General features: G+C 40.7%; 20 protein-coding genes and 5 non-coding genes across 30 annotated transcripts; 10 read left to right on the plus strand and 15 right to left on the minus strand.

Moving 5' to 3' along the window:
• Positions 1-49: 49 nt before the first annotated feature.
• On the plus strand, positions 50-736 carry LOC108052074 (protein KRTCAP2 homolog). Its single transcript, XM_017134397.1, has 2 exons — positions 50-166; positions 223-736. Exons 1-2 carry the CDS (start codon positions 163-165, stop codon positions 642-644), a joined length of 426 nt encoding a protein of 141 aa, XP_016989886.1. The 5' UTR covers positions 50-162; the 3' UTR covers positions 645-736.
• On the minus strand, positions 651-1,905 carry LOC108052071. 2 transcript variants are annotated; one of them, XM_017134394.1, is made up of 4 exons: positions 1,728-1,905; positions 1,295-1,672; positions 975-1,244; positions 651-850 (listed from the first exon to the last, which is right to left on the minus strand). In XM_017134394.1, exons 1-4 carry the CDS (start codon positions 1,872-1,874, stop codon positions 734-736), a joined length of 912 nt encoding a protein of 303 aa, XP_016989883.1. In that variant the 5' UTR covers positions 1,875-1,905; the 3' UTR covers positions 651-733. The 2 variants fall into 2 exon arrangements, with proteins under 2 accessions (XP_016989883.1, XP_016989884.1); XM_017134395.1 differs by lacking the exon at positions 1,295-1,672.
• A 777-nt stretch (positions 1,906-2,682) lies between these two features.
• Positions 2,683-8,103, plus strand: LOC108052069. Its single transcript, XM_017134392.2, is given in 9 exon segments — positions 2,683-2,806; positions 2,878-3,376; positions 3,438-3,505; positions 3,507-4,887; positions 5,025-6,630; positions 6,696-7,328; positions 7,425-7,567; positions 7,625-7,733; positions 7,801-8,103. Coding segments are annotated over 9 exon segments (4,506 nt in total). The 5' UTR covers positions 2,683-2,804; the 3' UTR covers positions 7,866-8,103.
• A 6,270-nt stretch (positions 8,104-14,373) lies between these two features.
• LOC108052063 lies at positions 14,374-59,114 on the plus strand. The gene is given in 8 exon segments (XM_044458572.1): positions 14,374-14,468; positions 28,657-29,372; positions 49,989-50,221; positions 50,791-51,019; positions 53,279-53,417; positions 53,483-53,878; positions 57,375-58,332; positions 58,334-59,114. Coding segments are annotated over 7 exon segments (2,871 nt in total). The 5' UTR covers positions 14,374-14,468; positions 28,657-28,963; the 3' UTR covers positions 58,841-59,114.
• Positions 59,115-67,961: 8,847 nt separating this feature from the next.
• On the minus strand, positions 67,962-70,120 carry LOC108052060 (putative odorant receptor 85e). The gene is made up of 3 exons (XM_017134381.1): positions 69,333-70,120; positions 68,364-68,904; positions 67,962-68,036 (listed from the first exon to the last, which is right to left on the minus strand). The coding sequence occupies exons 1-3, from the start codon at positions 70,118-70,120 to the stop codon at positions 67,962-67,964; spliced, it is 1,404 nt and encodes a 467-aa protein (XP_016989870.1).
• Positions 70,121-77,329: 7,209 nt separating this feature from the next.
• Positions 77,330-77,422, minus strand: Trnay-gua. Its single transcript has 2 exons — positions 77,386-77,422; positions 77,330-77,365 (listed from the first exon to the last, which is right to left on the minus strand). It is a non-coding gene; the product is annotated as a tRNA-Tyr (tRNA).
• Positions 77,423-77,744: 322 nt separating this feature from the next.
• Trnay-gua lies at positions 77,745-77,837 on the minus strand. The gene is made up of 2 exons: positions 77,801-77,837; positions 77,745-77,780 (listed from the first exon to the last, which is right to left on the minus strand). It is a non-coding gene; the product is annotated as a tRNA-Tyr (tRNA).
• A 689-nt stretch (positions 77,838-78,526) lies between these two features.
• LOC108052061 (probable cytochrome P450 313b1) lies at positions 78,527-80,751 on the minus strand. Its single transcript, XM_017134382.2, has 6 exons — positions 80,358-80,751; positions 79,914-80,303; positions 79,791-79,860; positions 79,503-79,629; positions 79,267-79,446; positions 78,527-79,198 (listed from the first exon to the last, which is right to left on the minus strand). Exons 1-6 carry the CDS (start codon positions 80,509-80,511, stop codon positions 78,611-78,613), a joined length of 1,509 nt encoding a protein of 502 aa, XP_016989871.1. The 5' UTR covers positions 80,512-80,751; the 3' UTR covers positions 78,527-78,610.
• Positions 80,752-81,439: 688 nt separating this feature from the next.
• LOC108052064 (dual specificity mitogen-activated protein kinase kinase 4) lies at positions 81,440-86,187 on the minus strand. Its single transcript, XM_017134384.2, has 5 exons — positions 85,873-86,187; positions 84,860-85,707; positions 84,661-84,801; positions 84,243-84,328; positions 81,440-84,175 (listed from the first exon to the last, which is right to left on the minus strand). Exons 1-5 carry the CDS (start codon positions 85,901-85,903, stop codon positions 84,001-84,003), a joined length of 1,281 nt encoding a protein of 426 aa, XP_016989873.1. The 5' UTR covers positions 85,904-86,187; the 3' UTR covers positions 81,440-84,000.
• Positions 86,188-86,281: 94 nt separating this feature from the next.
• LOC108052067 (28 kDa ribonucleoprotein, chloroplastic) lies at positions 86,282-86,916 on the plus strand. Its single transcript, XM_017134388.2, has one exon. The coding sequence runs from the start codon at positions 86,535-86,537 to the stop codon at positions 86,799-86,801; it is 267 nt and encodes an 88-aa protein (XP_016989877.1). The 5' UTR covers positions 86,282-86,534; the 3' UTR covers positions 86,802-86,916.
• On the minus strand, positions 86,803-88,426 carry LOC108052065 (dihydroorotate dehydrogenase (quinone), mitochondrial). The gene is made up of 2 exons (XM_017134385.2): positions 88,162-88,426; positions 86,803-88,106 (listed from the first exon to the last, which is right to left on the minus strand). Exons 1-2 carry the CDS (start codon positions 88,207-88,209, stop codon positions 86,934-86,936), a joined length of 1,221 nt encoding a protein of 406 aa, XP_016989874.2. The 5' UTR covers positions 88,210-88,426; the 3' UTR covers positions 86,803-86,933.
• A 113-nt stretch (positions 88,427-88,539) lies between these two features.
• LOC108052066 (protein SYS1 homolog) lies at positions 88,540-89,612 on the plus strand. The gene is made up of 3 exons (XM_017134387.2): positions 88,540-88,819; positions 88,880-89,001; positions 89,291-89,612. The coding sequence occupies exons 1-3, from the start codon at positions 88,655-88,657 to the stop codon at positions 89,484-89,486; spliced, it is 483 nt and encodes a 160-aa protein (XP_016989876.1). The 5' UTR covers positions 88,540-88,654; the 3' UTR covers positions 89,487-89,612.
• On the minus strand, positions 89,608-90,390 carry LOC108052068. 2 transcript variants are annotated; one of them, XM_017134391.2, is made up of 2 exons: positions 90,309-90,390; positions 89,608-89,888 (listed from the first exon to the last, which is right to left on the minus strand). In XM_017134391.2, exon 2 carries the CDS (start codon positions 89,847-89,849, stop codon positions 89,613-89,615), a length of 237 nt encoding a protein of 78 aa, XP_016989880.1. In that variant the 5' UTR covers positions 89,850-89,888; positions 90,309-90,390; the 3' UTR covers positions 89,608-89,612. The 2 variants fall into 2 exon arrangements, with proteins under 2 accessions (XP_016989880.1, XP_016989878.1); XM_017134389.2 differs by lacking the exon at positions 90,309-90,390 and adding an exon at positions 89,984-90,288.
• A 2,284-nt stretch (positions 90,391-92,674) lies between these two features.
• Positions 92,675-98,329, minus strand: LOC108043846 (ATP-dependent RNA helicase bel). Of its 3 annotated transcripts, none has more exons than XM_017122659.2 (4): positions 97,561-98,329; positions 95,229-95,595; positions 92,988-94,862; positions 92,675-92,908 (listed from the first exon to the last, which is right to left on the minus strand). In XM_017122659.2, the coding sequence occupies exons 1-4, from the start codon at positions 97,603-97,605 to the stop codon at positions 92,790-92,792; spliced, it is 2,406 nt and encodes an 801-aa protein (XP_016978148.1). In that variant the 5' UTR covers positions 97,606-98,329; the 3' UTR covers positions 92,675-92,789. The 3 variants fall into 3 exon arrangements, with proteins under 3 accessions (XP_016978148.1, XP_016978149.1, XP_016978150.1); XM_017122660.2 differs by having other exon boundaries at positions 92,997-94,862; positions 97,561-98,328; XM_017122661.2 differs by lacking the exons at positions 95,229-95,595; positions 97,561-98,329 and adding an exon at positions 94,972-95,041.
• Positions 98,330-98,572: 243 nt separating this feature from the next.
• Positions 98,573-101,814, minus strand: LOC108043847 (Hermansky-Pudlak syndrome 5 protein homolog). 2 transcript variants are annotated; one of them, XM_044458685.1, is made up of 4 exons: positions 101,569-101,814; positions 100,992-101,492; positions 99,795-100,643; positions 98,573-99,731 (listed from the first exon to the last, which is right to left on the minus strand). In XM_044458685.1, exons 1-4 carry the CDS (start codon positions 101,650-101,652, stop codon positions 98,751-98,753), a joined length of 2,415 nt encoding a protein of 804 aa, XP_044314620.1. In that variant the 5' UTR covers positions 101,653-101,814; the 3' UTR covers positions 98,573-98,750. The 2 variants fall into 2 exon arrangements, with proteins under 2 accessions (XP_044314620.1, XP_044314619.1); XM_044458684.1 differs by having other exon boundaries at positions 98,573-100,643.
• Positions 101,815-102,070: 256 nt separating this feature from the next.
• Positions 102,071-105,542, plus strand: LOC108043845 (peroxisomal N(1)-acetyl-spermine/spermidine oxidase). The gene is made up of 5 exons (XM_017122658.2): positions 102,071-102,678; positions 103,469-103,874; positions 103,935-104,709; positions 104,773-104,893; positions 104,953-105,542. The coding sequence occupies exons 1-5, from the start codon at positions 102,412-102,414 to the stop codon at positions 105,133-105,135; spliced, it is 1,752 nt and encodes a 583-aa protein (XP_016978147.1). The 5' UTR covers positions 102,071-102,411; the 3' UTR covers positions 105,136-105,542.
• Positions 105,543-106,154: 612 nt separating this feature from the next.
• Trnay-gua lies at positions 106,155-106,247 on the minus strand. The gene is made up of 2 exons: positions 106,211-106,247; positions 106,155-106,190 (listed from the first exon to the last, which is right to left on the minus strand). It is a non-coding gene; the product is annotated as a tRNA-Tyr (tRNA).
• Positions 106,248-106,614: 367 nt separating this feature from the next.
• On the minus strand, positions 106,615-106,708 carry Trnay-gua. The gene is made up of 2 exons: positions 106,672-106,708; positions 106,615-106,650 (listed from the first exon to the last, which is right to left on the minus strand). It is a non-coding gene; the product is annotated as a tRNA-Tyr (tRNA).
• A 513-nt stretch (positions 106,709-107,221) lies between these two features.
• Trnay-gua lies at positions 107,222-107,316 on the minus strand. The gene is made up of 2 exons: positions 107,280-107,316; positions 107,222-107,257 (listed from the first exon to the last, which is right to left on the minus strand). It is a non-coding gene; the product is annotated as a tRNA-Tyr (tRNA).
• Positions 107,317-108,093: 777 nt separating this feature from the next.
• LOC108043844 (transketolase-like protein 2) lies at positions 108,094-112,165 on the plus strand. Its single transcript, XM_017122656.2, has 3 exons — positions 108,094-108,425; positions 110,143-111,741; positions 111,810-112,165. The coding sequence occupies exons 1-3, from the start codon at positions 108,322-108,324 to the stop codon at positions 111,985-111,987; spliced, it is 1,881 nt and encodes a 626-aa protein (XP_016978145.2). The 5' UTR covers positions 108,094-108,321; the 3' UTR covers positions 111,988-112,165.
• Positions 112,166-112,775: 610 nt separating this feature from the next.
• LOC108043858 (39S ribosomal protein L19, mitochondrial) lies at positions 112,776-113,908 on the plus strand. The gene is made up of 2 exons (XM_044458467.1): positions 112,776-112,931; positions 112,985-113,908. Exons 1-2 carry the CDS (start codon positions 112,868-112,870, stop codon positions 113,848-113,850), a joined length of 930 nt encoding a protein of 309 aa, XP_044314402.1. The 5' UTR covers positions 112,776-112,867; the 3' UTR covers positions 113,851-113,908.
• A 304-nt stretch (positions 113,909-114,212) lies between these two features.
• LOC108043857 (protein unc-50 homolog) lies at positions 114,213-115,690 on the minus strand. Its single transcript, XM_017122668.2, has 3 exons — positions 115,252-115,690; positions 114,511-114,870; positions 114,213-114,449 (listed from the first exon to the last, which is right to left on the minus strand). Exons 1-3 carry the CDS (start codon positions 115,580-115,582, stop codon positions 114,313-114,315), a joined length of 828 nt encoding a protein of 275 aa, XP_016978157.1. The 5' UTR covers positions 115,583-115,690; the 3' UTR covers positions 114,213-114,312.
• Positions 115,691-115,972: 282 nt separating this feature from the next.
• On the plus strand, positions 115,973-117,283 carry LOC108043859 (putative transferase CAF17 homolog, mitochondrial). Its single transcript, XM_017122670.1, has 2 exons — positions 115,973-116,089; positions 116,150-117,283. The coding sequence occupies exon 2, from the start codon at positions 116,151-116,153 to the stop codon at positions 117,195-117,197; it is 1,047 nt and encodes a 348-aa protein (XP_016978159.1). The 5' UTR covers positions 115,973-116,089; position 116,150; the 3' UTR covers positions 117,198-117,283.
• On the plus strand, positions 115,976-117,902 carry LOC108043861 (cysteine-rich DPF motif domain-containing protein 1). Its single transcript, XM_017122672.2, has 2 exons — positions 115,976-116,089; positions 117,323-117,902. The coding sequence occupies exon 2, from the start codon at positions 117,335-117,337 to the stop codon at positions 117,797-117,799; it is 465 nt and encodes a 154-aa protein (XP_016978161.1). The 5' UTR covers positions 115,976-116,089; positions 117,323-117,334; the 3' UTR covers positions 117,800-117,902.
• LOC108043860 lies at positions 117,823-119,038 on the minus strand. Its single transcript, XM_017122671.1, has 3 exons — positions 118,957-119,038; positions 118,853-118,896; positions 117,823-118,792 (listed from the first exon to the last, which is right to left on the minus strand). The coding sequence occupies exons 1-3, from the start codon at positions 119,012-119,014 to the stop codon at positions 117,935-117,937; spliced, it is 960 nt and encodes a 319-aa protein (XP_016978160.1). The 5' UTR covers positions 119,015-119,038; the 3' UTR covers positions 117,823-117,934.
• Positions 119,039-121,896: the final 2,858 nt, after the last annotated feature.

Raw genomic sequence — 121,896 nt, forward strand, 5'->3', positions numbered from 1 at the left:
ACAAAACTTAAAATAATCTTTATAAGATTCTAAAAATATTTTAGCAATTTACATTTTTGTTAACTGCTGACAACCCTTAACATTAACCGGCTGTGCGATGACTTGTGAATGGCTTAAGTTTTACACGTACAACAAAGACGCCGGTTGGTAAAAGAAAATAATATGTGTAAGCAAAATCATGGATATTGTGGCCAACAGCGATTAAAACCCGAACCATTGCAGCCGCATCGATGAGTAGCAAAAGCACCCTGGTGTCCTCCATCATCTCAGGCCTCCTGAGCCTGGTCCTCTTCGCCACACTGCGGTTTTGCGCCGACTGGTTCAACGATTCGCAGATAAAGGTCTTATTGGGCGGATACCTCTTCTCCTGGCTGTTCATCTTGAGTCTTACGTGCGTCTCCAACACGGAGATGGTCATCTTTGGGCAGGACTTCCAGGCCAAGCTGCTGCCGGAGATCCTCTTCTGCCTCTCACTCACAGTGGCCGCTGCGGGAATAGTGCATCGTGTCTGCGCCACTACTAGCGTACTCTTCTCCTTGGTGGGACTCTACTTCCTGAACAGGATATCCACTAAGTACTACTCCGTGCAGGTCGCCACCGTGGATGCTTCTGCGGCGAGGAAGGGCGGCAAGAAGTTCAAATGAGTTCGCTAAACTTCTGGTTTAGGCTTTATGTGCTAACTGAAACATTCGAATATCTATATAACACTTTAAAAAATAATATTTCTTAAAATTTATGCTGTGGTATCATTGCCCGCCTCTGAAACTGCCTCGTTTCCCACTTCGGAGGTGGATTCGTTACCCGTTTCTGTCAAATAGGCCAAAATGTTGTGGTCCATAAAGCGCACTAGCTGAAGAAAAAGAAGATCATTTACATGCGAGATTAAATAAATGTCCACACATAGTATTGAGATAATGTAATAGGAATAGGAATAGTTGACAGCTCTTTGGGTATTCACTCATATGCAATCTTACCATGATTCCCTCCTTACAGTTCAGGTCCTTGTGCTTTTCCTCGAGGCGATTTCGCAGAGTCTTGAACCACTCGGCAATTTCTGATGCTTTGTCTGGAAGTTCGAAGCCCCTGTATCCAGCCTGCTTGAGCTCCGCATTACAAGAGTTGAAGGCGGCCGTGGCGGTGAGCAGGGCGAAGGCTTTCAGAAAGACGTAGGTCCTGCGCAGCGACCAGTCCAGCAGGATAGTGTTCTGGCTGATTTGATTTAGCATTTCCCAGGTCTCCCACACCTGAAATAACCATCAATTAGCAGAGCTTTAGCTGAAACTAGTCGACTAACGCTGCGATAGATGTGCAGGATTATTTGGCAGCCAGATAAAGTGGCTATTAACGCGCGAAGCAGTCCAAGCGAGATCATTTTGCCGGTGTCGCTAGCCACCAAGATGTGTGGGATCGCCTCCAGTATGTAAACAAAACAGTGTTCCTCGTCGCTGCAGGCCAGCCTTAAGCTACTGAGCATTTCCCCGGTGGCATAGTGGATCATCGTGGGCTTCAGGGTGTCTGAATAACCGAAGGTCGCGTTTAGCAGCTCCAATCGCTGGTTGCATGGCCTTTCGTTCCCCGACTGGAGGAACAGAACCACGGATGCCGAGTAAAGGGCCACTACCTCTTCCAAACTCAGATTGCCCTTCAGCATCTTCAGGAATCCTGACCTCAGCTATATTCACAAAAAAATAAGTTTCAATTTGGATCACAATAGGACTATTTCCCACCTTCGTCTCATCGCCTTCCTCGCAAGCCTCCACACAGAAACTGTATCGTTGCAGTGGACGCAAGCGCTTCAGAACTAGCTTCAACGTTTCAAAACTCAATTCGGGAGCTTTAATATCTGGTAAATCCGTTAAAACAGCTTCCAACATTTTTGTCAACAAACTCCAAATTGCCGGCTATAGTGTGACCAGCTAACAGAACTAAAAAATTAGGAGCAGTCTTTATTTTTATCTAGGACATCTGGTATATACGCAGTGCTGCCGTATGATCGAAAAATTGTTAGTTTTATGGGATGCCTATTTTATTAGGTACAACAATACGGTACGATAAGGCCGCTTAAAAAGTTGTTGAAACGATTTACATAAGAGCTCGCTTTTGCAAAAGCTGAAAATTCGTCTACGAGAACTAAAACACCTTGAAAAAATATGAGAATTTAAAAAACTAAAAAAAACTCATCTCTGTCGACATTCCATATGTAAAGGTTTGCCGAAAAATTCTACATTTGACCTATATGGTATATTATAGTTTGTAGCCGCACGTTTCTAAATAAATTTGTCTAAGAAACCAATTCCAGTAAGTTGAGCTTTGTTGTATTTTGATATAAGTCCCTTAGAAATTAGTTGATCCACTATAGCAATGAATTAAAATTGGCTTTAAATCTATAAAAAATGTATATTCGGAATCCATCCTCTTTGATAAACGATTTTATACCACTAAATGAATATTTTATTGCCCTAACATATAATAATTTAATAATTTAAAAAATTGTTTTCGAATGAAATTGCTTATTAATTAATTTTTAATAAAAACGAACATGAGATTTCCAAAACTATTACCAAGTGGCAGAATATTTAAATGTAAGCTATTTTCTGCTACATTTCGAATGGTTGACATCCCTGCCTGTCCACCTGTCTGGCAACACCGTATTTAGGCGCGCCTTCAAAGGTTTCTGGCAACCTCAGTACAATAGCGTCGCGTCTTTTGTGTAATTAAGAATTTTGTGGAAACTAAGCGAAATAAGTTGTGTTTAATTGTAGTAGCTTATGTAACGACCGTCAGAAACATTAACGGGTTCAAAGATGTAAGATCGCGATCGTGGTTTTTTATGCGAAATCATACTAATGCGTAGTTATCCGTACACTTTTTGCTCAGGTCGAAGGCCCAGCAGATTGATGACACTATGGAACTGGACGACATCCTCAGCCAACCAGTGAAGGATAAGGAGCGAATGGCCGCCTTTCTGATGCGCAAGTTGGCAGAGAACAAGCCGTCGCAAAATAACAACCTATTTGGAAATTTCAAAGTCGACTTTGAACTAGACTTTGAGGTGCCGCTGACCAAGAAGTCCAAACCAAAAGCGCCAGAAGTACAGCCTTTACGCGAGTTGACCAGTCCGTCCAGTTCCGCCTCCGGACAAGCCAATAAGCCCCCTGTGGACCAGGCCCCCAATGAGAATCAGCCACCGGTAGGATCGCCCCCTTTGTCGCCAAACCATCGGCGTTCCCTGCGGCGGAGTGGAAATGTTCCGGGCTCCGACAAACTACGCCGACATGCCATTCGCCGGCGATCCCGAAGCTGTGGGCGCCAATTGCTCCCGGAATTTGAAGATGCTATTAACGTAACCCGCAGCTTCTCCAGTCCCGTAAACTTTGTAAGTTTGTACACATCTCAAGAAATATATAAACCTAATGTTAATTGATGTGATCTTTTAGATGCCGGAAATAAGCAGCACACCCTGCACAGAGAAACCAAATGAAAAAGCAGCAGAGTCGGTTAAAAGGGAATGCTGGGGAACCAGCAGAGAAACAGGCGGAGATACCATCAGAGAATCCAGCAGAGAAAACCGTACCGAAACCAACAGAGGAAGCGTCCATGCCTGAGGTGGAGTCCACTTCCAGGACTTCTCATCTTGCCGCTGAAATTGCTGAAATATGCAAAGAAAAGCAGTCTTCCTTTCACAGGAATGTCTTGCAGCTCGACTACACTGGACGGGGACCTTCACGTCCGCAAACACCGCCCTCACCATCTGTAGCTTTACGACGTACCTACACCATGCAAAAGGGTCCATCGCCGGGTCAGCTGCTGCTGTCGCCTTCGCTTCGCAGTTACACACCAGTCAAACTACCAGTGATTAAGGGTAATCAAATCAACCAACAGATTGTGGTGCCTGACACGCCGCAACGACCCAGTTACGAGCCAGCCTGGCAATCACAGCCACAGCCGGATTTTGTCGTGCCGGAAACACAGCCACAGGGTCTGGAAGAGCTGGTGCAGACATTGTCGCGAAACGCCAGCGGTCCAATTGTTGTGATAAACACAACCAATCCGAATCTGAGTGCAAGGAAGAATTCCTTCCAGGTTGAATCTGTTCCAGCATCGCCAGTTGCCCAGGCATCGCCAGTTGCCCAGGCATCGCCAGTTGCTCCAGCACCGTCAGTTGCCCCAGCATCGCCAGTTGCCCCGACATCTTCAATAAGGGTTGCATCTTTTGCAAATCGTTCCACAGTTGCTTCTCCTAAGCCTAACGCATTAACGCCACGCGTCGTAGAAAATGTAGACGCCATAATGACAGACGACGAAAGCGACGAGCAGCCCAGCACGGTGGCTCTGAATCTAGCTCCGCCCGGCGGCAACACAACACGCCAGCGTCGCTTGCGCAGCAAAAATCGAAATCGTGTTAATGCCGAGCTACAGGAAAGTTCCATGCGCCTTCTCAACCTCCACCGGTCGGTCAGTGCCAATGCCAAGAAGTCGAAGTCCCGAATGACAAAGGTACCGCTTAATAAGGCACCCAGTGCCCCCATCAATGGCGAGCAGTTCGCCACCGAGCTGACCCGCATGAGCAACTACGAGATATTGGATCTGCGCAAGCGCAACTCGTTGAACGAGGTATTTCCTTTGGATGGACACCGGAAGCGCTGCTCGGAGGAGAAACTTATCCTAGAAAAAAAAATCCAGCGGGAGTTGGAGCGAAGAAATCTTATGGACGAGGCCGACGGTTTACCTGGTAAACCACCCTCTGATGATTCCGACAGTTTATCTGGTAAACCATCCTCCGATGATTCCGACTACTTGCCGACTTCGCGGAAGACACGCAGTAGAGGTAAAAGCAAAGAAAGGCCAAATGGTCGATCACGCTCTATGCGACGGGGGCTTCCCATGGTGAGTAATCGTAGGAATTAAATATATATTTGCTCTCAATATGAGAAAATTGATAATAATCTACATACGGGTACTAATATTACTATTTAAATAATGTTTATGGAAGTTTCTAATAGATCCTTGTTTCCGTTTTGCAGACAACAGAGCTAAAAAACTATTTAGGTCTCTCGAATACAATGGAGATTCGGCGAAAACTATCAAGAGAAGGTAAACGCAGCCTCTACACAAAGGGGGATTCCAATGTCGAGGATTACGATTCGTCATCCCCCGTAAAGCTGCCGAGACTAAGCAGAAGTATTCAAATTGTTCCGCCACCTCCCGTTTCCTTGCGCTATTCTCAATCGCTGCGAACTCTGCGTCGCAGCAGAAAATTCGATTTTGATGATGTCGTGATGTCGGCGCCTCCAGATTTCCACGATGAACCGAATAGTGATACTATCGAGATAGCTCCCCCACCGCCGGAGTATGTTGCAAATACACGGGTCAGAAGTACAAATGGACGAAAGAGCAATAAAGAGGACCTTGTTCCACCTCCACAAGAGTTCAAAAGACACGAGGTACAAAGTGAAGAAGATGAGCAAATAACAAGGTCGCATAACAGAACCAAACCATCTTTACAATCCAATTCGACTAGAAGAAAAACTAGGGACAACGAAGTGGTTCCACCTCCACAAGAGTTCGAAAGACACGAGGTACAAAGTGAAGATGATGAGCAAATAACAAGGTCGCATAACAGAACCAAACCATCTTTAAAAACCAATTCGACTAGAAGAAAGACTAGGGACAACGAAGTGGTTCCACCTCCACAAGAGTTCGAAAGACACGAGGTACAAAGTGAAGAAGATGAGCAAATAACAATGTCGCATAACAGAACCAAACCATCTTTAAAATCAAATTCGACTGGAAGAAAGACTAGGGATAACGAAGTGGTTCCACCTCCAGTCGAATATATTGAACCACCAGAGTACAACGAAAATGAGGAACGAATTTTCAATGAAAAGAAACAAAGGAGCTCTCAGTGTAGGGGCAACGAATCTGAGCAGTCAAATCTACCAGGACAACAGACGAAAGAAGATACGCCACCGCTTGAGTATACTGAACCACTAGAGAACAATGAAGACGATAGTCCCATTAAGCAAACAAAGTCGCAATTTAAGGGCAAGAAATCTAAGCGCTCCAAGCCAAAGGAAAAAGTAGTGCCACCACCATTGGAGTATAATGAAACCTCTGATCGATTATCTAGCTCCAAGAATCCTTCAAATGGTCACAGATGTACGGCAGCCGACGAAGAGATTACTGCCACTCTCAGTAATTACTCTAAATCGGAGCACATGGAGTCTCTCCGTGTAAACACTCCCACGCCCCCGCTCATCGCGAAGGAACGTGATATGCCTAGCACGAATCGATCTGCAATGGAGGCTTCCTTGGCGGATGTAGTGCCGAGCGCGAATCAATCTGCAATGGAAGCTTCTTCGGCGGATGTAGTGCCGAACGCGAATCAATCTGCAATGGAGGCTTCTTTGGCGGACGAAGTGCCGAGCACAAGTCGAGCGGCTATGGAAGCTCTGCAGCGCAGCCAACAAGAGTCAAAGTCGCAGCCCAAAAACTTATCAAACGGTGATTTGGTGTTTAAGAAACCAACGGCACCGGCACCACGTGCAAAAAAAGCAAAGAAGACAGAAGTAGACAAGTTAAGGCTTCGCACGATTCCGGTGGTAATGGATGAAGGCGACCACAATACCTGTGAGTATATTTTGAAATAACGTTTTAACCTTCCATTAAACCTATTTTTGTTTTCTGTTACTCAGCCGGCATTCGGCGTTCAAAACGAGGCCAAGTGCCAATCCAGATGACTTTTTGCCACACCATGGATCCTCGTTCATTTAGTTTTATGAGTGACTTTGTGAACCCTTTTGGTCATATATCCAAAATAAAAAAGGGAAGTGCGAAGAAAACCACAAAGTCAAAGCCAACTGTGCGGCAGGACTCAATGGTGAACCAAGAACCAACTGTTAGCCTGGAACCATCGCTGAATCGGGGACCATTATGCAGCAGTACGCCACGAAACCCCGAAACAGGACCGGAGGCAATGCCGACTTCCGAATCACTGGGAATAAGCCCACTGACTTGGGAAGATACGCCGGTGCAAGCAGTGGTTGAAAAGGTGCATAAGAAAAGAGGGCGGAAAAAGAAGCAAGTGGAAGTCGTACAAACTGAAACAGAGTCCGAGCGTGAGCCCGAGCCAGAGCCAGAGCCGGAGCCAGAGCCAATTGCATCAATGATATCTCCTATCAGAAATGAACAGGAGATGCCCATCGTATCTTCTGTAACTCCCGCCAGAGACGAACAGGAGGAAGCCTCAATTCAACTGATGCACTGGTTGCGGGGCGTCGCCGATGCTCAACCCGCTGGCAGCATGCCAGAAGAGAACGCAAGTGTCTGTAAGTTGAAAGCTATTTATTATTATAATTTTATTCTAGATGTAACCTTATAATAACCACATTATTTATACTAATGTTTCTAATTTATCTTCACAGCTACTGCGAATGACTTAATTTTCACCAAAGTGGATAACATCGACTACGCTTTCTATAATACGAAGGATAAAGCATCGCTGGGGTATATGCGATTCCAGCCCCACCAAACTCGCAACAAGAAACGTGCCAAAGTTCACCCTTTGGTAAGTAGTATTAAAAGAAATATTAGTTTTTAGTTTGTCAACTTCTTCATTTTTTAGAAATTCGTTGTGCAATTTGGTGAGTTTGCTGTGCAGACCTTGGTCCCGGGCGAAGAGGAGGAAACGGAAGCTGTGCTACGTGTTGGCGACATGATTGAAATAGATAAGGGTAAGATATACTGTAATAATTGAATGGCAGATTTTACTAAATGCTTTTTTCTTATTATTTCTTTAAGGCACCAAATATAGTATTCAAAACGCTATAGACAGCGTTAGTGTCCTCATGGTTATACGGAGTTAATAATTTCTTCGTAATGGTAAATCCCAGTAGGGGAGTTAAATTATATTATTTACGTTTTCATTAGAGAAAAGAAAAATATAAAAGTGTTGTTTTGTTAAAAAATATAAATTGTTTTCTTGCTATTTTTGGCCAAAACTAACCTTAAGGGAATTTTTATTCTGTTCCAGTTTATAAAGAGCTAAGTTAAGCTAAGAGCTTTGTGAAACAAATAGAATATATTTTTATTATTTTTGTATAGCTTAACAAACAAATAAAACACCTATTTATGTACATATCCTCTGAATTTCAAGTTCATTTAATTTCCATTTTCTTTCGCAATTTGTTCGCCGTGATGTGGACGACATTGGAGACTTCAAAAGCGAAAAGGCAAACAGGCGTAACAACGCTGGAAAGAACAAACAAGTAGACAACTCAACACTGCATGCAACTTTCTAAACATTTTGCACGTCTGCTTTGTATGGCAATTTTTATAGAAGCACACACAAAAAACTCACTCAGCAGGAACACAAACATAAATTCTAAAAAAGAAAATTAAATCAACAGAAACTTTTCTGGCAGGTGTGCCTGTGCCTGCATCTCGACTCGTGGCTGGGAGCAGCATTTAAAATTAACAAAACACCATCTGACATTCATTACAGCAGTGTCAAGCCTTTGATCATAGCACGCGCCACACTCGATTCCGAGTTTGGATAAATATACACTCAGAACAAAAGTACGTGAAAATAACTTTTTATATGTTTCGTTCATAAAAATGTTGGTCTTGATATAACCATAAATATTTGATAATATTTTTTAATTAGATCGATTGACTATAACGCTTGATGTAATTTTAATATGTATAGTATTAAAAACAAGTTTTTGTTTTTTTTTAGAAAACTATTTCAATAAATTTTTTTTTATTTAATAAACTCTTAAGATAATTGGCTTGTGTATTTAATTTAAATTGCATAACATATTAAAGAAGTTCGTTAACTTTTGAATCATTACTGAAACAAATAAAATATTTTAACAGGATCAGGATTTTCTAAGTAAGTTTTTATAATATGCAAAGAACGTTTTTAACCATCAAATAACCTCAAATAGGTTTTTGGGAGTTGTTCATTCACATTTTTGTTCCGAGTTTTTGTATTGGCATTTCTCTGGTCTCGTTCAGGTGTAGGCGGGCTGAAATCAGCAGCTGGACTCCACGCCCACCGCAAAGTGCAGTTCGTGCATGCCAATCAGAGGGATACCTGTAGTGTTCCTTTGAATTTTTGCAGCAGTTCCAAGAAATTGCTGATTGACGAATTGGGTGGCAGAAAGGTTATCCCAAAGGGAGGACATATATCAGTGCCTGGCTAGCTGGGTGCCCAACCAGTTGCTCCTTTTCACGTTCAATTTCAATTTGTTTGACGACAGGAGGCGACAACACCCGGGTAGGCATGTCAACAGCAAGCACAAACAAACGAGTACTGTGTGCCAACGAATGCATACAGAAAAATTATTGTTGGAAACAAGGGGCACCTTCTTTAAAATCAGACAATACTGAACTGAATTTTAATATTGGTAAAAAAACTCATAACTGACAAACAATTTTAAATGTTTTCCTTTCTCGAAAAGAAACCATTACTATCTTCATAATTCTTCCCACTTAAAAAGTACTTATGAAAAGTTTAAAAATTTTAAGCCGATCCCTATACTCCAAAAACAATTTGATTTGTTTTCGGTGTACTTTCCCTATTTGTACTGTCTCAGAGGGGTTTTTAAAGGATGACCCACAGGTGTTTAACCAGCATTGATGGTCAGCAACTCTTTCAATTTACTTTTAACATAAGCTGACAAGACAGCAGGGTGATTCTACTAAATGTACAGATGTATTCAATTCCCAATTTAACATCCTGTTTGAAATTGTTAATAACTGTCTTAAGTTAGTAGACATAGCTCATTGCGAAGGTAAACAGGTATAATTAGATGCAGAAGTTGGTTAGATTCAATCAGTCGTACTTCGAGGATTTAGCTTGTTGGAAAAGCTGTCTTGTTTTTGACAAAAAGCCGCAATAAATTATTTTATACCCTTGTAGAGGGTATTTTAATTTTGTTCATAGGCTTGTAAAATACACATTTGCGACCTTATAAAGTAAATATATTCTTGATACTGTTTGCAAGCTCAGTGTAAAATTAGAGACTTAAAACTTTTCGTCTTTTTATATGTATTCTGTTTTAAAAAATTGTGACTATATCCTTTAGCTGCCATAGGAACGATCGGCTAGAATTTTTTAAATCCTTTATTGAAACATCAGCTAGCCGAAGCTAGCTTTCGTTCTCGTTTATTATTTGAAAAAAATTCAAAGGCTGAAGTGTTTTGGGTCAGAGTCTGCGGCGTAGAGTCTATACTTACTGACCCCATTTATCTTGCTCTTGGCATTGTTTTCTGTGGCGTTGAAAGGAGATATCTGTTATCAAATATACGCCGGGTATGGCCGGACTAACGTAAAAAAGGTGCTCATGCATATTTAAAAAGTTCTGAACGTGAATGTGTGGTTTTTTGTGGGAGTGTCAACAAATCCATTTTATAGGTGGCTAAGAACCCCGACATTGCTCGACTCGGCTCACATGCATTTGCATTACGGACAGGAGTCACAAAAGTTTTTTTTTTGTTTTGCCAGCCATCTGCCGAGAGTGTCTCATGTGACTGCCAAGATAAATAGACCCATATCAAAATTTAATTTAGCTTAGGGTCAGCCGTGTATATGTAGCTCAATGGACATCTCCACAACATACAAATTCCCTCTGCTCTGGTATACATATATCTTCATTCATTTGTGCCTTAAAGAGCTGACCGCAGAGAATTCGTTCACCATAAATTATTATTTAATTGCTTGACTTGGTTAGGCAGTTAGGAAAATGTTAGCTTAAACTACAAAATCGATTTATATTATTTCTGAGTCTTTAAACTGAGAAAAAAGTAGAATGCATTATTTTCACAAATTTAGTTTAATAATTTATTTTTAATTTTGTGAAAGGTGATTATTTTATTTTAGCCTTCATTTAACTGTAATAAAAGAATTATTAAATATTTTGTTGTACAATAAAGAGTTATTTGAAGAGCTTCTTAAGCGATAATTATATTTATTAATTGGTAGTTTTATTAATTACTCAAATCATTCATCATGAATGGAAGAGGATTTGCTTATCTGCAAATTTAAATAAGCAAGGTTAATTGGACATCTCATTAATGTAATTATTAATGCTTGATTTTCTCTAAATATTCTAGATAGACTGACAATGCCATACTTTGTATTTTTATATTTTTGCATTTTAACGAACGCTTGTTCATATTTTGGTTTAGTTGTAGCCACACAAGCCACAGTCACCGAATCGACCACACAATCTGACTACGTGTGACATTTTTTCCTACATCATACTCGCTTGAATTTTGCGTGTTTCGCTAGCTTTTTCACATGGATCACACAAACGCTAATTAACAGCAGCTGCCACGCTCATTGCATTTGCGGTTGATTAAAGCACTGTGTCCACCATCAGCTCTCCAGCAAAAATTCTAAATCTATCCCAGTGCCAGTCCGCCGGCTGCGGTTTTTTGCCAGAGTACACTGACCCAAATGTATATCAATAGCATACAACTTACAATAGTTAACCCACCAAACATTTAGCAACAAATTATCAAGACTTTATGCAACCAACACTGCGTATACGTATTCTTATAATCCTCATTTTAAAATGTTGGATATTGAAGTTAAGGGGTTTTGCTATGAAAATGCTTTCAATATTTTTTAGAGTCTGCTACTTATATTTTTAAAATTACTTATGTTTATTTTATTTAATATTTTTTGTGTCAGAAAAATAACAATTGATTAAACTAGTATTTGTCCAGTGTACCGTGTCCCAAATTAGTTTTGCATTAAGAGTGCAGCGGGGAACCACTTTAAACGGCCAACGGTCGAGTTTGGTGTAATTTTAATCAGGAGAGCATGGAATTAGCCTGCTGAAACCGACGACTACATCATCTCATTAACAGGTTGTTCTACAAGTGCCTTTTCCCTTATTTTTTTAGCCTTTGAGTGTTTCGCTTCGCCATTCATTTTAATTAATGTTGTTTCTGCTCTTGATGTTTCTGTTGGCCGTATTCGGCGAACGTAAATTATTCAAATTAGTTCTCGTTTTGCATTGAAAAGGGTTTGATTTTTGGAGTAAGGGTGGCTGACCAAAAGACGTTTCTCATTTGCGGTCAGTTTGCCGGTTGTACTTACAAATATATATTTAAATGAACTCATTTGAGTATGTCCCTTTGGCAAAATGACAATTTTAACATTTTTAGAAGCTTTTAAAATCTAAAGTCCTTATTTCTACACTGAATGGTTGTCAACCCAAAAAAGGTTTTTGAGTTTCGTTTAAGGGCAAAGGCTTAAAGAGAAGACAAGAGTTGAATATGCCAGCGAACTGTTTATGTCAGCATTTAAACTTAAATCTAAAAAAGGCAACCAAACAATAAAAAAAAAGGTGTCTGTTGATAAAACAAATCTTTAAAAAAGGTTATTTTGAATGGAAAGAACATAAAATAATGTATTTTTTTTGAATGAAATTAATGAATCTCAAACTAAGAAACTATACAAAGTAGAAGGAAAACTTTATGTTATTTGGGGATTTAAGGTGAAGAAGTGTAAGAAACATAGAAAATTATTTAAACAAAAAAAATTGTCCCTCAATTTCCGTTTTTTCCGTTTTCTCTGAAAAAAGATCTTAAAATGGCCAAAATTAAAATGGTTTACTAAAACATTGCCTACTTTTTGGGGCATTTACTGAAATAGACGATAAAAGGCATTCCTTTTATTGCACCTATTTATATTCCGATTGCGGAAAAGGTTTGATATTCATCAGCATAACGGCCAAAGAAATTCTAATTCAATCGGAAAAGTAAATAAAAAGCTTGGATATTTGAAAATTGAAATCGAATGAGGCTGCACACCAAATTCAGGGATTTTGGCACGTGCCCAGATTCATTTTTTCAATTTTGCGTTGAGATAAAAAAACAAATATTTGTAATTTGATTGTGCAGCGGAAATGCATCGATGCATTCGAGTGGTTTATGCATGGCAGCATTTCTGTTTCCTGTCGCCAATAAACGCCGCATTAGGAGGCGGGGCGGAGGAGGAGGGGCCGGTCAATCGATGAACCGAAACATAAACACACAACTTCAATTTGCCCAAAAATATCACACTGCCAGGCAGCCAAGAGGTGGGTCGTCCATTAAAACCACTCAGCCCCGACCATTTGGGAGTCCTCCAACGCCGACGGCGTCGAGAGTGCAAACTCACCAGCACCAGGAGTCGCCTTTGATGATGACCACGACCTTTGGATGGGCACCGGCGACCAGGTGCTGGTTAAGTGTCCATCCAGAGTGATTTCGTATGTAAGATGCACACGAACGTGTGCAAAAAGGCAGCATGCAAATTGCTTGTCTCCCGGCCCACAGTGAGGATAGTGCTAAGGGTGGTCAGTTAATGCCCACGTCCCTTGCAGAGGAGCAACAGATAGTTTTCCCGGCTTCCAGCTGGGGAAAACCGGCCATCGGATGGGGAAATTGGCGCATGTGCAGATCCCAGCTGGAGGGGAAATGCCAGACAGTGGTACTGGAAAAGCAATGGGTTAAAACCACTCAAAGTGTGAAACAAAAATATAATTATTACAATTATAGGAACTGTTTAAAAATTTATTTTTTCAAGAGTATTAATTTTAAAATTTCTTTAGATATAAAAGCATTCACAAAAAAGATTACTTAAGAATTAAAAAATATTTTTTCGATTTTTATATTAGTTTATTTATTTATGAATAATTAAACGAAAATCTGTTAGGATTGAATATTCCTCCTTCCTTAGAAAACTACTACAATCCAGTATTTGTGCTGTTTTTCCCAAATACAGGTGTCTTTTCTCTTTAAGATTGCTCACCATTTATAGATTTTCAAATAGTTTAAAGACTTTCTGCAAATTTGGTAACTTTGAATAAGTTAAGTTAATGCGATTTCCATTGGGGCCGCTGAAGGACTTAACCACACATGGAATGCTTATCAGCTGTTTTAGCCCTATCACAGCAGCTGGTGCCGCTGATAAGGAACCCCCTCCTCGTGCCAGCTGCTCACTGGAAGCGGCACGGCTGCACCTGGAAGGCCAACCATCGTCGGCTTTTTGGCCAACAGTCGGCTGTTTGTCGGGACTCGTCGGCCGTCTTGCTTTTAACCACAGTCGCAACAGTTTGGCCAAAATATCCGCACATTTCAGTTCCTGTACGGCGTTGCACGTTGACGGTATCAACGGCGTTAAAAGCGGAATAAAGTTGGCGGCGATTGCCAACAAGTGACGATTTCAAAAACGATTGGTAAAAGTGCTTTCAAACAATCGACTGTGCAAACCATAATTTGAAAATATAATTTGTTTAAAATTTAAGTGACCAACAGTTTTAAGAGATAATTCGTTTATAATTGTGCCATAAGCCATTCGAAAATAAAAAAAAATTCTTTGAATTTAACTGCACTCACGCGACGTATACGTAATATTAATATTTAATTTGTTGAATGTAAATTCACGGATAAACTGAAGCTGATTGTTTGTAAGTTATGAATTTTTCATTAAATATATGAATTCCTAATGAACGAAACAGTCAAAACAAATAATTTAATATTCCTATTGGAATGCATTGAGTAAAATAAGTTTCAATTTAAAAAAAAACTGAAAAAGCCGTTAAAAGTGAATAATTTTAAAACATAAATTACTGTTTAAGTATGAATATAAATTTCTTGAAAATACTGATAAAAATACTCACACAAAACATCAAATGCATAATTATAATAGTTTTTAGAAGAGTCTTAATCAATAAAGTCCAAAGCAGTTATTTTCTTGTATGAAAGGTCAGCAAATTTGTTAACAATTGTGGTAGATAAAAGTATACTAAATGTTACAAGTTTTCATTAAATTAGTGTTCTCATAAACTGTTTATTAAACTAACTGTAAGCACGGTTTAACCATTATAATTATAGAAAGAAAACAACATTTCTTAATCACAACATTATTAAAAAATTCATATAACTTTAGAGACCTGTGATTTTATGGATTATGTTAGACTTATAATAATTCTTGATCTTCTGAAAAATTAAAAATTAGCAAACTTATATTCAAATTTGAGTAAACATAAGTAAAGAGAATATTTTTATTTTATTATTCCCTGCGAATATTGTTGGCTCTTTTCTTGCATAATCGCAGTTCGAGCCATGCCAATTGTGGGCAAAATATGGGTATACTTTGGGGGTGCATGCTTTCCAAACTGAAGTCGAAGGACTCTGGCATGGCTAAATAATGCGGAACCACGCCAACAAGTCGGATTGCATCCTTAAGCGCAAAATGCCGTGCCATGTCAACGGGCAAGCAACAACAAACCACAATATTGCGAGACCATTAAAAACCTGCAAACACTAAAACCCCCAAAAATAACAATAATAATGGTATAGGGCCAAGCAGAAATGGTGGAAATGCAGGAAATTCACTTTCTCCAGCGACAAGCAAAGCAATTTCTTCCTTTTATGTGCCGAACTCGTTGAAAAACCACCAAATGGGGGGGAGTAAGTAGCAGTGGGTGGCTGGTGGGCCTCGCAAATGCATTTTCGGCTTTTCCCACACTTTTCCACCATCCTTCTCTTTCACATCCCTCCTGTTTTCTTTTCATTTCGCTTTGCTGCTGCTGCCTGCAATTTGTCTTTCAATGACTTTGTAATTGAGTTAAAAGTTTTGTTCTAATTTCGCTTGTATTTTCGGTATTTCAATAACAATAAAGTTTTGTTAGCTGTCAAATCGCAAATCGATCCGATCCTATCCGAAATCAGCGCGATAACCCCGCCAGATCCAAGGAGAAACTACCATCCAGTTGATTAAATTATATGACATGAGCTTCATAAAACTCGTTTGTGGCTCAATAAATTAAACAATTAATGGTCCGGCGAAGGCCATCAATGAAATTGCAGCATCATTCCTCAAGCGGCGGCCAATGAATCCTCATTCTGCGTGCAGGCTTATCCACTGCCAGGACGATAAGGACGAATAAAAGGACGAGTGCGTGGCGGACAATTAAAAAAGCTCATAAAAGAGAGAACAGCAAGTAAACGACCATCGAACAATTTACAGGCGTAACCAAAACGGGCAACGTCATCCCGACAATGCCAGGATATTCGTAGGCCATCAGCGCTCCATGTCACGTTTTTTTTTCGTCCTTTATTTTTTTCCCCTTGCCCTCACCACTCTCCACTCTCAACTTTCCATCCTCGACGACTTTCGCTCGGCCAGTTATTAAGGGTAAAATTTTTAATTAAATTCTCGCTCGAATTAGCCCCGTTCCAGTCACGTGTTAATAATAATAATCAAATGTCCAAGACAACTTCTCGGGCATAACCATCCATCGGGAGCGATGACGCAGGATCCCGCCTTTTTGCGGAAAATCCAGCATAACAAGTAAAACTTACTACGGCCAATTGATTTTTTGCCGTTGTATTCTGAAACTTTGTTCGCCCTCTATCCGTTTGTTCGAGATTTATGGCCAAAGGCCCTGATTAAAATATTGTTTGACGTTGGCCTTTTGTTGATTAAGGCCAGTTATGGGCCGTCCATAGCGCCGGGTTTATGGCAACTGGCAACTGAAATAACGCAGCCGCATTTATTTATACGAGCGCTTATTGACAATTGAGGTAGGTGCCGAAAGACAATATTGTTGTTTACGCCAAAAAATATGTCAATGTTCGTTTCATTGCAAAGTAAACATTTGGCCAAACGGGAGGCATTGTGGAAAGGGGTTATGCCTTCTAAATAAATAAAGAAGGCGCCAGAATTGTTTTATAGATTTTGTGGTCAGGTTGTGGAGGAAGGCTTGCAAGGGTATTATTTTACATTGTTACATAGGATCTTAAGATCACACTTAATTTGCTGATCTGTACGATCCGATCCATCTTGATTTAGTTTTATTTTATTTTTAAATAAAATGCCGATGAATTCAGTTGCTTGTATTTTTTTCAGTCAAAATTACCTTAGTAAATGCATACAAAATATAAATCAAAAACGCTTATTTAAATACTTCACATTCACTAAATAACACCATCGAAACAAAACTATTTCATAAAACTTTAAAGTATTCTTGAAACTATTATTGTGTGCATTTTGAAAGCAAGTTAATGTTGTTATTTTATCAAAGTCAGTATATTTATTAGGCATCTATTTTGTGGCACATAGTATCAAAATTAAGTAGCTACTTGTTTTACTATTAAGCAACTTTGTGAAAAACTATGTCAACAATGTGGGCGCCTAACATTTGCATATATGCCCAAGGAAACGAAAAATTTCTGTCTAGCCACCCACTCTTTTAGTTGTTATCAAAATATTTTATGACAAAATACTGGGAAACGTACCGAAATGCCGCTGCTTTCTTCGTGGAATTTCCTGATATCCTTTATGCAAATATTTAAGCAGTAATGTCTGACAGCCGCAGGGGGAGTGGGATGTGGGCGATGGCATGATTAGCAAGGGGGTCTGAGACAGGCTCCAACTTTAAAGAGGATCCTATGCCCAGCTAGTCGTATCCAGCATTACCATGCCAGCCATCAGCCACGTACCCACATAAGCATCCTTGGAGAAGCCGCCTCGTCCTTGTCGCCGTGTTTAAATCAATTTACGCGCGCTTTGGCATATTTAGTGGCATAAAACAGCACAACATGCTGCCGTGAGTGGCGGAATCGGGCGAAGGAAGCGGAAGGAAGGGGGAAGGGGAAGAGGCTGCCATCAAGGGAACGAGAAAAGTGCCGTTGACAGATTTTTCTCGTTTTTGGCTGACTGCCATCGCCATCACGCACTCCGCGGAAAATGGTGGGGCAGAAAGGGGCTCTGACATGCCACAGACACTGCAAAATTTATGAGCGACAAAAAAAAACGAAAGTGGCGCGGAATGCGATGCCTCGCAGGTGTAGCTATGTCGTCCAGAAATCTCAATGAAATGCTATACATGTGCGACAGCAGTTAATTAAGGCTGGTTATTCTTTAATTTTACTTTTAAGAAGCGTGCTTTCATTGATATTATTATTTTAATGGTCTTACTAAAATGTTTGACCTTTTTAAAATGTCCAAATGAAAGATTGACTATTGAAAATAAGTATCTGTATATTTATATAATGCATTACAATTTATTAATGTGTAATGTAATATTATCTCTAGGGATAAATCACATATAGCAAATTGCATTTGTGGCTGGTTAAGACAAGATTTAATTTATTTTCCTCTTTACTTTTACTTAAACTGGCCAAAGTTCAGCTGCCGCAGAATAAATCCCAAATTAACAGACAATTCAAGTTTTGTAGTTTCTGAGAAGATGAACGTGTTCATAAAACTTGCAAAATGGCGGAAAAATAAACTTTTAGCAGCTGCAAACTTAAGTTAATTGGATACAAAATTAAAGTAAAACAAATAATGAAAAAGGGGTTTCACAACATAAAAAGGCAACAAGAAAATGTCCAAGTAAACACATGGGCATTTCATAAGGCTATATGTATCCATCTACATATTGATAGGTTCAATTAAGTGCTTGGACGCTCTTGTGTTCAATTTGCTTAGGCGACCATCTTTTCAACCCATCCCCAAATACTTTTTATGGCCAATTTTTGAACCTTTCCTTTTCCGAGCTATTGTTGCCGGCCTAAGCCAGAGCATAAATATTTAAATTTGTTGCTGGGCGAGGGAAATTGATAGGATTTAATGGCATTAGGCAGGAGACAGCCTCGCCATCGATGCTGGTGATGTTGAGTTTCCGATAAGCTTTCGCATAATGCGATACTACGACTCCATATCCATGTGTGCCGATGTGTTAACTAAACACCCAACCACCCACCCGCCCACTAGACACGCCCTTCGCATAAGGCTTTGATTTATGGCCCGCACATTTTGGGCTCATTAAAAAGCCATAAAGTCTTGCCATTAGACAATAACCCAATGGATGAGATGCAAAGCCCAATTTGAACCAATAAGCTCCTCATTAAGTTAAGTGTGAAAAAAGCCCAAAGAAAGAATTTTACCAAAACTTACTAACAATTAATCCTAAGACTATTAATTCATATTAGAAATGTACTATTTTCGTCCTAATCAATCAAACATTATTCATTAGATTTCCGATTACAATCCATAGACACCTGAATTGAATGATAAATGTAATAGGAAATTTGAAAACAAAAACAATTCAATCTATAATTTGCCCATCAATTTATGCATTAAAACACCTAAATAAATGATTTCATACGGCGCTAGTTATGAATTTAATTTATCTCTCATGAAAATCAATTCAACATATTAATTTGAAATTAGTTCTCTATTTATAAGTACCTCAAGTGTGATTCCTGCAATTCATGAAACAAATCGATTTATATCCTGACATCAATTTATCTAAATGCAATTTACAATGTTTGCATCTAAACGTTGTGCAAATATTTCAAATTGCACTTATCAATATTTGTTGCCATTGGTTTTTATTGTTAAGCACTAGTGTTGTTATATATAGCAGTTATTATTATCATTTGTACTTTTAGCGTTCGCTCGCTGGCATCGATTTCTGACGTAGGTTTTATGGACAGCCATTCATATTCCCAGTTTTCCGACCCCAGTCGTTTTTTCCCCGATTTGGCCATGTCCATGGCACTAAAGAGTCCAGTGGGGAAATCACATGGAGAACATTTACAACATGCATGCGAATGCCGAGTGAAAGCTATTTGCGGAGCAGGCAACTTAATTAAAAGGCCAAGCCGGGCCAAGTACACAGTTGGACAATTATATTTGCCAATGAATATTTGATTTCATTTTAAAACTGTTGCAGATAAAGGCAAAAAGGAGTAGGGACATTTAGAAATTGCTACCATGTTACTGCAAATTAAATGACTCGGTCTTTTCACATCCTTGGAATCTCAATGTGGGTGAAATTCCAGTCCAGTATTTAATACACGTTTGCTGTTTCAAAAAAAAAATATTCAGTTTCCATGACTTATTTGGTTGCATAAGCAATTTCGATAACTTGTTCATATACTAATATAATTTTTTTAAAATAAATAATGCATTTATGTGCTTTAAATTTGGCGTTGGATACTGATACTATAAAAATACCAATAGTTAGTAGAAAAAATAAATATCAAGCTTGTCGCTTATTGGTTATTTGTTACCATGTTATTCTTTATTTATTTATGCCTTTAACTTGTTGTTTGCATCGATTGACAAATCGCCAAAAGTATGTGTGCCCCTTTGGACTTTTTAAGCGCCAAGTATGCATCAAATAAATTCTTTATGGGGCACTTAACAAACGAGCTGCGTTTGTGCACATCGATTCATTCGAAAATGTATGACTCCGAAAGTTTCCATGATTGGGTGAGGGGTAAGGGGTGAGGGGTGAGGGGTGAGTGCCTTTCGAGCTGGTGTGTGTGGTAAGTACACTTCGGATGCATTGTTGTGAATTTATAGAAGTGTTCGGGATTTAAATGCAAATGGGTGCACAGAAAAAACATTTCTTTTTTTTAATCATGAGTAAACCCATAAAAGTTCTTTTAATCGGATTTTGTTAAAATATTGTTGGTATGCAATATGTCAAGGATAAAAGAAAACTGTATTTGTAAATGTATTTCAATCTTTTAAGTGTTACCTATAAATATTTTTGTAAAAGAGATATCAAAAAATGTATTTCTATAATGTGAATAATACAAATTTAAAGTCAAGAAGGGGTTTCTTTAATAAATTCTACTCTTAATAATTCCAAAATGTCTGTTTGTTAAATATAAGGACTCTATCCATTTTTCTTGCTGTGTAGAAGTTCTTCTGCACAATGTAGTTTGAGCTAGAAAGTAACCAAAATTGTGGCACGACCGGCAGGACCTGGTCGCAGGACATCTCACTGTGAAAACTAACCAAATTGTAGCGATACATGTGGCATGCGCTGGTGGGGCGTGTGCGAATGGCTTCCCACATTATTCATATGTCGGCTGTGGGAAACCAGACAAACGATGCCGCTTCTATTCCGATTTTGACGTAGATGCCGGTGGCTGCAGCTTGCAAGCCACGGATGCATGCACAATTGATTGTCATGATTGCCTGGGGGCCAACATTGTCGGGTGTTTACTGCTGTTTGTACTCCTTCGATGTCTGTACTTGTTGTGGCTATAATTGAATTTTATGGCCGCTTATTTTTATTGCCAAACTCTCCTCCGGCGCCCCCGCAACTGCCAATTTATCACACAAATCGAATTCGACGCAGAAGAGGCGTTGTGCCCCAGTGGAGTTGTATAAATAATTGATGCACGCAAATAGGTAAATATGCCATCAAAATTTGCTACCAAATTCGTGTCCAGAAACGTAATGAGGGAAATTGGGAAATGCGGTCAACTATTGGATAGCTTATTCACTTCCTGTTCTCGCTGGCTTACATAACATCAGGTGCGGGTCCATCGACTATATATATCCATTAATAAATTGATGTCCTTGATACAAATGTTAGACATATTTATGAAACAATATAATTTTGTTTTTTTTCTTAATAATTTAAAAAAGTTCGCATAAAAGCAAGCTAAACACCTTCTTAATAAATTTAAGTTTTATTAAATAACTTATCTTAGCTAAATAAAACACAATTTATTCTAGTTCTACTCGTTAGTCCATAAATACCCTTTGCAGAAAGGGTATTTTACTGCCAAACGGGTCTTATTTCCTGTAATTTTTCTTGTTTTGCCACTGAGCAAATCAATATAATAAATATACGTGCTGATATAATACCTTGGCCGGCGAAGAAAACTTTCCCCTGTTTGCTGATCCGGGTTTTTCCACTCGCATTGTCCTTCCTTCACACCTGTGAGGCCTGCCAAATAATAATGGGAGACACAGCGTGAAAAATTGAAGCCAGATGTCCGTCTGGCCTAATAGTGAATATGGCAAACAAAAACAACAACAACGGGGTCAGCGGAAAAGGACTCGGACTGACCTAGACACACATCAGTGGACTCATAAATCTCAATTTGATTTGGGTTTCCCGTGCTTTGTCTCCCGTTTTTTTTTCCCGACTTCGCACATTCGACGATTTTTGTGTTGCTCCCATAATTTATTTGATTTTCCCAGAATGTCTTACTTTGGCCTTGACTCTCGTCGGCCAAATCCTTATTCGTGGGAGGCTGTGAGGGGGCTGTGTGTGTGTGTGTGTGTGAGTGTCTGTCTTAGCCACGCCCCATTGTGCCCAGAGTGCCAGTGTCCTTCTAATTGTTTTGCCATTGTCAATTTCCCGTGTAATTGCCTAGCAATTAGGCGGCCGTTAAATGAGCTTACATAACTCATGTGGGGGCGTTTGAGTGGGCGTGGCCGCGGGCCCTGTGTGTGTGTTTCCTTTTCCTTCGTGCAAACAATTAAAGGAAAATCCTGGAAAAAGAGTAATGTCGCTTGGCCGCGACTTAAATCGCACTGACTGCAAGTTTACGGCTCACTCTATTGAAACATATTAATTTCCCCAGGAAACTTAATATTGGATTTTTAATATTAATCTGTTGTTATCAGAATATTTTTGTTCTGTAGAGAAAATTATTTGGAAAATGAAACAAAAACAATGTAAAAGCAATATTTTTACTAATTAGCCGCTATATCAAAACTATGCTGTAAATTTAATATTTTCTATTCTAAATATCCAGACCAAAACAATTGTGTTTACTTTCCGCGTGCTGCAGCGTGACATTAGCCGTAAATGAAGAGAGTTCCGATGAGCTGGAGCCCGGCTTTGGTTAATTAGTTTAGCTTGTTTACTAATTGCATCAGCGAGTGGAGCTGCTCGAGGCATTAGCCCTGTGCAAACTTGCGCCTGCCAAGCTAATGAAATTGTCAATGGAACCACACGGGTTCGCCGCCCTTTACACCCGCCCACGCAAGTCCTGCACCGCGCTCTTTGTCACACATTCGAGCCTTAATTGCCAGCCCCCTCGCATAAGAATTTAATTTATAGCCCAGGCCCTAAGTCCCGTCTTTTCTCGAGGGTCGCCGATGTCGTTCGAGGGGGTAAGCACCGCCCCCGCAGCGAAATTGCTCGATGTGCTGTGCTTGAAACTATAACAAGGATACAGAGAAAGATATCCCCTGAGATTATCATCGACTCGTTGGCTATTTACAGCACAATTGCACCTATCTAAAGAATATAAATATGCTTTGTTTTACCTTTATCTGATCCAATGTTTTAAAAGATAGAATTTGTTTTAAATTTTCATATAAAAAGCTTTGTTATTCCGTATATTTAATATATTTTTAATATATGTGCCTTTTTCTTAGAATCAGATAATTTATTGAAAGGATTAGCTTCTGTTTATCAAAATAATGCTTTCTTACTTCTTCATCCTTTGTGCGTATAAACTTTATTAAATCAAAGTGGTTTCAGATAAGTAAAATATTATACTATTATACAAATATGTAGACTTAAAAAAATATAAAAATATAGTTGTATTTATCTTTCCTTGTGTAAACGATGCACATAACATTGTCCTAGTCAAGTTGCGGATACGCTACGAATTTTTCGTTGCGAAGGAAATAGCAAGGCAGCAGTAAAGAAATCAATTAAGAGTGTGCCACCATGTGGGCAGTGGGTGGGCAAAGGGTGGGCAGTGAGTGGGTAGTGGGTGGGCAGTGGGTGGGTAGTGGGTGGGCAGTGGGTGCTGCGATGGCGATAGATAATAATGAACGATAAGTGTTAGAGTTGCCGCCTGCCATCAGTCACCGCCCCTCCACGTACATGGGCATCCCCACCCAGCCACCGAAGACTGGGGCATCGGAATCCTTGAGCCGTTCGAGAGCATTGTTTGGCATCGCCCGCCAGTCCTCCGCTCCATTTGTTGACTTCGAGTTGAGTGCATGTGTAAATTTAGCTAACATTTAAGTGTCAACTTGCTATGACAACTAGTTGGGCTCCTGGCTCGCCCAGATAGTCCCTATCCGGAAGAGCGGGGCTGGAGTCGGCTTTGTGTGATTAATGGCACACCGCAAACTATGAATAAATATATAACATATATTTTCTGTCTTGCCAGAAACTAAAATGCTCTACATTAAAATACCATAAAATAAAAAAAATGGATTATTTAAAAATGATATCAGATGAAATGTCTTTTAATCATTACAAGTCATCGGAAACTTAAAAATAACTAACATAAAAATGGTTCAAAAAATGTATAAATGTTGTATTGTATATAAACGCGAAATGCGATTTGTTATTTCTGTTTTTCTTATTTCTGTACATTATTTTCTTAATTTTTAGTGACTATTAGGCTGTCTTGTTTGTTTTTTTAATTATCCACTGTGCCACACTTCCCGAAAGTCATGTAAATAGTTTCAGTGCCTCAGAATAACTGCGTCAACGTACAAAACTGTTCTGCACAATTGTCACTGTGATTAATCGTCGGTGGTTTTTCGGCAAAGGGTGCGGTTCGCTGACTTGACGGAGTGAAATTGTTTTCGGCAAGCCGGAAAAGTCTAGTTAACGGAATATTACGCATTACATCAGCGCCCAAAAGTAGTCTACATGCATGCCATAATTTCTGGAAGACAGAGGAAAGATGAATGGCAAAAATGTCGGAATTGCGAGTTTCCATTTCGGGGTAAAAGCTGCGGGAAATGTATTTTTCCTGAAACAAAGCTTCATGTTGTTTAAGACTATTTAAGCCCTTTGTCGAATATGACTTTTTGTTTGATTATTTATTTTTATGTTCATACAAAATTCATAAAAATGTGAATGGCAACCAGATTTGCAACTGAATCTCACAAGGGAGCAAATATCATCGCTCTTTTCAATTTCACCTTTGCCGAGGCTTAAATTCAAATTTCAATGGCCCCGAAATTGTTGTGGGCTTCGCTTCGCTTTGATCGTTGCAAAAATCATAAATAAATAAAGCGAACAGAAATTAAATCAAATTGCGTGCTTAAGCTGCCAGGGCAAATAAAAATACCGAGCGACCGCACCTGTCTCAGTTTTCCCTTTTCCGAGTTACCGTGTTACCGTATTACCGAGTTCCCGGAGTTTTCCCTTTCCGCCATTTTCCCCGGTGGCCGCTTGTCGCTGACATGTGAAAGATATTTTAAAGCAAATATTTGCGCAGTGTTTGCGGTACCTTGGATTGTGTTTTTTGCCCCACAGGCAGAACACATTCGCAGAGCCACTGAAACAGATATGTGCCTTTGGGCGGGCCGACATGGCGTATGCGTGATGTGATGTGTGCGCCGCTCTGGGAAGCCGGCAGATTACGCTGCGGATAAGCAATGTGCCGAGGAAAGGGCGGCGGATGAGCAATGAGCATGCGATTAGTTTCACTCATCCCCTTGGGCTTCGATGGACTTGGAATGGCATGCTGGAGAAGTGGAATTAAGTGGAAACACTGATCGGATTGGGCAGTTGAACTTGATTCACCCGGAAGCCATACCGACTGCTGGATTTCCAGAAAAATTCGATTCCTTCATGGTCAATAACACTTTCCTTCCGTTTTAAAGAAATGTTTCGTAACTAGCAATACAGAATAAATAAATATTGAGTTACCCAATTAAGTATGCACATATTTGTGAAGAATATTTAATATATATTTTTTGCTATAAAACTAAAGTTACTAAAGTAAACATTATAAAGTCCTTTTGCTGAAGGCATGAGGTTTGGTTCAAATTCATATACAAAACTACATTGTCAAGGTACTTAAAGATTGTACGGGTTCTATGTTTACAAATAAATAATATTTAAGAAAATTAAAAAAAAAAAAAAAAAACTAAAGTAAACAAGAATCAAGTAATTAATTCTGCTATGTTACTATCATAAGTAAATGTGTTTTAAGCTAGGGAATATATATTTTTATAGCATTACTGCGGCAGTGTTACTACCGAAAATATCTTACAAAACTGTACTAAAAACCTCCAAATAAAACCTAAATAAAAATAAAAAGAATGCCTGTTAACCAATAAAAATACTACCCCTCGTTTCATCATTTTTCATGCTTCCTACGTTTTGATCAAATTACGTATACGTAACGCCTTAGACACCTCAAATTCTTGCCATCTACTTATTTATTGACTTTGACGGAGCGGCAAACAGTCGAAATTGACCCACATAGTCGGTTTATGTCTATCAATGAAGTGACAGACAAACAAAAGTCGTCCTGCCTCGCCTCGCCCGAATTCACTTTTGTGGATAGGCCGCCTCGCATTTTGGCTACCTTTCGCTGTTTTACGACTTAATGACTCCACCGGGATTAATATGACTAATGGTGCTCCGCTTTTTATTCAATACCTGCACGCCCCCGACTTCGAATGGCCGACCCTCCTGCCATGAAAACATGGCTTTCCTGCAATTCATGTCCAAACGTTGGTCGGGAGTGGGGACTGAATAATAATTATGGGCTCGGGGCCTGACTCTTTGGGTTCTGTAATGTGCTGACATGCTATTTTTCGCCTGAAAAGAATTTTACGTTGTTTATATGAATGGTGGCTACTCTTTTGAAGGGGAAATAAGGAACAGGGTGAAGAGACAACACTTTTCAAATTTGTATAACCTGCGAGGAAATAGTTAAAAATTATAAAAAAAATTATTAAAGTATCAGCTTGGGCGAATTCAAATTTTATATGTATGTATTACCTTAAAATAATAATAAACTCATACTCCTATTGCAGGGGAGGACTTGCCCTTTTAAAATTCGAATTTATATTTCTGAATATTGAACTTTAAAAGGTATTACCCCTAAACCCGTGAGCCCTTTTATCTGTCCCAAAAGCCAGTTGTGACCTGTTTTACCAACTAATCTATAAATATAACTGTAGCAGCTGGAAATTTAAACACTTGACGCCCACACAAACAAACACACTGGGACACTCGACACGCACCCGACCTTTGGCCCATGTACGAGGACATTTGAAGTGGCCGTTTGGCTGTCATTAGCCGGCTGCAGTGACAGAGGAAACAACTACAACTACAACTACAAGCTGGCCAACATCGGGGCAAACAAACAGTTTATCAAGGCGCCCGCCCGGACTTCGGCAAGGGTCAGCCTGAAGTGGGAGATCCACTTATCTGGTGGCATGCATCAGTCAGTCAGTCAGTCAGTCAGTCGGGAAAATTAATTAACAACAACATTGACACTTGAGCATTTGGCAGGACGTGCAGACAGGAACGAGCCAGTGCCACAACTCCTCGCAAAGTCAACAAGGTGTTGTCAAGTTGAGGTCCTTTCCCAAAGTTGCTCGATTTGCTTCACTCCACCGCTCCACCGCTCCACCGCCCCACCATTCCTTCGATCTCTGCAAATGTTGTGTATTGTTTTGCAAAGTTAAGCCTGCTGTTGCGACTGCACGGACAAAAATTTATAAAATATATTTTATTTAAATTAAGTTATGTATATAAAGCTTTTTGATGTTTTGAGAGCTAATTACAGTGGAGTGTAGAAAACTAAATTTTTGAAGTAAAATGTTATACACCACAATCTTTGAAAAAAACAATAAAATTACAATGAATTCAAAATTAAATGCTACTCATTGAAGTACAAATATATATTAAATCAGAATAGCGGGAACCACCTATATTGAAACAACTCAAAATTAAATTTATCATAATCATTTTATTAGTATAAAGGTTTTTTGTTTAAGAAATATAAGCAGGAGACAGGAAGGTAATCAAGTATAACTTATATTAAGGGTCTGTTTTTCTCTCAGTGTGGCATTCCTACTTGTTTGTCTGGTCGACTCTAGAGCAGCTTCAAAAATAGTCTACCCTGGCTCCTTTCCTCTCCTCCGACCTGACCACTCTTGGTTATGCTTCTGCGGCTGGGGAATTGTATTATTTCTTTGTTTTGGAAATAATTTTCATGTTAGTGCTGTTCTGGGCGCACAATAGCCCACCGCTACTTGTGGTCTCTGTCTGCGGTTTCCTGGGCTTTTAGGACTGTTTTGAATTTTGGTTATTGGCCCTGCCATTGTTCCAGGGTCTCTGTCCGTTTCGTGATATATGCCTCAATTAATTATCCATGTTTGTGACATACGCAAGCGGAGAATTGATTTGATTTCTGTTATTGTTGCTTATCACTATCGATTTCGATTATTCAAAGTCCCTTTTTACCCGGCGGCAACTACCGATTGCCCTTAGTTCCTGCAAATCAAATGCAATTATGTCGTCCAATCGTCTGAATAGAGAACAGAAAATCGAGTAAACAAGAGTGGGCGGAGGTCTGGATAATTTATGGCCGCCCATTAATTATTACTCATGGAGCTGTGCTATGACTTATCGACTCTAAGCCAATTGGGGTGAAATAACCAGGCCAACCCAGAGAGAAGCCAAATGTCAACGTAAGGGATTTTGTAAATTGGAAGCCAAATGTTTAACCTAACTTGAGTATTCTAAGAAAATTACTTGTCTACATTAAGCTTCTTTTGAAATTAATAAATGGTATTAAAATTAGTTCTAAGCTACTTTAATATATGTACGCTTAAAAAAGGGTTAAATATGTATTTATAATGTATTCTACATAGGCTTTTCTATATAAGTATACTCAAAACCTTTTTTTAAGTATTTATTTTTTTAAGAAAATTAATAAAAAACATTTGTTAAGTATTTTCTTACCTATGCTAAAGGAAGAAGTTTAAATGCTTAAAGTTTTTGATATTTAATTAAGATTCCAAGGTATTTTTATTCGCTGTGAAGATTGCCCACTGAGAAAGTTTTCATTAATTTTTCCATTCTCTTCTTTTCTTGATTGCAGCAAAAACTTCCGGCAATTTCGTGGCATAAAATGTTTGCCTCCAATATCCGTTCGGTTGCCGTTGGAGTCGACGTTGTGCCGTGAGAGCTCGTCCTGTCCCTTTCGCGGATCCTGATCCCGCGTTCCTCACCCATTTCCGGTGCAGTCCGTTGCATCCACCTTACATTTGCAATTCGAATCGAATCGGCGCAAGAGGACGTTTTCCCTTCTTTTTTTCTTTTTTTTTGCGTTGCATATGCGTTGGCTAATTAGCATGCGGCATTTGCAGCAATCAGAGTAGAGCGCACAATAGGAATAATAACGCGGAATGGAAGAGGATGTGTATGCCTCGCTGGGTGCCTACAACGACAGCGGTGGCGAGGATTGGAGCAGCGCGGAGCACCTCGTCCTGTGGGAGGAGGATGAGCAGGAGCGGCCGGGCGGAAACGACAGCCATCGGCATAATCAACTGCTGCTGTCCAGGTGGAATGCCACCAGCGGCAGTGGCAATGCCACCGTCATCGAGGACGTCCCCTTCGATGCCAACAACTACTGGGCCCTGCTGGCCCTCGTCCTCGTCCTGGGCACGGCTGCCGGGAATATCCTTGTGTGTCTGGCCATCGCCTGGGAGCGACGGCTGCAGAATGTGACCAACTACTTCCTCATGTCGCTGGCCATCACCGATCTGATGGTCGCCGTCCTGGTCATGCCGCTGGGCATCCTTACGCTGGTGAAAGGTGAGTCCTTCCATTGTCCTTCCCCTTTTTGTCCATTCAGTGTCCTGAACATAGGTATTTTATCCGGCCATCCATTGTTGAGGGGATGAAAGAAAAGTGAAAAAAATATCCTGTACACTTCAGTAACTCACTTGTTGGAAAAGATTGGCAAGTGCTAATCTTGGTTGAGAAAGTTTTCATTTCATAATTGGCTCTAACAAAAATTACTTTAAAGAAAAGTTTTTTAAAATTGATATTAATTACGTTGGGCAACAAACGCTTGAGAAACTATAAAGTAATGTTTGTACAGCGAATAGAGGTAAAAATCAAGAAAAAATTCAACTAGCTTAAATTTTATTTAATTTACCGATATTAAAGAACCTGGTTTACAGGTTAAATAGCACATTTAAACTTTTCCGAATAAGTCAAGTAATCTATTTAATAAATATGTGCCTTATTAATTAGAATTTTCATTTCAAGAATTAAATTGAAAATTGCATCTAAGCTTAAGTATTTGTCTAGTTTGAGTGCTTCGTATTGTCTGCCAATATAATAATCTGTTTGAATAAATTAGATACTTCTCACAGAAAAACCCGATTTTATTTATGAGCAAAATATTGAAGCTTAAGGATTCCTTTTATTGCAACTCAGAACGCATAATAATCTCTCCATGCGGAAGAGTATAATAATCAAAGACAGCGCCTGAAACGTGGCGAGGACATTCAGCCAGGACCTCGTGCGATGTCGCTAACGCGAGCCAGGGATTGCATTTAATGAAGCTGCTGGTGGGAATGGTGCTGGCGGTGTGCAGATTGCATTATGTCTCAGATATTTCGATCAGAGCTGGAAAACGTAAGCTCGTCGGACAATTTAATAAGTTCGTCGCCTTTGTAGCCTGGCCAGGACGAACCGCTGCCTGTGACAAGGAAGCCGAGAAACAATGGCGAGGAGATGGCAACGGAAGCTTTCACAGCTTTGGCAAGCGGCGGAGCAAGTGCAGCATAAAAATTGCATTAGAGGCGGCAAACGAGCGCAGGCGAATTTCGCTTTGACTTAGTTCGGGCCCTGGAAACATCTGCCGACAGATTTATATCCTGCAGGCACACTGGCAAAAAACAAGTCGCTTTTCCAATGCAAAAAGTCACTAGGGTGAGCCTAAAGAGTTTAATAGTACTTTTAAATTTCCAATAATTAGCTGATTTGGCACTCAAAGAAAACATAGCACAAGAGAATTGACATTCTTAAATCTCCTTTTTAACTTTAAAAAATAACTTGGGAATATCAAACCTGGGGATCACAAATGGAATTGCAAATTTAAAAGCTGCATTTATTTGAGTGTTTCCTTCGGCTCCAGTTAAGCGATATTCCTTTGATTTTCAAAACGAATTGCTGATTTTAGAACTGCATTTATTTGAGTGCTGCTTCCGCCCTATGCTGTCTACCTTTCCTGCCACCCACTGCAGCAGCTGCAATTGCGATGACAGTTTTGTTTGTGCGCCTTGGGAGCCATTACAAACACAAACACAAATACAAACAAGCTGCGAGGCGCACACACGCTTAGATACCTGGAGAAGTCCTTTGGAAAGTGAGCAATGTAGCAAGGAGGGCCAACAAATGGCTGCTTGTTATATCAAGTGTGAAAAATATTGCAGGCGGTAGCAGTAAAGCAGAAAACTGAGAGCAGGGAAGGACGAAATCGGGATTTGCGTGCTGTCAAAAGCTTTCAAAGGGTCTTGCGACGAAGCTAAAATCTCCAGCCAACAGGCGGCATTAGGTTCCAAGGATTAATCACTCAGAATGCAAAGGGAAGGCGGCAAAAGTATCAACTGAGATATGAGTAATCCTTGCAGTACATTAATTGCATTGATGTCCAGTTACTATGACTAAATTGTTTTCTAATGTTTGTGGTAGTTGGAAAAGAAAAACAACACTTAGGCACACATGAAATATTCGAACCTTAAATATTTTGGAATATTATTTTGATTTCATAAAGTTACATATTAGTCGGATTTTTAAAGAAAACTTAAAAAATCCAATAATAACAATCATCACCAAAGATATTACGTATACGTAATATAATAACAAGCATCACAAAATTTATTACCAAAGATATTACGCATACGTAAGAAATTTAAAAATTTCTCAATCAGCTAATATCATAATATTGGTTGTTAATACTCAAACTTATGTGAAAATAAGTAATAATATTTCATGAAATAATACAAAATATTTGCAACTATTAAGTATTATGGTATTACATAAATGAATTAGTTGAGATCATTTTAGGATTCAATGTTCTGCGAGGCTTACAAAATCAAAGATCCTCTGACTTTTCTTTTCTGTCAGTTATATTTTTGTACCTGAATATGTGAACATCTCGTACATCAGTTGATGTCTGACCACAAGACCAATGTAATTAAGTGCTGTGAAACACGTGCTGATGCTTTTTAACCGATTGCAGTCCCACAGCGAGTGCGTAAATTATGATTACGTGATTACAACATAATTAATGCATAATTAATTTAATTTTAAAATCTGCATAAAACGCCAGTTAATTAATAACAGTAAACGCAGTTACTGCATACCCATCAAAAGCCAGGAAAAAGACAGTAAATTGAATTACAGCGTGCCGTCAATGGCCGTGAATATTTAAGTAAACGCGAAAAGCTCGCAAAATGTTTGCAACTTAATAAATTATACTTGGGACGGAAAATAATAAACAAGAGAACAGCCGCAAATATAAAAATGACGAGCCAAGCGAAAAAAAAGGCGAGTGAAGAGAAGCAACAAAATTAATTGAGCGCAAATTGGTGAAGCTGCGATTTTCAGCGTTAAAAAAAAAAGAAGAAATTTGGGAAAACAAAATAGGCAATGAAATTTTACACAGATATCTTACTGTGCAGAAAAGCGAGGCTGGGGAAATGGAAAATGGACGAGTGGGATGTCAAATGACTGGGCTTTCCAACTGGGAATGGGGCTGCTAGACGGCGCGTGGCTTACACGAGAAAAACCATCTAGAAACAATGGAAGGGGAACGAATTTATCATTCTGCCGCCTCTGCCAGAGTTGTTGCTGTTCTTGTCAAAAAGCATTTTAAGCGCTTAAGCCAGAGCATAAGCTGCGACACGCACAAATCTCGAGGAGAAGGGTGCCTTGGACTCAACATTAAGCCACCCGATTGGCAGGGATGGGGAAATCAGAGTAATTTTCCGCTTAACATTTGTAGTTTTAAATTTTCAAAACTTTTTACTTTATTTTCTTAAAATGTTGTCTTTAAACTCAACTATTTAAAAATTGTTTCAGTTTGAGTTTCCTATAAAATATATATCCTTTTATTTAGTTGGAATATAAAATAACAGAAAAAAACATAAGAGTACGAACAATCACTAACTATTTGACTACTATGATAAATAATAAATAAATAAATATAGCAAAGATATTTATTGTTTAATAAAATATATTTTTCCTTATTTAAAGTTAAAATTTTCAGGGAAAGACATTTACTTGTTGTTTTGAGTGCTATATAAATACCATAAATATTTCCTCTATCTACTTTCTTCATATCTATATATATATTGCGTATACGCAAACAAGTAAAACCTTTTCCATCACTGTCGATTGCATACCAAATTACCAATGGCTTTACGGAAACACAAAAATATGGAAATGCCCTTCATCAAATTAACTTGTGAAATGTCATCAATAAAATATAATCAATTTCTGTTCTATTTGATATTTTAATATTCAGCAAGCTGAATAATTTCGGAAAATCTTCAAGCAAACGTCGCGTTATTTCAGTTGAAAGACCAACTGGGAACGCTTCGTTTGGCAATCAGATTCCTTCATTTCATAGATAAACGAGCCGCAATGAGCCAATGCCAAAGTTAAAGCCAAAGTTGGATAAACTTTTTCACCTCCCCCGCTGATTTGGGGGTTTCGTTTCGGCCATTCTCCGTTGGCAGGCCCGCTAGTTGGCTTTATCATAAATCTTTAAGCTACCTGGAGGCACTGGTGGCCAGATGGGCTGATGGGTGAATGGGCTGGTGGGCGGATGGGTGGTGTTTTCGGCGTGGGGAATTGACATGTCTACGCATAGCAAATGGCAGGCACAAAATGGCAGCTGTCGGCCGGCTCAGAGCAGCCAATTAATTTTTGGTCAGCTCCCAAAAGAAGGCATTCACGCCCATCCTAACACTCGGATTTGGATTGGAATAGGGATTGGGAATGGAAATGGGATGGGGATTGGGCATGGAATGAGGATTGGGGCCTAATGAAGTCGGCGCCCCAGAATCGGCTGTGTTTAAAGCACCGTTATGGAGTGCGACGTAGGTGAACTGGGGCGTGGCCAAAGAACCCTTTTGGCAATCAGTGCAGAATTTGTTTTGTTTTTGCGGTCAGCCAGAGTTAAGAGCTCATCCTGGGTGGGTGGGGAATGGTGCTGCTGATGGCCCCGGAGGATGATGGACGGGGGCCCACTGGAGCAGCTGCTTGACGCCCGCACATCCATCAAGTTGTCATGGAGAGGAGTCACCAACTCACACGTTGCCTTTCCGAAACTATGCACTTAAAACAAATAATGAGATGAAAAAAGAAAAAACAATTTTAATGATGGGAAAAACTTTAAGTGTCGAATTTAAATAGAAAATATAATAATAGTTATATGTTATGTTATATTATGTTAGAAGAGCATTCCAGAACAAATAATTCATCTTTTAAACTTCTAATAATAAGAAGCTTTAGTCAATTTTATTGATTATTGATAATTAAGGTATAACCAAAAAGGTAAATTTTATGCTTAAAACAGATTTTTAGTATAGAACAATAATTAGTGGCATCAGTTCCAGTAAATGACGAATTATTGTCGAAAATTGTATATATTGAATAGGGTTTTCCTATCAGTGTATCACTATCCTGTGCGTGTGTGTGCAGCTATGTGTGAAAAGTCAGGGGATCCTTCGCACTACTGCACATCGCTGAAAACGCTTTAGTTTCAGTTTCTGTTTCTGGTGCTGTCTTCCTTTCAGGATCTTAAAGCCCACGGACCTCCGACATATATGCATGCGCGTGGGCTGCCTCTGCTCATTACTTATGCAAAGTCCTTTTTAGCTGTTAAGTGTTTTGTGTCTACTTACAAATGTAGCTGTAAATCAAGCGGAAGTCGTTTTGGCGGGGCAGCCCCCTTTGGAATCCTCCAAGGACTAAAAAGGGCGCAATTGACTGCACGGGTTGCGGAGCCATTTCATACATTTTTCATGCGTTTACTATTTCCGTAGTTGGAAAAGTACGGTAACTTAAAAGTGTCGAAAGGGGAGGTGTTGTGGTACTGAACCCAAGGAATTTTATAGGTCCGCATGCATATATGCAAATCTTTTCCTGAAAAGATTGGGCACGAAAATTGATTATACCGATATACCGCCTGGCGCGAGGATAAAAGTTTTGTTGAGCCCATTAGGCTACTGAACCCTCCCATTTCTTTCGATGATTTAAGCTCAGGCACTCAAAGAAAGAAATTGGGTTCATTATAGGTTAAATGCAAATCAAGTTCAACTAGACGAAACTTAAGTTTTCTTTTGCACTTTATTGCTTTAGAAGAGGGGCAAATATATTTGAAGGAGAATTCTACTTGGTTTTTTTTATTAGGATATAAGATTTAAAAAATAAAATAAACTCAACAAAAAATAATGGAAAGTATTACCTTCCTTTTTTCATAAAAGTCTTTAATTATTTATGTTTACAATAAAAGGTGGAAAGCTCTGAATTTTATAAGCACTTTTTTTTAAATAGCTCGATAACTGCTGTCTAACCATAAACACTTACTGTGTTTTTCCTTCTGACAGCGACAACTGCTAAATTGCACTTTCTATGATTAATTGAACAAGTGGCGCAAACAGGCGTTGCAGCTAAAGAAAAAGTGGGAGAAAAACCAAACAGAAATAAATGCTAAAAGCCATTACTCTAATAATATTTGACTTGAATCGATAACTTGTCTAAATTGCAAATAGCTTTTGGGGTTTGCGTGGAGGTGAAGAGGGAAGGAAGGAGTCGCAGGAGGATAGACGCAAATAAACAGGGCGCTGGCCGGATAAACAGCAGGCAGACAGGGCGGAGTGGAAAATAAACAAGGCAAGTGCAGCGAGACAAGTCAAGGAAGTGGAACCGAGAACCGAGAGCCGAGAACCAAGAACCAGGTAACCAAGACCCAGACCAAGACCAAGAACGAGAGTCTCTCACAGGACCGCCTTGACAGTCAATGCCAAAACAATTGAGGTTAGGCCGGTGTGCAGGGCCAGGGGATTGGGAAGGTCGAGTGATGGGAACAGACATTTGCTCGAGTAGCACGTATTTGCCTTTGTGGCAGTTGCCTCGGATCTAGAGGGTTGGGGCTCGAGACCAGGGACCCACATTGGGACAGGGACATGGCCAACGCCTCGGACAACTCAGAACAGACCTAGGTCGGGGACGTAATAAACTAGAGCAGCGCCACTAAACGAATGACTCACTTCCGTAACTTTGGGGGCCAGAAAGTGGACATATGCTATGCTTCAGCCCATGACAAATATTTCCGCAAATTGCAGATACCCAAACATAAATTTCCTCAATTGATCAATTGCAATTTAAAGTTAAATAGACATTTAGATTATAAATAGACTAAATGCAAGTTGAAACTACCTATAGAGTCTCATTCCAAATATATTATTTAAGACTTAATCCCTTTCCTTTGCAAATCATCTGAAACAATCGTATTTAGGTGCTCTAGTCAATGGAATAAATAAGTTCGGAACTCCTTTAAGATGTTATAAAATATGAAAGCTCACAATATTCAATATCTGGGTATCTTAATCTTATCAGAATAATTGGTATTTTAGAACATTTATTAACTAATATATACTACAAAAATTAAAAATTAATCATAAAGACATATTTATCCATAGGGCAGAAAACAAATATTGTACTTTTATTTCTTTAATTATCAAATGTTATTGTGTTATATTATCAAATTTTGATTGTTCTTTGTTTAACTTAGTTGTACCCATGTTTGCCAATATCGGATCAATAGTTAAATATGTAAATGCCATAGATAATTTGCCGCCTTTTCTTAAGTTTATAAAAAGAATCCCCAATGAGATTGGGGCAGAGGCAGAAGTTTCGAATGCACTTTTGTAAATTGCCTGACAGATTGCTGTTGTCGTTCCTCCGACTCCGCATGCGAGCTGCCAAGTGAATTGTGGCCCACTGCAAGGACAGAGCAATTACTCATTCATCGACTGTTTGCATGCGCCAGTCTGAGGATTCGAGTGGGGAAAAGGACCGCCCACGAGCCACGACCGAAAGCATTTGCTCGTGTTGTATTATTTTTAAGTAAATGGCAATGCTAATGGATTAAGAAATGCATTTTTCATAGTCGTCACCCGCTTTGTCGGTTTAATATTTAATTCGCAGCGCACGACGGCAATGGCATTGTGAAAGCTTTCTTGCACTTTAAGTGGCCGCAGTTTCATTTGCAAGGGGCAAAGTAAGTGCCATGTAATTTATGTGCCGCCTCGCTGACACTGCCCTCAAAAAAAAAAAAAAAAGAGTGCGAAAATTGCCGCAAGTCAGAGAGCCCCACTGCAGTGGCTTTCACGCCACGGTTTTGCCATCCTTTCATGGCAACTTGAATGGCGGCGCCTCCAGTGTCCTTTTGTCGCATGCTTATTCTGCGACGGCTTAAAGCTTTCGCGGGGATTTATGAATGCACGCTTTCACAAAGTATTCTTATTTATTTAATTATGGAGTCAAAGAAGTCGCATGCGCCTGCATGCAAAATAGTCGAAGAGTCGAAAGGAAAGAACCCATCGGACCCTGGGATTTCCAGCCCCATCATTGGCCACTTCATTTATCAAGCTTTGACACTGACAGGGCGCGTCCGAGTTTGCATCAAGTTTCGCCTATCCTTTTCGAGATTTGATTAACGAGCCGTGGCTGCGCACAACTTTTGGCCAGCTCAGTACTCCTGGCTAGTTAGCCTGGCCAGCCTGGCCACAACAACAACAACAGCAGTGAATGCTGAACATCAGCAGTGCGGAATTGTCAAGTCATATTTCATTTTTGGTCAACGCCCACGCCCGACAAATTCCAATGAAACATCATATCACATTTGTATCTCCTTTTTTTTCCTGGCCTGCGCTACTAGGGTTTTTGAAGCTGGAGGAATGGTTTTCGGGTCGGGTGTCAGGCGACGAACAGCGACGCATTTGCGTGACAAGTTCGACCATGTCCTCCCACTGTTGGGTTGACTGTCAACATGGGCGGCGACCTTGCCGCAAACTTACCTGAACACATAAAGAAATTATGTCTTATCAGCAATAGATAATTGATTTTTTTTTAATTTTATGTATACACATACTTCAGTGCATTAAATGGTATTTAGTTCAGATGTATTTTACAGATATCAAATTTAAAGAAAAATTACTTATTCATATGACAGTTAATTTATTACTTAAAGAGTATGGGGAATGCATATGTACCTTATATATTTTATATTTAAAAGAAAATTATTTATTCAAATTAAAGTTAATTTTTAACTTCTAACAGCTTTTAGACATAGAAAACTAGTTTCCCTATATTCTCAAGCACCTTTTAAAAATGTCGTGAACACTGTGAACCAAAAATTAAAACTAAACAATCCCATCTTTGGGTCAGTTTTCCCTGTGTATCTGCCAACAAACCCAGCTAAGCGCACTTAAGAAGAGAAAGTCCAATTCAGGCAGCAGCACGTGCTTGCCCTTTGACAACACGGCGTATGCGTAATGCGGCCTAAGAACCTCGCATTGCCGTCGTTCTGCCGGTACTCCTACTGTTTTGGCACGTGAGTTATAAATAATTATAGACAACCGAGCAACCAAAAATTATAACATTAAGCTCGAATAACATGCCAGGCACGTTTTAGCTGCCTTTGGCTTAACTGTGCCAGCGACTCGAAATTATTCGAAGAAATGGAGGTCCTTGGCAACCCACTTGTACATATTTAGCGGTCGCGACCGCCGCACGACGTGACGTGGCCCAAATTGGAATTATTGCCATCATGTTACTCGATTAGTGGCGTTAAATTGCCAAAGCTACCTCTCATCCCAGGAACCGCGATGGAATCATTTGCATCTGCTTTGATACGCTCGCTTCGTTCGAGCAAAAAAAAAGCTTCTGCTTCGCATTTTGTTTAGCGCTTTATTGTCATCCTCGTTGCCGCTGCCGGCTATCATTTAATATCCTGTCACTTAAGGAGCTGGACGGGCCAGAAACGCAGAAGTACTTTTTTTTTGTGCTGAAAACTTTTAAAACACTTCAAGCGCAGTTGAAAAAGACTTTTAAAGGTGGGCAACTACATATCTGTGGCAATAACTTTATTCTATTTATTTAAATTAAACTAATCGTTGTATCGATTTCACAATTTGCCTGCGGAGTTGGTAAATTGTTGGCATAAGTCTTCTAATCATTGTCAACCCCAAGGCCAACTCTTAATTGAACACATGGCAAATGAAACAATTGCTTTCTACATTTATATTTTACCAATACACAAATTCCTTTATAAATCACTTTAATAGGCAAACAATAAATGCAAGGAATTTGCGGAATAAGATATTTTCATATTTATGTGAAAAAGTATAAATTCCATTGGTGTTGTGTTAATTCAGAAAATATATATATACCGAAAATGTATCCTTGGCAGCGATGCTAGTGTACAAAATAATTTGTTTGTCTCTGCCATGTCCTGCTGCACAGACAGGCATGTTCAAGAAAACAGAAACCAATATTTGTATTGTGTAACCGAAACCTCCGAATTCAAACATATGCAAAAATATCTGAGCAACAGAAGCCAAAATGAGAAAATGAATATTGCATTTTCATATGTCCAAGGTCCTTCATCTCCAGAATATTTCGTTTAATTAAATTCACAAGCCCCTTTCTGGTTTCATCAACATTTCGTTCGACATTTTGTTGATTTTTTGCCTTGACCATATTTGGTCTTTCATTAAAATTGTAGCACAAACTACTACGCAAATATAAACAGATGCAGATATGTATACAAACATTTGGAGTGCCTTTCCCCATAAAGTTTAATTTTCATGTAGTGTTTTTGGCCTAACTTACCAAGTCAGCATGTTGTACATAAGTGCCTCTTTCAAATTGTTATTTTAGGTAACAAATTGGGAGTTTCACCCAACACATGCTGAGTTGGGCAAATATTGAAATTGACACGTGTCAAATGTTTCTTGCGAATTTAATAACACAACTATGAGTTTCTTGAAAGTATGCCCCTATACACATTTCCACTCAGGAAAGCAAGAATAGCTCATGGTTTAACCGATTCAAGAGTGTTACCCCTGCCAATACCCTGTATTTTTAGATCAATGGCTTTGCATTTATAATACCAAATCGAGCATACAAAGCTGGCATAAATCTCAATATAATTGACATTGAACGACAAACTTTTGCTACTTTGCGGAGAAATTTTACGAGACTATTTTTACCATTTGAGAAGGCGTCTCCTGGTCTAAGACAGGCCATTATATCCAAGTCAAGCCCAGTGGCCCACACAAACAGTGTCGAAAAGTTGCCCAACGTGAATGAAAGGATGATTTTGGTTTACCCAACTCCCACTGACTTCTCCCTTTTTTTGTGCACCCATATATATAAATATATATATATATATATATAGGTATATATGGCATTATTCTTGTGTGTGCATGTTCATTGTGAAAATTATGCGAAAACTTCTTCGTTGGCCTGAAAACGACGTCGGAAAGTGTATTAAATTTTGCATTGCACTTGCCATGGCCAGTTGCACTTTGGGAAAATCTCAGCCACAAAAGCCTCTAAAATAGCTCAAAAGCATTTTGCGGCAATGGCTTTCCGGCCAGGGATGAGTGCCCATTGAGACTGTTCTGCGGTTGGCCGGCTGTCTGAAAAAAGCGATACACAAATATTCTCCCCCCTCAAGAGTTCTCGGTTCTTCACCCAACCTCAAATGGGCAGAGTAAAATAACTTAGACTTGGGAAATTATTTTTAACAGGCCATGAAAACTCTTTGTTGGATACTGTTTTTCTGGAAGTACACAAAAGATGGGAGTTTTGAGTGTGTGCTCTTAAGACCTTTAAATATTAAAGGACAAGGGCTTTTGTGTCCAAATTGAGGTTGCCTCAAAATTCTCTATGGATTTTAAGCCACTTGAAAAATTTTGCATTCAAAAAACTCATATTTTCAAAACATTCTTTTATTTTTTATACACAATATGGGGTTACTAATATATTAATATATTTTAAAATGTCTAGCGGTTTCTAGGGAGTCCCACACGCAGCTTGTGAAGATATAAATAGTCGTTATAATATTAAGTACCCTGCTTTTAAAGCTTATTTGATTAACTTGACACGAGAGGCAGGGAAAATACGAATTAAGTTGTGCTGGGGAAACATCTGCAGCTGAAATACTTATCAAAGTCGTGTGTGGTTGTCGCATAAATGTCTCTAAAATATGCTCTTGTGCGGCCGAAAAACAAAACCATAAAGATGAAATATGTGGGGGAGAGCCATGCATTGCTCACATGCTCACATGCTAAATTCACCCCGGCGTCGACATCTTGTAATATTATTTTATTATGCCCAAAAAGGACGAACCAAGTGCGGGTGTCTCCTGTGTGTTTGGACCTTTTATATCCTCAAGGAGAAAAGTTTGTAATATCTTCCGATGTTCCGGTTGTCTCAACAAATTGGCAAGGAAACATACTAAATAAACTGCCGGCAGCCGGTATTGATGGCATGGCTAATGACCTTGAAAGTGATGTGGGATCCCTTTTCTTACCTTATTGTTTCGGGCTTTGTTTTGGCAAAGTTTCATCATAATTTGATTGAAAACAGTTTGATGACCCCGAACAAATCGAAGGCCTTCTCTGCGTCCGTGCGTTGCTTCAGTTGAAGCTTTTAAATTATTAAATATCTCTATGCTATGAAAAGTACTGAAGTTTGGTTTTCGTGTTCAAAACTTTCCTTATTGTTGTATTTTCATTGTTGAAAATAACAATTTTGGTCGCAAAGAGTATCGGAAATACTGAACAAATCAAACTCGCGTCAATTAAAGTTTAAATCTATATATTGTGGGAGGAATCATACACGTCAATATTAAATAAATTGTGGCACACTTTAAGGCACCATTTAAAGTAATATCAAACACAACTGAAATAACTTTGTTTTAGCGCTTAAAACTTTTCCTTTATTGACAAAAAGGTTTAAGAAAAATACTTGTAGGAAACCTATAAAATCAATTCTATAGAATCTTAGTTTCCTCTTGAAAACTTTACTTATTGGCATGTTTTCCTTACTGATATAAACAATGGAAAGTTTTAGTTTTCGTGAGCTGTAACCAATAGATGCTCTCGGTGAAAGGCGAAACCAAACCGAAAATGCTAAATGTATTTAAGAAGAGTTGCAATAACTATGCAATGCACAACAACGGCGGGGAAACAAAGGTATTACAAGTGCTTTGTAATCTATTTGAAAACTTTTGCCCCAGCCGGAAAACACACGCCATCCACGAACCCAAACGAGAATAATAAAGCAGAGCAAAGGGCGAAGGGCGAGGGGCAGGAGGACGAAGGTCGAAGGACTGCTAAAGAGTCTATAAGAAAAACTCTCGTAATAGACAAACAATGAGTATAATGAAACGTTAAGGCGTCGTGTAATGACGCAACGGAAGCGAAGCAATTTACGTAAGCTTCCAGAGCGAGTTAGGAGTTTAATGAATGCGAAGAATAGAGCGCTCAGCTTAATGACGGTGCTGAATGGTGGAAAACCGGAGGGCGGAAAATCGAAGCAGTCGCCACTTTATATGCCACATTAGAGCAATGTCAATAGCAGGAGCAAAAGTTGCGGCGAAAAATGAAAGCCGGAAGGAAGCAACCGACAGACAGACACCTCAATTCACCCGCACCCACCTTTCTGGCCCCTCGACTTTTCACGTTAAGCGATGTGGAAACAATGCAAAAATAAAGCTGTGTAAATATAAAAAGTAAGGAAGACGGGAATAGAACGGCACCCAGTATTAAATGGAAGGGCAATAGCATTTGGCGAGACATCAAGAGCCACAACAATTACGGCAAAAGGTAGATTGGTTGGCCAAATGGGATCGCGCATAAAGATACTCTGTAAAATTGTCAATTAAATCAAACAAAAATGGTTGGCTCAAAATAACACAACATTCTATCAATATAACAATTAATTTATGCATATTTCTTTTTTTTATAATTTATAAAACTTATTAACCATGGATTCATCCAATGAAACAATCATCTATATACCCTATTTAGTTCTCTCTTTATTTTTGCTGTAACCGTTCCTTAAATTTACTGAAGTGGGAAATTAAAGGACCTGTTGAGTTTTCGCTTATCAAAACATTGGTTCAGCTATTCAGGGGGTTTGCGCTGTCAAAGAAAAACAAAAAAAAGCATAGATACGTATTAAAAATTCAATACAAAAAAAAATGTGCTTATACAAAACTTGTTAGAAATTTAATTGAATTTCGTGTCGTTTCCATTATCTGTCTGTGCTCACCATGTGATTTTGCCAACACAAACAACAATTTATTTATATATATTTGCTTTGGGACACAGACAAGGACTTTGGACCAAAAGGACACAAGCTCCCACTCATATGGATGTATGAAAATTTGTTGTAGTTTCAGTTTTCCGCCCCTGCTAAGCTGGCAGCTGTCAATGGCGCGATTTCTGGGAGAAGGAAAAGCGCTGAAGGTTTGCTTACTTGGTCTCGGAAAAGTTGAAGACTGTGCCGAGTTTTCCTGAGCATATGGATAAACACTCGCTTCATCTTGAGATATGAGAAAAAGGCGACAAAGTTGTCAGTGGAAAATTTTGATAAACAATTTATATTATTCAAGTGGGACAAATATTTCTTGCACACTTTTTCCGCAAGGTAAAACTCAAAGTTTTGGTTGCATATAAAAGACTCTCAGGTGATTTGATAACGTCTTAAAATATTTTTTAAACTTATTTAAGATGCCTTTCTTATGTTGGCTTTTTTATACTTATTCTTTACATATCCCTTAATCATAGCACACCACATAATTTACATATTTAACTTTGTGGTCATACTTGGTTTTATGGGGCAATAAAAACCTTCAAATAAACATCTTGCTTAGATTAATAACACTTAAGCTTAGATCAAAAAGCAACTTTTTTGTTCTAGATTGTTTCGTTTGAATAAAACAATTTGCTGAATAAAAAACATTCTAAGGCCACTAAAGGTAAACATAAGCAAATCGGGTATAAATCAATCTTGATTTGCACAATTTGCCCAATGGGTATAAATCAATATACATTTGCACCATTTTTCAAATGCAAATGCAATTGAAAAACTCTTGCAAATGAGGAAAATGCATTGTTTTCTCTATTTTACGCTTTACTGTTTCGCTTGCCAGCTGGCAGACATCAAAGTAAAAACCAGGAAATACTTGGCGCACTAAAAATAGAAGTGTCAGCGGCACTAGAGAAATGCCCAACAAAGGAACCGAAAGGAACTGAAAGGAAGGCAAAGGCCAAAGTCAGAGCCAAGCACCTGGCAGCCAGGTGAGAACGAACTTGTGGGTCACACGGAAGCTAGAGCTAAAGCCATTTGCATTATTGTCAGACCACCCACTTTTGGAAGGGGGGCAGAGGATCTTTGTGGATGTCGTCGGCAACATGAAACGAAATCAAAAGTCAAAAGTGGCAGGGGGAATGCTGAAAATGAAGATGCCGCTGTCAGGGCGAATTGCGTAAGGAAAATGATTTCACCGAGCCTGATAAGAAGGTCGCAGGCCACCCTAATCGACCTCCACCCACAACCTCGATTCACTGAACAGCTTTCGATTTCCGTTCGAGATCCGATGGCCTGGGCAAATGCGTTTATGGCCACATCGATGGAAATCGAAAGGCCATTAAATAGTTTACTTTATGCATGGCAGGCAGATTCTAGCCCTACGGTTATTTACTCGCCCGTTCGGCCCAGCCTCATCAGGATGATGATGATGATGATGAACCCGTCAAGCGCTTAGGACCCCGTAACCATCAACCACATCAACAACTTTTCTTTTCTTCCTACTATCCAACCTTCCACTTTTTTTCTAACCTTGCACGTAGTCACCGCATGTTCCGTTGCGAGTTCCTTGCCATCCGGATTCCTAAGTGTCCTGGCCAGCAAGTTGTGCGGAAGTGTCTATCATATGCATGTTAATAGCTTCCCCAAAGAGAGTTCTTTGTGGGGCTTTTGCTAGCCATTCAAAGCCAATATAAAAGCAGTTAGGGGATCCAGGTTGTGGTCGATAATCCAAAAGAGATCTATATCTTTTAATTGAATCATTACCAGAACCAAAGGTCTCTTTTACATACATAAAAACAATGTTGACATTTTCTGAATCTTAATATAAAAATTAACACTACATTTTAATTCGTATTCGAATATGGATATCTAAAAAGTGAAGTTTAAAACGATTAAAATTCTTCGTTTCTCTTTTTAAGCTGTTTGTTTAATGTAAATATATATTTTTTTCCAACCACGAATAAATTCCCAACTTAACATTGCGACAACCGCAGAAACATTTTGATTAAAGAAAAAGTTGCATATGTTTTTGGTTTCCCTCAGCGTATTTTTCGGATAGCTGTAATGTTTTTGCGTGCTGTCAACACAAATATTTGACCACATAACAAAAAAGTTACAGAAACAATGCCCTCGACAGCAAAAGTTCACAGCATCGGTTACAACCAGCATAAACAACTAAAATCAGCCAACAACAGTTTCATATTTTCGGCACTATTCGAACTTTTGGTATTTATTAAAAATATAAATATATATTTATTAAAAATATATAAAAATAAAAAGTGTAAATTAGTGTTTATCATTTGGCTTAAAATTGTAATTCTTGTTAATATTAAATTTATTTATTTTTTTTACCAACTTATATGACTAATTTGTTAAACCAAAGTCGATAACACCCTTTGTTACCTAGTCCTAAAGCGGCCCAAAAAAACGGAAGCAACCAAAATACATCTCACAGGGTCGAGGGTCACAGATTCGAGCACATGGACAAGGACACCCGGAGCCACATTGTATATACATACATCAGTATGAATAAACATATGCATGACCATGCAAATGTGCCAACGGTTCGCGCGAAATGCAAATGAAAATGATATGTGTTTACATGCGACGCGGACTGAGAGTCAAAAACTGTTGTCAGTCGGCGAAATAAAAAGGGAGACGTGAATCCCCGCCGGACTAAGAACAGTCATCTCTGGCCCGTTTTGGCCTCTTTTCGATGCTCCCCATAAATTTGGATGACAGCCGAGGTGACAACGTGTCAACGAGCGCCGCGGGTGTCTGCCACGCCCCCCAAATCACAACGCCCACGCACACACATGATGGGTCATAAACCGAGTGTCAAGTGTCTGGCAAATCGGGCAATTAAAGATCAGCTTTAAAAGGCTCTGAAAAAGTCATGTATAACTTTAAATGATTGATTATTCGACAGCAGAGATCGGGGAATTAATTGGTAGGAGGTTTTGAAGAGGCAAATAGCATGAGATTTTAGAGTGTTAAGACATTAGTTTAAGAAGAAGTTAAAAAAGTTACATAACCAATCTGACTGAATGTTCTGAATACAAAATCAAAATTTTGTAAAAAACCATTTTTTTTTTAACTAATTAAAAACATTACATTAAAAAAATCTTTTTAAAATTATTATTAATAAAACTTATAGGGTGGCACAAACTCTCTCCATCCTTCCATATTTTATACTCTTGCATACGGTATTCTAATATTGCTTGAATGTATGTAAAGCATAACTGTTTATATTCTGTTTTAAAGCTGAAGACATAAAACTTTTGCACTGCTTTTTTATATGGCTGTTATAGAAAAGAACGGATTATATTTGTAAAATTTGCTGTTATTTGATATTATTAACAGTAAAAAGTAATGGTGTATACCAATAATTTTGATTTGATGTATAAACAGAAACTTTTGATGACAACTTTTTTCGGTGTAGGTGTTCCTAGTACATTTTTGAAGATTCCCTCTAGATATTGTCCCTCCCCCTGCACCACCCTCGTCCTCATTTCTTATCACCGCTGTGCTGGTGTTGCTGATGCTGTTATCGCTGTTGTAAGTGGCTGTCGCTGTCATCTGCCGGAGGCAGAAAAATAAAAGAAATGGAATGAATTTTGCCCCGTGGCCCCAACTCCGTGTTAAATTTGTTTCTCTCATATTTCTGTGATTTGTTATTGAAATTGTTATTGTTGCTGGTTGCCCCCATCGAATGTGCGTGACAACAACAGAGAGTTGTGCAGGCTTATTTTATAATCACAGCAATTTTCGAGCTTTGGCTCAATGATTTTTTCTCGGCTCACATATTTGCATTTTATTATCGCTCGCCCTTTTTTATTGACACAAATCATTTAGGCTGTGTGTGTGTGTGTGTGTGTGCTCTCCCAAGTGTGCGTGAGTTTTATTTGTCGTCAGGTATTTGATATTTTATTTCTGATTGCCTCGGGATTTATGTTGATGTTTATTTTGTTTGCTTATTTGCCAAATATTTTGAAAGGATTTCCCTCGAATTAAACCAATTTAAAGTGATGAAAACATGGAGAAATGTAACATTGTTACTATTACAATTGTTATTAATATTATTAAAAAGTTTCCACAATATTTATTAAAAAGAATCACTAATTGTTTATGTCATAAATAAACAATTATAGATTATGTTGTATTTGTTCAATTTAAATTAATGCAAATGCAATGCGACTAAACAAAAAACTGAGATTTAATTTCAATATCTTTGTTTTTATATGAATTTTAATTATTTTTAAAATAAATCATTTTAATTTGAAAATAAACTTTGTAATTAACTAATCAGTGAAGGCCAAATTCACTGACTCATAAATACACTGCCTAATGACCTTAAAATTCTGTTGGGGAACTCCTCTTTCTTAATCTGTTTTTCACGGCGAAATCCCAAAATAAACTCGTCGTAATGGGTTAACCGAGGAATAACTACCCAAACCCTTTTGGCCAGTCATTTCCTTCCTATTAAGTTTGTTTGCTGAGCAAACAGTTTTGAGGAGAGTTGTATCTAATTGATGAGGGGATGCTGTTTGTGGGAACTGAAACTAAAATTGAAATCGATGCCGCCACAGAAACCAGAGTAGGGAAGTCCAACAAAGGCTTATGCACAAACAGCCACACACATGTGGGAGCACGCAGAATTCCATTCATAAATCATCATATTTTCACCAGATTTTTTTGCCCCACAATTGTTTGCCTGGTTCAGCAACGCGGAAAAAATACAAATATTTGTTATGGTAGCTCGCACAAAGGCTTATGTTGTCAGTGGGTATGCATACATATATCTTCCATTTTGTATGGACGGGTTTTTTTTTATTTCCACCAGACATTGTTTTGTCATTCACTCAATTTGGCAAACAACCGAATCATTAGCTGGACCCTATTTCCCATTGCCATTCCGCTCGCCGCCGCCTTTATATCCACTTAAACTTACAACAAATTAAATAAGTTTCAACTCATTTACCAAGTCATTTTCCTGCCAACTTTGCTCGTCATCAGGCTCGTCGGCTATTTGTGTTTCAGTTTAGTTTTATGACTGGGCCTCTCGCCCCATTTTTGGCCCCATTTCAGCCCCATGCAAAGCGGAATCCACACAAAAGAAATCAGCTAAAAATTTATTTACCCTGACTTTGGCAGCGGAACTGGAAAACGGGAAAGTTTTGCGCTTTTGTTTGAAATTTGTTTCGCATTTGTAAGTTGAAATGCTTTCCCTAAGAAAAGCGGCATTACAAAACACAAAAAAAAAATAAGACAGAAACACAAATAAAAGCTTTGTCCTGCTCCTCAAAGGGAAACTAAGGAACCGGGACACTGAGGTTCCAAGAAACCATCCCAGACAGAACCCAATCTCAGGTTCCGTTTGCTGTTTTCCCGGAAAAAAAATATTTCACAAGTTTCCTTTTTTTTTTTTTTGGCTGGTCACCGCCAGCTTTTATTCAATTTAACTTGCTTTCGGCTTTCAGGTTTCAGCTTAAATAAATTTGTTCCATTTTAAAGGTTCTCGTTGACCGTCTGCTGCCCAAATTGATCTTATTGACACTTTAGTTACGGTACGGCCCAAATGGTCTGGGACGGGCCTATTGCCAGCCAAACCCAATGACCGTGTCATTTGTAACATTTTCCCCTCGGACTTGGGGGCTCAGCATTATTGCAATTTGAGCGCTTGATGGACGCGAAATAGGGGGTTGGAAAATATTGCCAGACCATAAACAAATCCTTATGGTTGTTTCCGAAAAAGAAGAGCCGCGGCATTCAACAGATGCTTCTGCCTTAGAGGCTTTTCATTTAAAGTAAAGTGGATTTGGAAAATTGTATGAAATGGCTACGTTATTAAGGCAATTTAAAATGTTGACTTAGTATCTCTATTTGACTTGGGTTTTATTAAGAAAATGGTTTCCATTTTTAGAAACCAGTGAAAGGACAATTTGTTGTGTTTCATGTTTGTATTTTGTATTGAATATGGTTTATGTAAAAATTGACTTAAAGTATTATATACTTAAATAATTTAGATAAGTACCTTTTGGACGTTACAGAGAAATACTTTGTTTTCCCGCCATGTTTTTATCGATCCATCTTTGCCTTGGAGTTATCTTATTTTTTCTCGACTTGCTCGTTAAGGAATTCCTTTTCCCAGCGGCAATAGATATTCACCAGATTTGTGTTCGACCAGATTCTGGACACAAATCCCGCGCCCAAATCTCAGGGCACACGCTACAACAGAGTAAACACAAGTATCACTCACCAAATATGCTGGGTGGGCAACCTCTAACCGCTCGAAAAACAAACCTATTTGCACAGAGAAAAAATCGAGATAAACTTTTAGACTGAGCAAAAAATTGCAATACTTAAATTTTTTGTATATTTGTAAATTATATTCTTAAAGAAGAAAGCACACTCGAGCTCAGCTATGAATTGAAAAAATAATATTATATTAAATATTAAATTCCAAAAAACATTTTGTACGAATATGAAATTTATTCCCTTTTTATGATTCATCCTTTTTCTCATATGCTACGATAGATTTAGTGTATTGGCTACATTTTTATAAAACAAAAGAGAAATTCTTAATTTATACAATTTTTCCCAGTGCCCACACAATTGTACTTTCATGGGAAATGGGCGAGAGTGGCGCGCTGAGTTATGACGTCCAACAGCTGTGCAAAACGATGGCCACAGCATCGGGAATAGCCGCTCATATATGGGCCAGTTGGCCTGAAATATGTTGCATAAGTCCCCGCGGGGGAGGGGGGTGGTGAAATATCATTTGGCAGCTTACTATTGAAGCGAGGGCTCCTGGGAAAATATGGGCGAAAAAAGCGGAGGAGTATTAAATAAAAATGGCCAGGCGACAGTTGGGGCTTGCATTGTTGCCAACCAAATCGTAAATCTTGGGTACACATAGGTGGACAGAATTGCAGCCACTTAATACAGTCATAAGTCGGGGGAGGAAATATTTACAAGCTCGGAAAATACAATAGAGAACTCCGTCTTTCGCAGGATATTTTCCATTGGGCTCGGAGCATTGCCTGACCTGGATTTGCCTGGATGTCCTTTTCTGCACGGCCAGCATCATGCACCTGTGCACCATCTCCGTGGACCGTTATTTATCGCTGCGCTACCCCATGAGATTTGGCCGGAATAAAACACGCCGGAGAGTCACTCTTAAAATTGTTTTCGTGTGGCTCCTGAGCATCGCCATGAGCTTGCCCTTGAGCTTGATGTATTCCAAGGTAAGTCATTGTTTCAGGGGTTATTTTAAATTGTATATAATTTAATTAGCATAAATGATAAAAGTCCAATATGTAATTAAATCATACACTTTACACATTATATCGTTTAAAAAGTTATTGAAATTTTTTAAATTCCAATATTCTTAAATAAAAGCATTGAGACATAGAATTGGATAGGATACAACTATTTAAATATTCCTCAATAAAAAAACAAAAATTCTATTTATGCTTTTATGACGTACTTAAAATCCGATAACAAATCAAATTCATCAATAACAAAACGTATCTCTCATTTTGCTTAGTTACTCTTTTGAACGTTATAATCAAAATCAGAGGAGAAACAAATGTCAATAAGCCCTTTGTAAACTAAAAATGTTCATATTCTATGTTAACAAATTAATTAAAGTCCAAAGATAAACAGATGCATACACACTTTGTGTGAATAGATGCTGAAAACAAAGACTATGTTAACCCAGTAATGCTTAAGTATTTTGTGAATATGTCCTTTACTTACACAAATTAATTCCATCCCCTTTGCCTCGCTATCTGTATCTGATATTTGATTCCAGAATCACGCCTCGGTGCTGGTGAATGGAACTTGCCAGATACCGGATCCGGTGTACAAGCTGGTCGGCTCCATTGTGTGCTTCTACATTCCGCTGGGCGTGATGTTGCTGACATATTGCCTGACCGTCCGCCTTTTGGCCCGGCAGCGCCAGAACTTGGGCGGTGGCCAGCAGACGGCAGCCGCCACCCCCGGATGGGCGAGTGGGTGGCTTGGCCAGGCCCCGGCCTTGGGTAAGGTTACTCTACCACATCTCGTTCTCCTTCTACACAGAAGTGCCCACGAAAAGCTGCAGCAGCTTAATATGATTTTCAGTTTGCCTAAAATTTGCATTTCATTCTCGGTTGCACTTTTTTTGTACTCAGAACTTTAGATGGCACTCCAGAAATAGGGTGAAAATGGAGGGGGGCGGGGAGAGGGGGATGTGTTGAAAGGGGGACAACACTAGACAAACAATGCAGAGACATGTGCCGGATACTCCCCTGAATCCGTGTCCCAGAGATTTTTGGGGCCCAAAGTGCGACTAAGCCGCAGCAATGCACACAAAATCGACATTGCCGTCGACATTGAACTGGGTGGATATGGGAAAACACTCTAGACCATCATTCCGCCCACCCACCTACACACACACACTACAAATAGGTGGGAAATCCGGCCCATATGTGTAGATAGCTAATTTCCACGTTGCCATGAATCGAAAGCCAGCAACGTAAATGGCTTGTAATGCTGTAAGAGCTTTTCTGTAGTGCTCAACTAGTTTTAAAACCGAAGTTTTAAGCTTCAACTTTTCAACGAGGGCTCGTTATTGCCTCGTTGAGGAGGGGATTTTCTAAAAATTTAAAAATGCCATTTAAAGGGATAATAGTTTTAAAATCTATAGTATATTTCTAAAATAAAAATGAAATAGAAGATTAAAATATGGTCGAATGTGGATACAAACCTATTTTCTTTTTATCCACTTCTTTTTATTGTCTAGTTTAAAATATTTTATAATTTATTCGGTTGATTTAAATGGAAAAAGTGTAGATTGGATATTTATTTATAATGTGATGTCGTAAATATATTAAGTCTCTATTTAGCACAGTTATTAACCAAGTGAAATTTGTTTTTACATTTGAAATAATCTATACAATTTTGAATATGTTTCTTACCCATCAAGGTACTTACTTATTCAACCCAGTTATTATACATCCTTATTTTTCTGATGGTTATTAGGTAACCCCGCTCTTGAGCTTTGAGCTAAAACAGTTCAGCGTCCTCTGCTTCTGCTATCTCTCTGCAATTCAATGGACCAGATTCAATTTATTTTAAGCATAACTAAGTGGGTCTTAATGCCTTTGTCTGCCCGCAGAATTTATTCAGCACTGTTCCCATTTCTCATTCGATTGGTTTGTGGCCCAGAGGGATTCGGGGGTAATTTTCCGGGGACAAGCGAGATCCGAGAATGCCGAAAGTCAATACAGACGGGGAATATTTAATGGACTGGTGACTGCAGCTGAATCGCAAGCACTGCAGGGCAATTCGATGGATTCAAGCGAGAATTTAGGGGCGCCTTGGAGGACGCGGTGTCCCCGATTCGGTTGAGTGGATCTGATGCCTCGGCTTAGGGTGTGTGTGTGTGGGTGTGCAGCTATGGGTGTGCCAGTGCTACTGTATGGGTGCCATGGATTTGGGCAGTTATTTTAAGCCAAATCTCTGCTGTAAAGCGTCCGCATTTGGGCCAGGCACGTAGCTGGATTTGCTGGATTGTTCGTTTTACTAGGAGCACAGAGAGAAAAATATCTTAATATCAAAGATACCATCAAGTTAAGATTTTTCCATGCTTAATCAAAATATTAAACCTTTTTTTATTTATACAAACAGTAATTAAAAATGTATTTTAAAGTTGTAAATTTACTTTTTTTTTTTTTTTTTTTTTTGTAGGCGACCTTTGATGTATGTTTAAATTTTTTGAGTTTTTCCGGCTCGAGGTCAACAATTGAAAAATGTTTTAAATAAAAGTTTTTAATTTTTATTTTTTATTATTTCCAATATATTTCGGTTGCACTTCGGCAACCGTCTTCAGGGCAAATAATTTTACATTGCACCTCGGCGTGGGTTAATACTGTAAATTTACTTTACTTATTCGAATAATTTAAGTTACACATTAAAATTTGAAATCTTAAGTGCCTTTTTAAAATGCTGTGAAGACGTTAAAAACTAACTTAAAACTAATTCAAATTATTTATTAAAATGATTATCCAATAAAAATAGATGTCATTTCGATTGATTTTATTTGTTCTGATTTGTCTGTAAAAGTAGATTTAGTTTTGATTGATTTTTCTTGTTTGAATTATTTGTTTTTCTCTGTGTACGCGTGCTTTTGGGGCATTTGTGTGTGTGTGCTCGTGCAAGTTTATTAGCGCATTTGTGACTTTTTGTAGTGCACTCATGGGCTGACTGCAATTTAATGGAAACTGTATATCCGTTTAACCCATGTTCGTGCTCCGCAGAACGCCGATGCACCTGGCGACGTCTGTTGAAGCCGGGTCCGGGAAACGCCTCCTCAGTGCTGCACGCCCACTCCGCCAATTCCACGGACACTGACCTCAGCACATTGGACAACCACGAGCTCTGGCTGCCCGATTCCAGGTAAGCAGTCCTCGCCAGCTAATGTTATGTATGTAAATTACCATATATATTATTTGTATCTGTAGCATAAAGGAACCCACGCCCACGACAATGACGGCTCTGCATCAGTTTGGAGCCGAGATGCTGAAGCTATCCCGTGGCCTGGAGTCGGTGGCCTCCTCGTCCACCACGGGTTCGCCCACCAAATCCGAATTTTCCATATCGAATCACCTGCAGCTGCAATACCCATGCAGTCCCCAGCGATACGCCCCCCACCACGCCTCCGCCCTGCAGCCGCACCAGCCACATCATCATCATCATCACCACCAGCAGCCGGGTGGCGTCTACCACCAGCAGACCTCGCCCAAGGGTCGCCAGGGAACCACAGTCCTCGGTCTGTCCACCACCACGCTTGGAATAGAGCGGGAGAGCACCCGGAACTCCTTGGCCAGCAGTCGCATGGGAGGCGAGCAGAGTGATGGGTAAGTCCTAAGCGGGATTTCCTTGAATCATAATAGCCTTAATCGTTTTCAGCAATTTATAATGATTATTTTAGCTCTCATTATAAAGAAAATAAATAAGGGCGTACATTTGATATTTTATATTTGTTTTAAAGTGTTCAAATGTTATCTTAAAAATGTATTGCTTGCTTTATTACAAAGAGTGTTTAAAATGTACTGCTTGCTTTCTTAAAAAGAGTGTTTAATACACAATATGTTTAAGTCCATAATTAAACTACAAATATCACTTATTGACAAATGAATATTAAATTAAAATGTTTTTAAATTACTTGACAATCACTTAGCATTTACTAGAGTTAAAAGAAACTGCCAAAAACCAATTAAACCCTCCTACATTTGTAAAGTGATGCTAAAGGATAATTAAATTTGTTCCCCATTTAAGCAACAACCAGAATTTCCATTGTAACAAATAATATTATCACAGACAATTAAATTCATTCAACTTTATCCTTTCCGTGCGGCCCGCAAGTTTCAGTGACATTTTGCCATGCCCCTGCAGAATCGTAGACAATTGTGTGTTTTGTGAAAGAAATCCTGCGAAGTACCTGGAAAAACGTGAAGTTTCCTTGGTCCTTCGCCTGACAAAAGGACAAACAGCTGCGACCGGCAAACCGTTTTGCTAGAGTGATCCTTTCTAGTCACTCGCTGTTCCTTTTGTTGTCGCAGTCTCAGCCGGTTTTCGAGTCCCAGTCCGAGTTTTCTGGGCCCGGGTGCCCATTTCAGGCCAAGTGTGCTGACCACACCAAAAGCCAAGGCAACTGCTCACCTCGAGTCCTCTTTTTTTTGTGACTCGTTTACTTTCTCCTTTTCCATTTATTTTTTTAGCATTGCCTTTTATTGTCCTTCCGTTTTCGACTTGTTGTGAAATTTTTCGTAATAATTAATTTTTTTTTACGTTGTCGTTTTCCTTTTTGTCGGTGCAAAATGGTTTTTCTCTTCGTTTTTTTTTTTTGGGCAAAAGGAGAGGTACTGCCTTTTTATTTGGCATTCGAGCCGCTCAAGTGATTTTGGCGTCGACGTCAACTGTGGCCTTTTGCTTAAATGTGTTTTTCATTAATTTTCTAATTTTAGCCGACTGGCTTATGTTGGGATAAGAGATGCGCCCTGAAATTCAATTAAAAAATTGAAATCATGGAAAGCGAGTATTTTTATATTTTCAAGAATGTAATAAGAAATCAAAGCATGGTTCGACTGGATTATGAATAAAGATGGTCATGTTAATGGGCAGTCAGGTGGACATAATAAATAAAAAATTAGATTCAAAATCAAAAGCAATGGTGTGAAACTTCAATAAGAAAATTATTTTATCTTATCATTAATTTTGCATTTCTTAACTACATTTATTTCCAATCAGGTTTATGTTATTTGTATTTAATGCCATTTAAATGCTTGTAACTCTTTTCATAACATTTGCTATTGCTTTATTTATTTAATTAAATTTGAACTTTAATATTTAAAACTACCAGTTTGCCTTTAAGCTCCAATAAAAGGCAGCTCAACTCACGAAATGACTGAACATTTTATCCTCTTCAGACCTTCTCTTTTTGCACAATTCCTTATTCACGTTTATATATCATATATCTGTGACTGTGCGCTTTTCATCGAACTGACTGGATCGAATATTGGGTATTGTGCCTCATATCTGCCACATTGTTTGACAGTTGAACGAATTTGCACAATCAATAAAATGGATTTCGGCTTTGGCTTCTTTTTGTGCGCATTGGATGCAAAGTGGCAAAGGATGAAACGAAAGAAACGAAACGGGGTCAAAGTCGAGTGGCTTTTAATTGTTGGACAATTTGTCGTCTCATGCAGGGAAGTTAACAAATGATGTTGACTACACAAGTATTCTAATTTTCGGGATTTCACGCACATAATGACAATGACGGCGGAAGTGTGTAGAACATGGCTTCAGATTCAGATTCCGCTTAAAATCCCTCCCCAAATGAATTTTCCAGCGAGCCTCCAGCCATGTCCTGATGAGCTTGGCAGCTGTTTGATGCCTTTGTGACTGAAACAATAACAAACTTGGCATCAGCGCGTCTTTGTTACACTTGCATAATGAGAAGTTGGCCATATCCCCATTGCTTAGCCCTGTTCCAACGCATCTCAATTTATGCGCACGTCTCGTGCAAACAAATCAAAAACGCGAAGGATGCATAATGAGCTGACATCCTTATCCAGCGTCTTAGTCCCCGAGCCTCCTCCGTCCCCTGCGCTCTGCCCTTCACCCCCACTTGCCCTCCTGTCAGCTAACGCCTTCATTAGCAGCTAACCACGCCCCCATCGTCCCCCCTCCGTCTTGGCCAAATAAAGTTGGCGCGCATTTGCATGCAAGGCAAACGGGCGGTAAGACAAAAACCGCAAAGGCAGCTCGGAAATTTATGCGCTTTATTAAAATGAATGCAAAATGAGCTGAAGAAAGGAGCCTGCTCTCAACACTAGAAAGAATAAATCCGAAATAAAATAAAAGAATTTAAATTAAATTAAAAGTAGGTAATGAAACCATTTCATATTTGGGTTTTATTAAATACTATTTAATAAAGTTCCGAGTTTTAATCAAATTGCTTTTCAACATTTTTGCCCATTTTTGAAAAACAATGTTGTTTACAAAAAGTAAACCAAATTCCAGTTCCACCTCAAAAAGAATATCCATTTTCTCAGTGTACCACAAACAGCAGTGAAAATGAAAAGAAAAGCCCTAAGAAAAAATGTTGGCTGGCGGTGGACCACAAAGCGCAAACAAAAAAAATTTTGCCTACTTCGCAGCGTGCCACGACACAGGTGAACGAAACGAGCTGACCACAAAGCGTGCTGGCTGTTGCCTCAATTGCTGTTAGCGAGTGTTCACTGCATTGTTTTTGGCACCCTGCCTTCGAATAGAGTTTTGCCAATTGGCTGCGCAATTTTAATTAAAAATGTACAACGCCGAAGGAGATAAATTTCAACGGGCAAAGAAATGACACGGAATGGGTGGTAAATCAATAAATCGGTGGGGTGTAACATTGACATATTTATATACTTGCATTATTAAAACCACCATATTTATATACTTGCATTATTAAAACCACATGGTGTCCCTCTGCTTTGCATTGCTTTAAGTAAATTCGAAGTTAAATGTATTCCTATTAATTTGATATAAATTTTTGCCAATCGGCTTATTAAAATACTGTGATATATTCTGACTTATCCGTTTTGGCAGCTGCTCAATTTAGAAATCGGCTTAGATTTTCTCATTGACGATTACTTTTACCTAATCAGGCAGCTTAAAGGGTTTATTTTCTAAATATCATTATATCAAAAACATTCTCTTTATTGAAAGCTTAAATCGAATTTTAATGATGATAAGTGTAAGCCAAACTAAGTGTAGAGATACTAAAGATGTCAGAGTTGACATAATTAATTACAAGATCTATACGTTAATTTGCATATTAAATACCACTTTGTTTTTTTTCAGGACTCTCTCGCAGCTTTCCCAGCGACTGAGGGCGTATAAAAACCGACGGCGGGCTTCGTCCGCGGTTCCAGGACGAGATCGACGCTCTGGGCAGGAGGATGCCGATGAGGATCTGGACACTCCAACGTCCACGCTGCGTCGCCACAAGCGCCATAATAGTCTGCCCAAGAATGCGCTCTACCCACGACACACCACCCTACAGGAGAGCCTCGATGACGACGACGACGAGGAGGATGAGAGGGCGCGGCACAAGGACTCGCCATCGAAGACCAAGATCTGCCACTCGGACACCGAACTGGATCCACCGCAGAACGCAAAGCAGTGTCATGCGAATGGCCAGGACCACCAGACGGACTACCTACAGCTGCCCTCCGTTTGCACCTGTCCGTATTTCGGGGATAGACCGCTCCAGAACTGTGTGAAAACGGCGGAGGTGAAGATCATTTCATCCGCCTTCCGGGTGACCACCACCACCACGGCGGTGAGCAGTTCGCCCAGCGAAATGGAGCTGCTCATGTGCAGTGGTGGCAAGAAGAAGTCGCTGACCTCCAGCGTGAGTGCTGGCATGACGGGTGGATCGGCAGGCGGAGGAGCAGGAGGAGGAGGACCTCCTGCCACATGTGGCTCCACCCTGAGTCCACACTCGGCCCACAATCAGGGCAGTTCCCTGACGGTCCAGAGTGACGGCAGTGGCTATCTGGCGGCCCCGGGAACACCCTGTCCTGGCAGACGAAAGTTGAGCATCTCGAAGACCGCTTCGGTGGTCACCTGGGACTCCAGTCGACATCGCAGGCGGGGCAGCAGTTTTGGCGGCGTGCGAACATCCCTCCTGCTGACCCCCACCAAAACGGCCACCGCCTCCACTTCATCCACGCCCTTGAGAAGATCGGCTACGCTGAGGAGTCACCAGAACATGAACTATCAGGGGGCGGGTGAATGTGGTGGCAAGGCCAGGACGGACCACATCCTCGCCCTGCATGTTGCAGCGCCAGCAGACAGTGCGATCCCATCACTCGCGGAACTCCAGTGTGATCTCGAGGAACTCCTCCCGCCACGGCAGGATCATCCGGCTGGAGCAGAAGGCCACCAAGGTGCTGGGGGTGGTGTTCTTCACCTTCGTGATCCTGTGGTCGCCCTTCTTCGTCCTGAATCTCCTGCCCACCGTGTGTGCGGAGTGCGAGGAGCGGATCAGCCATTGGGTCTTCGACGTGGTCACTTGGCTGGGCTATGCCAGCTCCATGGTGAACCCGATCTTCTACACCATCTTCAACAAGGTGTTCCGGCAGGCGTTCAAGAAGGTCCTGCTCTGCAGGTATTCCAACACGAGTGCCTGGCGACCGAGTAGATAGCAGACGCCCGTCAAGCCGGGAAAACTCAAGGCGAATCCGCACAAGTGCGCCAGTGTGGACTTTCAGGATTCCAGCGCTCCAGTGCGGGGTGTCCTTAAAAAGAGTGTATGTATATAAATGCAAAGACAACACAAACGGTCATTTCGCCTGCGGTTAACCGCACAACGTGTCGTATACGCAATCTCGGAGGGATGAATACCATATCCCCCACTCCACCGCTTGCACGTGTGTCCTTGGGGCTTAAGCGCTTATGTGCCTCTAATTAATTTCAAATTCAATTTGCATGCCATCGAAAACACGTGGCCAAGAACCGGATCGGCTTGGAGTCTCTCATCCCCGCCGGATTGCCAAGGGTCTGGGATTAAGTTTGGCGCAGACAATGGCATCCTCTTGTGGTCCCACTGCGAATTACGATTTCCCTCGGCTTTCAACAGACGGTGAGGATGCAATTAATTGTGGAATGTTTGTTTTGGAATAACATAATCTGGGCAACCCATTTAACTTTGTTGAGTGGTCGGTTAAACTCTACTGCACTCATGGCAGATATCTAAAATATTCAGTAAATTCCTTTCCAACTTCCCAGGTACTCTTTTTTAATTCTAAAAACTTTAGACTGGGAAACATTTTTATTGCATTTTAAGAATTTAATGCCGCCTGCAAAACCCAAAAATGTTTTAATTTCTTTGCGCCAATCTCTTTAAATGTTTTGGTTTTGCAAATACCAATCGATAAACGCTATTTTGTTTCGGCATTTGGCAATTATGCATTAAATTTATGGCAAATTTCCTACCCGCAAATGCATAAAGAATTTCATGGGGATCCATTAAAGTAACCGACACGTACACAAATCCACGGCAATTTGTGACTTTTGTTGTTTGTTCGTGTGGTTGCCAATGCTCTTGGCCCACTAGATTGCTATTTTTATTTGAAAAGTTCATTCATTTTGTTTTATTTCTGTGGCCAAATGAAAAATTTCAGCTGGTCACGTAAGAATTTGACGGTCAGGATGTGGATGTGGATGAGGATGTGAATTGAGGATCCCAGTGGCCAGGAGGTACAATCCTGGGGCCAAGAAAAAAAAACGAAAAGTCGGAGCAGCTGGCTGAAGGACATCAAACAACAAGAGGCCAACTGTAATAACGAAAGCCGGATGAAAGTTTCCAATGTGCTGCCAAGTTTTAAAGCCCCAGATGAGCGGTTCGCGTTTTGGATGGGGGGCAAATGATAGGTAATGACGCCATTAGTGGCAGCCACTCAAAGGACCTGCCTGTCTCGATGACACCTCACAAACAGCCGGCAAAATTTGTACCATTTTTGCTGACAAATTTTTAGCGCCCCCATCATCCCAACGAACATTTGCACAGCAGGCGACGTGGGCTGAAAATGCTGAAAACAGACATAAGGAAACCCCCGTGGCACTTGGAAATTTATAGCAATTTTATCGCCGGCGGAAATATTTTTTCCACTTCATTGAATCCTTGGCAGAGGCAGGTCGCGCCTGGGTCGCAAAGTGTCGCACTCGGGGAACTTCATTGAACTTTAATGGCAGGCCGTCGGGCAAACAACAAAGGCCCACGTCCGTTTCCTCTATCACCTCCACATCCGCTGATTCGGCAACATATGCTCGTTTGGGGGCAAGAAATAAAAAACTAGCAGATGGAAATCCATTACAGCAGCCAGATTACCCTGAAAAGTTTCAAAAACTTATTTCTTACTCATGAAATTCGAGAGAGCAAATAGTGGGTTATCAAAAACTTTCTCAGATTTTCTTTCTCTATTTAATTTCTACACTTTCAGAATAGTTGTCTTTTTAAGGTGTTTCCATAAAAAGGACAATATATGTTAATCTTTGTTAAATGTTTTATAAATCACTTTCAGTGCTGAAACCGGAAACTTTAAGGTGCAGCCATTCTTGATCACAAAATAGTCTAAGAAATGTTGAAGCTCAAGTACCAATGTAAGGAACTTTTCTGTGACCATAAACTAAACTTTTCCTAGCTTTATTGGTCTGATTAAAAAGTTGCCGAGCTTTTAATGTAATTGAAAGAAAATAGCGTAGACAACAGTAGCAAATACTCAACACGGATTAAACCATTGTCTGAACCATAGAAGATCTAGAACCATTTCACAATATCATAAGTTTAAAACGAATTTAAGACAAACTCACGGCAAACTAAATATAACTTGTAATCGATGTTTTAAATGGTAAACACTTACTACTAAGACGATAGTACACTGTAAATTGTAGATTGATCATTGGTTTATGAAGTAAACCAAGAAAGGGGAGCATTGTGACAAAACGCTTTTACCAGTAGTCCTAGTTATAAGGAGTGGCATTCCGCGGATGCAAACTCTATACCTAAACTGATCTATGGAATAAGTAACTCTTTGTAAATAACCAGTTGTGTACTATTTGTTTTTAGCTTAAGGGAGTGATTGGAGTCGAAGAGCCCGTCAAGCTTGTGCCCTGATTAGTTTAGACTGCTGTGTTGCTTGATCGGGATGTTATGTGATTTGTAGACAGATGGGACATATTTACGATAGTAAACTAACTATTACACACCTCCAAACTGGACAATGGGTAACAGAGAGCATTTTCTATGGGGTCAAACTTATGGTTTCCATACTGAGAAACTTTCGAATTTGTAAAAGAAATAAGAAACACATAACCCGAAACCAAGTTCAAGTTGCTTGCGTGTTTTACATAGATGTTTAGCCATAAGAAGCTGAATTAATCAAAATTGCTATCACCGAGACAGATAAATACCAATAAATATATTAAAAGTGGAAGTCTAAATAGCCCGAAATGACATATCCCCATATATAAGTGTGTATTTTATGATAGCCATAGCGAATCCTTCCTAACCTAAGTCAAAGACACTGAATCGTAGATAAAGAAATATGTGAAACATATTAGCTATAATGTATTATGATTTGTACAAATGTTTTCTGATTGTATTTGATTTATATTAAATGTGCATTACATAAATTGCCTGCCACAGAGTTTTATTGAAAAAATGTATTCTGCAATAAGTGTGCAAAAAGTGGGAGTAAAAAAGGTTTAAAAACTCACAGGAAACCCACATATAACACCATACAAATAATTCAGATGAATCCCACGCATTGATATCCTTATGAAATTACACTTAATTAAACAGCGAACTGGATTGTGCAGTACCTTACTTATTGGCAGGCAAGTATGTGTATATTTGTAGCCACTGCATTATTTTTTCAGACCATTAAAAAAAGCAAATTAATATAATCTATGTTTTGCTTGTAAAGTTTTGCATTTTAAATGCCAAGGTAACATGTCCTGACAATAATTAGCTGGGTAATTTGCCACAATCCCAGTTAAATTGAGGGCTTTTGAAAGGATGCAGCAAAAATAGAAAAACACCCTGATACAGCTGCCATTCCAATTGAATTTGCGCCGCCCACGTTGTGCCCACTCAAGCGATATTGCGTATACGACCAGTTGACCAGCGTGGGTGACATTCAACTGCAGTGTGGGCAGCACTCAAGCGTCAAACCAAACAGAACTGAGCTTGCTGCATTACCGTCACAAGTTAAGTGATAATAATTATTATTTCCGCCACTTGACAAATTAATGCACACTAATGCCGCACAAATTTGGTGCATCAAGAGGCCGCAGATTTTCGCGGAATACGCAGAGCAAATCCCCCAACAAAGTCGCAAGAGGAAAAGCAAAGAAAAAAGAAAACCAAAAAACCGTAAAAAAAAAGCAAAGTCAAAATTGCGACTACTCAGCGTCTCTTAATTTTATTTGCAGCTTTAAGGGCTCGTAAAATAGCGAAGAAAAGCGTAGGGGCTGTTTAATGGATTCCCTGTGCCCTTTGCCCACTTCCCTTGATGTTCGCTGAAAAAAAGTCTCCTTCACTTGAGAAAAAAGATGCCATAATAAACGGTTTTCTGTGCAAAGCGACAACGCCGCCAACTTGAAATTTCTGGCCAAGAGCGCCTCTGGGTGGGCGGTAAAAAATGGAAAGCATTCCCCAAAACTCTGAAGCACTTTCATGCGCTTTTAATCTGCATATGTCTGCGCTCAAAGGTGCGGGTAATAATAGTCTTTTTTCCTTTTTCGTAAATATTTTCGAATGCAAAAGCGGTTTGCGAAAAAGAATGGCGGCTGTAGACCTGCACTCAAATCTGCGAGCCTACAATGAAGCGGCGAGCGAAAAAACCACTCACTTTTGTTTGTTTATTGGTCGCACATATCAGCGAAACAACAAAGTAAAGTGAACCCGCAGTTGGCGTTAAAAATATTTTTGTTTCGCGAATAAAAACACAGACAAAAGTTGGGGCAATCGACCAATTATTACCCTACGAAATGTGAAAAGGCGATTAATATTTATTTGCACCTACTTACTTAAGGCAGAGGAAACAAAATCGCTAGATTTAAATCCCAAGATACAAAGGCAAGTGAGCCATCAATAAAAATATGTTTCACAAAAGAAATCCTTTTGCATAAATGCCTTAAAAGTGGAACCTAAAATCACCTTTTGCATGCCACTTCCCTTAAATGCCAAGGCTGATTGTGTAACAGGATTTCGCAGTCCTTATGTTCAATTGCCAACAAATTGTATGCAGTTTCTGTCGAACTGCAGGGTATGAAAAGCCTCACTTGCTGCAGATCTCGTCTTCCTGCCAAATGGACCAGCCATCGTACATATGTATGTATATACGTATCGCAGCAGGGAAATGGGGAAATCGTGCCACCTGCCATGAGAACTGTGTACATTGATTGCATTGATTTATGGCCCAGATGCTGCTCCATGTCGCTTGTTGCGCACTTTATGGCCATTTCGATTGGCTCTTTGCATCAGCACAAAAGGCTGAATTGCAATGCCTTGCCTTTTCCAAAGTGCCATGCAATTCTGCAACATTTTAAAGCCGCTTTGCGGCAGAAAGCCTGCCCACACAGACTAAGGGCTCCACAAGAGCCCATGAAACTATGGCCACATTATGCCGAATCACAATCAAATGGCAAGGCGTTGACAATGAAAGGATGCCATCGGTAGAAGAACAAGCCCATGTATTTCAGTGTATCCCCATTCCAACAGCATACATATTGGTGGGCGGCTTTGAATTCACTTATAAGAGTGTCTCAATGTATGCACCAATATTTCAAGACCAAATAATTCATTACCAAATTCAAGGCTATTTTAAAAAGCATACCTTAAGTCCCCTGCACAAGAGACGTTAAAACCTTTGGGGGTTATTGTAGGATTCCCAATTAAGTGGATTAGAAATTGAATACGTAATCACTGTCATTTTCAAACATTAGTTCATTATTCCCGACATTTATGGAAAATTTAATTAAATTAAAATAATAATAAGCATCCGGAGATCTTTAGTTTTTTTAAAAGGAAGTTTCTAAGACTTGGATTGGGATCAGAACTGAGACATTGAAAGGGTAACGCTGCAGGCAGCTAACCGAAAGCTTGCATTTATCTTTGCCTGACAAATTGCCGAGCAGGTAAGGAAGCCGTCAACAAGGATATCCACTCACCACCCACACGGCTCTCCTTAATGGGAAATTATATGCGTCTTTGTTTTGCTTCGGCCTGTGTGTGTGTGTGACTTGGAGGGAGTCCTTTGTACCGACCACAGGCGTAAACCCGTTGGCTAAATCGCTTACAATTTATGTGACAGCATTAACCCGACAAAACCGCACTCACAAAACCCTATTTACCTTGACATTGCGTATGCGACATGTTGCACAATTCAGAGGCAAACAGGCTCGGAAATTCAGAATTACTCGTCTCAATGTGACAGCATGCAAATGTAATATGAAGTAATAATGAAATTACACCAAAATGGCCAAGCTCTTTGACATCAACAGTTGAGGCTGTTCTGATTCGATTACCGCCCCCAAAATGATGACAGCAACACCATTTTGACAAGTTCCCTTCTGAAGTGTGAATTAAATCAGAGTTCATTTGATCAGGCCCACCTGCTGCTTAATACATTTCGAAGGTAGGCAAATTTTAAATGAAAAGTATTATATTTATAAATTTGTGCCACCTTTCATATTCGATGTTTGATAATTAATTTAATGAAGAATTAATAGAAAAAATGTAAAGAACAAATTTAAAGAACAAATTTATTACTTAAGAAGATTTATTAATGCTAGGAAGCATCCTTTTTATAATCTAAAAATGGGTTTCAAGGCATCAAAAATCAGCGTCAAATCAAACAGGCTATTTTGAAATGATAATTTCCCCAGCCCGGTTTTCCCCAAGAAAAACTTGAGTGCGAGTTGGCATGCCGCTGCTGACATCCCATATTGATTGCTTTCAATTAAAATACCGCCAGTTGACTGCCGAAAAAGTTGACACGGCATGCCTTTGTGTTAATTTAATTTCACGAGACTACTTCAAAGTTGTCGGTTGAAAGGCGGAGTGGTGTTGGTGGGATATTGACAGCAATGCCAGTGGCTAGATCCTGTCAGTTCTATGCGGGCACTCTAGACAGTTTTTGTTGGCCCATTGCCAGGACACTGACAGGACGACGGACAGGATCTGGGAGGAAATTTAGTTTTCATTCATCCACTCAACTTTAATTCACTCAGTAGAAGCTTGGGTTTAAAATCGAATTAGTTTTTTGTACACAAGGCTAATGGGCTTAAACAAAATAAAGACCATTCGCATTCTTTCAAAGGGAAACCTTTTAAACCCATTCAGAAACAATATTTTAGAGAATTAAGCCACGATTAATTAGAAGTATGCCACTTTAAAATCGTATGTCTGTAAAAAAAGTTATGGGCTTAGAAGTACAGATTTTTGGTCACTTTTCTGCAAAGTCATTTTTTGAAAATTAGGAAAGGGCTTACATTGTTGAAAATGACGAAAAATCGACCCAAAAATAAAAACAAAAGTGAAAACACAGATTTTTGGAGGTTTAATCCACAATTATTTAGAGATATGCCACTTTAAAATCGAATGTCTGTAGGAAAAGTTATGGGCGCAGAAGTGCAGTTTTTAACCACTTTTCTCCAAAGCCATTTTTAGAAAATTTGGAAAGGGGTTACATTGTAAAAATGACGAAAAATCGACCCAAAAAAAAAAAAAAAGTTAAGTACGCAGATTTTTAGAGAATTAAGCCAGGATCATTTAGAGATATGCCATTTTAAAATCCGATTTCTGTACGAAAAGTTATGGGCTTAGCAGTGCAGTATTTGGACACTTTTCTGCAAAGTTATTTTTCGAAAATTTGGAAAGTGGATACATTGTAAAAATGACCAAAAATCGACCCAAAATCACAAACCAAGATGAGTATACAGATTTTTTGGGGACTTAACCACAATCATTTTAAAGTATGCCATTTTCAAATCGGATGCCTGCAACAAAAGTTATGGGCTTAGAAGATCAGCTTTTGGGTCACTTTTCAGCAAGGCCATTTTTAGAAAGGGGTTACATTGTAAAAATTATGAAAAATCGACCCAAAATTACTAACCAAGATAAGTTTACAGATTTTTAGAGGATTAAACCACAATCATTTTAAAGTATGCCATTTCGAAATCGGATGTCAGCAACAAAAGTTATGGGCAGAAGAGCAGCTTTTAGGTCAATTTTCTACAAAGGAATTTTTCAAAAATTTGGATTGTATTTTTCATACTTCCATTTTTTTTTTATACAAATTACTCAGGTGAAGCCAGGAAGAGCACTATTATATTTTAATAAGAATGGAAACGAAGCAAATAGTTTTTTTTAACTTTTTTAATTTATTTCTTTGATTAACATTTTCAAAAATCTGCTTTCCCATGATGAAATGGCGGCTAATGTCAGCAGTTGTTCAAGATGGTTTGATTTATCCTGCCAATTATTGTCCCAGCTTAAGTCCCCATTTGTGGGCTTTGCCCGCTTGCCGATGCAAATGCTCATGCCATTGAATGCATTATTTTTCCAGCTAATCCCATGGAAACGGGGCACTTCGATAGTTGGTTTTTCTCCTCAGGCTGGTTGCGATGTCCTGCTTCCCGTTGCCATGACATCGACTGGCATTTGCCGGGCGAAATATGGCAGGACATTTGTCTAAAGGGCGGGCAGCTCAACTGTGCAGTGCGCTTATCAAATATCGTGTAATATAAATGTCCTGCTGGCTCCGGCAGACACGCATAAAGGTAGTTAGCGTGGAGAGGAAGCGGAAGTGGAGAAAGTGAAAGGCATTTCCGCAGACGAAACCGAACCGAGCGAGAGGGCACCAAAAAAGCACAATACAAAGGAAACAAAAAGGTAATCATCTGAGCGCGATGGGGGCGCCCAAAGTAGGCGGCAAAAACTGAAACAAATGAGTCTCTATAAATACACACGTAGCAATGCCCCATTCACATTCCTCAGCCCCCAATTTTATCCAAAGTTACAGCAAGTCACCGAGCGGAGAAAGGAAAAACTTTTCGCTATGTATGGGTGTCTGGGTATTTGTGTCTGTGACACAATGAAAAATGCAAAGCGCAAATGAGTTGAAAACTTTTCCATAAGTTTGTGTGCGTACGACGTGCAATCGCAAAATTAAAGGCGACTTTTAGGCTTCTTACAAAATCTGTGAACTTTGTTCAACAGATACGCGTAGACATAATGGCGAACCAAATTTTAAGTGGGTACATAAGCTGCCTTTCAAATTTTGTCCCGTCAAAGGGAATATTTCCCTGCCTTTTAGGCTTACGTTCGGCAAGAGTTAATACTACTCGCAATATTTACTATTTAGCCAACAAAAAACGCAATTTGAAGCAGCTCTACTTAACAAAGGGAATTGATAACAAGAAATCAAATTAAAAGGTAAAATTTTGTATAGTTTCCAATAAATTATATATAGTGCTGGTGGGCAATGCTCCTTACCATTTTACAAACATAATACAATTTATGTGGCTGCAAACGTAAGTAATCCTTGCCATTTCTCCCACATAAAGAGCATCTAATTATTGCTTTGCAGAATGTTAACACTTTCGCAATGGGAAGTCCCCCCAAAATTTGTTGGGAAAAGGGCTGTTTATCAGTGACAAGCCAAAGGCAAAAGAGACATGGGACTTAAGGCCGCTTTTCGCGGAGGTTCGTTAGCAGTGAAAGTGGGTGAGATCCACATCTGCTCGTGCTGCAAAATGTTAAGTAAACATTTAGAGACGGAAACGCAAATATTATTTGCATTTTAGTCGACTTCTTTTTAATGTGAAAAATAAATAACAACGTGTACAAACAATATGAGCGAATGCGGTTCCAGTTTAGAAATTCGGTTCGGCCTTCTTGGCAGCCAGTTTTTGCAGCAAAGTCAGGAAGCTGAAAGCCTGCGTTATAACCTAAAAAATATAAAGAATACATACAATGCTTTCCTCGAAAAATTACAAAAATAATTTAAGTTTCAGTGCCAAAATTGTTAAATCAATCCTTAAACCATTTGTGCTTTTTTGATTTTTTAAGAAACTCTTAGCATACATTATACATTAATATAATATTTTTAAAATTCAAAATGAATTTATGAAAGGTTGGAATAAATCATATAATAAAGTTACTTCGCAAATAAGAAGAGTAAGTCTAGATCTAACTATTGCGAATTCTTTGAAAATAAAAAAATAATTTTTTTTTAAAAACAAGGTCATGATTTTTGCTATATAAAAACTGCTTACCGATCTCAGCCGATTCACATCCATCACGTAGAACTTGCCGGCGGTCACGTGGACAGCCCGTCGACTGTTGACCAGGAAGATGAGGATATCCTGGGGGATGAGGTGGGCGTGCTTCCACCACGCCCCCCGCCAAAAAGCGTCTCCGGATCGAATGCTATGTCGGCTCAGCAACTCGCCGCAATAGGTAAACATCAAGAGCTCGAAGAGGGTCAGTCCCAGGTACTGCAACTGGTTGACAATCCGCAGGACCTCGCGAGTCCCCGACACGCCCACAAAGACCAGCAGGCAGAGCTGGAAGGTAATTTGCAGGGACTTCACCAGGCAATATGGGCTAAACAGGTTCTCCAGCTCAACGGAACAGTGCAGAATAAAGCGGTGCAGGCGGACGCACTCCACCAGGGCACTGTGGAACACATTCCCCTGGCCAGGATTTTTGCGACTTGAGCACATCATCAGCAGATCAGTTGGATGTTCCTGAAGCACGGCATATTGATTTAGCTCCCTGGTCGAGTCCTCCAGCAACAGCTCGTTTTGCAGCGAACTGAAAGGATAACACTATTATTAGATTGGTAGAATAATACATTCTGTTCATACAAAATATAAGGCTAGAATCAAGAGCATACTTTAAATTTCTAATTTTTGTTCATTGCTAAACATGTTTAATAGAAATTAGAGAAAAGTCTTCTGTTCAAGAAAACTGTTTTCATTTTTAAATCAAATTTTCCTAAAAAAAAACTGATAAAATAAATTGAATTTATCAATACCTAGATTAAGATTTTAAGTGAATTTGATTTAAGCACAAATTTAACTATTCTAATTCTTTAAATTTTTTTTTATTACTTTTATGTCTAACCACATAAATGATACCTTGAGCCTTAATTAATATGAAACCCTTTTAATTTAATATTTTTAGATAATTCATTGTTTCACTTCTATTCCATTTGATTCTCTCTGTGTAAGTATACCTACCTCAGGCTATTTACAGACTCCCCGGACAACAACTTGGCGTGGGCATCCAAGTTCTTCAGACTGCAGAAGAGCACATCGAACTGGCCCAGCAGCAGCAGGCTGAGGGTGACGAACAGCGATCCCCCGAAGCAAAAGGTCACGCCCACGAGGACCTGGCCAAAAAGCTGGGTGGCATACACCGCCGAATATGTCACGGGGGCCAGGGCGTCGAAGGGGTACCAACATTGTAGCGGCAGCATCCGGATGCCCAGCATCAATGGCGAAACGCCCCAGGAGATCACGCCCAGCAGGCAGGCCATCATCCACACGGCCGTGAAGTTCCTGGACTTCCTGAAGGACGCATGGCTGCTGACAAAGGTCACCCCGGCCAGTGAATGATGGCGATAGTCGCGGTTGATGTGCTCCATGTAGGCCAAAAGCCGCCGGGAGCGCAAACACCAGTAGATGGTCCCATAGCCCGTGAAAAAATATATAATTGTCATGGTGAGGGCATCGGTAATGGCCTGCAGCTCCCCCGTCGGCAGGACATCCAGTGTGGTCTTCGTAAACAGGACTCCCAAATGCAGCGACGTAAATATCACAATGGAACAATATGCTTTGGCCAAGAGCTTTCCGGCCAGTTGTAACCATTTTGGCCACCACTTGGGTAACCTGGGCGATGGCTTCATGCCCATCGCCAACTGCAGACTCATCAGCAGGCGGAATAAATTCGATTCCCTTGCCGGATCCAGGCCAATCTCATACCTTATGTCCGCATTAACGTTGCCGTGGAACTGAAGACTGGCCATCGACTGGTTTTTGTGGAATATAAGCCGAAATCGAACTGCTTATGGACTGATTGGGCCTTTCGGGACTGCTATTTAAGGGACCCTAAATTTATGCATTAATGAGTTTTTAAAAGTTTTCCTCGCCCCTTTTATGGAAAGGTGTCTGGTTGGGCGTGTCCCATAATTAACCCACTAAATGCCTAATTGCCTTTGAAAGTAGCCAAAGTTGGCGAATATTTCGAAATACATAGCTCAGTTTCAACACGAAGTATACTTATAAATTATAATTTACAATGGGTTCAAGGTTGTATTAAAAAATCGAAGAACAGTTAACGCGATTTATCTATGTGTGTTTATAATATTGAAGGTTGTCTGGGTGGGCGGGAATCATAATTACTCAATAAAATGACTAATTTCCCAAATATTTAAAAATATAAGACTGAAGTCAAGGAATATTTAACTTTATTTGTTATATACATAGTTTCAAAGGAATGTTTCTTACTACTCAGAAATTAAGTTTATACGGGATAAGAAGATGATTTCTTTACATAGCTATATTTAATATTCTCTATTATTAAAATATTAAAATTGTAAACTAAAAACACACAAAAAAAAAGAAATTTTTCCTAATTTTCATTTTTTGGTAAAACACCCAGGCATACAGCCATATATCAATTTCTTTTGTTTTTTTAATTAATGCATTTGCTGCAGCTGTCTATCAACTTTCTGTTGCAAGTGCTTAACTTTCTAATGAAAAATTAAAAGCTACTAAAATTGCTTATTGCATCTGTTTTTATTTCCAGTCACTTTTCTCTTTAATTGCCATTACGCGATTTTTCGCGATAAACAAATACGTCAAACTTGACCTTCGTGGGACAGAAATATCCTTAAAAACCAAAGCAGAGCAATTTGCATTTATTGAATGTGAATGTGGAAATCCATAGAGGTTATTACCCATGCCTAATTGCACCAGAGCCTTGACAGCGGCGTGGCATTCAACGTTCAATGAAAGGAAACGGGTGAAATGGCTCATAGAAAATGCTAATTGCCGAGTGAATTTCGCACACCTTGCAGGTGGCAAATACCAAGCCATATGTTGGCGTGTCGTGATCATGTAAATTAGTTCTGCCACCGAGGTATTTAATTAGCCCCAAGCGACATGCAATTAGTTTTACAAAATATTTAGCGAGCGGTTGAGGTTGACAGGTGGCTTTCAGCCGAAGTTCGGTGTGCAACTTTTGGCCGACCATCAAATGCGAACTAATTTAAGTCCCTGGGGGCCTTCACTTTATTTCCCAAAATCGTTACACACTGTTGGCGAAATGGAGGTCCTCAAATGGTCGGTTCGCAGGCACCCAGATTTATGTCTGAGTTATTTCGGGTGCTTGGCAGCTACTTGGCCAAATTGTTGCCTGGGCTGTAAATGGCCAAACTTTACAGCGTCCTCATCCTACGAATCCTGCGCAATCCTGCGGCAATCCTGGGCAATACGTTTTACGTGTGTCAGTCGGTTTCATTATATATGTATGCAGGCGGCCCGATCCGGTTTTTTTTTATTTTCAGTCTGTCAGCCTGTTCTCACGCATGTCGAGAGTTGTTTCGAGTGAATTTCACCTGCTGTGATTTATTCAATCAACTTGTGCGACGTCCCACAACAGCTCAGGTTGCCTTTATTATTTAGACATCTTTGTTGTCTCCGCCGATGCGATGCGCCTTATGCGAGTTTAATGTCACTCGCCGGGCTAAACAAACTTGACTGCCACATTTAATCTGCATAATTTTTATGAAAATTACAAAGAAGAACAGACAAGAAGACAGTGAAAGAGATACAATTTCACTCATAGCGAATCAAATTACTTTCAAGATGTTTCACCATTTGAGAAGCTACTTTAATTGCCGTCACACGCGGCGTATACGTAATGAAAATTTTCATTCATCGAATTCTTTCTTTCTTTATTTTTCTTATTTCCTCTATTGAACCTAAATGTGCAAATTGTAGTTCGGCGAATACTGTGAATGAATGTTTTATTTATCTAGAGGTTTTTTATTGAAATAATGAGAGGTTATAAAAATTAAACGTTCAATTGGAAGTTTTTCGTATATCTGCAACTAAGTAATTAAAATAGTGTAACTGTAAAATTATTATTCAAATCAAATTTCATTTTTTACTCACTCTATTAAATGTGCATTTATTAAAAACTTTTTTATATTTTATAACCAATGCATAATTTGTTTTGTAAAAAACACTCGTAAGGAAACAAATAAACTTTTTGGTATGAAATATTAATATCAGTTTTTTTAAGCATGCTTGTCAAAAATTGATTGAAATAGTTTTGCTGCAAATCTCTTCTTTTTTACACACACACACACTACCATTTTAATTCGCCTTTATCATATATTCCCGTAATCCAGTAATAAAATAAAATTAACAAAAAAATAGTGCATTCATTTCGCTTTGCACACGTTTTAATTAAATGTCGCAACGTATGAAAATAAAATAGATTCCCCGCCACCTGCAAAAATATTTGTAGAGCTTTTGCGAGTATATCGCCACCCCTGCAACCAATATCATCAGGATTCCAAAGGACCTGAAGCCACACCGGCGCTTGGTGCGATTGCATTGTGTGCGGCAAACTTTTTAATTAGTTGCGCTGGCCAATTTTTCGGCGGGGGCCAAATGCTGTAATTGCAATTGAGTGTTGCAGGGGGCAGATGGCAGATGGTCCGCGAGAGTGGACCACACGGACATCGCTAATTTGGCGCCGCCAGAAAAGCGGGAAATGCGGAAAGCGGGACGGGTGAGTCAATCAGTTGGCCATTTGGGTGGCCAGGTGGGTCGTGGCGCGGGTTCCGGGCCACTTCTGCCAAAGGTCCTCCAGTCACGCGCTCCGCTCGCCTCATGTTTGCTAATTTATGCGCCACTGCAGCCGCAGGGCGACGGTAAACAGCGAACGGCAAAAGTTTCCCAACTGGCACTGAACAAAAAGGTGAGGAAAGGTGAGGCCAAAATGGGAAGCCGAATCTTAGAATACTCTTTCCGAAAAATACCCAGGGGCATCAGCGATTTTGGACCAGGTCTTTGGGAATAAAACACCACTCTGATCACATCTGCATTATTATTTTTGCTTTCAAACAAATCTGATCCTTAAATATACCATAATAATACATTTTAATGTGTACCTTCTTCTTTACCTTCTTATTTGTGCCTCTTACAAATAAACACATAAAAAATATAGAGACATATATTGCATTTATTTTAGCGATAAATTAAACATTTTTTCCTGTTGATAATTTTACAAGCAAATAGCAAAATCACTATGAACTATGGTACCTCTGAAGCTTTTAAAAATTTAAAAACGCACAATTTTAAATATCAATCAACATATTAAAATTTTGCTATGATCCTCATTCTAATATTCTTTAATTAAATATTAAACCAGTTGTAAGTTTATGAAGGGCCAAATTGGCTTTTGATGTTAGTATATTTTTGACATTTTTTGATGTTTTTTGATTATGCAGACCTCGAATACAGTAAATACCGCAAAGGGTAATTGTTTGTTCAAAGCGTTACACCCTATACAAGGGTATAAAAAACGGCACTGATGGAAAAGCGGAAAACGAAATGGAAATGAGAAGTGGAAAATGGGAAACAGGAACAGGATCGGAAGAGCTCTGGCTCCTGGCAACGCCTGTCATTGTTTTTGCCGCTCTTGTTCGCGCTTTAAACTTTGCTCTCGCTTCGATTCCCCGCCCACATTCATTACACATTGATGGCCAAGTCCTCCCCCTGTTGTCCTTCAACCTCCCACTCCACCCACTTCATTCACATCACCTACTCCTCATCCGCTTTACAGTCAAATGTTGCCTTTTATTTCCCTCGGCCGCTGAACAAAACAATTTGTCAAACAACAAGCGAAAAACTTTCTTCTCTCGAGGGAGGTGCAGGCTCAACACATTTCCTCTTTTATGAGAGCAAGTTAACCCTATGGAAAAAAATTTTGAATTAATAGAAAAACTTTTAGTTACACTTTTCCTAGTTAAATTTAATTCGATTCCATAAATTATTTCATTTGCATTTAATACCGAAGTCGTGGGACCTTCTACAGATATACATAGTAAAGTGAAAGTTCATTATTAGGGAAGAACAATTTTAAATCAAAAATGTTACATTGAAAAAATACTCTTTAAAACTTTACCTTTTAGAGTGTTGCAATTAAAAATGCAAAGTAGTAAATCTAAGTATAAAAAAATAAATTATTAATTACTATATAAATTTTTTACAAATATATATAAATCAATTCACTATCACAAATAAGGATACTGAATGTCAGAGGGTTAAGCTCCAATAAATGTGTTCCCTGAAGTGGGTGGAATACACCAGATTCTTTAAACTTTAAGTTAAGTTGGCAACCGATACGATGAACTCAAACTGCCTGAGTACAAATGCTCGACTCGCATAGTTGACATCCCTCGAAGGCTTCACTTGAATTTGCACAGTTTGTTAGGTCGTTTTGTTCGGCAATTTCGTGATGCCTGGCAAATAAAGTTTCTAATGCAATTTTGTTAAATATTTTTGCTCTGATTTCGTTTGCACACCTCCCACATAATAGTTAAGCACCCACCACGATCAAAATGCCCCAACTAAGCTCGGCGGACGAGGACGGCACTTTTTATTTTGGCAAGTGAAAACTAAACTTTCCGACCTGCCAAATTGAGTTTGGAAGTTGCAAACTGTCTCAACTGACAGGCCACACATATGAGGCTAATTCAATTTGAGGTAAGTGGTGGCACTTTCTGTCCCTATCGTCACGCCCACCCAAGGCCAACCCGAACTACAATAACAATTAGCATTAACACATTGATGAGGCGCCACCACTTTTCCCCGCCTCTGCGGTTTGTTGTCCTAGTAAATGTGGCCGGGATTTACTTTGGCGCGTGTCTCGAAAAACGGGAGCAAACTTAATTACAGCCAGGATCTGCAGCAGCAGCAGCAGCAGCTGCTTGTTAATGCGGTTTTGGGGGAATCCCCACGTTCAACTTTGGTTTATTAGTTGGCCCTTCCTCTTCATCCTTCTGCGGCAGCCTTCACAAATGTTTCACTGTAATTAACGCCCACGGTTAGGCAAACAAAAAGCCGTCTAAACACACGCGACTAGAAGGCCCTGCATTGGCAAAACTCAGCCAAGTGTTACTTGCTTTGCGGTTCAGCGAGAATCGAGCAAAATGGTTTGGAAGTGTCTAAAACGAATTAACATTAATTGTGCTTAAAACAAAACAGTCTTATTAAAATAACAAAGGAAAATCTAAGAAAGTAAACCTGTGATAACAATGTCTAAAGAAAAGATTTCTTTTTACTGCATTCTCTTAAACACCTTTATTATTTGAATTTTATTATAGTTTAAAACTGAATATTTATAAAGTCTGTTCACTTATCTATTCAATTTGTCATGCAAACCCATATATTAAATAGTAAATAAATGCACAAAATACATAAAACTGAAAAATATATTAAAGAAATCAGAGGATTTGTTTGAATGAATGAAAATCAAAGAGGGAAAAATAACAAATTAAAACCACTTTCGGCCAATTCACTAGCTTGAAGTTGGAGTCAAAGAGGAATTCGTATTTCTGAGAATCGCCTTCCAATTTGGGTACCGAATATGTGCTCATTAAAATCTAATTTCGTATGCAGGCGAACAAAGCCGTCTGTCTGCAATTGAAAGAATCAGTTAACACAGAAAGCAGAGACCTTGACTGCAGCAAGCAGGCCAATGGGTGAACAGGTAAATAGGTAAATGGAAGACCAGACAGCACAAGCTGTGGCCAGTCCTGGCATTCAAGCACCTGCCTGCCCTAATATTCAATTAATCACATTATGCAGGCTGTCGACTCGGATTAGCCGACCTTTCCTGGGTCCCAAGTAACACAGTAATCAAGAATAACCGAATCCGAATCTGAATCCGAATCCGAATCTAAAACCGAGCAACGTCCTGGCTTGTTATACAAATAACTGGTCGCCAGTCAATTACGGCGACTGGCCAAGAAAATCCAACTAAATATTTTATTATGAGCCAGCGTTTGTCTTGATTATGCGCCAACTCGCTGGAGGGAGCGTAACTAATTGAAAACTTGCAAAAGTTTTTCTCATTAATAATAAGAGAGGCCCAGAGCCCTCGCGACTATTTGCTTACGAGGCGAAGTAGCTTCTCGTCCTTCGTCCTGTTCGCCAGTCGGTTTGATTTGTTGTAAATGATTTAATTACTTATTGCAAGGCGCTGGAAAGACTATTATCAACTTGGATGCCCGCCAGGCCGCACTAAACACGCGTATTAGATTAATGTTGTAATTACACAGTCATCCCAATCTTAAGATGCCCTACTGAAATATATCTATAATCTATACAGTTGTTTTTAAAGTGATAGGAAATAATATTTTTATACCGCTTTTTTTAATAACTCTTTAAAATTTCCTTGGTTTAAAAATACATCATTAAAAGATTTATTTCACAAAACGCATTTATAATCCGTATAAATTTTAGTTTCATGTTTCTGGAAAACTATTTAATGTAGTAAAGAAATTAAAGAAATCAACAGCATATTAACATCTGATGAGGTTGCAAACTATGTAAAATATATCCAATTTGTAAAAAAGTATATTTTTTCATTACTAATGGTACTAATAGTTTGCCCATAGCTGTGTGTACCCCCCACTTCATCCTTCCTAGTATTTTGAAGCGTTAACGAGTCGCAATCGCTTATTGCTTACTTTTAAGCTCCCGTCGAGGGGCTTCCTCCTTATTCCGCAGGATTCACGTTGGCAAGGACGCAGCTCCTGCTATTGAATTATGCATATTTCGTTGCAGGCAGCAGAGCTTAAAGTGAAATGGTGGCTGGAGGCTGGCTGCCCAGACAGCAATCTATTCGTTTGTCAGTCGTCTACGGTGAGGGGAAATGGTTATGGGACGGAGGGGTGGCAAATAGAATTATTACCTCGGCAAAGTGCTGATAAATTGTATTTGCAACAAGTCAATGATTAAGTAATTTAATACGACAACAACTACATGGCCAGGTGACCAGCAGTCAATATTTTTATTTGACTTGGCACCGTACTCTATTTATTTTCATTATATTGGTTTTTATACAATATTAATACAAGTTATATAATTAAATTTTAAAATACGTATAATCAAAACAAAAAAAAACAATGTAAAAAGAATAAATTTCCAAAAAATCCTTCGAGCCGGATTTGAACCAGCGACCTATGGATGTCTATTATATGTTTTCCAACTACAGTCCACCGCTCTACCAACTGAGCTATCGAAGGTCGGTGGGGGGCGCCGCGCTGGGGAGATTCATTTGGAGTCAGGTATCCATGTCTTTGGATCCGGAAAATATTATATATAGCTATATTAAAAAAACATAATTAATTTTTAGGTTATGAACTTTTGAATTGTATTTCTTAGTCCAAAGTCTTTTGTTCAGTTTAAAATATATTTTGGAAGATCGTTTCAGTATTACTTTTCAGACTTTTAACTTTTTTTTTAGATTTTTCTCTTATTGTCTTTGTGTGTTATAGATTCGAATAATCTTAAATTAATTCTACAAATTTATTAATAAAAACATTCGTATAAAAATAAAACAAAAAATCCTTCGAGCCGGATTTGAACCAGCGACCTATGGATTTCTATTGTACATTTTCCAGCTACAGTCCACCGCTCTACCAACTGAGCTATCGAAGGTTGAGTTTATGGGCGACCAATGTGAGTTTTGTGTAAAAGCACAAGCAAGACGAAGTCATTGTTCAAAGAAACCACATCGATCGCAATTAATAGCGTCACGTTTTTGATAAGCAACAGGTTTATAAATAAAATATATAAAATATAGTGGCGCATACCTCAAATGTATTTTATCTGAAAAAGTCTTACATTTTGACAATTGTTCAGGCATTTTATAGTTATTTTATTATAATTTATATAATCTAATCGCACTTAATTTTAATTATTTTTAATATCAATCTTGTATCTCAAATTCATTTTAAAATATATTTCAATATTGGAATTCTCCATATAGATAGAGATGTAACTCAGGATAAACAGTTAATAGCATTCCAATCGGGTAATGAAAGGTGATAAATTTGCAGAATGCCTTGAACCCCCTTTGCAATCACTTTTGCAGATTCTTCGAAGGCAGGAACTTTGACCAGCCATCAGTTGCAATAGATAGCATCACACCCAACGAGCCAGCCTTCCAAAGAATTCAATCAATTATGTTACGTAATACGTATACGCAACGTATGCTGTAAAGTTGTGGGAGAGCACAAACAAGTGCAAACTAAAATCCATTATGGCCATTTGCAAGCTGGCAATTTGCGCAAGAGAAGAAGAGGACTTCGTTAACGAGGCCAACAGATAAAGTGAAACAAACTCAATTTCCTACGCAAAGAAAATGCAACAAAAATGGCCTTTTTAATTGAAAAATTACAGCAACAAATTGAGGGGCATAACCCTTCCTATTATCTTCGCTCCACTCGACATAGCGGGTAATCACGTAGCTTTAGGGAGATATTGCCCTTGACCAGGAGTTCCTCCAGCCGTGCCTCAGTGCTAATTCGATAGCTGCGAAAGATCCTGGCCAGCAGCAGTTTCATCAGCATCTGGGCATATCGGTAGCCGATGCACATGCGCAATCCCTTTGTGAATGGAACAAAAGCAAAGGCGTGCCTTTGTGGCGAACCCAGACCGAAATGTGCCTCCGGGTTGTAGGTACGCGAAAGTGGTCCCCAAACCCGTTCGTCCCGCTGCATATTGTAGATGTCAATGCCGATCTGGGTGCCACGAGGAATCAGGAACTCCCCGTCATCCCGCCGCAGTTGGACATCCTGTTCCGCCGCCCGCAGGACCATCGGCACAGGAGCAAACAAACGCATTGCCTCGTTTATGACCATTTCAGTGTACTCCAGTCGTTGTAGTTGCTCCAAGGATATGTCGCCAGTGGGCGGTAGCTCTCTGACCAGCTCCTCGTGGAGCTTCTCCTGGTAGCAGGGATGCATGGCGAGGCAGAGAATGGTGAAGTACAGGGCTGTCGATGTGGTCTCAAAAGTCTAAAATGAGAACGTTAAATGAGCCGGATTTTCTTTTTATAGTCCTTTATAATTATCCCTTGACCTACCGCTGCAATTGTCACATTGGCCTCATCCCTCACATCCTGCCAACTCAGCTGGCCGCGCTCCACATGCTCCCGCATTTGCTCAATAAAAATGGCCTTGGACTTGCCCTTCATCTCCAGTTCCGATGGCTGCTGCTCCGGCTTAGCATTGGCAGCCACCACTGAAACAATCGGTTCGAGTAGCTGCCGGAAAAGGTAACATTTGGGTCATGGGCCAAACACTGATCGAATGAGCTTACCTGTTCTATAAACCCAAAGAGTATGCCGACAACCTTTTGCTGCAGGGCAAAGAGTCGCGAGCCCCGGTATATGAGCTCCGGATAAAGCCAGGGTGATAGCATTCGTTTCACACACACTTCTGTTAAGCTAAGAGAAAATAAAATATCAATATATTCTTTATCATATATCAACCACCATCCAATTATTATGATAGAAGACTTTAAATTCACCTATTTCAAAGCATCAACTTTAAATTATTAAATCTTTAAAACTCAAATTTAATATGTATTAAAAGTATATTCACTCACCCATTATAAGCCTCAAATATGGCAATAGATCCGTCATGCTGGAAATTCATTTTCTTGCCCATTGTTGTTTCTGAAAAAAAATTATTGAAAATTTAAGGAACTCAAACTACAGTAACTACTCACGACAAGCTGCTTCCAGGACGATTTTCTTGAGGATTTGATAGATCTCCAGCCGCTTGCCATGCTGCACACCCTCCAGTTCCAGCTTTTGCAACAGGACCTGGGCCTCGGCATTGAAGATGGGCAGGAAGTTGCTGAGAATCTGGCGACCAAAGGCGGGATTAATGAGTCGACGATGTTTGTGCCAACGCGGAGAACTGGAGGTGAACAGTCCGTCCCCTATAGCCGAACTCATGAATCGATAGAAATCGCCCTTATTGGTGCAGTGCGTCGAATTAAATATCTGCTCCACGCTGTGTGGGTCGTTGATGTAGAGAAAGCAGTTAGTGCCCATCCAGGAAATGAATGGGGCCTTGAACTGTCGCGACAGGCCATCCATGTACTGCAAAAAGGCTGCAAAAAAACTTGAGTTATCAAGTGCCTTTAGGCATTCCTCTTTACTCTTACTCTCAGGGTTCATCATTTGTAAGCCCATGCCGATGAGGGGCCAGCCAATAGGTCCTCTTAACTGCCACGCCGCTTTATAATATCTCCGTCGGCTCCACAGGAAGTATATCCAAACCAGCAGTAGCCAGCCGATTAAAATGATGCAGGCCAGCATGTCGTTGAACTTGGTAGACTACACCTATCCGTATTCCAAAATTGAATTGCTGTTCGGCCAACGTTCCACAGCAAACTGAAGCACCTATCTCCAGCTCAAAGCTCCATTCAGATTTCTATATGAATGGCGGGCACAAGTTATCAATGGATGCCCAAAACATCAAACAATATTAGCCAGACTAATTGACCGATTTTTGGAATTTTACTCAGTTAAGCTCGTAAAAACAACCTTTTCGCTTGACTGTGCGTCTACAACTCATCGGGTGTTTCCTGCTTTTCACCTCATATTCTGCCAAAAGTCGGTCGAAAAGGGGGTTTGTGTACCTATGTATGTCTGCATTCAAATTTACGTATTTTCTAGCTGAGGATTACGCATTTGCGGCTTTAATGCGGCGCTTTTCATGCCCACCACGTTGTGGGGCGATTCTCGTTTGGGCGCCGATTTTCATTCGAGTCGCGTCGCGTGCCCCTCAAAATTATGCCAGTCAATAATAATATGCACCAGGCCAAAGACATGAAAATAGCAGATATTGCTGTGATTTTAGATACAACGAACAAAAAATGCTCTAACCAAGATATTGGCGTGGCAATATACATATAACGTAAATAAAAAGGAACTAAATATATATTTAAAAAAATTTAAGGTTCATAATTATTTAATTTCTGTTTTTAATAACTTCTAAAAACGGTGACTTTTAGTTTTGATTTTGTTTTTTAGTTATTATTTGTGAAATAAAGAAGTAAATTCAAAAAACTTGTATAAGTAATGCAGGAGCATCGCCTTTATAATTTGAGTGTTCTTGGATTACACTTCGACTTAGTAATTGGTTGGTTATATATACATACGTATACGTCAGTGGAGTGGGCGTGTCCGGCAATAAGTCCCAATGCCCAATCACATCCCCATTTACACAGCTATTACGCATTAATTGAGTTTTTGAATTATAATTTTTATTTGCTATTAATATTTTTACAAATTGTTTTATTTGTGGTGTTTTGCTTTTTCAATTTTGTTCAACAGTACTATGTTACTTATCTGTGTGTATTTGCCATGACATTGAATCGTTTCCTTTCGGTGTTTGGTTATCCTTGTGTAATTTTATTTAATGCCGAGTTGGAGACACAAGCCGGGGTTATTTGTATAGGCTGTTAGTTAGTAAAACTTAGTGCGCTAAGTGTAGAGTGAGCGTCTCCGGATTCTGCAATGGTTTTTACTTAGGATCTGGACCCGAATATTGGGCTCCCACAAATATTCAGAAATTTAGCACTCTGTTCTTACTTGTAAGCTAGGTTTAAAAGTTTGCAAATATTAATATTGTTGTGGACGTTGCGTTTCCAGTTTTGTCATTGGTTAGATTTAGTTAAGAGCTTTAGGTTGTGGCATAAATTTGCGATTTAATTTTATATTTAAAGGCTTTGGATCAATGGAAGCCAATCTTAGGGGTTTTGGTGTTAAATTTCACTTGGGAATCGGGTTCGAGATTGATAGACATAGCTACCGTTCTTGACTTGCAGCTAGTTCATAGATTAGTATATAAATATTTGCCAGTCATATGCCCTTAGTATATCTACCATATATACACAATCCATATGCCCTTGCCGTATCCTCTCAAGGGACCTTAAGGTTTTCTTACTTTACAAATAAATTATACTCCATTTATTGTCAAAAATATTGACGACTCGCGATTGCATTATTCCTGGCATTACACATGAGTTGTATAATATGATTATTACCTCTACCTCTAGTTTTATCAAAAGTGATCTGCCCAAGTACTTAGGTAATTGTTTTCAACCATACCTCCTTCTGATTAGGGTATTAAATTCAACTTTGTGGTCAATAAGTACGCCACCATTGTCATTCTTTGTCTGCAACCATAGAAACTATTTCATCAGAGATGTAGGCCCTTCACTAATGTGGTTATTGAATGGAATGTTAATTAATTTCATCTTAGATTATTCCAATGCATATGCTTCCTTTCGTTAATTAATATTTGTTTATTATAAATACTATTCCAAGGGCGAGCAAGTCTCGGCTGGCCGAACATTGCTTACCAAGTCTATTTGCGAATTCTAGGATGTTTGTGGGCTTAATAAAAATATATTTCATATATGAATATATTCGCTCTAAATGCTGCTGTTGGATTTTATTTGGCAAACAAACTTTAAAAAAATAAAAGAAAATGGCTGCAGGCTCTTGTTGCTTTGCTTACTCTATATGCAACCCGTGCAAATATATTATGCATGTATATATATGTATACAAAATAAACTTTGCTTTCACATTGACGCTTGCATAAAAATGTTAATCAAAAAACATTGGTTTTAGTATTTGTTTACTTTTTTTTGTTGTTGTTGTTTTGAGACGGGGACAAAGACGGTGCAATTGTTTGGCTGTGTATCTTTTTGGGGAGGGATGGCATGGTGTATGCAGTACGGCTATATAAGCGTGGGATTAAAAGCTATGCTAAGGATTATAAATGGCTTATGAGTTTTGATTAAATTTAAATTGTAGTTCTCTTGGTGAGTTTTTATCATTTCGGTTTATACTTAGGCACAATACATTTATTTTGTTTTATTTTCAGTTTTCACATGACTTTTGTTTTTTGTAGCTGTAACTTTTTGCTAAATATTTTTGCTTTGCTTACAACTAATTACTACGCATAAAAACGTGTGTATATGTGTGTAGTGTGTGAATGTGTCGGTGTTGTGGCTAATTATTTTATATATTATCGGATTAATTTTGCATTTTTCTGCAATAATTTCAACTACAATTTAAACATCTCAGCCGCTTGGCAATTATTTAAAGCTTTTCACAATCATTTTCATATAAGCAAATTAAAAAATATAATAGGATTACAAAATCTGTTCAATAAATTATTTATAATTCAATAGTTCTTTTAAACTATTTTTTTACGCTCAATTAACACGTATTGGTGTTTCAGTTAGTTTTGTATGGGTAGTTAACCTTTGCATTTTCTTTTACAAATTTCGTTTTCACGAATTTTTTTACAAATATTGCTTAAGTTTCGCATGTGGTTGCTTATTAAAGCAAAATGCATTACCAATTGGTCTTGTATCATCAAAAATGATAGAAAAATCAACCGGATTATAAAATGCTTGCTTGACTGAAGGTAAATAGGCATTGAACTGTGAGTACAAAGCTGGTCAATTTATTGGCCGGAGTACTCGAGTATACCCGATGTTTGCCTGTTTTTAACACAAATTTATTTTTAAAACAAATACAAAAATTATTGAATTACAATAGGCTTTTTAGGGATTTTAAACTATACACACATTTTGCTTACTGTCGCTTACACACTTTTTGCTTAGTTTTGTTTTGTCTGTTTAACAAAATATGCGCTACGTTTTCTACGAATGCTACAAAGTAGACAACAATTTTAATTTTTTCTGCTTCTCCTTCTGCTTAGTTTGTTTGTTGTTGTTCTTGTTGATACTTAGATAAATTATGACTTGCTTCTTTGCATAGGGTGATTAACTCTCCGCTTGCTGGTTAGCCGTAAACTGCGTGATGCCGTCCTTCTCCATGGATTCCAGGATGTCGGCCACGTACACGGCCACATCGGTGTGGCTCGTCTCACCGCGACGGATGAAGGGCATCTCCAGTAGGCGGCTGTACTTGGGCCTATCGCTCTCCTTTTTGATCAGGCTGATTGGATGGATTGTAACATTATTAGATGTTCATTCATAGCCCTTCAGATTTTATTGAAGCTTACCAAGTATTGACAAAGTCCACAAACTCTTTGGAAAACTCCATGCCGTTGTAGGAGGTCAATAGTCTCGGCGGTTCACCTTGCACAACCTAGTAAAATTTGAATATTAATAAAATAAGGAATGCCCCATGCACAAGTGATCGCTTTCTAAACATATTTGACATGGATTTTAGTTTGCCTTGAACCCCGATGTTTGATCTCGCTTTGTCAGAGATGGTACACTATATCAACATTAAACAAAATAATAAGATCGGTGGCAAATTAAATAAGTAATTAGTCTATCTGCGTTATCTCTTTTCAGATCGCATTATTTCCTTTCCGGTTCCCATAATGAAAAATTAATTTTTACATTTTAATTATTAAAGACTATTTTAAAATCACTTACGATAACGTTAATATTCCTAAGAATTTGTCTTCTTACCTGGCACAATTGCTCGAAGACCGAGTCCCATTTGCGATAGGGGAAATTGCCTGTCGCCACCTCCATCAAAGTGATGCCCAATGACCAAACATCGCTTCGAACATCGTAGCCCTTAGCGCGCTCCGGATCAATGCGTTCCGGCTGCAGAGAATGTATAGAATTATAGTAAGCTGACTGAAGAAGATAAGTGTTTCATTACCGCCATGTAGGGCCTGCAGCCCGCATCCTTGGTTTTGGCAATGGAGTCAACCAGCTGACCCGAAATGCCAAAATCACACAGTTTTATGTCTCCGCGACGGTGCAGTAGAATATTGCTCGGCTTGACATCCCGATGGATGATTTTAAGCTCTTCCTTCAGATAGTTGAGGGCATTCACCGTGGCCACCGTGATCTTAGCCAGTATAGACTCCGGAATGTGACGCTGCTGCTTCTCATATATGTACTTATAAAACTTATCCAACGATGTGTCCATCAGTTCCATGCAAATCCAGCAGTCGCCCTCTTTAAAAAGGGCCCCATAAAACTGAACGATGTAGATGCACTCGTTGGACTTCATGACCACCTCGAGATCCATGAGTAGCTGCTTCTGTTCCTTCTCATCGACGGTGGAGCGAATGCGCTTAACGGCCATTACCTTGTCCAATTTCTTGAAAATCATCTTGTTGACCGCCCCAAAGGCTCCCCGTCCAATTTCACCCTCATCCTCGAGATCGTCCGAAGTGAAAGTGTGTGTGTTGGCGGCGCCCTCGCCGAACTGAAGCTTGCCGCAAGCCTGCTGGCGAATGCGCTCCCGGTGGCGATCGGCGGCAGTGCTGCTCGAAGTCGAAGTTGCCGGAACCGCGGGCACATGACTGCTGACCACCGGCGGAGCCTGTTGAGGCTGCTGGGCACCAAAGCAGCGGGTCACAGGGTTGTGCTGCGACGAGGAACTTGAGCCCGATGAAGTGGAACCCGACGAGGTGGACGACGTGGACGAGGGCGGATGGCGAATGCTGAGGTTGTTCAGGCTTAGCTGATCCGGGGGAGTGCGGACGCGGCTGGATCCGGCTGGAAAGTGAAGGAAAATGGAGAATGTAGGAGGATTTATGGATGGCTTATCTCCGCTGCACCAGTTTCCCCAGCTATGCGTCACCCATCATCGAATGTGTGTACCTCCTAGTATGCCTGCATGTGTGTGACATGCGTGGGCGTGCGAAACCTTTTTATACTCACTTGCAAACAAATTTTTCGGTCGCTCTGCCATTGTGTGTGCTGGCTGAAAGTATCGATGTCCCTTTGTGTGTGGCTGTCCTAAGGATGTTTTGTCCGTTTTCTACAGGCGCCGCGCCCCGAATGAAACAAGTCGACTTGGGCTTCCTTTGGCCCGCCAATCACTTGGCTACTAGGCCGCCTTTGATGGGCTCTTCGCCGGATGCAACGCAGCTACTTTTTCAGCAATCGAGCACACTGATATGCACTTTTTTCGCAAATTTGCTAAACATTTACATAAATAGCAACCAAAACTTAAAAGAGCTAGAGATGAAACATTGATTATTTGCGGCCTATCGATAGGGCACCGCACAGCGCTCGATAGGGCTGCAGGGTAAGTGCCGATAGTCAGCCCTGCACGATGGAAGAATTTTGAGGTGACAATTATATTAAGAATTATCTAAAACATTATTTTATAGGTCAAACAGACAACATATATAGCAGAACAGAAGAATTTATAGTCCTTTGCATATACAAAAGGGTGACTATGTATCATGTCCTTGACATCCACCTTAATTACGATTTGTAGCCAAAGTAACAATTGACGTCACGAAGTATCAACCTCCACCACCTATTTATCAGTACACCATTCTTAAGCCGCACTAAAGGAAAACATATCCATAATCATGTCCACCGGATTCGCGCGGAGCTACAAATTGTTTGTCGGCAACCTGCCGTGGACGATCGGCAGCAAGGAGCTGCGGACATACTTCTCGAAATATGGGCACGTGGCCAACGCGGAGGTGGTCTTCGACCGACAACTGGGCCTCTCCAAGCACTACGGATTCGTGGTGTTCAGCCAGCGGGATGCCTTCAACAGCGCGAGCAACCAAAACACCCACTTCCTGGAAGGACGCGTGCTTACTGTACAGCGAGCCAATGAAAGTCCTTGAGCACTATGGATAATTCGACTGATTTACTAGTTATACCAAAAAGAGACCAGGAAAGATGGCAGTGAAACAGCTTAGTTGTACACAAATGCAGCGAATGAAGAGGAATTTGCTCAGAGCTCGGTTATTGTTGTCTTATTTCTTGGCCAGGTAGAACTTGCAGTTGGTGCCCACCACGTCCGCCACATTGGTGTATCCCTGCTGGGTTATCAACGCCGACAGCTCCGCCTTGATGTTCTCCACGAGAGCGGGACCCTCGTAAACCAAAGCGGTGTAGACCTGGACGTAGGAGGCACCGGCCTCGATCTTCTCGTAGGCATCGCTTCCAGTGGCTATGCCGCCGACGCCAATGATGGGTACCTTGCCATCGGTGAGTTGATACATCTGGGCAATCATCACCGTGGAGAGAGACTTTAGTGGGGGCCCACTCAAGCCGCCTGCTTCCTCGGCCAGCTTGCTTGATTCAATCTGATCCCGCGACACCGTCGTGTTGGACACAATCAGACCATCCACGCGGCTCTTCTTGCGCTTGATCACCCAAACAATGTCTTTCATGTCGTCCAGCGACAGATCCGGCGAGAGTTTCAGGAAGATGGGCACATTCTTGTTTTTGTCCAGTGAGGATCGGGTGTCGTTCACCTCTTCCAGGAGTTCCCTTAGCTTATCCTTGGTCTGCATATCCCGCAGGCCTTTTGTGTTTGGACTGCTTACGTTTATGACCAGGTAATCCGCTACAGGACCGAAAACGCGCACACCCTGCACGTAATCCGCAATCGGGCTCATGGTGCTCTTGTTCCGGCCCAGATTGACGCCAACCACACCGTTGAAGTCCTCCTTGCTGCGGAGCAAGCGAAGCCTTTGGAGCACAGCCTGGTGTCCCTCGCTGTTAAACCCGTACCTGTTGATGATGGCCTTCTCCTCCGCCAGCCGGAAGACCCTCGGCTTGGGATTGCCCTCCTGGGCGACCGGGGTGACAGTACCCACTTCTATAAAGCCAAATCCTAGATCCTGCAGGCCGCCCACCGCCTCCGCGTTTTTGTCGAATCCGGCAGCAATGCCAATGGGATTGCTCAGCATCCGCCCAAAGAAAGGGGTGTGCAGATTCTGCTCATCCTCGTACTGGGACACCGGACACACGCGGTACTTGCAGGCCAGCACGGCCAGCTGGTGACTGGTTTCCGCAGGAAGGAGGCGCACCGCAGGCATTACGAACGTGCGGACCAACTGGTCCTGCTTTTTGTAAGCCGCAATTCCCGCCACCAAAGCCGCTGCTCCTGCCGTAACGATTCCCAGCGATCGCAGCCGACCCTGTGGGATTAAGCTCTTAATGATTCCCATCAATTTAAGCCGTACCTTTACTCACAATCCTACGGGTTGCGTTTTTTGCATTCTTCAAGTGATCCTGATCCATGGCGACTATCGCTGACTATCGATTATGGATAGAGCGGGAACTAACTGGTTTGGTCAAGTGTTAAAAAAAAGTACAAAAATATGTGTAGATTGCACGAGACTTTAAAATAATTTCAATTTGGGAAAGAGTTTTCTTCATTTTGAGAGATTTTTCATGTCGGATCTTACACAGAAAATAACCAGTTTTTTATTAAGTCAAATTTTACAAAAAGACATGGTTGTTTTATTTTTAAATCGGGTAAATTTCAAAACGTAAATGAAGTGATCATTATTCATAACAAATTTTCTTTCTGTGTCCCCTTTTTTTGCGACGACCCTCCCCAAAGCAATCGATAATCATTACCTTGCGCCCAGTGTCATCTCTAAAGATTGAGTCAGTTTGTTATGGCCAGCTGAAATTTGGAAATTTCGCATTTTAACTGCAGATTTGGAAACCCAGGGCAACCATGAAGGGCGGAACCTTTCGCAACACCCAGTGGGATCCCACGCTGCTGTCGTCACAGATCGTATCGATGCAGTTCTGCGTGTACTTCACACTCGGCCTACTCGTCTTCGTGGCCAACAAGTTGTCCGGGGATAACTACAGCCTGGATCATTTGTTCGAGTACCATGTATGCTGATTGGAACCCTGATGCGGGAATCCTTGTAGTAACTAATTTATTCCATTCTAGGAAATCCACATCTACGATTTGGGCGGCAGACTGGTGATATGCGCCTTCGTCTTGAATGCTTTCCTGGCCTCGCTGGCACTCTGGTGCATAGTGAGACGGGCCAAGCTTTGTCTGGACTTTAGGTGGGCATCTCAAATATATACATATACAGGATAGAAGAGTCGTATGAGTTAATTTTGACCTCCAATTACTTATAAAAGTAATTATCTTCCAAGCCTTAAGACAATATTAAAAGCATTGCGTTGCAGCTATACATAAGGCAGCCAAATTCCAAGTTATTTAAAGCTATGATATATAATTAAGATATATTGCTTAAAAAAAGAGAGAGTAGTTTGTAAAGTTTTGAAATTCCAACTTACCCCTCTGTATAATGCTTATGGCGAATTTTATAAGGATCTTTCTTCCCCGTAGCTGCACCTTCCACGTCCTCCATTTGCTCTTCTGCTGGTGGTACAACCGCTCATTTCCCGACAACGCATCCTGGTGGCTGCTCAACGTCATTACCGGCACGATAATGTGCATCGGCGGCGAGTTCCTCTGCTTGCAGACCGAGATGAAGGAGATCCCCGTGGGCTATGCGGCCCTCAATCAAAAGTCGGACGTCTGACTCTCATCCACCAACTTGTGATGCCTGCTAGCTTAACCAAGCCACTCAACCAGCTTCTTGTACATGTAATTTATTGTTAAACTAGTCTAAGATTACATAGCATATAGACACTATATTTTACTCCAATTAATGTAGTATTTGATAAACGAACGGGGGTCGTTGCCTGAGCTTGAGTTCCTCGGGCATCGAAGACGGCGGAAAGGAAAACTTAATTCCCGAACCAGTGTTGTTCCTTGATATTATGGACCAAAATTGCACATCGCTGGGCACAAACATCCAATAGCTGAAGGCCAGCATAAAAGTAGCGATCAGCGAACCCAAAAGGAGCAACATCCAGCACATTCCGTGTTGTGGCTTCTGCATATTCGTTGTGTTTGAGGTGGGGGCCTATAATTGACACAGCTGAGATCCGCAAATGAAAAAATTAAAATGCACCAAATAAACCGACAGATCTAGAAAAAAATAAAAAACGGGGTGGGGTCTAGTCAAGAGCTCACTCTGTTAAAAAATGCCAACCACCGAACGAGAAGCAAAGCTTTCCGAGTAAATTTATCTGACAAACAAAGAATCGACAAGCTCCCTTGGCCTCCAAAAAACATAAGAGGAACCTCTAATCAACTTTGCCTAATCTAATTAGATAGCGAGTATTCAGCCACACGATCGTCACATCCTCCACGCTGTGTGTTGCATTCCATTTACATCTCCCCTCGACAGATTTGAAATTTCAATTAGGCTGATTGTTAAAAAACCTGCATAATTTAAGCTTTTCTGCTGGGAAACAGGTGAGAAAGCTCTCTGAGAAGCTTATAAAGGGTCACTAACCTGATCTATAAATTGTACGCCTTTAATTTATTCAAGCACGGGTAATTAAAAACCCTACAAGAAATGAAGCTACAGATCGATTTAGAAACACATATAGATCTGCGAAACAGAAACGCTCGATATGTAATGGATCGCTACACTTATTAAACTATGGTCTCAGAATAAAACAAGAAAGGAAAGCTAACTTCGGGCGGAGCCGAAGTTGAAATACCCTTGCAGAATATTCTGCAAATTATATTCTCCAAAATCATTCATAATGCATTCTTAATACTCATAAAAAATCCCAACTTCCTAACTTTAAAAACACCAAAGTTATGGCATTTCCAATCGTTCACTTATATGGCAGTTATAGAATATAGTCGGCCGATCCTTATGAAATTTGATATGTCGGATTGATTAGGCAAAAATAAAACCCATAGAAAATCCCAACTTCCTAACTTTACAAACACCAAAGTTATGGCATTTCCGATCAATCAGTTATATGGCAGCTATAAGATATAGTCGGCCGATCCTTATGAAATTTGGTACGTCGGATTGATTGGCCAAATATAAAACCCATAGAAAATCCCAACTTTCTAACTTAACAAACACCAAAGTTATGGCATTTCCGATCAATCAGTTATATGGCAGCTATAAGATATAGTCGGCCGATCCTTATGAAATTTGGTAGGTCGGATTAATTGGCCAAATATAAAACCCATAGAAAATCCCAACTTTCTAACTTAACAAACACCAAAGTTATGGCATTCCCGATCAATCAGTTATATGGCAGCTATAAGATATAGTCGGCCAATCCTTATGAAATTTGGTAGGTCGGATTAATTGGCCAAATATAAAACCCATAGAAAATCGCAACTTCCTAACCTTACAACCACCAAAGTTATGGTATTTCCGATCGTTCAGTTATATGGCAGCTATAGGATATAGTCGGCCGATCCTTATGAAATTTGGTAAGTCAGATTGATTGGCCAAATATAAAACCCATAGAAAATCTCAACTTCCTAACTTTACAAATACCAAACTTATGGCATTTCCGATCGTTCAGTTATATGGCAGCTATAGGATATAGTCGGCCGATCCCGGCCGTTCCGACTTATATACTGCGTGCAAAGGAAAGAAGGATGTGTGCAAAGTTTCAATTCGATATCTTTAAAAATGAGAGCTAGTTCGCGTAGAAACAGACAGACGGACAGACAGACGGACGACAGACGGACAGACAGACGGACAGACAGACGGACAGACAGACGGACAGACAGACGGACAGACGGACATGCTTATATCAACTCAGGAGGTGATCCTGATCAAGAATTTATATACTTTATAGGGTCGGAGATGTCTCCTTCACTGCGTTGCACACTTTTGACCAAAATTATAATACCCTCTGCAAGGGTATAAAAAGTAACTTGCCAATTCTTATCAGTGGGGTTAATTTATAAGCTGATAACATTAAGTAAATAAATCTTAATCGAACGAAATACACCCGGTATTCGAATGTGTAAGTGCTAGGGGCGTGAAAAGATAACAAGTAATATACTTTTTCGACAAGCTAAAATCTTTTTTGACAAATTACTTATCAAACATTTAGCAAATGAGAACCTATTAATTAATATTATAAAAATCTTAGGCGTTTCCCATTAAACTATCCAACCCGTTAGCTTAAAATCAAGCTGAACAAAACAAGGCAAGCTCTTTTTTTCATTTGCTAAATTATTAATTTTAAGTTTAGCAAACTTTGTTTTTTAATTATTTTTTGTTTGTTGTTTTCTCGTTCATATAGTACATTATATCTCGATTTATATATTTCTTTAAATATATCATTACTATTTTTATGTTTTCTTCGTTTAAAATCATCAATTAAAGTTCAAGGATTTGCGCATTCATCGTCTTGATCCGATTTCGACCGTATATATGTCTATATATAATTGTATTTTAAGAATTCCAAGAAAAATGATGTGTGAGAAGTGTAACTTATGGACAAAAATTCAAAAATTGTATCAGTTGCTTAAATATTCTTAATATTTGTGGTTGTTTAGCATATTTGTAATATGTATGTTTGCATATCCTTCAACTATACGCATCGATTCAATAAAATATAAAGATGGGGGTGGAAGATGAGGATAGGGCCTGGGGTTTTTGGACTGGCTATACATGAATGTAATATACTTTCGCGATGGATTTGCACAATTTATTATTAATGCGGCTCCTGGTTTTAAGGTTGTGAGAGAGGAGTAAATTGCTAAACGAGGGTGGAGGGTGCATCTGTGTATCTTTTCTGTATTTTCGTGTTTTGTGTTGCGCTGCGCACAGACAGTTTCTCTTTCACATTTGCTGTTCCTATATAGTATACGTGTGTGCACATATAAATATAGTTGTTATCGACTTTGTTTTTTCTCCGTTTGGTTAGTTGCGAAAGTGGCTACGATGCGACTGCTGATGTTGCTGCTGCTGGCCCAGGACCTTTGCCTGAAGCTGAGGCCTTGCTCATTGACCCCACCAATCGGGTGCGTTGCCCGATTGCGCGGCACTGCCACCGTAGGAGCCGCCATAGGAGCCACCTCCGGCGCCACCGCCAAAGTATCCACCACCGCCTGAGTTGCCACCTAAAAACAAGAAAACAGCTCTGTTTAGTATCCCTTTCAAAAACTGGGAGCTTATGATGATGGATGGTTCCACACTCACCGAACTTACCGTATGAGTTTCCGTTGCTGCGGTAGCTGCCACCGCCGCCTCCAGCTCCAGAGCCACTGCTGCGTGGTGGGGGTCCACTGCGTCCACCACCACCTCCACCGCCACCAGAACTTTGACGGTAATCCCGAGAGCCGAAGCCGCCTCCATAACGCCCGCCACCACCTCGTCCAGCCCGCTTGGCTCCGCCATGGCCGCGATCCGAGCTCATGTCCTCCATGAAGTTGGGGATCTCCTGCTTCGTTTCGATCAGCAGCTCCAGCAGATCGGAGCAAATGTTGCGGTTCTTTTCGTTGAAGAAGGAGGTGGCCACACCGAGATTACCCATGCGGCCAGTACGTCCGATACGATGGACATACTCCTCCACATCTGAGGGCAGGTCAAAGTTGATGACGTGCTTCACGTGCGGAATGTCCAGACCTCGGGCGGCCACAGCAGTGGCCACCAGGATGGGGCAGTCGCCCGATCGGAAACAGCGCAGCGCCTCCTCCCGCTCCTTCTGGGTGCGATCTCCGTGGATGCTGGTTACGGGATGATTGCACTGGTACAGGAACTCCTCCAGCGAATCTGCACCCTTCTTAGTCTCCACAAAGATCAGCGTCAGGCTGTCCTTGCTGTACTCAGGGCCATCGCGAATGGACGACAGTAGATCCAGGAGATACGAGCGCTTATCGGGCTCGTAGACCCAGAGGATCGTCTGCGTAATATTCTCAGAGGTAGAGCCCACGCGACCCACGGCCAAGAAAATGTAATTGCTCAGGAAATCGCTGGCCAACTCTTGGATCTGTTTTGGGAATGTGGCCGAGAACATAAGCGTCTGGCGCTGTCCGGTTGGCGGCATGTTTAGCTGCTCGACGATGCGACGGATCTGTGGCTCGAAACCCATGTCCAACATACGATCCGCCTCGTCCAAGACCAGGAAACGAATGTTCTCCAGTCCCACCTTGCCGCGCGTGATCATATCCTCCAGGCGACCGGGTGTGGCCACAATCAAGTGGCAACCGCGGTCCAACTCGCGCATCTGCTCGCTGGTATTGTTACCTCCGTACAGCACAGCCGGACGCATCCGGGAGCGGTAGGCGAACTTCTTGGCCTCCTCGAAGATCTGGGTGGCAAGCTCGCGGGTTGGTGCCAGCACCAGACCCAGCGGATACTGTTTGCGTCGGCTGTACTGCCGGTTGCTCTGAGGCGGAGCCGAGTGTCCATGCTCGTACATCTGGTTAAGAATCGGCACCAGGAAGGCGGCCGTCTTGCCGGATCCGGTCTGGGCACAGGCCATTAAATCCCGGCCGTTGATGATGATCGGAATAGCGTGCTTCTGCACCGGTGTCGGTTTGTCATAACGTGCTAAGGCCACGTTGTTGCGGATGATCTCCGTCAGCTGCACATCATCGAACGATGTGATGTTCGGGGGCACATTCTGGCCCGTCGCCTCCACGGGTATATCCTCGTATTTGTCAAAATTGATTCCCGTATTGCCCACGCCGAACAGCTCCACCTCCAGGCGCTCGTCTCGGGCGCCCAACTTTGTGTAGTCGACGTTGCCGCCGCCGCCTTCCTTCCAGCGGCTGTTGTAGCCTCCGCCGCCGCCGCCTCCGCGCTCGCCGCGGTTGTTGAAGCTTCTGTTGCCGCCGCTGGGTTGTCCACCCTCGCCGCCTTCAAATCCGGCCGGACGCTCGGGCTCCTGCCAGCGATCATTGCGTGGCTGCTGCGGCTGCTGTGCCTGGCCTTCCTCGCCAGTCTGCTCGTTGAGCGCGTTTCCGCTTCCACCGCCACCTCCGCGGTACGAGGGTCCACGTCCAAAGCCGCGGCCTCCTCCACCTCCGCTGCGATTCCAGTCACCGCCGCGACGCGAGTCAAATTCACCACCTGCAGGAAATTCAGGAAATTAAGTTTTAATATACTAGCTCAGATATTTAATTATAGGTAACAATGGAAATCGAATCAAGATAGTCAGAAGAAAAAATTGCAACTTTACTCCATTTGTCTATACTATGTATTTTTTTGTTTGAGTTTTTAGTGTATTGAAACATTTGTTTAAGCCTTATTTAAGTATATGTGTGATTGACAGAGAAAAGGAAGAACAACTGTTTCAAAATATACTACAAGTTTGAAAAAAGAAAATGTTTAGAGTTTACAGAATAGGGTCATATTTGTAGATGATCTAGGCGAATATCAGTTTCCTAAGCTGGTCTTATTTCCCTGAGGCACTATAATATAATATATTTAACCCACCGTTGTAGTTGTCCTCGTAGCGACCTCCACGTCGTCCACCGCCGCCGCCGCCACCGCTTCCGAAACTGCCGTAGTCGCCGCTCTGGCGATTAAAGCCGCGACTTCCGCCGCCGCCGCCTCTGCGGTATTCACCTCCGCGCGGCTGCTGCGGGTCCCTGCTGTCCTGGCGCGGATTCCCGGCTCTCGAGTCGAAGCCCTGGCCTTGTCCTTGGCCCTGGCTCTCTGCGTCCGCTGCGTTGTTATTGCCACCACCACCACGAAGATGCGGGGGCACATACACACCACCGGTGACCGAGTTAGTGGAAGTCTTGCTTGTTATGGGGCCGCTGTATTCAGCAGAGCCGCCATTCAAGTCCAGACCAGCAACCTGCAAAGTGGATAAAGAAAATGTATGAGTCTTGGTCAAAATAAAATTTTAAAAAATTTAACCAATACATTCTTTAAAAATTTGTCTTCCCCCATTCTGTTATGTAGATTTTACAGTAACTATAATATATACTGATTACGAATCAACAGCTTAAACCTTTGTATTTCTTATTTAAAATCAATTCGTATGGATAGAACAAAGTGCATTAATGATAAGAATTAAAGTCACATATGTAATAACTAACAATAACAATGTTTTAAAAACAGCCTTTCCGCAAAGCCGTTTGTAAAATATTACAGTAACGATAGGCTACATTTTTTTGTTGAAGTAGCGATAGATATTACGTTGCTATTATTTTCTCGCAGCTGTTAATCACCACATTCAAATGCAAGTGCAGCAGAGTGTTCAAGTTCAACGGATTGGTTTCAGATTCCCCATTCGAAATGTACTCCAAACAATCTAAAACTTCACCGTTCTAGCTTAGCAACATGTGCTATTTACCGCTTCCTCTTTCCAGTGCAACGTGTATACGTATATACATACATACGTGCAAATCTCTGGAATAAATACAAGAGAGAGGCGCAACTAGTTTAAAGCTTTGAATTTGAATTTCGTATTCCGTTCGTCAGTAGCGGGCCGCTCTCCGTTTGTGACCGTCTCCCTTGCACTCACTAGCAGCTTATTACACAAAGAGGGGCCGCCTAGCAACACAACAAAAACAACACGTGAACGAGCCACCCACACACTGCTAAATAAATCGCAGACGTAGTGGTAGAACACTAAGCCCGGTTGTGGAACGCAAATGAAAACAATGTGGATTTCGTTCAAAGAACTCTTCACGAATAAATCGTTTTTTTTTTAGGGTAACTAACAAATTATTTATGTTTAGCGATCAGTATCGATTTCAACTAATTTACCATTTAATAATTTAATGTGTCGGTAATCCAATTTACATGTTTTTATCCAGGAAATCAAAACGATCACCAGTCGATTACTCAGAAAATTTCCCTGAAGCCTAATTCGGGGAATCCCAAAATACCATTTGATACTGACCGTCCCACATGCTAACACACGAACATATGTAATTGAAATGGGAAAGTTGATTTAATTTCACGCAAAAACTTTTACAAAAAAGTTAGAAAAATCGTTTCCCTCCCAAAATAGTTATTCTAGAAAGTTCACTAAACTTGGTCGACCTTGGACTATAAAGGGTTAATAAACCATATGAACAAATATTATATTTAGAATATGTATACAGTCAAATCCAAAACAGGTTATCTTAACTATAATAATTAAATAAGAAACGTAATAACATGTGTAATATACAAAATGATATATTCAATTTTTTTAAATAATATGGAATTTACAAAATCTCAATTATAACTAAATGCACAGTAAGATACACACTTTCGTCTAGTGGGTTTTACTTTCAGACCCAAAAACCATTAATAAAATTCGTTTAAATGAATTTTTTTTTTGCCAAATCACCCTTGAAATTAATCACCAGATCGCCACCCCTGGCAACCCTGTTTGTCAACATCTTCCACATGTGCGCGCAAGCGAGAGAGAGAGTGAGTTATGACACACACACACGGTCAGCCTTAGAACAGCGGCACTGCTCGCACACACACATAAACATGGGAGGCCGAGTGGAAACTTTCATATGTATATAATATACATGTCAAATTGGAGGCAAGCGAGCAAAAATTATACAAAAGAAATTACAAATTGGAATGACGAAGAAGAACCCAGACGCACGCATACAAACTTAATCCACACGAACCCGATTCACCGTTGTAAAAGAGCGATAGAGACATTAGTGTGTTATGAAATCAATAAATTTCTAGCCGAACTTTTTCCAATAGCCGCATGAGCATCACTCACACACACGCACTCATTCACTGTATATATGTATTTTTCCTATATATATGTAGTATTTATTTTCACTATGATAACTCTACTTACTTGCTGCTCTAGACCTGTGCCATTTTGGTTAATAGCATTACTCATATTATCCTCCAATCAGTTGCTTTTTTTTTCTTGCTTTCCGTTTAGGAAAATTTTGCAATGGTTACGCTTCGGTTTTTTTTTTCGGGGTGCACACTTGCAATTTGCGACAAAAAAATGTATACGATCGTTGTGTTGGTGTTGCACTTGGTGTCTATACGTTTTTCCTTAGTTTTTCCGACAAAACTTCTTACGTTCCACAAGCTACTGCGTTCTCGTGTGAAATTTTAGGGGTCTGTTCTGTACTTTTTCAGTTCTTTTTTTCTTCGCACAGAATTCCTTTGTTCGGCTTGAAACTGAGACGTTTCAGTATCGGATTCAGCTGGCCTGCTTGTGCCAACAATTACAATTACAAGCGCTATGGGCTTGAAAAATGCTGCTTTTCCGACGAGTTCACGTTTTTTTCCGCTTTCAGACGCGTGTCTAAAAATTAGGGTTGTGAAAATTTATATATCGATGAAGAATCGATAAGTGCACTGGAAAAAATCAAAGACTCAGCCCTGGGTTTCGGGCGCCGGCAAGCTAGCATGGACTCCACCCTGAAATATTCGTCCTCAAATATTGGGCGTTGCCAGATCGCTGCGCTAACCTCGCGGACTATCGAATTCAAATTGTAATTTGTTTGCTTTCGCTTTTTCAGGGCGTCGATCTCTTCTAGGCTGTTTATTTTTTGAAATGGAAGAGAAATAAGGCTGGGCAGTTGAAATTTTGTATCAATTTGGCCAAAAATTGTTGTGTTTATGTTTAGGTGTAGTTGGTTTACCAAGCGTCAGTCGCTTTCCCCATTTTTCAATTTGAAGCATAAAGCAAGGGAATTTGCATTACACTTTAGATCTTAAATGCAGGGCTCACTCAAAGCAGATAACTTACAGATGGTTAAAATTAGTTTGCTACAAAATACAATACAAAACAGAAATCTCCTCTTTGTGGCAGATCTGATTTAGACGCTAGATTCCTAAACAAAAATTGATTACAGGTCAAATCTTCTCGAATATATTCATGCACTTTCGTATTTATAATATACATATTGTGGGTGTACATGTTTATATAGAATAAATGCTTTTGGTATTGGCCTTAGCTTGAGATTACATAGTGGAACAATAAATATGGCTATATAGTATCGTATATATTTAGTAATGTCCCATCGATTAGCCCTTGAGGAGGCAGCGGGAGTAGAACTCCCGATCGATAGCGTCGTTTGGAATGTACGAACTCCATTTGAAGATCAACGCCAGCGTGTCTCTGGCAGCCATGTGATCCAGTGCGATGTTGAGGAAGCAGTTCCAGTTGTAGAAGAAGTGACGGCCCAGCTGCTCCTGTTCCACACCAGAGATGCATTCACAGTTGGCGCACACAAGTCGTCCCCGTTGGAGTTCCACGAACTGCTCAAAGCAGCGGCCCCAAGCCCCGACGCTCAGTTGTTTGCCCACGTCCGCAAGAAGCTCCGGCAGTCCGTAGTTGAGGACGATGGCCACCACCTTGGTGAGATTCTGCTCGGCCAGGTAGAATTTAGCTAAGACATCTAGTAGAGCCGGAACAGACTGCACCACATCGAAGCACTTGAGTTGCTCGCCGCGGGACCAGAAATATCGCAGGAGCACCGCTCCTAGTTCATGATACTGACAGGATGTATCGAAACGGAGTGGAAAGGAGCAATGCTCACACTTAACAACTTCCGCACTTTCGGGCGCATTTAGCAGCACAAAGCCCGCAGCTATGTGATCCCGCGTGGCATCGTCCACTTCCCAGATTAGCTCCGGATCCAGGTAATCGAAGTACATCTCGTAGCAGTTGCGTTTCGCTTGATCCGGTGTATCGCCGTGCTCCACCATTACTTGGGCCAATTTCTCGAGCAGATTGACCAGCTCCCCCGCTGCATATTCATCGAACACCGCTCGGTAGCGATCGACGCACTGTGTCCGGCTAAACTTGGCGCTCTTGGCGATCAGGTAAAGATTGTAAAGGGTCTTCTCTTCGGGACTAATGTGCGGAGCCTGTGGAGCCGGCCTTCTGCAACGGCTCACAATCTCCTCCTCCTGATCCTCCGCTCCCGACTCGTAGCGCGCCTTGATGTCCTTGAAGGGCAATGAACGCTCACTGGCCGGGATTAGTTCTCTGACCAACTGCTGCTGCTCTTCGGCGAAAATATTGAACTTGTACTTTATGATGTTCTTTCCGAATTTACCAGTTACCGTCAACAGGGCATCCTTGAAGTGTCCAGACTTAAGCGGCTGCTTCAGGTTGTCGCAAAAGGCATTCTCCAAAACATATACTCCTTTCGGTGGCGCTTTCGCTGCACTTCCTCCGCTCAAACTGCGTTCAGTGGTGGCCGAGCTGCCACCCGAACTTTGCGTATCCAAAGCACTGCCCGTGCACTGGGTTATGGCATCGAAAATCACGGATATATCATTCAGCAGTTCGTACTCCTGTCGTTCGATAAGCAGCTGCTTTAGGGGATTCAGTTGCTTCAGCTCGTAATCTTCGCGAGCCTTGTCTGCAAAATATCGCACATGTTGGCGTAGTAGATTTGCGCAGGGCAGCAATTTGGATTGCTGTATAAGGGAAACGGCGTGCGATTGCAGTGTCTGCAGTTGGACACTATAGAGTGCACCGGACTGGGTAAAAACAAAAATCTCCGATCCCGAGGAGCGGCAATCGGCGATTCTCTCGAACTGATTGCTCCACAGCACCACCGCTGAGCGCCGCACATCAAAGACATACAATCCCAGCTCTGTAAAGGCCAGCAGGAAGTCCTCGTTTAGCCTTTGCACTTTGGCGAACTGCAGGTTTTGCGGCTGATAGTCCAGCAGCTCGGCATTGGCGTCCAGTTCATCGGTGCCGCTACCAGGCCGTTGTATTCTCGCAGGAGCTGTGGCCAGGGCAGCCTTAAATTGGTGTGTCTGTATCACCTCGCCCTCAAAGTCCACCTCCCAAACGCGGCTACCAGGTCTGGCGCAGTAAATGCGAGACGGCTGCAAAGATTCCTGCGGCGAAACGAAGAAGCAGGCTCCGAAGGCGCCATCACGCGGGCGGTTTCCAATCTGAAAAGATCAGAAAATGATTAAAATGCAGGAATCACAGCCTATTTATTAATAAGAGCATGATCTAGTTAATGCAATTTATATTATACAGCTCAAATAAACTCATTCATATAAGCAAGCAAAATAGATTAATCAAGTTCAGTTAAGATTACAAAGTGGTTGCTGCTTGGGTATTGTTTCTTAATTAAAAAATCAAGATTGACCCAAGAACAATGTTAAAATCTAATTTTTAAGAATTCCGGTTTGGAGTTTGATTAACTTTGAACTGTGCTAAAGAATTCGCAGACTTCCTTGGTATGTAAACAAACGAAAGAATGATAATTGATCCCTTTAAAAACAAGGGCTCACCTGCTTGTATTCCTCATACTCCGTGTTGCAGAGAATGCACTTGGTGCAGTTCGAGACCAGCAACAGGGACTCGAAGTCGTCGATCTGGACGATGGGGGAGTCCAGGTAGAGTAGCGGATGCACGGTCATGTTGAGCAGCAGGCTGTGGCCGATGAAAGATGAGAGCAGAACTAGGCTGACCTGTCCGCGGGAGTCGCCATAGTAGAACTGCTTCTCGTCCTGCGTCCAGTGGATGCAGCTCACCTGGACCGACTGGTCCAGATGCGTGAATATCACCTGCGGTGTCGCCTGAGCGGACAAATTCACAGCGTACACGCAGATCAGCGATCGTTGCGTCGCAAAAGCCACATATTTGCTATTCGCCGAAATGCTGAGACTGGTGATCGCTCCATGTTTGTTGGGTATCAAATGCAGGAATTTGCCGTTCCGATTGAACAGGTACAGTGATCCAGATGAGGCCCCGAAAATGATATAGCTGTCGGAGATGTCGAAGCATGTGTACTGCGGGGAGATGAGGGTATATATCAGTGGGTGGCTTGCTATCAAATTACAGGTGAGATTGGCTGGGATTGCTCACCTTGATGCGATTGTGGTGTTTCAGCGGCAGCGACAGCGACAGCGAAAAATCAATAAAGTTCGTCAGGCAGTAAGCGTCGGCCATCTTTAGGGTGTTTTATTTTACCAAAGCGCTTGCCAATCACATATCTTTCTCTTTCATCGGGATTAAGTGATTATTTTAAAAATAACAAGCAATTAATTACACAAATTGTGTTTTTATCAGCAAGCAATTTGTGTACACGGGTCGTTCGAACAATCTGGCAGCTTTGCTAGCGCTGGCAGGTGGTCGATAGCAAGTGGATGTATTATCGAATTAAGTGATTAAAAAAATGTTTCTATGTATTTAAAAATTAAATTAAAACTTTGATATCCAGTGGAATGAAGTATTTAATATTTAAATTTTACTATTTTTAAAAGAAAAATATTTTGTAATAATATCTAAAAAAAATATATATATTTTCAGTGTTGTAAACTGACAGTTTCCTTGTTTACCTTTGCAATATTAGGTATGGCAACGCCCTCACCAACAGCTGTTAATTAAGTTTTTAAAAAAACTTTAAATAAAATGCTGTTTTAAAAGTCAATTACTTAGAATCTTCCCAAATATAAAGTAAACCCGTTTATAAGCAATGTTTTTAACCCAAAAACATAAATAAATCTCCCAGCCAAGCAGCTGTTCGCCGATACCTCCCCCCAACCGCAACATCTGCTGTCAAATAAACGTCAAAACAGTCGCTCGACTCGCTAGCGAAAAAGTGTAGAAAAAGTGAAATGAGGCGTGAAAAACATTAAATAAAATATAAATAAATACCAGGGGGAACACGACTAACTCGCATATGTACAAAGAAAACAAGGTGTAGCAATGGGCGACAAGGAGGAGCCCGTAACACCCGCGCCTTCGCCCACGGAGGAGGGAATGGCCACTATTGGGGCTGCTGGAGCCGGGGATCAACCCCAAACTTCGGCGGGCAATACGAACGTGAAGATCGTGATCATCGGAGCCGGAGTGGCCGGATTATCGGCTGCAAACCATCTCCTGCAAAACGGCTGCGAGGATTTCGTGATTCTGGAGGCAAGGGGCCGGGTGGGCGGACGCATAGTGTCCATACCGCTCAGCAATAACCAGAAGGTACCTATCGTTATATAACCCCCAATCTCAATAACCAAAACAACTCATATACAAGCCAATGGGATCTGCAGAGAATACCTGTGGTTCGGAAAAACTTTGAGCATGTTGTAACAGATTCTTCGCCCTGCGCCCCAAGTTGATTATAGATTTTTCCAAGCACTGCGCAGTCGGTCAGCTGTTCACGCTTTTCATTGGTGCTATTTTTATATATGTTCCTGTTCCTGGTTCGCCTATTGTTAGTTTATTTTGTAACATTCGATCATGTCTCCTCGAGGCCTATTAATTGTTTTATTTGCATCCAGCATGCCTTTTAACTTTTAGAACTCTCTACAACTGACTTTTCTTCTGTTCATTTCCATAGCTTTCACCGGTTTGGCGGTATTTTATCAAGGAATTTGTTATACAACTTTCTTTGGCAACATTTGGCCAGATAAGATAGGGTTTTTCTGAATTAAGCCAACGATGACGTATCTAGTGCAATGCCCTAATCAACTCACGAGCTTGCGGGCCCACGATCACGTAGTCTTATTTATAAAATAATAAATTTTGATACAATTCTTATTAGTGAAAGTCATTTTTATCAAGGGTTTCCTTTAAATACCCATGTAATTGAAGTTTCTTTACTTAGCCGCAGAAACGTGATTCTCACATTATACGCCCCTTAAATATTTAAACAATCTAGGTCAGTTTTTATCTCCTTATCACTGGCAAGTGTAAGGCATTTATCTATTTTTTTCTACTCGAATTTACTTAATCAACATTTCTAAATTATCTCACTTTTATTTTGCAGATTGAATTGGGCGCCAATTGGATACACGGCGTCCTGGGCAACCCCATCTTCGAGCTGGCCGTGCATCATGGTCTAGTCAGCGTGGTCAACGTACCCAAACCGCACAAGGTGGTGGCCACCACAGAGGACGGGCACCAGGTGCCGTTCAGCATACTACAGGAGATCTACGAGGCGTACGTCTGCTTTTTAAGGCGCTGCGATGAGTACTTCCTCTGTCAGTACAGCCCGCCGCCGGATATACACAGTGTGGGCGAGCATATAAACTACGAAATTGAGATCTATCTGAGTGGTGTGCAGGACCCCAAGGAAAAGCGCCTCAAGCAGTCCATTTTCAACTGCCTGCTGAAGAGAGAGACCTGCATAACCGGCTGCAACAACATGAATGAGGTGGATCTCCTCGAACTCGGTTAGTACCAAACCATAAACCAGCTTATGCAATCAAATCAAAATATATCCTCCATTTCAGGCAGCTACACAGAACTACAGGGAGGCAACATAGTGCTGCCTTCTGGTTATAGCTCTATCCTGCGCCCGCTGGGCGCTCAAATACCCAAGCAGGCCATCCTGACCAAATGCCCGGTGAAGAAAATCCACTGGAAGCGGAAAAAGACCTTCACTGGCCTGGAGACCGTTGACGAGAATTCGGAGGACGAGCACTCGGACGATTCAGAGCGAACGGTGACGGAAGTGCCCACGGGAGGGCTTCGTGGCGGGTCCGTGGAGTCAAACTCCAGCAGCAATTGTGATTATCCTGCAGGCAATGTGCGCGTGGATTGCGAGGACGGTCGAGTGTTTCATGCCGCCCATGTGATATGCACCATACCGCTGGGCGTGCTTAAGGGAACCCATCGCACTCTTTTCGATCCTGTGCTGCCGCAGTACAAACAGGAGTCCATCGAGAATCTCATGTTCGGCACAGTTGACAAAATCTTCTTGGAGTACGAGCGGCCGTTCCTCAGTGCGGATATATCAGAGATTATGCTGCTTTGGGACGACGATAAGCGAGACATGAACAGCTCCGAGGAGGAGCTGGCTAGCGAGGAGTATCTCAGCAAGAATTGGTTCAAGAAAATCTATTCATTTGCCAAGATGACGGACACGTTGCTCCTGGGCTGGGTCTCCGGACGGGAGGCGGAGTACATGGAGACACTTGGCCACGAGGAGGTGGCGGAAAAGTGCACGGAAATACTGAGGAGTTTTCTTCAGGACCCATATGTTCCCAAGCCGAAGCGGTGTGTGTGGTAAGCATACTTGTTTAGTAAGTCTTATAGCATCTGGTATACAGATTTATTTTCCCATTTCAGCACCAGTTGGAAGTCCCAGGACTTTACCGGCGGAGCCTACACCTCGATACCCGTGGGGGCCACTCAGGAGGACATAGAAAATCTAGCCCAGCCTCTATATGCCACGCCCCAGGCCATGAAGGTGAGTTCTACAAAATATCTAATCATGGAAATTGTACTGATATTATTATATCTTTGTAGCCCGCCATAGTCTTTGCAGGAGAGCACACCCATTCCAGTTTCTACTCCACTGTACACGGTGCCTACTTGAGCGGACGGACGGCAGCACAGCATTTGTTGGCTAGCGAGGAGCCAGACGAAATCATCATGGAGTCGGACGGCAGCGATCTGAGCGCCTGGATACAGGGCATCGCTCTGGACTGAGACTAAGCTAATCAACGACCACTCATCGATTTTGTATTATAATTTATTTCCGTTTTTTGTACACTCTTCAAACGCTTTTTAGCTAGTGATATTAAATTTTTTTGATTGTAATTTATTTTGCTAACGTCGTAAAACGATTTACCCATTTTTTGTACATCCCTTGTAAGCATTTGTTTTATTTTGTTGATGCAATTATTTTGTAATTTATTTTGAACCCGCTTGTACAATACTATAAATAAACGTTACGATTTAGCTGAGCTGATCAATGTGCTGCCAACTCTAACAGATCGTGCACTCGCAGCAGCTTTCACTGTACTTGAACGAAAAGTGTGCACAAAAGCATAAAGTTGTTTAGACGTAATTACTGATTAGCAAACTTAAGAACATAAATACAAATATAATGCCTATTTTTATAAATTCGTATTTAATGTAGCAGGCGTTGCACCAAGTTGGTATTAAGAAGGGCGTCAACTGAGTGCAATACATGTATATTTGAAACTAACTATTGTTAACGTTGACTATTTTGCTAACTAATTTATGCATTAGTTGAATCTTTAAGACAGAAAACAGAGGGCAAAAGTTGATATTCATAAGTCCGTTTTAACTATAGGACCTGCATATTATTTGTATTTGTGACAAAGATATCGACTTGTACGCATAAAATAAATAAAAGAACACGCTAATTTATTCTGTTTAACTTCTACCATATTTTGAAAATCTTATACTACATTGGTTCCAACAATATAGGCTGTTTGTTTCTTGACAAACAAAACCAAATTTCAAAAAATCATTTACACTATTTGGAAAATCGTGAAACATAAAGTTCTAAATTTCTTTTGATATATTAGTACGAATTATATTTACGAGCGTTAATTTCGTATTCACGGAAAAGGTAATGTAGCAATAAGAACTATATATACAATTATGCAGAAGTTAGAATAGATATTACAATATATATTTTACGTATTATATCGATATATAATACATATAATTAAGAGTACGAACAAAAAAACAAAAAATCCTTCGAGCCGGATTTGAACCAGCGACCTATGGATTTCTATTGCATGTTTTCCAACTACAGTCCACCGCTCTACCAACTGAGCTATCGAAGGGGGCGTGCTGGGGTGCTGGTTTTAGACCGGGTATCCGGATAATCACGACCGGACTGTGGTCCGACATCGAATATTGTATTGGTTTATTTATTTGTCTGTTTTTAAATGTCATTCCATTTATTGCAGCCAGGGCCATTTAAAGACCCTGATTGCGTTGCTGATAGTGAATGTTGGTGGGCTATTATTTTTTTCAAAATTTTGGTTTAATTTAGTTTAGTTTTAAGTATATATTTAATAGGTATTCGTTTAGTTGTCAATTTTATTTTTAACCACTTTATTTTTTTTTTATTAATTTGTTGGTGTACTTTGTTTAATAGTAAAAAAAAAATATACTAATTTCAATAAAATAAAAAATTACAACAATCGATCCTTCGAGCCGGATTTGAACCAGCGACCTATGGATTTCTATTGCACGTTTTTCCAACTACAGTCCACCGCTCTACCAACTGAGCTATCGAAGGTTAACATTACTGACGGCCAATGTGAGTCTTCTGCATGCGCGAAAACGATAAGTTTGATTTTCAAAACATACAGTGTTTACTCTTCTGCATATAGTTAATGTTCATATCTAACTATGTGCTATTTGTTGCAGCACCATTGTTACCTTTTTATAGTTGCTATGGTGTAAAATGCGTCTTCGAATCCCGGACATATACTGATTATGCAGACTAAAGTCAATGATGATCTTCCTTTCTTAACTTTTATCTATCTTACACATGAAACTTAATCTAATTTGAAAGATTGATTTCATTTTGATCTTTATTCTTGATATTGAAAAGTTTAGCCAACTTGAGGTCAAGTGGCGGGTATTATGGTTTATATTTGTTTTTAATGACCGATCCCAGCAATATTTTATATTATTTTTGTTAATCTGTACACGCTTAAACGGCTTTCCATATGTACAGAAAAAACTGTACAAAAAGTAAAAAAAATAAAACTATGAATACTATAAAACAAAAAATTACATCTTCCGATCCTTCGAGCCGGATTTGAACCAGCGACCTATGGATTTCTATTGCACACGCTTTCCAACTACAGTCCACCGCTCTACCAACTGAGCTATCGAAGGTTGAAATTGTTGGCGGCAAATTCGCCTTTTGTTCGCGAGCGAGGAGGGGAAAGTAACAAAGAGAAAACAAAAGAGCGCGCTTTGAAAGTACTCTTATTTCAAACTGTTGCTTCACAGTGCTCTCTTCCAACTCTCTCGTTCACTTATAAGTGGGGTCAAGAAAATAGATTTTATAAGGTGTTTTATATGTGAAACCTAGAAATTGAATTAAACATATTAGGAAATTTTACTTAAAACAACATAAAATACATCCTATGTGTTCATCTGCAAGATACAAATAGAAAATATAAATGCAAATTCCACATATAATTTTTAGAGATCAGTTTTTTGGTCACAAGAGTAATTCACATATATTTATATTCAAAAATTTTCTTGTTTATACATATATAATTTTTTTAACAGAATGCTCTTGGCTGAAAAAGCAAATTTATAATTTTTGATTCCCTAATAATTTTTGATGACAGCGTTAACATAAATGTGTTAGAAAGGCTTTTAAAAATATTCTAAATTACAACTTATTAATTTTTAAGTTTTTTGGTTGTAAGAATTATCACAGTACAAAACTATTTTATCTTTTCCTTACAATGACATGATCACTACTAGTTCTGTACCCGCAGGTGTGTCCAGATAAGAGGGTGCGGAGCCAAGCTGACGTTCGTATATCCATCTCGTTCAAGCGCCGACGAGTAGAGCGGGAACAGAGCGGTTCGACTCCATATACATGACATTGCGAGCACTCCCCAAGATTGAGCCCCCACAGCGTAAAAGCGACCGCGGCGCCGGCAACGAGAGCATTTCGTTTCCAGAAGCCGGCTGCAGCGGTCCGTTGATAGCTTTGATTCCAGCTTTTTCGCCATCACGACGAAACTCTTGTCTGTGTACTGCAAATTTAGAGGCGTCACCCTTTCGCTAACGAATCCGAAACTCTCGAGTGTCTTTGACCCACTAACTACAACAAAAAACCGTATTTTCACGAATTTCGTAAATACAAAAAGCATTCGCAAGATGTCGTACCACAAGCCTGAAGCTAAGACCGTGCAGGATCTGAAAGATCTGGCCCAGAAGCTGCGAATTCACTCCATCAACGCCACCCAGGCCTCCAAATCGGGGTAAGCTAAACGTGTATATGTATATGTGTATAAACCCATTAGCAAATCAAAGTGTGCATATATTTTGTGAGAGCGAATTTTAAAAGTTGTGCACCTTGCACTTGTTGCTTCAAAGGTGACCCCACAATTCCAGGGACCGTTGCAGACAATGTTTTTAAAGGGATTTAATACTTTTTGTTTCGTTTCAATATTTTATTGCATTAATTATGTTAATATTTATAATGACCTAAACTTTCACATACATTTAAAAGTTTGGAGACCGGTTCCTTAAATAATATCGCCCTATCCACCCATTAGTTTTTGTTACCGAGCCACGTGTTTTCCAGTGGTTTTAGTGAATTAGCGAATTTTTCGCCGTGTTTGCGTGCTTACTGATATGCCACATTCACTTTAATGACGTGAGTTTATATATTTTTGACCTTGGACAACCTTGAAAAATGTAACTTTTTTCTTAACGCTTTTAAATTTCTGTTTTGCTTTTTAAAAGCCGACGCCGCCATTACACACAAACACACATTGCGTGATATATAAACACACATAAATATATGCCCATACAAATTTCAAACAGCGGCATTTTTATACATACATACATATGTACATATAAAAGTGTTGGAAAGCACAGCTTGCGACGGGAATAAAAGAGTTGGGGATAGTAATGGAATGATCCCCTACACTTGAGATTTACGACCCTATGGCTTTTAATGTAATTACATATATCTCGGATAGAGCCGACTAAATTGTTACTGCATCAGTAAATAAAAAATAGAGTACGCTGATAAGGGAAACACTTTTATCGCTTCCATTAATTTTTTTCATTTTTTTCATTTGTGACGGCGTAAGATAAGATCTGCTCTATTTGCTTTAAATGTGACCTCTGCCGACGTGATAAGCCGGTTTTGGTTACTCACTGGCAACGATATGACCGATTAGAGGTGACCAGCTCAAGTGTGTTCTCCGCATGATGATCGAAAATCCCGGAAAATTGATAAAATAAGCGAGCCGGGTCACTGCTGACACTCCGTATCACCTTCATTTGTACTTGATATGCCTGAAGCACTTTGAAACTATCTAGGAACACGTGCATGCAACCTCATCGTGTAACCCAAGAATTTTGTTTTTTAGACATTTGTTTTGGGGATCAAAAAAGTTGCAAGGGTTGAAACCGGCTTAGAATTGCGACACTCGCACAAATCACGCCATATGTTTATTGAATGGTTGTGTACACAATATGGTTTATTTATATGCCTGGGTGTAAGACGAGCCCCCTTTTTGCCCGGGTATTGCGTGCTTTTGCGGTTGGAGTTGTGCCAGATCTGCAGTTCGCAGACTTCTCTTTCAGAATTTATCTTATTTATCGAAAAACGAACGCATGGGAACTTAGAATTTTGCGAAATTAACCGAATCTTATTTATACTTTGAAATTGGATACACCAGATATTGATACTTTTCAGATATTTTTATTTATTCAACAAGAACAGAGACTGAATTTCTCCAGACTTAAAGACTTAAGTTAATTTCAAAAAAAGTAACAGATTTGTGTCTGCATAAACGTAAGCCAATTTTGTAGTCGTACTTTCCTATTGTGCCCCAGATTTCATAGACTCTCGTCAAGGCCGACTTCTAATGCGGTTCAGTAAACACCTGCCTTAACCTAGAATGAAATACAAAACGTTTATTTAACAATCTAATGTTTTCCCTCTATTTGCCCTTGTTATAGCCATCCCACATCATGTGCCTCGCTGGCCGAGATCATGTCCGTGCTGTTCTTCCAGCAGTTGCGTCTGAACTTGAAGCACCCGCGCGATCCCTCCAGCGATCGCTTTATCCTGTCAAAGGGACACGCGGCTCCCATTCTGTACGCCGCCTGGGCTGAGGCCGGTCTCTTCCCCATCGAGGATCTGAACAACCTGCGCAAGATCGACAGCGATCTGGAGGGTCACCCGACGCCCCGTCTGAACTTCATCGATGTGGGCACCGGATCCTTGGGACAGGGTGTGGCTGTGGGCGCCGGAATGGCCTATGTGGGCAAGAACTACGACAAGGCCGACTACCGTACTTACGTGGTTGTGGGCGATGGCGAGTCAGCCGAGGGCTCCGTCTGGGAGTCACTGCACTTTGCCGGTCACTACAAACTGGACAACCTGTGCGTGATCTTCGACGTGAACCGTCTGGGTCAGTCGGAGGCCACTTCCCTGCAGCACAAACTGGATGTGTACCGGGATCGTCTGGAGGCTTTCGGATTCAATGCTGTCGTTGTCGATGGTCACGATGTCGAGGAGCTGACCAAAGCTTTCCATTGCGCTGCCATCACCAAGAGCAAGCCCACTGCCATTATTGCCAAGACGTTCAAGGGCAAGGACTTCCCCAACATCGAGGATCTGGACAACTGGCACGGCAAGCCGCTGGGAGACAAGGCCGCCGAGGTGGTCAAGCATCTGCAGGGTCTGATTGTCAACAAAGATGTCAAGCTGTCCCCCAAGCCAGTCTCCAAGACAGGAGCTGCTCCCGAAGTGGACATCAGCAATGTCAAGCTGAGCTCACCGCCCTCATACAAGTTGGGTGATTCCATTGCCACCCGTTTGGCCTATGGAACAGCTCTGGCCAAGATCGGCAAGAACAACCAGCGTGTGATTGCCCTGGACGGCGACACCAAGAACTCCACGTTCTCGGACAAGCTTAAGGCTCTCGACCCTGAACGCTACATCGAGTGCTTCATTGCTGAGCAGAATCTGGTGGGAGTGGCCGTTGGTGCTGCCTGCCGTCGCCGCACTGTGGCCTTTGTATCCACCTTTGCCACCTTCTTCACCCGAGCCTTCGACCAGATCCGTATGGGCGCCATCTCGCAGACGAATGTGAACTTTGTGGGCTCCCACTGCGGCTGCAGCATCGGTGAGGATGGTCCCTCGCAGATGGGACTGGAGGATGTTGCCATGTTCCGTACAATCCCGGGCAGCACCATCTTCTATCCCTCGGATGCGGTGAGCACGGAGCGTGCCGTGGAGCTGGCGGCGAATACCAAGGGTGTATGCTTTATCCGCACATCCCGTCCCAACACCTGCGTAATCTACGACAATGAGGAACCTTTCACCATTGGACGCGGCAAGGTGGTGCGCCAGAAGAGCTCCGACGAGGTGCTCCTGATCGGAGCAGGTATCACTTTGTACGAGTGCTTGGAAGCCGCCGATCAGCTGGAGAAGAACTGCATCACCGTCCGTGTGATTGATCCCTTCACCGTGAAGCCTTTGGATGCCGAGCTGATTATTGAGCACGGAAAGCAGTGCGGAGGACGTGTGGTCGTCGTGGAGGATCACTACCAGTGAGTTCTTACCGCAATTCTTTTGAAATACTTTTTTGCTAACTGTGTTTGTTCTTTATCCCTTACAGGCAGGGAGGTCTTGGTGAGGCTGTGCTGAGTGCCCTGGCCGGCGAGCGCAACTTTGTGGTCAAGCACTTGTTCGTGCCCACCGTGCCACGTTCGGGTCCTCCCTCCGTCCTCATCGACATGTTCGGCATCTCTGCCCGCCACGTCGTCAACGCTGTTAATGAAATCCTCAAGGATTAAGCAGCTAGCCGTACGGCTGACTCATAGTCATCATCTGGCTAAATTCATTTACCGCCTGCAGGAATTCCCCTACTTTCTCTGACCCTTTATCATTCCCCTCTAAGATGGTCGATTTACTATAAATTTAAACTGTAACAGGAAAATAAATTCTTTTTGATAAAAGTATTTGAAAAAAAAACACATTTTTATATTGTTGATGTAGAATTAGTTTTCTGCATTGAGCACTTGACGCCGGATGGGATGTTATTTGGCTAGTATGTGTCATTCACTTCCGGCGAGAATAGGCTTGGGCTAACCTCAATAAATTAAACGGCATCGAAGATTGATTTTTATAGGATATATATATACAGAAGAATCCGGTTATAGCGACTTTCAAGGGACTGACGATTTTACGTCGTTATACCCGGAAGATGCACTAACCAAAAGGAGCAATGTAGGTTGTATGATGTATGGGGACCAACCAAGCCATCGAGTTTTCGTCGCAATAACCGGACGGACACTATAAGCGGAGTCGTTATAACCGGATTCTTCTGTATATAGAAATATATAAAATGACCATCAAATGGTAAATGTAATCCTAAAATTTTAATCATCAATAATCCTAATGAAAAATGTAACAAAAAAATTGTATATAATGTAAATAAAACCTTTTTTTCTTCGCAATCCAAATGTAAAAAAAATAGATGGAAACAGTTAAAAAGTATTTAAAAGTCAGTTAAATTTTTTTTTTTTAAATAAAGTCAGCCGAGTTGGCAGCTCTATTACAATCAAGAAAAGTATCGATAGCTCTGTTATCACCATCTCTGGTAGCAGCTGATTATCGTGCGGCATGATTATCTAAACATTTATTTGTTTCAGTTACTCAGTAAATTAATAAAAAATGAACCTAAGCACTAGGGTAATGCTTAATAGATTGGCGCCGCAGTGCGCCTACAAGCGGATTGGTAAGGACCAACACTTTTCTTAGTGGCACGCATTCAGGAAACTTATTTTTTAGTCACATTCTCCACGAAGACGGCGGAACATGCTGTTGAAAATCAGGAGGAATCGAAGAAAGGAGTGGCTCCTGCGCCCACGCCCAGTTCACCAGCGCCTGTGACCCGCAAGCCCATTATCCCGGCGAATTATCGGTTCGTTTACCCGGAATTCCTGCCCGATCCGAAGGTGGAGTGGAGAAACCCCATCCGTGAGAAACTGGAGCGCCTGGACATGCTGGAGCGGCGGAAACAGATCGATCTGCCCGAGTTTTATGTAGGATCCGTGTTGGCGGTGACCAGTTCCGATCCCCATGCCGCCGGCAAGACCAGTCGATTCGTGGGCATCTGCATCAATAGGGATCGTTGTGGACTGCGTGCCCGTTTCGTCCTGCGCAACGTCATCGATCACCAGGGCATGGAGGTGGTCTACGAGCTGTATGATCCCACCATCCAGAAGGTGGAGGTTCTGCGGCTGGAGAAACGACTTGATGATAGCTTGTTTTATCTGCGCGACGCTCTGCCGGAGTACAGTACTTTTGATGAGAACATGGAGGCGGAACCGCTGGAGGAGGGTGCTTCTGTGCCAGTGAACGACATCAAGGTGGTACTTCGACCGCGTCCCTGGCTGGAGCGCTGGGAGCGCCAAAATCTGCGTGGCGTGGCCAACATCGATGAGTATTTGAAGGACAAGCATCGTTTGTCGGCGGCCAAGGTGCAAAAGCCCTGGGAAAAGTACGACATGATGAAGGACTACCGCAGCTCGATTCCCGAGGAGGAGCAGACGGAGATCTTCGCCGAGGTGCACACGGACTTGCACACCCTGGAGTTGCAACGCAAACGCAACAAGCGGAAGCGCACCTTCGTGAAGCCCAAGCAGCTGGCGTAATTGCATTTATTGTTCATTTGTAGATTAATAAACTCGGAAAAATGTTGAAAAAACTTAAGGAAATGTTGGTTTCTGAAGATATAGCTTTAGGTTATTAAGAAACCTAGGTTCAGATTAAATAATCTTTAAAGTCACGAGCCTAATCGATTTTACAAAATCATAGTTTTCTAATTTTGTATGCATGAGATATGTAGATACAATTAGTATTTCTAATTCAAAAACGGTTAAACATTTTTTTTTATAGTTTAGATGATGGCTTCCATATCAAAACTATAAAATAATACTCATTCACAATGTTAAAAAGAATTATGATCCTCATCATGTTCAAGGATTAAACCCAGTTTTAAGAGCAGTTCGTACAATTTCGATTTGGATAACGCTAAATTAATTATTTTATTAGTCATAATTGTAGTGTAGTGCCTAGCACTAAACGCAAAATAATTTACAACGCACGTTACAAGATTAATAAACGCGATACCTGTAGAAGTTGACAAAGGATATCGTAGCATTCCAGCCAATAATTGTGACAACCAGAAACAGAAGAAAGATGATGGGCAGGGCGATGAGTATAATTCGGGTGTTCTTGAGATGGGGAATGCCTGCAAAGGGAAAATAAAGTATTGATTTAAGAGTTCTATAATGTCTTTCAAAATTACTCACAATTATATCCCAGAAAAGTGATGTACACGTAGTAGCCCATGCCCAGCAGCCAGAAGGTGTTGCCGAGGAATCGGGAGATAAACCACGTCTGGCTGATCAGCCAGTTGAAGAAGAAAAGCTGGATGAAGTGCAGCAACATCAGTGGCGGAAAGAAGGCGTTCAGATGCACATCGAAGGCATAGCCCCACTCGATATCCGGCTCCAGACTATTCGTGCGCAAATACCGATTTGTCACCGCCCAAAAGAACGAGGCAATTATGATGCCCGCGAAAATGCAGTCCACGAAAACCACATAGAAGATGAAGGAGATGCTCTGCCAGAAGGACAGTCCTAGCACATACGCAAAGCCCAGAGAGGTGACTATTGAAATTTGATAAGAAGAAAATGAAATTACAATAAGATAAGAAATAGTACTGATACAACTAACTTCTTACTTCCCTCTTATTGGGCACTGATGATATGATTTTATTTCTCATGTGCATTAGGCTATATGTGCATTAGGCTATAGCTCAGGGAAGATGATCTACAGATTTCTTGTCTTAAGATAGAGTACAATATGACTCGGAATGAGATATAAAGTAGATTATTATACTAACAGATTCCCTGAATTAACTTTTTCCAAACTATGGTACAAATACGATATCATTTATATTTACAAGGTAAAGGATGATCGACTATAAGATGTGCAGATTCTTACCCATCTTCAAAATGGGTGGATGATTTAGGGCGTTGTGAACTCACCACATAGGCAGACCACCAGGAGCACAAGGAACGCCGGATCGTCTCGTGCGAACTGGGATTTGGTCTGTTTCCGGTAGTTGAAGTTCCGGTACACCTTCTGGGGCGCCACGAAGAGGTAAACCATCTGCCACAGAGCAAACTCGAAGTCCATCTGATTAAACTTGAGCAGACGTCGCAGGTATTTGTAGCTCTTGGTGGTCGCCGAGAGGCAGTCCCTCCGGTGGTTGGCGGGCGGCGGGAGTGGCGAGTGGAGCCGCGAGGCACTCGAGTAGCCTGAAACCACTGACGGCGTCGGCGATTGCGTATACTTAACGTGGCTATATTGACTCATTTTGTTTTGTTTAAAACAAATTTTTTATGTTTCTAGTAAAGTGGCTGCGCCCACAGCGCCACGAAATACCGATTTTTCTTGTAGAATGTGCTAAAATAAACCAGGGAAAACAAGATGATGTGGTCTCATGATAGAAACAGCTGATTAGAGATGGGACTGTGAATAAGTCTTGAGAAATGGCACGAAAATTACCACATCGGCTCTATCTAAGCACGAAAAACTTTAAACAACATTATAAGTTAAAACATCAAAAAAACTATTATTCAAATTATTATAATTTCTTGGTGCATACGATTTGAATATGCTATATTTTTATTTTAAAAATTTAATTTATCACGATACGTGAAAAAACCACAGCAAGCGCCCATCTCTAACGAACTGTCAAGTTTCAATGTTATGAACCGGGTGCCAAAAATTTAGTTCCTTGCCTGACTTTGTTTTGTGTACCAAATTTAAGTTTCTGCAGCTAGATAGATCAAATAAATTAAGTCAAATTTCCCAAACAAGGTAAGAGTGCTTTACCATTTCGAATACATATTGCAGGCAACCGATGCCTCCATTTTGCAGCATGAATAGATGTTCAAATCCGTGGTTCATCCGCGCGGTGCGGCTGCAAATACGTAATCTCCACGAGCTGCGGATTCCGTACGCCCGTCCGATGGGCATAAGTCAGCGCAATTTCACCCTGGAGCCGCTGGCCAACCGGGAACTCATCCGCATCCACGGGGCCGAGGTGGTGCCCTTTCTGCAGGGTCTGGCGACCAACGATGTGGCCCGGATTCAGTCGTCCGGAGGTCCTGCCTCCATGTACGCCCACTTCCTCAACAAATCTGGTCGTGTGCTGTACGACACCATCATGTACCGCACCAACAATCCGGACACCATCCTCGTGGAGTGCGATCGCGAGGCTTCCTCGGATTTCAGACGCCACCTGCGCACCTACCGGGTTCGCAGGCGCATTGAAGTCGACAGTGTGGACGACGAGTACACCTCTTGGGTGATGTTTAACTTTAAGGACGGCTCGGAGACCGTGGGCAATCCGCATCCAGATCTGTTTGTATCCCCCGATCCGAGACTTTCCGCATTGGGCACTCGCGTTCTGGCCCCAACCAACATGGACTGGGCAAAACTGACCAAGAGTTTCGCCGACTTTGGTACCGCCACACCCGCCACCTCTGACAGCAATTACCAGCTGCTCCGCTACAAGCAAGGAGTGGGTGAGGGCAGCTTGGAACTGCCTCCGGGCAAATGCTTTCCCCTGGAGGCCAATGCGGACTACTTGAACGGCGTGAGCTTCCAAAAGGGATGCTATGTGGGCCAGGAATTGACCGCTCGCGTTCATCACTCGGGTGTGATCCGCAAGCGCTATATGCCCATCCGCCTGACGGCTCCCATCGACGCTGGTTCCAGCCAGGAGGTAACCTCCGTAGCTGGAGCGAAACTAGGACGAGTCTTTGGCTCTGCCCACAACCACGGAGTGGCCCTGCTGCGAATCGAGAAGGTGCTCAACGGCCGACCCGAACTGATGATCGATGGCGAGCGCTGTTATGCCGAACGACCAGAATGGTGGCCAGAGGATCTGCCTGGAAAGCGTCGCCTGGCGTTTGCTGAATGACCCAGGACCTGATTTGAACCACTATTTGTTGTTATACCAACAGTTATATTGTTATTAGTATAGTAAACGTAACTAGTCTTCGTCTATGTTTTGCCCAGTTCTTTGTTTCTCTGTTGGTCTTGCAGTGAATCTTAGACATGGAGGCCGATGAGAATCTCGTCCTGGACAATGAGGCAGCAGAGATTGAGCGTATGAAGCTACCCCAAGAGGAAAAGAAACCCACCGATCCCGAGGAGGAGGACGAAAGAATAGCACGCATCGACTTCCTTTGTTCCGGATGCGAAATGCACGAGATGGTTCACTATTTTGGAAGGAAACCACCCTTTTCCCTGGCAATCAAGTATCCGGAGGATAACTATGTGATGCGCGATCCGTTTCAGCCACCTCCACCTCGTTGGCATACGAAAGCGGAATACTATATCTCTCTGGGGGCCAAGTGCTCTATTTGCGCGAAGACAGTGTGCAAGGATCCAGGTTGCAGCTTTTACTACACGGCCACTTTTTGTATGCCTTGCGGCCAGGAAAAGCTCAAGAACTGGCCAGTGGAGGCACAAGCCCGCCTTCGAAAGCAACTAGCAGCCAGTAAGGAAGACAAAAAATAGATTTAAAAGTGAAAATATATAAGTACGTTGCCTAAAATATTGAATTTAGAAATCATTTTTTTATTGAAAGTAAAATAAAGTGTTTTTGAATTCTTACAAAATACTCCTCAGAATGGAAAATGTGGATTTAATAAATTAGGTCTTATTTATTTTATCCACTATTTTTAAATGCTCTTCATGTTTAACACAAGAATGTATATAGTTGGTAATAACTAAAATCTTGCGTTTTTTCTCTAATGTTTCGAACATTGCTAGACTTAGTCGCTTATTTAAGTATAAAAGATTTCCTTTGCAATTAGAATCGGTTTCGTTAGCAATTATTTTTTTAAATTTTCCAATTCGAACTGCTAAGGCTTTATCCAGTTTCTCACGATCCTTGTCATATCCCATGAACCCAATTAATGTCTCCTTTTTATAAATTTTATCGTCCGTATTCAAGGCCATGAACACTTGCCAAATTTGTTCATCGAATTCCAAGTATTTAAGGTTTCCCCATGGCCGTTTGCTATACTTTTGCAAAATATCTCGAAAGATTGAATCGTAGTTAATGGGCTTAGGAGTGGTAGTGGTGGTTGTCGTTTCCAGAAAGGTAATCTGGTTCAGCTCAACGTTTTCACACTCGGGACTAGGATTATTTAGGATCTCCATTTTCATTAGGTTCGATTGACTGATGCTCGCAGCCATTTGCACTTGTTGATCCATGAAAAAGGTACGACAGTGGGGCAAAAGGTTTTTAAGGCTAAGAAGATTTTTCGCGACTTGTATTGTTTTGGAAATTTCTCTTTCAAGCTCCAATCGTATTTGATTGTAAACTGTAAAATCTGTGTAAATATCAATTTTGTCGGCTATGTCATAAACAGTTAAGTTTAAACCAGATAAAACAGTTTGGAAGTACTTTTCAAATTCCAAGTTGTTTGCTGTATTATGGGGTCTGCCATGGTATGTCGAATTTATTTCCTTTAGTAAGGCTGTGTACTTTGCATCGGTCTTATACTTTGGTAGAATATAATCTGTCAAGATTTGGTTACAAGATACTTAAACTCAAAACCTTACCAGCTCCAACGTTTCAGATATTTCTGTTGTCCCCCTTCTTCCATCTAAATCGGATAGAAGTTTTTGTTTATTAATCCTCGCCAGAAACGTCGAAGCATACGTACCAACCTTTACGAGCCTTGCTAGAAGGATAATTCCAATCGTTAGTGCGGAAGTCTTCATCAGAGCAACCAGTACTTTTGTAGTTCTGGCGATAACTGGCTTTACTGCCAGAGTGAACAAAGTGTGTAGAGTTTAATTAGATATTACACGAGCAATTTGAAATGCTGGATTTTCCTTGCTTTCGTTTGCTAACGAATTACAGTGGTGTTAAATAAGAAATTTAATGAGTTAAAAGTGCAATGTGTTCAAAATAATTAAATACAAATATTAAAAGCCAAAATTTTATATCGTTTTTAAAAAGGATTGATTTTGTATAATATTTTTTCAGAAAAGATTTATTTTAGGTCAAACTATATCTGATATATACGATTTTGGAATCTTTAGATCATTTAAACTAATATTTGCGGTTTCTGCGGTTTTGGCCTTCTCTACACGCAACACCAATAAATTAGGGCATTACATGTGTAGGGTATCAAACTAGCGCTTTAATGCGCGCCACACAATCAGGGGCGAACCTTTGATCAGAGCAAAACACGCGTTAAACACCCACAATTGCAGGCCAGTTCAATGGAACCCGACAGTTTCAGCTGCCTGTCCCACAATTAAGGCATCATTCAAGGTATTTCCTTGCAAGCCAAACCCCTAGTCGATGATCAACGATCCAAGATCAACGGTCAGCAATCAGCGTTCACCGGTCTACGGGCAATTTATGGCACGGTGTCCAAGCAATTGCACAGAAAGACAAACAACAAAAAACAATATTTATCACATTTATTGCAATGCCCCAGGTCTTTTGTCAACGATCCCGGGCGAAAAACAAAAGGGCAAGCGGGTGCCAAAAGAAAAGGTCAGACGGTGACCCGAAGGATGCGAACTGAGGACACAAAAGGAGCAACGCGCGCGCTTCTCTCATCTCTCATCTCCCATCTTTGAGGTCGTCTTAGAGGTCAAGTTTGACCCTCTTTTCGGAAAACTCCAGAAGTCTAGAAAGGGAAGTAAACTCATTTTGAACGGTACTCACTCAATCTGAACCGAGTGGGTTGCTCAAATATCCTACCGATCCTCACTCAAACTTTGTTGAGTTGAGTCTTCTTACAGGGGTTGATTTATGTTTAAGAGAGAAATTCTCTTTGAGTAGATCTCTCTTTTGCTCACTTTTTGAGTTGCTTAAAAAACCACTTGGGCGATGGCCATCGATCCTTGTCCACGCAGGACATTTCCGGATTGCATTCAATTGTCATCCTGCAACAATTGCGCTTTTCTCTGGATTCTTCATTTGTTTGTCTTCTTCCGATTGCCTGTCACACTTTGTTACTTCTATTGGTTTTTTAACTCATGTTACCTTCTTTGTCGCAATCATTGTTCCATGCTGGATACTGCCGGGATAAATGACCAAAATTGGCCGGGTCTTTCGTAGTATCCAAGCAGCAGCCGTCCGACATCTTTTGGCGCCCATAAAAATTAAATGAAAATTAAGCGCAAACATGAGAATTCTGTCACATAAATTGTAAACGCAGCCTGCACCTTGCCATCGACTATTTTTAGTCCTTTGGGCAGCTGTGTGTAGGGTTTTCCCCGCCTTTATTACCCGACTTACACAAAAATTAGTCCATCTGCAACTGAGTTATGCGCTGCTGAGGTTGCCGCTTGATTAACACATGTCCTGGAAGATGCGGGCGTGGCGAACAAGCACCTCCGACGGCATCCCAGATCCCAACCCATATCGGGGTCCCATGTGCAGTAGTCTTCCGCCGATATGTTCGTGCTTCGTTTGTTGATGCTCTTAACTCATTCATTATGAATTGGAGGTGTTAAATGTGCCACATGCATCATGTATTGCTGCCTATATTGCCGACGTTGCTGCGGTGTCATGTGTTGCTGATGGGAGAAACAATCGAAAAAAAGGATTTGTGTTGCGCAGCTCATTGTAATTTATAGATTTTGCAATATTTTATATTTAAAATTTTATTAAAATAAGTCGATTAAATTGCTGCGGCTATATTGATAATATTATTATATTATTTTAATTGTATACGGTTTATCTTTAAAATATGATAGCTTAATGTTACTAACGTTATTATTATTAACCTTTTCCATTAAATTATTATTGAATTATTATTTAATTATATACTTTTTATACCCTTGCAGAGGGTATTATAATTTTGGTCAGAAGTTTGTAACGCAGTGAAGGAGACGTTTCCGACCCTATAAAGTATATATATTCTTGATCAGGATCAATAGGGGAGTCGATATAGCCATGTCCGTCTGTCCGTCTGTCCGTCTGTCCGTCTGTCCGTCCGTCCGTCTGTCCGTCTGTCCGTCTGTTTCAATACCATTTGCGAGCACAGTTTAAAAGCTAGCGATCTGAAACTTTCACAGTCGTCCTAAAACAAGTGTACGCAGATCAAGTTTGAAAACCGCCCCGATCGGATGTCTATATCCTATAGCTCCCATAGGAACAATCGGATATAACTTGCAAGAATGGAAGATATTTCGCGCAGTGTAAAAGCTATTGACATAAATCTTTCCAAATCTTATTTTTTTATGCGTACCTTGATCAGAGTAAAAGCGCGTGACGATCGGACGTCTATATCCTATAGCTCCCATAGGAACAAAAGGGTAAAATCGGTTAAAATTTAATGATTTTTAGGATATTTCACGCAGTATACAAGCTATTGACATGAATCTTTCCAAATCCTATTTTTTTTTGCATACATTGATCAAGGTGAAAGCGCGTGCCGATCGGACGTCTATATCCTATAGCTCCCATAGGAACAATAGGGTGAAATCGGTCCAAATTTGATGATTATCATAATATTTCGCGCAGTGTGTAAGCTACTAACATAAAATTTTCCAATTCTTATTTATTTACGCATATCTTGATTAGGGTAAAAGCGCTTGCCGCTCGGAAGTCTATATCTTAAAGGAGATAGGAAAAATTG

Source organism: Drosophila rhopaloa, unplaced genomic scaffold (genome assembly GCF_018152115.1).
Source record: "Drosophila rhopaloa isolate 14029-0021.01 unplaced genomic scaffold, ASM1815211v1 contig_167, whole genome shotgun sequence".
In the NCBI taxonomy this organism is placed as follows: domain Eukaryota; kingdom Metazoa; phylum Arthropoda; class Insecta; order Diptera; family Drosophilidae; genus Drosophila; species Drosophila rhopaloa.

What these genes read in the sequence shown, in the direction of transcription:
- LOC108052060 (XM_017134381.1), bottom strand. Translation starts at nt 70,120, where the DNA reads ATGGCCAGTCTTCAGTTCCACGGCAACGTTAATGCGGACATAAGGTAT. An exon ending in GAGTCTGTAAATAGCCTGAG is followed by an intron (nt 68,905 to 69,332) that starts GTAGGTATACTT and finishes TTATCCTTTCAG; the next exon opens with TTCGCTGCAAAACGAGCTGT. An exon ending in ATGTGAATCGGCTGAGATCG is followed by an intron (nt 68,037 to 68,363) that starts GTAAGCAGTTTT and finishes TATATTTTTTAG; the next exon opens with GTTATAACGCAGGCTTTCAG.
- LOC108043859 (XM_017122670.1), top strand. Translation starts at nt 116,151, where the DNA reads ATGAATAGATGTTCAAATCCGTGGTTCATCCGCGCGGTGCGGCTGCAA.
- LOC108052071 (XM_017134394.1), bottom strand. Translation starts at nt 1,874, where the DNA reads ATGTTGGAAGCTGTTTTAACGGATTTACCAGATATTAAAGCTCCCGAA. An exon ending in TCCTGCACATCTATCGCAGC is followed by an intron (nt 1,245 to 1,294) that starts GTTAGTCGACTA and finishes TGGTTATTTCAG; the next exon opens with GTGTGGGAGACCTGGGAAAT. An exon ending in ACTGTAAGGAGGGAATCATG is followed by an intron (nt 851 to 974) that starts GTAAGATTGCAT and finishes CTTTTTCTTCAG; the next exon opens with CTAGTGCGCTTTATGGACCA.
- LOC108043858 (XM_044458467.1), top strand. Translation starts at nt 112,868, where the DNA reads ATGAACCTAAGCACTAGGGTAATGCTTAATAGATTGGCGCCGCAGTGC. An exon ending in GTGCGCCTACAAGCGGATTG is followed by an intron (nt 112,932 to 112,984) that starts GTAAGGACCAAC and finishes CTTATTTTTTAG; the next exon opens with TCACATTCTCCACGAAGACG.
- LOC108043844 (XM_017122656.2), top strand. Translation starts at nt 108,322, where the DNA reads ATGTCGTACCACAAGCCTGAAGCTAAGACCGTGCAGGATCTGAAAGAT. An exon ending in ACCCAGGCCTCCAAATCGGG is followed by an intron (nt 108,426 to 110,142) that starts GTAAGCTAAACG and finishes CCCTTGTTATAG; the next exon opens with CCATCCCACATCATGTGCCT. An exon ending in GTCGTGGAGGATCACTACCA is followed by an intron (nt 111,742 to 111,809) that starts GTGAGTTCTTAC and finishes TATCCCTTACAG; the next exon opens with GCAGGGAGGTCTTGGTGAGG.
- LOC108043861 (XM_017122672.2), top strand. Translation starts at nt 117,335, where the DNA reads ATGGAGGCCGATGAGAATCTCGTCCTGGACAATGAGGCAGCAGAGATT.
- LOC108043860 (XM_017122671.1), bottom strand. Translation starts at nt 119,014, where the DNA reads ATGAAGACTTCCGCACTAACGATTGGAATTATCCTTCTAGCAAGGCTC. An exon ending in AGCAAGGCTCGTAAAGGTTG is followed by an intron (nt 118,897 to 118,956) that starts GTACGTATGCTT and finishes TATCCGATTTAG; the next exon opens with ATGGAAGAAGGGGGACAACA. An exon ending in TATCTGAAACGTTGGAGCTG is followed by an intron (nt 118,793 to 118,852) that starts GTAAGGTTTTGA and finishes ATTCTACCAAAG; the next exon opens with TATAAGACCGATGCAAAGTA.
- LOC108043845 (XM_017122658.2), top strand. Translation starts at nt 102,412, where the DNA reads ATGGGCGACAAGGAGGAGCCCGTAACACCCGCGCCTTCGCCCACGGAG. An exon ending in AAGCCGAAGCGGTGTGTGTG is followed by an intron (nt 104,710 to 104,772) that starts GTAAGCATACTT and finishes TTCCCATTTCAG; the next exon opens with CACCAGTTGGAAGTCCCAGG. An exon ending in CCACGCCCCAGGCCATGAAG is followed by an intron (nt 104,894 to 104,952) that starts GTGAGTTCTACA and finishes ATATCTTTGTAG; the next exon opens with CCCGCCATAGTCTTTGCAGG.
- LOC108052065 (XM_017134385.2), bottom strand. Translation starts at nt 88,209, where the DNA reads ATGGATCAGGATCACTTGAAGAATGCAAAAAACGCAACCCGTAGGATT. An exon ending in AAAACGCAACCCGTAGGATT is followed by an intron (nt 88,107 to 88,161) that starts GTGAGTAAAGGT and finishes TTAATCCCACAG; the next exon opens with GGTCGGCTGCGATCGCTGGG.
- LOC108043846 (XM_017122659.2), bottom strand. Translation starts at nt 97,605, where the DNA reads ATGAGTAATGCTATTAACCAAAATGGCACAGGTCTAGAGCAGCAA. An exon ending in GCACAGGTCTAGAGCAGCAA is followed by an intron (nt 95,596 to 97,560) that starts GTAAGTAGAGTT and finishes TCCACTTTGCAG; the next exon opens with GTTGCTGGTCTGGACTTGAA. An exon ending in AAACTCATACGGTAAGTTCG is followed by an intron (nt 92,909 to 92,987) that starts GTGAGTGTGGAA and finishes TCTTGTTTTTAG; the next exon opens with GTGGCAACTCAGGCGGTGGT.
- LOC108052067 (XM_017134388.2), top strand. Translation starts at nt 86,535, where the DNA reads ATGTCCACCGGATTCGCGCGGAGCTACAAATTGTTTGTCGGCAACCTG.
- LOC108043857 (XM_017122668.2), bottom strand. Translation starts at nt 115,582, where the DNA reads ATGAGTCAATATAGCCACGTTAAGTATACGCAATCGCCGACGCCGTCA. An exon ending in CCTGGTGGTCTGCCTATGTG is followed by an intron (nt 114,871 to 115,251) that starts GTGAGTTCACAA and finishes AAATTTCAATAG; the next exon opens with TCACCTCTCTGGGCTTTGCG. An exon ending in CACTTTTCTGGGATATAATT is followed by an intron (nt 114,450 to 114,510) that starts GTGAGTAATTTT and finishes TTCCCTTTGCAG; the next exon opens with GCATTCCCCATCTCAAGAAC.
- LOC108052061 (XM_017134382.2), bottom strand. Translation starts at nt 80,511, where the DNA reads ATGCTGGCCTGCATCATTTTAATCGGCTGGCTACTGCTGGTTTGGATA. An exon ending in ATATTTGAGGCTTATAATGG is followed by an intron (nt 79,630 to 79,790) that starts GTGAGTGAATAT and finishes ATTTTCTCTTAG; the next exon opens with CTTAACAGAAGTGTGTGTGA. An exon ending in TCTTTGGGTTTATAGAACAG is followed by an intron (nt 79,447 to 79,502) that starts GTAAGCTCATTC and finishes CTTTTCCGGCAG; the next exon opens with CTACTCGAACCGATTGTTTC.
- LOC108052066 (XM_017134387.2), top strand. Translation starts at nt 88,655, where the DNA reads ATGAAGGGCGGAACCTTTCGCAACACCCAGTGGGATCCCACGCTGCTG. An exon ending in ATCATTTGTTCGAGTACCAT is followed by an intron (nt 88,820 to 88,879) that starts GTATGCTGATTG and finishes ATTCCATTCTAG; the next exon opens with GAAATCCACATCTACGATTT. An exon ending in AAGCTTTGTCTGGACTTTAG is followed by an intron (nt 89,002 to 89,290) that starts GTGGGCATCTCA and finishes TCTTCCCCGTAG; the next exon opens with CTGCACCTTCCACGTCCTCC.
- LOC108052068 (XM_017134391.2), bottom strand. Translation starts at nt 89,849, where the DNA reads ATGCAGAAGCCACAACACGGAATGTGCTGGATGTTGCTCCTTTTGGGT.
- LOC108043847 (XM_044458684.1), bottom strand. Translation starts at nt 101,652, where the DNA reads ATGGCCGACGCTTACTGCCTGACGAACTTTATTGATTTTTCGCTGTCG. An exon ending in AACACCACAATCGCATCAAG is followed by an intron (nt 101,493 to 101,568) that starts GTGAGCAATCCC and finishes ATCTCCCCGCAG; the next exon opens with TACACATGCTTCGACATCTC. An exon ending in AGTATGAGGAATACAAGCAG is followed by an intron (nt 100,644 to 100,991) that starts GTGAGCCCTTGT and finishes TGATCTTTTCAG; the next exon opens with ATTGGAAACCGCCCGCGTGA.
- LOC108052064 (XM_017134384.2), bottom strand. Translation starts at nt 85,903, where the DNA reads ATGGCAGAGCGACCGAAAAATTTGTTTGCAA. An exon ending in ACCGAAAAATTTGTTTGCAA is followed by an intron (nt 85,708 to 85,872) that starts GTGAGTATAAAA and finishes TTCACTTTCCAG; the next exon opens with CCGGATCCAGCCGCGTCCGC. An exon ending in GCTGCAGGCCCTACATGGCG is followed by an intron (nt 84,802 to 84,859) that starts GTAATGAAACAC and finishes CATTCTCTGCAG; the next exon opens with CCGGAACGCATTGATCCGGA.